Source organism: Buteo buteo, chromosome 13, assembly GCF_964188355.1.
Source record: "Buteo buteo chromosome 13, bButBut1.hap1.1, whole genome shotgun sequence".
NCBI lineage: Eukaryota > Metazoa > Chordata > Aves > Accipitriformes > Accipitridae > Buteo > Buteo buteo.
The window spans coordinates 18,937,943-19,065,235 of record NC_134183.1 but is presented as its reverse complement, the minus strand read 5'-3'; the positions used below and the strand labels follow the sequence as shown (position 1 = coordinate 19,065,235).

Sequence of the window (127,293 nt, the reverse complement as noted above, 5' to 3'; positions counted from 1 at the left end):
TGGGCAGAGTGTGCTGTGACCATTGTACAGCCTCTTCTGTAATGTCGTGCACTTTGGTAGAGTCTGTGCAAGTTACACTCTTCTAAGCAACAGCAAGGGCTGCCTTTTCCTCCACAGCCAGCAAGGAAACCCAACTGCCCACGTCAGCAAAGTCTGCTCGGAGTCACTAGGTAAGAACCGGCCAGATGGAGGGCCAGTGCGAGGTCTGGAGGGAGCAACCCTTCTGGAGTCTGAAACACATCCTGCTCTTTAATCAACAACAGCTACCAATACCTCATCCCAGTATATTTGGGGCCAATATTGTCATTATTTGCAAGGTCATACAGTGAACCAAGAACAGAATCGGGATCCTCCTCTGATGCTAGATCCTCTCTCCCAACAGAGCTGGCAATAGACTTTGGCATGGTTGCAAGTATTTGTTCATAAAAGCAAAATATTAGCGTCACTCTAGGACTCATAACTGCTTGCTTTCAGACTTTCTGGGCTGGACACACACAAGGAATGAGAGGAGATGCGTTTCAGTTAACCTGCTGGCAGTAAAGAGTCTCACCGGCACCGTCTGTGAGCTGTAATGGAGGAAACGACCCCAACAGCTGGGTACCAGCCCATGGCAAACTCCACACACAGCGAGATCCGGACAGGCAACCTCAAAGCTTCAGGCTTTGCTGGGACAGTCAAGTCAAATCCAGCTGCCTCCTGGCTCTGAAAGAGGAACCTAGAGAAGAGCTGGGATCAGATGGGAACCATGGAGGCTGTCACCCACAGTCTACAGCTTCCGAGCACCTCCTGTTCATCCACAGCTGTGCATGGAGAGAGCTCAAAGAAACACTTCATCCCACCATCAAAGCAAATCAGTTCCTAGGTCTCTACACAGTCACGGCTGAGTGCAGCCTGACCACAAGGTTTGTGCCGAATGGGATTAAAGAAGCTTGTTTAGACCAACAGATCCCTTTTTCCTGCTGACACTCGAGGGGAGTGTGGGAGCACACAGGCTGTTTGCTTGGCTCAGTGGGCCATTTTAGCCAGGGTTTAGCACAGCTATAGAGCTACTGGGTTCCTCAGTACCCTTTTTATGGAGCCCAAGTCCAAAACTTCCTCCTGGCAGGAACCAGCCACAGCAGCAGTAAGGGAGGAGGTATGCACTGTGCACCCCCCCTCCCAGACCCTGAGATGTCCTTGGGGGAGAACTGGTAGAGCTGCTAGATTTTGGTCTTAGTTGTTTGTCTCTCTGGTCTGCATTTATAAAAAGCCCAGTTTGTCCAGCATTTAACATTCCTTAATGAGGGCTTCAACCTGGGGCTGCAGTGACCACTACTCATTTGCATTAAGGAAGTTTGGGAACAGCTTTCTATAGCGAGCACTTTTCAGTGGTGCCTCCTGCCAGTGTGCTGTGGTGGTTTTGGAGTGTTTTAGGGCAATGTTCTTGGAGCACCAAACCCAAAGCTCAGTCTGTGACTCTACACGTCGTACCTGTCAGGGTGATGTAGCCCCCATTCACTGAGCAGCATGCCTTATACCTCATCTTTTCCAGCACACAGAGAACACCCAATTAATTCATCCTTCTGCCCTTGTAAAAGTTATTGGTGGGGGGATGTTGCCAGGTGCTGCAAGGTGGGCTGTTCATAGCCCTCAGCCCACGAGTGTAGGTGTTCCCCCTGTCTCTGGTCAACCCACTCAGCGGTATAGTGATGGGCCATGTTCTGCAGACAGGCTTTCCTCAGGGAGCTCCCATCCTCCCTTGGTAACAGCACCAGGCTGAACACAGCTAGGGTTAGTATGTGGGGGAAGGTGCCCTCCCAGTGCATGCTCACAGGTTTTTTTTTCTTACACCAACGCACTTCTTGGCATTCCCAAATCCTTGGGTTGCTCTGGCCATAATGCTCAGCCCCTGTTGGATTTAAGGGGCTCAGGATGCAACTGCTCCTCAGTTTCCATCTCCTTTTCTGTTTGGGAGGTGATGTCCCACTGCTCCCTCCCTTGCATGTGCACACACTGAGCCTGGCTCAAACCCTTCTACACTCAGAGCTTTGCTTTACTGTTGGCAACGGTGCAAAACACAGAGCACCTCATATGCTTGGGGTGGAGCGTCTGTGCCCTAAGGTGGAATGGCAGTGTAACCTTCATTATTCTGAGAGTTTTATCATCCTTATTTGCATTGCAGATATTAAAGGTCTAGGTGAGAACGGGACTTCAGTTACTAGCAGCTGCACACTCTGTGGCTTGACAAATACGTGGTTTAAATAGACAATACAAAAAAGTACAAGCAGTAAAGCAGACTCAGAGAAGCTTTTAACATCCTTTCTTACCCAGCCCTTACCCGGGATACAACAGGTACAGCTCTGGTACCAGGAGAGTCAGCAGGAGAGCACTGCACCTCCTGGAAGAGGGTTACTGGTGACACCCAGGTAGATGCCAGCTCTTGGGATACCGACACACCAGTCCTCTGGACTGGTACCCAAACACTCGCTCTCAGTAATATTTGTAGTGCTTTTTTACCGGCGATGTACCAGACACTTGTTTCACAGTTAGGGACCGACCAAGTGGAAATTATTAGTTGCAAGAAACAGTTTTACACTCCAATCTTCAATAGAATCTCTTTGTTTTAAAGGGCAAAACGGACAAAAATGCCATATGGGACTGGTGTCCGAGCAGGGAGCAGTGTCCTGCTATTGCCACCTCGTGGGCCCTTGCAGCAATAACCAGGTAACCAGTACACGCGTTTTTAATGCCATAGGTACTCGAGCTTTCTCATCGCTGCATGCAGCACGTACAGACCAGCACTGCTGCTCTGGGCTTTCTGAAGGGAGCTGTCAGCCAGAAGCGGGGAGATGGCCCGAGACACATTTACTTCCCGTACGTGAGACATTTTCTCCTTGCCCGATGCCGGCTGCCTTGGCCTGGAGACCAAAAGCACTATTTGCTGTGCGTTTTACGCTGGAACCTAGGGTTCTGTCATGCAGTAGGACAGAGGAGCATCCATTCCCTCAGCAGGCAGTAAAATCCTCTCTGATGTGTAAAATGGAGAAACTTAGAGGTTTCTCTGTTCTCAACAGTGTGTTACAGAGCAGGAATTTGTCTTCCTCTCACTAACATTCAGTGAAAGGAGCGTGGCCCTTCCATGGCCCAGAATGAGGATGATCAGCTGTGGGCTGGCAGCTCCACTGCCTTGTGGAGCTGCTGGGACCCTGCGTCTGTCAGGATGCTGGACTAACCTCAAGCTGTGGCTAAGCTCTGATGTTTGCTTTGGATAAGTTCCTAAACGTTAAAACAAAAAAATCATTGCCCACAAGAGATCATTGCCCGTATTTGCAATCCACAGCGTAAAGACATGGCAGGGCTAGTTTATGATTTCCCTCATGTCACCCATGTGTGCCAGGGCAGGGGAAGGGGTAAGCATCCCAGCTTCCCTCTTGCTTGGATTTAATGTCAGAGCAGAATCACAACTGGGTGCAGGAAGGGAAACTGCAGAATAAAAGTGGATATGGGGGACAATTTCCAAGTTCAATAGATGCTGTGCATGCCCTGCAGTATAGTATGAGTTATAGGACAGTCCTCACTTCTGGCAAAAGGGGCTATTGCTACAGTGTCCTGTTCTCTGCTCAAGTGCTATCCTTGCAGGATCCAGAGGATTTGAAGGGGGAAAAAAAAGCTCCAAACATAGAAGTGCTAGTGGACCTCACTGCCCCTTGCAATAGGGAAATGTATGAAACATTCTTTGGTTGCTGAATAATTCCTCCTTTAAAATAGCAAAGGAACTAGGTAGGATTTGCATAGCCTGATAAAATTTAGCACAACCTGATAAGATTTAGTGCCTGCTTCCCACAGATTCTTCTCCTGAAATACTAGGACTTCTCCTGCATTGTATGCAGCCCATGACATAACCAAGAAATTTGCCCGTATGTGGTAACACTAGAAAGGCCTTTTAGCAGCTTTCGTCTGCTCTTTGTTGTAGGAAGCAAACATGCAAATCTTCTAGGAGCTCTTCTAGGATTCTTGGGGAGTCTCAGTCAGCCAGGGAAAGCACAAAACCAACTTTGAGATTCAAGGGGGAGTCAGGCTTGCCCAGGAACTGGAGGTGAACCATGGGACCATTGCTACAGCTGCAGGTCTGCTGGCCTCCACTTGTGGCTACCCTGGCCCAGCCCCAGCTGAGTTCCTCCCTGTCCCTTCAATCGCATTCTGGGAACTTTCTAAAGGAGTGTTTCCCAGATCCTGCTGCCTTTGCTCCTGCCTTGGGAACTCATTGTCTGGGCTCAATCTGAAACCGCTGGTGCTTAGGGAAAAGGAGTTGTCCTGGCTACAGTGTTCATCTCAGAGCCCAGGCAAAGCTAGCTTCTGCTGCTTGGAAAGGGCTGATCGGCAGTATTACTGAACTACTGTCTTTTTCCTCCTCCTTCTTCTCTTGGGGCTTTTTTTCTTCCTAGCCTTGTTACTGCTTTACTTTGTGATTCTTGGTGATGTCAGTTCTGTGTTTAAACTGTTGCTGTGTTGCGCCAACCATTTTGCTCCAGTTTCTCTGCTCCCTTTTCTCCTCTGGCTCAGCAGCACTGTCACACACTCACGTGCTCAGGTGGCTGTGATAACCACAGCTCGTCGTTTGCCTCCTCCTGGTAAATTTGGCCTTGGAACGCAGGCTTTAGCATCAGCAACCCAGTCGTTGCTGGGATTTTGAACAGCACAGGAGACAGGAGGCAGACTGCTTGCTGAAAGTGAAGTTTCTGGCTTGAAAGGGGAGGGACTGCTTTCCTGGGGATGTCTTCCAAGAGATACATGCCCAGTTTGGGCAGATGCAAAGGCAAAGCTGTGTTCAGGTGAGTGTCCTGCAGACCCAAGATCTCATTTTCTGGGGAGGATTTTGCCCTGGGCTATAGGAGGAGGAAACACTGGGGCTATGTCTTGCTCCTGATAGCTGGACAATGCAGTGCTATGATGCCCTTATCATTTTATCTGGTCACTTGAGGTCTGGATCCAGTTCTCATCAGCATCATGGGAAAAACTGTGAATTTCACTGGGAATTTAATCATCTATTTCACTGCTCAACTCTAGCTTTTTTTAGATGAGCTTCTTTTGTGGTAGGAAAAATACAGATTTTTTACCACCTGAAACAACTGCCTGGGAGCTGTTTCTTCCCGCCCTGGCTCAAACCAGAGTAATATTCTATGGCTACAAGGACATGCTTCTTGCACTTCAAAGTCACTGTGGATAGGGTTTATACTTGTTATTCCACTTAATGTTTCTGACTTTGAAACGATTATGGGGTCTCCTCTGAATGCTTTATGGGGTAACAAAACTCCAGAAGAACAGGGCTCTTTCCAGCTGAATAAATAGAAGATATTTTCATAAATCTTCAGACTATTGGAACATCAACAACATTATCCTACATGGATTGTTATGACTTTGTATTTGCAGAGTCGTATGTTGAAGCTTAGACCTGTGCTTTCAGCCTTGTCTTCTACTAAGCTAGAAACTTCAAGTAATCCCACAGAGGGTACTTCAGTTAAATAAACTCTCAGAGCCCTACTTGAAGTTCTCTGTAGTCAGGTAGGGTGAAGATTACGTTGCTTTGATCACCTCCCTTTCCTTGATTGGGAATCCCATTCTTTGACAAGGGATCAATGTCAGGGCTTTACCTCCTTTCTGCTGTTTAAGATCCTAACACACATGGATGACAGGACAGAAAGTTAAATTATTTTTTGTCCTGCAGGAGTCCTAGTTTTCTGGCTAATGATTTCCTCTCTCCCCCATTATGCCCCAGTACTTTATGAAGTTTCACCTCTCATGTGTGACATACCAAGTAGCTTACACTTCAGTAGGCAAGCATGCTACCTTAGCAGAATGTGCAAACACGTTGTTGTACACGAGTGGCAAGAAAATCTAGAGCTGCAACCGTTCACAGTAACACTCTTCCTCCCCTAAAACGTGTTTCAGAGCACAAACCTACCTCTGCCTCATACCAGAGTGGGAGAGGGGTTACCCTGGGCTGCTGGGTTGGTATCCATCTCTCAAGCTTTTGGTGCTGGCTGCTCTCAGGAGTGAGCAAGAACTGCTCTGACCTTGTTTGGCAACTTATATAAACCAAGTAGCATCATGCTGAAATATGGGGACAGAGTAAGAGAAAACACTCCCCACTAAAGAGCTGAGAAAATAGCCTTTAAATGAGTCTTCCACACCCGCGTCTAAGAAAAAACCTGTGTGATTAGTTGGCCAAGTCCTCTGCTGACTTTTCTTCTGATTCATGAAGCTCTGCTCAGGAAGGGTCAGCTACCTCTCTATGACGCTGGTCACTCAGAGTGCCACCTTGCTGTCTGACACACATTGGTTACTCTCTGTCTCTAAAGCATGGGCATCAGGTAGATTTCATAAATGTCATAAGCAGAAATCCCATTCTCAGTGGGAATACAGATGTCCTGTGTGACCTTCCACAAGTCGGAGGTGTTTATCCTCTTCAAGGTCCACACCTTGGGCATATAGGCAAGAAACAAAACCCTTGCTCCATATGGCACAGGTAGAGCCCAAGAGAGCCCATAAAACTGGCTGGGAAATGGGGACAGACATTTTCAGTGATTTTGAACATGACAATGAAATCAGCTCAGACATACATTCCTGGCTCATTTGCTGCTCCGTACAGAAAGGCTCCCCAGCTCTGGGGCAGCTAAGAGCCATCAAACCAACTCTCTTAGGCGTTTTCACAACTGGACTATGTTCTTGTTCTCAGCATGGACTTTCATTTCTGCCTGCTGTTGTTCTTCAAACCCACAGCTGGGGGAAGTGCCTGTGGAGATGGTGTTTTTCTTTCTAAATCAGCAAGATTTTTTTTTTTTTATTCTTCACAGTTTGCAAGTTGTTTGTAGCCAAAACTCACATATCCCTGTTCGATTTCTTTTCCATCTACTTTATTCTTACTCATAAGCTTAAAAAAGTGAATTCAGATAATAAAACCAAAGTATTCTGCTTCAGTTCATTATTTGGGCTGAAACACCTTCCCTTATGTTTGTTTGCCCATGGGAAGAGCTGGTAAGTCAGAACCTCTGTGATCTTCCTGACTAGGGAGGCAGAAATGGAAAGAATAAGAAACATGGAACAGCCTTTCAGCTGATACAAATCAGCACAGCTCCCTTGTTTTCAGCAGAGCTTTCCTGCTTTTGCCAGCTTAAGATCCATGTCTGAGTTGTCTCAAGGGTGCTTATGCTGAGCCATTTAGGTAGTAATCCCATGGTAATCTAACTGGACAGTAGCATCTCAGTCTGTGTATAAACATAAGCACTCCTGGGAAAAAAAAAGAATTATCTCTGTATTTGCATATTATTCTAACATTCATCAAACACATGTAACTTCATAAGCAGCCCTAATACGCACAACAAAAAACAACTGAGTAAAGATACAAAAATGTGTTGGCATTCTAGAGTGAGTAGTTCCTAGTGTACATAGGACCATTTTCAAGTACTTTAGTCAAAGCATAAATCTTGAGTAACACAGACAATTGATGATGCATCCATTAATTTTGCTTCCTCTCCATTCATGAATTGTCCAGGAAAAAACAAGTTCATTTACAGCAACCACTGTTACCTCTTAAGAAGGGTGTGGGTCATCCAGCCTTTTCCAGGCAAAGCAAAAACTTGGAAGAGTAAGGAGTTAGCTCCTGAAGGGGCCCTCATTGGAAAGCTGAGAGGGAGCGGAAAGCAGAGGGGAGGACACTGCAAGGCGGGGAAAAGAAGGGAATCGTTACATAGATACCTGTTTTTAAAAAATATTTATTTGTAGTGTGTAGTATAACCGACCAGACAAATTCAGTGGCATTAAGAACAAAAAAAGATAATTATACTGAATAATACAAATTGACAAATTTAGTTCTGTGGAGTAAAGGAAATCTGTAATTCAAAATCCCCAGTCTATGTAGTAAACAAGAACTGAGGCAGCATATACACAGACAGGGATACCTGAACAAAATTCAGAGAAATTAAATGGAACAGAAGAGTTTCCCCTGAGTCTAATGGACTAAGATTTCATTTTCAGTCTATAATTCTATCATAACTATTTTGGCATGTTCAAAGTGACATAGCAAAGCCAGACACAGAGTGTCAAATCATTAAACCAGGACCCATTTTGTGAAATGATAAAAGCAATGTATTAGGGTCTATCATCTGTGCTCATATACATTACCTACAATTGTTCTGAACTTGCACTTTGAGACTCTTTTCACAATAAGGTTAAAAAACGTTAAGGGCATTGAATAGACTGAAAGTCTTGAAGCACCATGACATTAATTTCTTTAGCACGAATTGTGTTCCCCATGGCCTCAGCTTCTTGTTTCTGAGTTTCTATCAGTAAAAAGTGGAAAATCAAACACATGTAACTTCAGGAATGACAAATCCAATGTTAACACAGAACATGAGTCCAGTCCCACTGTGACAGTCTGTTCCCACTACTTTCTGTGCTGTGGATATTTATCCCCAGTACCTAGTAGTTTATGTTCAGAATTTTTAAGTGTCATCACTTTGGCTGGCCATGACAGTAACCCCCTGGAAGGGCCTTCCATGGCCTGCCTTCCTTCCATACCCGTAACTGCAATGTGATGTAGATATTTGGTTGTTTATTGTGCTTAGACTTAATCTTCACCTTCAGGATGTTATTCTCTTCCATATTCTTCTCTACTTGCCCAAAATTTGCCTCAACGTTTTATGTTTGAATGTATTTATCTACCTTTTACTCTTCCTTTAAGACTCTAGTTTCACATCGATTTGAAACAACAGGTCTTGTAATTAGACTGGATAACTGCAATCCAAAATTTTTCCCAGGCAAAACTCCAGTAAGATTTAATTGGCTTCAGTGGGAGACTTGTCTGAGTAGGAAGGGCAAGATTTGCCCCCAACAAGACTATAACTTCCAGTTTAAAACTCGGTAGCCATTCAGAGGCTCACTCCTGTGACAACATCATTCTTCATGTTTCCTTTCCTGAATTCCTTTCCTAGTCATAGCAGGAAAGATTTCTGGCACCAAAATTAAATGATAATACCCTGGCCATCTCCCAAACCCCTGTTATGTCTTGAAGAAAGCATCGTTATCTCCATTGCTCTCAAAGAGACCGTAAAGCCTCCAAGATGTTGGGTTTCTACAATTTGGTAGGAAAGGCCAGTTCTTTTCATGTAGGCAATAAACAGGCCCTGATAGGCAATGGTGACTCTGCCAAACTCACCAGTTGCTTCAGATGATGTAATAAGTACTGACACTTCCAATAAATCCACACTGCAGTATTTAAGGTATTCTCCACAGCTACGTAAGGAAGCACTCTGCTATACAACAACTACCAAGGGAATTCTGCCTGCTCAGCCTGAGCAGCACTACTGAACTACAACCACAGGTTCAGGAGTCCTGTCCTGCCACTGTACGTTTCCCATCCTTCTCAGAAGCTGTAGGCCATACTCCTTTCTTAGAGTAATTCTCTTTGTGGTAAAACGTAAACATTTGGGGTATTACATGGTCCAAAATATAAGTAAAAAATTAAATTCAGCCTAGTTCAACAGACCATATATAGAAATTTTCATACTACCAGCCTCTGTAACAAAGTACTCCTACAGCTTCTTGTAACTGCACAGAAAACACTTTCTTCATATCTGAGATCCCAAACATTTCCCATTCTTTCAAATGCTTCAGTCACTGAATTACATCCCCCTTTACCATGGAAACCTTCAGAAAACAAGCCAGTCACATAGTGCTTCCTGTAGGTCACAGAGTTCCTGCCTGAGCAGCCTTAAGGGGAAAACAGCCCTTCCGAACCAAAAGCTCTGCACTGAGGCTGTTTTAGCAGCGGTCCCCTTGGTCTCTATCAAGCTACTGGATTTAGTTCACCAGATGATCTCAGCTACTGTAGAACCACATGGAGAGCCTCTCACCTCTGCAACTTATGACACAAATCATTTACAACCTTGTGAGCTAATGCATCTGGAAATGAGACTGGTACCACCCTGTTTAAAAGGCCCAGGCTCTCCTTGGAAAGCCCTGGGACTAAAAGTGCTGCTGCACTCTGCACTAGTGTCAGAACAAAAGTGCAAACTTAGGATAGAGGCACTTTTGGTAAGAGGAGCTGATAAAACATTCACTGTTCCTCCACTTCTTACACCATGAACAATGGTATGTGGCCTAAGTCACATACATACACCCAAGTTTGGCTCTAGCCAATGTGATTCCCAATTTTCAAAAAGAGCAGAGATGGAAATACAGGTCTTGATATCCAGTGAAGACACCACGCTGACGATGTGACACTCCTTGCTAGCCTCGTGCTCCCCCAGTGCCCAGATACATCCAGTGAACACACAGGAACCACAAACCAGAAATTAGCAGACTCACTCCCGAGAAGACAGTCATCCAATGCTGCTGTGTGAGACAAGCTCACAAGAAGGGAATGGATGAGATTTATTTTTAATCTTCTGGGCTGTAGATGTGTCAGGAGCAGGGACTGTTCAGCAGTTTTGAAGACAAATAAGAACTGCAACAGAACCTGTGAGAAGACCCAATTTTCATTCACTATCTTCCCTCCCCACTGCACCTTCTGTTTTAACACTGGGCCAAAATGACTGAGATGAAAGACATCTGTGAAACCTGGAGCTCAATGGAGAATCGGGGCTGAGTTTTTACAGTGACTTCCTTGACAGGTAAACCTTAGAACACAATATTTGAGCTATCTATCATACAACATATTTTGGAGAAAGACTGTATTTCTGCAGCAAAGCCAGCTCTTCACAGGCAAGTAATTTGAATTCTTCCATATTAGCTTCCACTGGCCTCCAGGAAATGAAATCTAACTCACAAAAAATAGCCATTTCGATGAGGTTTTAAACTGAAAAGTAAAGACTAAAATGCTAGTCACTCTACACCACTGTCAAATTTTTCCCACACTGAGTAATTTTGGTTCCTGATGGACTTCACATTCTACCTACCACAAAACATCTGTGAATTAAACTGCTTGGTGAAATATATCTTATATCAGATTGAAAAACAATGTTAGAATCAATGGGACACTAAATGATCTGATGCTCTTGAGCTTTGACCTTGTTGAACACAGTCAGTCGGTGCATCCAAACATCTTTCCAAACACTTAGCAATGATTCAGAAAGTGGGTCATTAACACATTTTGTCATGTTATGCAATTTTTCCCTCTCCCCTCTAAACTGGGCTTTTTTCCAGGTCCAGTAGCCAACAATATATCAATCACAGTCTCTCATAAGCCTTTTGACTTAAATTCTATCCTGTAGGTTGGGTTAAAAACAGAGCAGAAATCCCTGCAGGAGGTGAGGCAGGAGGGGGCTAGTGGTGACTGCTGTTTAGGAGATGTTTGCTTGACCCACAGCCATTCTTGTTGCCATTCTTTGCAGGCTCCTCTTCATTATCTGTAACAGAATCTTCCTCCTCTTCGTCGCTCCTGTCATCTTTCAAGTCCTAGGGAGAAGAAAGCACTGTAAGCATACTCTATACTTGCAGTATTTACTGTCAGATAAGTTACTGGATTGCTATTAAGAGTGCAGACCTTTCAAAAAGGCCTATGGATGCCAGACAAGCAAGTCTTTTATTTTAAAGTGAACTGGGTATCTGGATCTTTGCAATGACTTTGAAAAAATAACCAATTAATTTCATTAGTCAGGTGCCTCCATTTGAAATTGCAAAATGAAAAGATGGTGTATAAAAGTTCGAGAACATGAGACATTCTCCCTTCTTGGAAGTTCCCTGTCATGCTCTGAAGACAAAAACTCCTCTCTCTTCCATTTGCCTCAGCAAAAAAAAAAAAAAAAAAAAGGTGCTAAAGGGAGCAAATGAAAGGGGAGCTTTAAATACACTAGACAGTATCAAAACTGCCCCCCAGAAACACCCCCTCCCTCCAAAAACAGAGGCTGACATCCAAGGACAGACCAGTTAACAACACTTTACTCTTGCAGAACCTAATGTTCTTTAGACAAAATTTCTTCCATGACCTTGGCCCAGTCATTTGACCTCTTCTTGCTTGTTTCCGCTTTCCCTTGTAAAAGTGTTACTAGTAATCCCTGGGTACTGTGGGATTAATTAACAATTGTGAAGTGCAGAGAAGATGAAAAGAATATTGTATAAAAGCTAAATATGATGAATACACTTGCCCAAACATAGAAGTTGAGAGGCTGCCTGCTTCTGACAGGTGTAAACTAAACAGTGACTAGTTGTGCCAGCATCTCCTGGTATTAACTTTCCTTAAAGAGACTTACCAACACTAAAATATTCTTCCCTGCTTGATAGTATATACATGACCTCAACATTTGCAAAGGGGAGGCTGTGTCTATACAGCTATCATGTACATCCTGGGTATATCATCCTGCTAAGGGAATTGCCAGGGAGGAGGGGATGGCTGCTCCATTAGCAAGGATGAAAGGGGGTCAGCGAGACAGTCTGCTCTTATGAAAATCCCTTCCCAGCTCTATAGGAACAGCTTCTAACATTTGGCAATCATGCTTCATCCCCAGACAGTCAAACATGACACTTACTAATGAATGTTTCCACCACACAGACAAAAGACCTTGTGTCTACCCAGTATTCCACAGCAAAGGTTAGGGGGAGGTAAGACAATTCTGTCCTATTTGTCATAGCACATAAAATATACCATTAGTTTCTTATTTCTCAACTCCTACCATAACTCAAGACCCTACAATGTCTTCAGAAGTTTGGTTCAAACAATCAAGGCTTTGGCATTAAAACAAAACACCTATATTTCCCTTTCAGGGCAACAAGCTTAGAAGAGCAGCACCTGCCTCCCCGGAAGGATTTTCCATACCAACTGATGACCTGCTCTGCAGACTCAGGGTAGGATGCTCCAGTTAAACATGTTGTAAATCAAGTAAACACTTCCTTCTGCCTAAGTGGTGACTGAGTACGGAAATGAGATCAAAGCAGGCACCTAAGAAACTTTCTCCACCTCCAGCAGGTTGCTGTGTGATTAGCAACCGCCACCAGTTTTCTCTTCCTGTTACTTGGAAGGTGCCTGGTAGACCTGATAATACCCGATACCCTCTAGTTCTTGTGTTGGAAGAGATGGACAATAGTCATTCCCTCTCTAGCATCTCATGATTTAATAGACCACCTCTCACTTAAAATCAGGAGTTTCCCCATAGCTGAGGATCAAAACCTGGGCCCTCACACTGTGGCTGACAATTTACCCATTAGCACAAGGGTATCGTTTGTTAATGGGAATTCCCAAAATTTAACACCCAGATCATCAGTGGTGTCAATGTTCAAGTATTGAGGACTGCAGGTGTCGTGGTGTCTTTTTGTAATGCAGGGGTGTTTGGCCTGCAGGACTGTCTGCAGAGGGAGACCTGAGGCTTCTCTTCATAACAGAGTACATTGTCTCCAGAGCTGTGTGCTGGAGCTGGCAGGCATCTTAGCCCTTGCTCAAACAATGTGCTGCCTATACAGTCACACCAGGGACTGCTCCATCATGGATAAATTTGTTCTCCTTGTCATCTGTCCAGACCTCAACTAAACGGGCAGAGACTGCACTTTCCTCCTGCTCCTGCAGTGATGTGCCAAGGTCAGAGATGAGATGCAGAAAGGAGAAACCAGTGTTGTTCCTGTCCATCCTGTATCTGCTCTCAGAATGAACTAACAATTTCACTTTCTTAGCCTGCTGGTCTGAGGTCTTGCTTATGCACCAAATTCATACAGGGAAAATAAATGAGAGCTCAGTAATAACTCATCCAATTGCAATCTCATATCCCTTTATATATTACACTTCTAGAAAAATGTATAGGACTAGAAAGAAAATTAAAGCCTAAACTTTGTCTCATCAGAAACTATAAACTTCCTGGAGATTTTCTTTTGCCTTTTCCCTAACACCATACAAAGGGTATCAAAACAAACAAATCTTACTGTAAATACTGTAAAACAAACTTGGCATGCCATCAGTTAGAGAAAAGGAAAGACAGACTTTCCCACACAAACAATTTATGAGGTTCAGCCTCTTTCAGATCACCTCTCCCACTCCTGGTAGTTTTGTGATTTGTATTTGCAGTAAAAGACAAATATTGGCGGGGGGGGGGCTTGTTACTTTTTTGCTACCAGAAATGTTTCAGAAAAAAAAAAATGCAAACTAAGCCTAAGTACTGTGTCTGATGCAGAATCTGCCAGACTCACTGGAAGTACTCTCATCTTCCTGAGCAGTCTCTGGCTGAGGTTGCAAATATGGGGAGTGAAGGGGGGGGAATGCTTTTGTGCTTATTGTGAATAGACTTCAGTCAGTAAAATTCATGGGTGCGTATTTCACTTTGAGTAGCTCATTACAGTCCACAGAAGTTGCTGGTCCTCAAGCATATGCTTAAGAATAGCTGGCAATCTGCTTTGCTTTGAATGATAGCCAATACGTGACCGATTCCTGTTTCCTATAGGAATGAGCTGGCATTCCCAGCATGGAACTGGAAACTTGGATAGGATTTGCTTCCCAGTTTTAATGCTGTCAAGCTGGATGCTCTGATTAAAGGCACTCCATGTAGTAATTAAAAAACATGGAAATGTTTTTTCCAGCACACTGGAAATCCCTGCATTTATGTCTTACATATTTCAAAGCAGCAAGAATTAAATTCCTTTGTATTCTGAAGCAACCACTGCAAATTTTCTTAATTCTGGGAAAGAATACTACTTCTGAAATCCTAACATTAATCAAGAAAAATGCTGCTAAATCAAATCTCAATTTTTATTGTATTTTTAATCATGAACCTGCTTCCTGTCCAAGTGCCTCTACAAATTCTTGTGTCAGAAGAGTTTGGCCATTTTTTGTCTAGCTTGTTTAAGTGACAGAACAGAACTTTAAATAGCAATAGCTTCATCTGTAACTAGAAAACCAAACAAACCTGTCTTTGCAAACTATTTAACAGACAATTATAAGTAAGATATCGTAAGTGAAGTTTGTATCTCTTAACTTTGACCTTCTAAGAATAACAAAAACTGTAACATTTCTAGGATTTTCCTTGCTTTAATACCAAGATGTTTTCTCTGATCGCCTCACATCATATATTATAGTTGTGTTTTCCAACTCAAAGACTCTGCTCTTACTGTCCCTGAGCAACAACAGATGAATATACTATCAGAAACACAAGAGCTGGCAAACTGTAAATACCGCAACTGAGACCATCATTAATACTCAATGCTTTGGTTTAATGACATCAACTGCATTTATTATACTTCAGATGGTTTAGGGTAACAGACAAAATGGATGTGTATATTTTATGTTCTGGATGACTAACCAATTTAATCTTTCTAAATGGATGAATGGTTTCAAGGTTTATGAGAAGCAACACTAATGCTATAAAGTCTGCAAGAGAGCCATTTGTAGTGAAGCCAAAGCCGCAAACTTTTATAATCTTTTTTCCTTTTGTTTAACCCTTCCACCTGCTGCTCAGTCTGCCTCTTTCAGTTAAATGAACTGTATTTGTTAAGGTAGTTTTGGCTTCTTGCATTTCACTGCTGTTAGAATGTTTATCATTCAAGTCATTAGCACCACATCTTATTATATGAACAGTAAAGGACCTTCCCAGAGACTTCACCAAGGAAAAAGACTCCCTGAAATTAAGAGATGAGCAAACTTCATAAGCCACTTCCTAGCATCTTGTAAGCAGAAAAACACTGGTCAAATCTCCATCTAAACTAACAGAGAATTTACTCCTAATTGTGCAAGTCTGTCTCTCAGTAAAGGACTCAGAAATCACTTCCCTCTTGACAAGCTCTTGGCTCTGCACTCTTTCTGCTACAGCTGATGAGAGCATCGGGAGAAGGACACGGCTGTGCTGGAAGACAGATGGAAGTGTGGGTTTCCTGTTCCTATGTTCTGGTGATACCATCTGAAGCTCACTAGTGGAGAAGTGGGACTGGGCAGACACCACCCTTCTCTCCTGCTCCCCTCCACTGGGGATCCACATGTGGCATCTTTGTCCATGCACATGTTGAGGTTGCAATGCAGCCATGGCTTCATATCTGCTACACAGTAGTTAAAGCTGAAAGTGTGAAAGCAGAGGGAAAGACAGTGCCAAGCACTATAAAAAAAAAAAAAAAAAAAAGAGGCAAAAATCTGTTGTAGCAATGTGGACTGATCCTATGAACAGTGAGGAAGCCTTAGGAACATGCCTTCTGCTTTCTCAGAAAGGGAAGGGCACTTGCTAGCAAATCCATCATCACATCAGTGTGACTTACTGCAGATTGCTGAGATATCAGAATGTAAGCTATCACTATAATGACATGCTCCGAAACAGAAATAGCCACCGAGGCATCATGGAGAAAAAGAAAAAGAATCTGGCTGAGAGATATCTGAGCAGAAGATGTTTCTGCAGTGAAGTTCAGTTGCTACAACATTTTTATCATGAATCAGCTTCCAATCCAGCTTCTCCCTGACAAAGGCACATACTTTTTAAGAGGCGTGCAATAACTTCACTTGGCATTATGAGGGCAATAGTGCAGTGCCTACTTCACAACTACACGGTGTGAGTTTGGGAGTACAGTGGTGGCGGGTTGTTTGTTGGTTTGCTTTTTCAGCTAACCAGCTGAATGAAAGAGAGGAGGATACAGGCTTGCTGTGCCTTACCACAGGCAAAAGTAGGAAGATCAATCCATATCAGTTCAAGCTCTTTCTCACCGGTATAACTGGGCCCGTGTCAGGGATGGGAGGGGTACCAACCCTAACTCATCTGGTGGGATCAACACTGACTCAAGGTTTCTCAGCAGCGTAAGGAGATTTCAATTTTGCCCCTGCCTGGACAAAACTAAAACCAATTAATCTTTTAGGTTAAGCATAATTTACATCTGCACAGTTAACTGGATTTCTTCTACCAGGTACAGATATATAAAAGCAATTTACAGCTGATTCTGGAATTCTAATTATGTGTTTTCTGATTTGGTGACATTTAGATTTTTGGATTTTCAAACATTTACTCTTAACCTTCAGTTGGAATTTCCTGACTCTTAAATGTATCTTACATTAAAATCAGAATGTCCTAAATCTTATACCTTAATTCTACCTTAAGAATATTTTCATTTAAATATCTACAAACATATTGACTAGATCTTGATTTTTCAATGTAAAGACAATAAATTCCACAGCACCTGCACATATGGAAACAGCTTGCAGTACAAAGATGAAAGCTATTAGTTAGGTCAGCAACCACTGACTCAAATAAAAGAGATAATAAACAAGAGAGATAATAAAAAGTCAGTCCAAATAGATAGAAGGGGGTACTTTTCTAACAAATAATACTATAAAGTTGATGAATCTCTGAGTTCAACATGTTTAATTCAACATCAATAATTCAACTCAGCTGACATATGACTTAATATGTCTTTACTTTCCTGTGGAGACTAAGCAATATACATTTGGTTTCAAGCAAACTGTTCTATATTTCCAGCCTGGAAGATTTTATTGGAGAATATATTCCCTTTTTCAGCCTATACCCACTAGGCAACATAAAAACCGCTGATCTTTCACGGAAGATGCGCTGTTGGACTCTGCTTTCTGCAGTTTTTAAATGAAGATGCAGACCTCCTAGATTAATTGTATTGGACATCTTGTGGCCAAAACTTCTCTTATTTAATCTCTCTCTTCTATGTAATACCCATTCCTCAAGCTTTCCACTGGGAGTTTTCAGAGGGAACTCAAAGGTGTGTGAAAAACAAATTAAAAGAAAAGTTACACTAATTCCACAAATATTGAAAAGAATAGTCTCATAAAACTAGATGTTACTGTTAGAACATGTCCCTTATTTTCATTGAAGGAATAAATTTAACCTCAAAAAAACCCAAAACTTGTCTTGTCACTCAGCATAACACACCTGTAACTGGAGCTATAATACCCTGACTGTTCAGAAGAAATAAATCATTGTTTACAGTTAATCAGGTACTCTGTGGTTTCAATAAAGTCTGCTAGCTGTGTTATTGAAATCCACTAACTAAACCTTGCACTCAAGTGTATGTGGCTTTACGATAATGTCAAAAGCCCAGGAGGTACAGAGTGAGTCATAATGTCCCACTGCTTTTTGAATTATTCCAATTTTAAATCCACAGTTGGCAAAGAAACAAAGAACAATATAATAGGCACTTGATGCTGTTCTCTATAGTGAACTTTTTTTACCCTAGGACAGAACTTGCATTAAGCCAAGGAGTTCAGTGGTATGAACTTTTATCAGAACATGCACTTTTATTCCTTATAAATGCTTTTTTAGCTACAAAACAGCTGATCAGACACTCGCACTTTTTTCAGTGAGGTGTGATATCGCACTTAAGATGAATGTTTTGAAACAACACAGCTGCTAAAGAACATTCTTACGGAAGCCTTATAGCACTATTAAACTAACCTGAAACCACAACGTATACAACCATGTAAGTGATAGGCACTTCTAATGTGTCCATTAAGGTGCTCATTTCTCTATTTTTATTGTTAGGAGGCATTCCATTCCTTTTGTGATGTATCTAAAGGCTATCTCCATACTTAAACATTATCAATTCAATTTTCAAGTCACATACCTAACAAGTAATGTCTTTTCATTTGACGGTCACATCACAATACCTAAAATAATTTCAATACAGTATTTCTAAATACCCTGATATCAAGACTGAGTATAGAATACTTTAAGTAGTACCTAAAGAACAAAGTTTCTTAAACAGCATTAGAAGTCCCCGAAACTCGTGTGCTTAAGTCACTTGGTGGGGGATTTACTTCACTGAAGTTCAGCATTCTACAAGTTGGGTATCTACTCAGAGATTTATCTGGGATGGCTCTATAACCAACAGAAAGAGACACGGGTCTCCCCAGAGGGTGACCTGCCCCACCACTGCTGGGGTGACAACACTGGACACAGTGAATTGCTCACTGGAGACACCACAGTTCCTCTACTGGTTACAGAGGGATCCTTGAACCTGAGCTAGGCACAGCTTAAGTTACACAAGACAAATCCTACCCTCTCATGCTTTACACCCGTCACTGCCTGATTAGACTGATAGGCTGATCAGGTTGGTTTGTTTGCTTTCTGATGATATGAACTCTGCAGTGTGCTATGCCTGGTCAAAAGTTATTAGAATTGTGTTACGGAGGAGAGACTGCTCCTTTTAAGATTTCCTCCCTTCTTCACAAGTAATAAGAATTATGGAGCAATCCTAGGTCTTCCAAGGGAAACATATTTTCTTTAAATACAAGATAGGACAATTTCCTTTCTCAATTGATATTAATCTATCATTAACTAGCTTTATTTCAAGCTTTTTTTTTTTTTCATCGATTCAGCAGATTGCAATACTGTGAACCCCTCTCAAGCATGAGAATTACTCACCTCATAACAAAGTCACAATTCAAACCTCAGCAGCATGTATTAAAAATAGTAAATGAAGGCATCAAAAGTTCTGTAGAAGGCCTAGAGTTTGCTCTGCGAATTGATTTTTGGCAATTGAAAAAATAAATACATATGCACACTATTATATATATATAGTTTTTATAAAGGTGCATTTATATAAAACTAGCAACAAATGGAACATTTCATAAATAATCTGCTAGAAGATTAAAAGATATGAGCAGTTAACAAGGGAAGCCAGAAAAACTGTCAGCAAATGCCCTTTTGCGAACAGCAAGGTAAATTAATTAATTTTAAAGCAAAAACTTTACCAACATTTGTCTTTTATCTGAATTAGGAACCTTCACATAAAAAGAGTCATTTAGATCAGGGATGTACTAAAAGCAGAGTTGCCTTGTGCCAGACATACAGGCAGAGAGAGGGGCGGGGGTGCTTGCTTGGCCAGATCCATTGCTGGTGAAAACTAACACAATCCCATTGACTTCAAGTCAAGCCATGCTCATTTATACCAGCTGAGAACCTGGCCCTGTATCAACACTGCAGACTTCTGCTGAACCGGCCAGGGCAGGAAGCTTTGCTTTCAGAATTACATATAGTTTTGATTTTCTATTCTTAGAGACAGCAGTCATCTGCAGCTCCTACTGAAGTCAAACTCAGCAACTTTGGAAACAGTAGACTTTTACTGCGGCACATAAGAGACCTGCACAGCCCTGTTTATGGCACAGCCAATGTAAGAGAGGCAAAGTGAGCATCCACACACCCAATTTGTTGGACTACGGCTGGAGGACTGAGTCTGCTCTTGCATACTCTTCTGTGTGCATAACAGGGCTGTGAAAGGGTACTTTGTCCTCATGCTCCCACCCCAGCGTACCTTCACAAGCCCATCTATTCCAATCAAATGCTCAGAAATTATTTTCTTCAGTTTCTCATTAGTTCATTCCTCCGCAATGGTCATAACAGTCCTTAACTTAAGTTTTCTAAGCTTTACCTGATTTTTATATAATAGTCAAGTGAAAGGTGTTGTGGCATTATGGGCATTCTAAACAGAGTTTATTTTAAAGAAAATTTTTTTTAAAAGTATCAAAATTCCAGCAAAGAACATTGTTGCTGCTTTGAAATCTGAGAAGTATATTTGAGCATATAGTATAGCATACCTGCCTGCAAGTCATTGCTCAGCTGTTGACCCCTTTCATAATCTGAAGTAAATAGTAAAGATTTAAATAGCAATCTGCCTTTTAACTCACAGTGCCAGGAAAATGAACTGGTTGAGACAAAGGAGACCAGACAGTGCTCTTGGATTGGCACGTAATGTTTGTGCAGTAGAGAAGAACTGGTGGCTTTTCCTCTTTCACAGACTGCTGGGCTACACACTTTGACAATATGCATTACCAAGGTCAGCCTTGACTTCAGATCCCCAGTAAGGGTAGGACTCCAGAGCTCCCCAACACGCACACAGCAGCTTTTCTCCTTTTTGCCTCTCATTGTAAATACCAGCCAGCAAACCTCTTACTCTCTTATGCTTTCTTCTGCCTGCCTCCCACCCCTCCTCCCTCACATGAATTTGGCAGCATAAAGTGAGACATGTAGCCAGGCTTTGGGCTTAACTAGATTGCCATAGCAGAATGGGAAATATGCAGATGAAAGGAAGTCATAACAGGAAGTAATTTCCCTTTACTAGGGCATGAGCCTTCATGCTGCTGACCTGGCTGGCTAGCTCCCATCTTCAGGCTATTAAAAAGCTCATGTCCCAAAGGCAATAATTTGAATCAACTGGGAAGGTTCCCAGATAGACTGGGTTTCATCTCTAAGAGGGAAAACTTTCATTTGTCCTATTTTGCTCCCCTAATAAGCTATCCTCATGAGAAAATCCACTATAAATATTTATCTGTTGAGAACCAACAAATTCAACTTCTCCATAACCCATTTTCCTTTAAAATGGGGAAAAGGCAACCCCTGCTAATGTAGTTCAATCTGTCCTGTGTTCATGCTAAACCTTCACTCAGAGAACTCAAACTCCAAAGCGGGACGTCAGCATGTGCTGGCCTGTCCCAGCCTAGAAAGTAACCACAAAATCTCCAGCGAAAGCTTTTCCACAATTTCCCTGTCCCACAGAGTCATGAAATTGTAACTAATGAGATTATCATTATCCTCTAAAATATATAACTGCTTTTAAAATGACTACTTGCAATTAAGGCAAGCACACCTCTCAGTCCAATTTATCAGCATCCTGAGAGCCTTTGGTGCAGTACGGGCTTAACAAAACACATAAGTAAAAGAAAACAAAACTTAACGTGCCACTAGTTTAAGAAACTAAACCCTGTCCTCTGTTTAACTCCTGCAGGATGACATTTTTCTGAAATGAATGATTTCTCACTGAATGTGTTAATTCTTATTAAATTTCATATTCTGATTATAAATGTCCTGAAAATAGATTTTTTTACTGCTTCAGAAGGAAGAAAAAAAAAATCAGCTAAAAGTCTGACTTTTTAGGAGTCCAATAAACTGCTGTGCATGCCAAAACTGAATATACATTTCATTTCATGCTTCATTTTTGCATCCCAGTAATTGCACAGTGTATGGAAGCGCAGCACTGTTGTGCATGATCAGGGTCATGTGACGACCCTTCACAGCTCAAGTTAAAAGTCAGAGTTTATTAGCTGGGAGCAATCAGACTCAGCTCAGCTATGGTGTGTCTAGTGCACACTGAACAGCACACAGCTCAAGCATGTGAACACTGGATGCAATTCCATTTGCCACAAAAGACATTTAAAATGTAATCTCTTTAAAGGCCATTCTACTTTCATGTTACATAGAGCTTTTTTCCTCTCTGTAGTTTTAAAAATAAGATTTCTGTTTAGGATTAAATATCTCAAGTTATTGCACAGTTCACTGAGAAAGTCAGTGCTGCCTCAGCTGTCAGAACAGCTAGGTGTTTGCAGCCACAGCACTCCTGGGTGAACAGAGGCTGAAGAGTGACTCTTGTTTAATAAAGGTAAAACAGTAGATTTTAACCACTGTGGATCCATGGTCTAATTCTGAAGGATATAGATCTGATTGTAACTAAGGAAAGCAAAGCAAGTGCTAGGAGCTTAAATTTGTCATACAGAAGTATTTACTTCCATGGAGAAGTGTTTAAGGACCTACAAACCAAAAAAACCCCATTGCTTTAAACAATGTGCTGTGGGCCTGTGTTTCGTGAACAGGAAAATTCTCACCCAAGTTCAGCACTGAAATTCCATACTCCCAGGACCCATGTGGTTATAAAATAAATATAAGATTCAAAAGAATTACTAAAAATAAAAGTTATGTTTGATGCAACCGGATCAAGCACAAAAAAGTGAGAGGAAAAATAATAAAAGGATCCCAGGGAAGGAAAGGTCTGCAGAAGCTGAGGCAAGTCTGAATAGCCTCAGACTAAACTCAGCTAAAGGCATCTGTCAGGAGCAGGTAGTGTGGCCTCTGGGAACTCTATAACTTAATTTAAAAACTTACACAAAGGGTTATAGCAAGTCTCTAAAGAGATAAATTGACAACAAGAAAGATAGAAAGTAACATAGGCCAGCACCTCTGCAGGTGTAAAGAATCATTATTCCTCAATATAAGTAGTGAAGGCATATTTTAAAAGAACATATTATGTCTGTGTTCCAAAGGACTTTCAGGCCTTGCCTACACATTAATACTAAAACGCATCAAGTATTCTAGTACATGGGCACACTTTCAGGGATACAGTTTTAGTAGTATATCTTCTTTTGATACAGAAAAGGGAGTAACTGATCTAAGGAGTCTTTATATGGCTAACCACTTTTCATGGCAAGGACTCTAATGGCATCCCACTATCAGTATATGAGAAAGAATGAAGGAAAGAAAGTTAACTCAAACTGGCAGAGATTTCTCAGTACAAGAGCAATCCTCTGACAGAACAAAACGCTGAAGTAGGAGATGATTGCTGGAAACAGCAGAAGTATCATAACAAGTATTTCACAGCTCTCATTTCAACCCCAAAATAGTATTTTCTTACTGTTTTCAGCTACCCCTACTCTGTCATTAGTCATTCTTTGAACAGTAACTCTCACTGTTCCCTTGAGAATTTGGACAAAATAAGGAATGAACAAACCATGGACAAGGATACACCCAACCAAATTCTTTAAAAAGCCTGCTTACTGAGTACAAAATACCAAAGGAACATTGAAGATACATGGGTGGCACTGGCTAATTTTTTTAAAGAGTGACAAGTCCAAAAGCCTGCTCTATAGCGTTGCAGGGTCTTTTTTGCTTCAGAAAGGCGAAAGAACCACGGTGAATCAAATAAAACTGCAGTTGATGACTCTTAAATAATAGTGACCACTAGTAAGAAGCTCTTTGCCTTAGTTGAAGGCAGTCTGATGATGACAAAACAAGTAAAAGAGAAAGAAAACATATTCCTAGTCACATGACAGTCCATTAAAAACCTGCCATTACCCTCTGCCATTGATGGACTTTGCATCAGCCCTGAAGTATCTGAGTCATGTGGACATCATGCCCATTTCCTACAACTTACACATATTTTTCAAGGTTTAAAGCAATGTAGTCTCAAAACCTTAACTCAGTGTGTAATGGTTTTAACATATATTTTACATCTTAATTTGCCATAATAATGTGGCTATAAGCTGCTGTCATTCGCTCCCTTTTTCTGACCTTGGAAATAAAATGTTTAATCTCCATGGGATTTTCCTGGCGAGATATTTTAAATCAGTGCATATGTACATACTTCTCTATATGTTTTTTCAATTTTCCTAAAATATTCTCATATGTGCAGACATGATGACTAGACATGTTTCAGTGGTGCTTGAAACTTGATACAAGTGGGTAATTTAACCATGTAATTGAACAATATTACAGAAACACACGGAGTTTCCTAGCAACAAGAGACCTTGGACATCAAGATGGCAGCCAACAGCTAACGTTGCAATTGCCTGACCTAACTTGAAAAGAAATTACATTGAAGAATGTCCTTCCTCTCGCAGCAGAACTGATCTAAGATACATGGCTACAGTTCTGACCTTGAAGGGCTTTTCTTACATGCATATGCCTTACTCATATACAGGGTTACAAAATGTGTCATGAGAAAGGACATTTGGGTTCCTTTTTGGGCATTTTTGTATTTTCCAGAAGTAAGAGCAATCTTTGATTTGAAGAATGTAATACTCCTGTCCCCTCAAGTTTACACCCATAGGAAAAAAAAAAAAAGCTTCTTAATGCAAAGTAGCTGAGTACAGCTTAGCTTGTCGATGCAGAACTCCCCTTGATAGGGCATTTCTGGAGGTCTGGGCCAGGGAAGAGGTGGCACAAGTCCTGTGAGCCTGGAGACCAGTGCTGCTCCATGCTACCAGCTCCAGTGCCAGAGACTCCCATGCCTGAGAAAATAGGACACAGAGGGACAGAGCAAAATCATCTCCTCCCTTCTTTCCTTTTTTCTCACTTTTATTCATCTCTGGCTGCAGTATTTGGAAGGTGGGAAATTGCAAGACTTTTAGTCCAAGTTCTTTTTTGCTGAAGCAAGTCAGTTCGCTGAGCAGTTATCCCAGGGGACTGAGGATAACTGTCCCCTTTATTAGTGCAGAGGTGAGGTGACATCTGAGATGAAGAGCTTCTGACCAGCCAGTCTCAGACAAAAGCCATCTCTTCCTGAGGGGCAAGAGTAAAGCACAGAAGCAGCTACCAACAAACGAGGCTGCAGTACTCGATGTAATTTCTGTATTAATTCCTGCCTTGAACAAAGCCTTCTGCCACAGTCTGAAGATAAGAGTATTGAATCGAGATCCACAGCTCTCACATCATCGCAAGATGTGACACAGCTCTGTATGACCCTTTGAATAAGAGCAAAGGGGACTCAGTGGGTACATGACATCCTGGAGACTTGGGCCCTCCTGTTTACATTCCCCACTGAGTCCCACCTTTCACATCTGACCCAGACAAGTCCTTTAACCTGTCCTTTGACAAGGGGCAACAGCACTTCCCACTGAGAATAAATACATTCAAGCCCATTGATTTTTAGACAGTGTGATGACATGGTCCAGAAGGATACAATCAGGGGAGACACCTGCACCTGGACAGATGCTAGGAGCTGTTAATTGCTGCATTATAGTGGTTTTCACTGGTGACCCAACAACCCAGGGTGGCTCAAGGCACAGAAGGCACTGAAAAAATTCCTCACACCCTTGCTATGCTCAGAGCTTCCTGCAGTTAAACAACAACATCAGTCCCTATTCCCAGTTACATCATGACTTCATTTTTCCATCTGAAGTAGCTAACTGTTGCTTCAAGAAAAATGTCAAAAATTGCCCGTTTTCTGAATGAAAACTTAAAAGTCTTGGGCAAAGAAACAAAACCCTTCTAATACAAAGATGATGGTTTACTGGTATTTCACTAAAATAGCAATGGCTCTTTGTGTGGAGTATGCCTATAACAAATATGTTGGTATAAAAATGCTGCTTTGCAAACACCATTCTTTTCAACGTTGCCTTTACAGCTTTGGAGGCACTGGCTGCTTTCACAGCCAAGTTTGCCACTGCTATGGAAAACAGGCTGCACACGCAAGCCAGCTGAAGTCATACAGACTGAAAAGGGCTAGGGCTGCTGCTGCTGCTACCACTGTAAAAATGTTATTTGGAAACCGTCTTCTCAGAGAGCTGTATAAGGAATCAAAAATCCATGGTAGGGATGCAGGCTTGGTGCTTTCCCATTTTTTAGCAATGACTAATACAAAAAAAGCTCTTATCTCAGAATAAAACATTTCAGCCACTTACAAAGGCACATAAGCAGGCAAGGCAGAATGGCCTTACATAGCTGGCCTAGCAATGTCCTCTTCACCACTGTACCTGAAGACCTGCTTGCATTGTACTCTCATAACCTCAACCAATGCCGATAGAGAACTATGCCAAAGCCTTTCTCTTCCTCAGCTGCAAGGCAGAGGGATGTCCCTCTTGATTTCACCAGAAGAGTTGTGTCAGAACAGCAGAGACCAGCCAAATTCAAAAAAGAAAACAAGAAGTAAAACACTTCAACACTCAATAAGCCAGGCCAGAAAAAAATTTGTAATTAATCTAACAGAGGTAAGTGGCATGCAAGAAATACAAGCTTTTCAGTGTTTAAGGGAACATAGAAGCATGTTTTCAAAGCAGAACAACGCAAGCCATTTCTTCCACAGATTTGTCCCTTATGTACAGCTGTTTGCCATCTATACAAAGGTTGAGTTTGTAACTGCAGTTTTCTTCTAGGGAAGACATTGGGTCTGCCTATGAAATACAGTTGTCTATTTGCATAAGATTTGAAGGAATCCAATAATCCAATAATTATAGGATGGTTTCTGATATCAGTCAAACAATAATTAAATACAGGTAGAAAGGATCACAGCATTAACTGCCTCAGATAAAAGGACAGAGTGAGCTCAATTAAGTTTTTGCACCTTGACCCTTAAAAGAAATACCCTTTTCCAACAGCACTTTAATTTCACCTTAACCAGCAAAATATACCTGTCTATGCTTATGCCAAATCTTAAGAGACATTCTCCAAAGTCCTCTTCTAAATGCTTTTTGCTGAATGTTTTGTCTGCATGGCATCGTGCAGCATACTTCGTGACAAGAGACTTTGTGAAAATGTTACTACGTCAGGCAATCAAACAAGACCTAAATGGCAGCAAAGTTTTCTTTATAGCTTTTTCCCACATGAGTTTTCTCTACAAGGTAAAAGCAGATTATGGCAGCACCAGACTTGCACTGTTTCTCTACTCCATTCGAATATGACAGTATTTCACCATGTCATAATATAATATCAGATCAGCTTCACATGGTTTTCTTAATCCAAAACAAGTGTTCGGGTTAGGCTGACCTCAGATTTACACAAACCTGAAGAACTTTGACTACAAGTTTTCTGCAGTATTGAAAGATCTCATCACTCACCTCTCCTCTCCTTTTTTGCAATGTTCCTAGAGAGTCCAGTGAGAAAAGATTGCTTTTACTTGGAACACAGGAATTTCTAAAGAGTTCTGCACCATCTTAGGGCTTCAGTTTTTGGGAGAGCTCATTTCTCATTTACTATCAGAGCAAAACATCAGACACAGACAAAAAAGGGTTCTAGCTGAAGTTCTGATATTCTGATCTATGACCTTAGGTGTGACAACGAGAGGTAGAAAGCACATTTGAACATTTCTATACTTTGTAGATCCCTATCAGAAATGCTGACATGAAAGTTCAGGAAAACAGTAAGAAATTCTGAGTAAATATATTGGAGGTATTAGCATCTGTTTGATACTTCACATATCTTTCTGCAGAAGCGAAATTGCTTACCTTTAAGAAAATGAACCTTCTCAAAATCTTGAAAATTAAGTAACCCCAATATAAATGCAAGCCTTGAAGGATCAATAGCTGTCCATTGAATAAAAAATATGCTATGACAGGAGTCGTGGAGTAGTACGTAGGCTGATACAATGTGGCACGAAGTATCCTAAAAAATAAAGAACACTGTTATGGTACAAGATTTCTTCTTTATGCTATTTACAACTATTTCTGATTTCACATTCCGAACTAATTAATTATTTCCACAAAATATTAAAAAGCTCTGCAAAGATGACATTAATTAGCAAGCCCTGTCTTGACTAGATTATGCATCTCTATTGAAATATAGACTTCAGAAGATGAGAAATTTGAGTCTTGCATGAAAGTATTCTAAATAAGGTTAGAAAAAAAATCCCATTTTTTAAAATCTTGAGCTCTGTGTGATCTAGATACTATGCAACTCAGAGTTTGTCTATGCCATTTTTTTAAATGCAAATTATTTCTAATCTGAAATCCACACTCCACGGAAAATCCTACAGGCTTTGCAAAAGGGCTTTTTGTTAACTAACATGTTTCATCCATCTTTAGAATTCACAACTTCTATATTATTTGAGGCTTTTTGAGTCTCTAATCTCATCATGTTTTGCTTCCAAACTCAAGAACTTGAAACTCACTGAAGTAAAATGATTGGAGATCACTTGTATAGTTAATAAAAAAACAACAATAAAGTAAAAGACATCAGCATTTCTGAAAGAAAATACTACAGGAAATTAAAACCTTGTGTTGATCAATGTTCAGAACTATTAATTTAACCAGCTTGAGTCTCTCAGGGTTTGTCCACATGCAGGGAGGGGTACAAAGGCAAACTAGAGCAAGTCAACGAAATGTGAATGTGAAACACATTAAACACTTTTTAAAAGCTAAACGTGTTAAGCATTAAGCACACTAAACACCCGTGTGGATACTCCAAAGTAGATTAAATCATAGCACTCCAAAGTCATGCAAGTATTTAGCAAGTTATGATTTATTTGCATTGACTTCCTAAATTAATTGGTTCACCTTAACTTTTCTGAATGGTCCTCACGTGAGTGAGGTGAGGCATTACTAAAGAACTAGGTAGCAGAAAGGTGTCTCTACAAAAAATTAACTATGATCATATAGGAAATACACTGTACTCTGACTTTGCAGCTACAGCAGCAGGGATGGAATGAAAGGGGAAATGATTTCTCCTAGTTAAGTAGTTCAATCCCCTTGAAAATGCAGGAGCTCATAGCATTTAACTACAATTTATGAAAATAAGTGAAATAATACATAAAAGCCTTTATTTAGGTTAGCATATTTTCAAGAGACTCATTTTAAAACTACTTTTACTTAAATTAAATCTTTAAAGAAAATGACAGTTTTTGTCAACTCTTCTCACTGGCCTTCAGTAGCCAACTATAATGAAAGTTCTGCTTCTGCTCTTTAAAGTACAATCCATTTCTTTCCTTTTCCCATCACAACCAATACTAACCTCTCAGTGGAAATGGGAATGAAATAAAAGCCTGTGACTACATTAAATATTGCTTACCAGAAGGGGAACAGGATGATTCTTGTGATGAAGAATGCGATAGAAAAGATGATAAAGAGCATATTGCAGGTTTTCTCCCAGCGAGCGTAATTAAACATTTTGGCTGCCTGCATTGAATAAAACCCATCAAACATATTACCAATATTCTCTGAAATAAGTTCCTTTCTGCTTTTCCATAAACAAGGACTCATCTTCCACCTAAGCAGGAAGAAAATTTCCTCCCTGTTTGACATGTAAAGCAATCGTTTTGCTGATACCTAATAAAGCAGCATCAAAACAGATTCTTTGTTTATATTTCTCCTTTCATCTTAAAGGAAAGTACTCTGTATCAAAGGCCTAAAGAACAGCTCTCCAATCAGAATATAAAAGTGTCATGAAAACACAAAGTGCTTTTGAAAACAGAGGTAATCCCTCATTCCTGTACCAGATTCAAAACGGGTTGAAATCAAAGAGAAGCTGCTGGCCACATCTGCCTGCTCAGGAACAGCAGTGACCCCTTATACACAGGCATTCTGGTGCGTGCATGTTACTGACCCTTCTCTGTGCCTAATTCAGCTTCTGTTTTCTCCTTTTTGAGAGCTGGAGTTGGTCTTGATCCCACTAATAAAGATTATAATTACTTCTCCTCCCCTAGCTGAACTGTACAACTCTCCACGCTTCGTTTAGGAATCACCCTGGGCACTGTTGAATGAAACAGCTGTTCTCAAGTGTGAACAAAGCTTCAGGTGCCAAGCCTAAGTTTTAAACAGCAGTTTGATGAACTTCTGAGTGGCAGGGCTGAATTAAGTTATTCTGGTACCCAACTTCAGTTTCCATCCAAGTGCTGTCCTACCAGTTGTCAGTTCAACTGTTTATAAGGCCACACAGTTAATTGGACCACAAAGCAGTTCAGGATCAGAAGTAACCCAGCAAAAACCTGTATGTATGCATTTAATCTGGACCAATCCCAACTGCATGACCCCACAATTAGTTGTTCCAATACAACGGTTAAAGTGTCAGGAGCAGAAATGAACAGTGACAGACAACAGCCTACAAGGGCTACTTACACTGGCACTGCCACCAAAAGAGGTGATGAAACTATTCTCTCAGTCTTGGTGTTATAAAACCAGCATAACTCCACTGAGGGACACACAGTGTACATTTGTCTTCCAAGAAACCCAGCAGCAAGTCTCTATGACCACAGTGCTGTGTGCAGAATAGGACACTTAATCTTAAACATTTCTAAACATTGACATTTAGTTCAGGGAAGGGACTTCCTCTTCAGTCCAGGGGAAGAAACTTTTCTTCTGCCAGTAGATACCTGTGATACCTTGTTAGGGACAGCTTGAATGTCTCCAGCCAGAAGTGTATAATGTGGGTGTACTCCTTAGGTCAACACAGGGGTGTGAATGCTGACAAAATTAAGCCAGTCTGGAGAAGTAGCCAAAATTTTGGCTGCTAAATTTGCTTGAGAATTGGTATCATGACAAGCTGTTCAGAGGCTAGCCAACTTGGTCTAATTTTAACAGTGAAACAAGAATAATCCAGGGAGGCAGCTGTATTTCCAGTCCCTGTTCTGTACTGAAGAACTTCTCTTCTGCTCTTTTCTCATGACTGATTCTGTAACAGAGTATCAGCTTAAGTTATCTAGAAGCTCTTTTTAATCTTACAATTTATGACTCTGCGAAGCCATGTCTCTGTGGGGATAGGAAGGGATTGTATGAAACTTGTGGCAAAAAGATTAAAATGTCACTGAACATAACCTGGGCAACAACCAAAAAAACCCCTGCCAACCAACACCCTGTTCCCCCCACCCCACCCTCTCGCCCCCAAAAAGATGGAGGGCAAGGTTACCTCGAGCCAGAAATCTGCAGTATCGTGCACAAACATCACCAGTGTTCCAAGACGCACGTAATTGCCACACCAAGAGCCACTCATCAACCCAATGGCTGCCAAGTGATGAACGACATGAGCCAGAAAATCCTGTGAAGGAGAGAAGAAAAAAGGTAGAACCAAGCAAATGCAGGAGAGCACGGATGCGTGCAGGTGTGCCAGGGATAGACTGATGCTGCCCTCATGTGGCTGCACCAAATCCAGTATCAGGACAGTGCTTTTCCTTAGAAACACTTTTCCTCCCTCCCTCGCAGAAACGGAGGTTCTAACTACAAACATGACGACCACTTGCCTTCCTTTTGTTGTCAATCCCAAGTGTAAATAAGAGAGACCAGTAAAAACTAATCTCAGCCATGTAGTACCAATATTGGGATGGCAGCAGAGTCTGTAACAAAGAAAACCACAGTTAACTTGGAGAACAGCAAAAAGTGAATGCCAAGTGAAATTACTTCTTTTTTCCTTTCCTCACTTTTGCTCCTCTGCTGAGTCTTGCTTAAAAAATTAAACTAAACTAAATCCCTGTTCTGGGCTTCATTAAGAAGGATGTTCTGGAAGCCAAATATTTTAACCTTTACTCAGACCAAACTCTCAGTTTCTGCAGTTCCTCCCCCACCTCTGAATTTTAGCATGCTTTTTCCTATGTTTTTGTCAGAGAACTACACGCAGAGTGCTTCTGCATTTAATTACAAACAACTGCAAATAAACGAAGCCCTCCATTTTGGTGAACAATTAACATTTTAAACATTCACACATCCCATGACTAAAGCATCAGCTATTTATGCTAAAATCCTATGCATCTGCTTAGGGCTAGATGCTGAGCTTGGCTGCTCCCTCGGTTCAGTACGCTTCCCAGGTGGCAGGAAGTAGGCTTGGTTATCAGATCCCATGAGTAAGAGAAGCTGGGAAAACTCAGCTGGGAGGCAGGATTCTTTTTACTCTTGGCCCCTGACTAGGACAGGAATAAAAGCAGTGTGATGGGCCACAGATTTATAAAAACAGGAGGGAGGGGCACATAAGAACCTCTGACAGGTGGGCAAGAAGGCAGTTTGCTTGGTGTCTTCTGTTATAGGACTGTTAGTAAAATATTTTAAGAAGAAACAAGAGCCTTGGGACCCTTGGGAACAACCAGAGTATTGAGCAGAGATCCAGAGAGCAGGGACTCACATTATGCCAAACCAAATCACTGCAGCACTCCCTCCACCTGCCCTACTGAGCAATAGGGCCTAGCAGGCACACAGCACCGGGGCTGCTCAGCAAAACCCTCTGCATAATGCTATTCTGCAGTGCCTTGAAGCATCGTGAGGCCTGGTGCAAGCTTAGGGGTTCTGCACTGAACCCTGTAGCACGGACAGCATCTGCTGTGCACAACTGGGAACCTGGGGTGAGTGGAAATAACAGTGGTCTGGCTGGAGGGCTGAGTTGCAGCACAAGCAGATCACAGATAAGTCCTGCAACAGTCAGCAGGAGGTACCGAAGAAGGGCAAACAGCTTTGGTGCCGCACCTCTCTAGGTGGTGCCCACTGGGAAGCGCTTCTGTGGATTACCCCTTTCAATAGGGAAGTACCTGGAATGCCTTGAGGCCAATGGCCCAATGCCAAAAAGCTCACCTGAAATGGATAGCCAACCCACGTCTGCCATATGTCATAAAACCAAGGTTTCTGGGGAAGACAGATGATTCAGAGACTGATCAGCTGAGCAACAACAAGTCATCTTAACTCAAAATCTTCAATACTTAAAGTTTCTCTAGTGCAGCTGGCCAAGAACCTATAGTCTTGATAACTGTTCTCCACCAATTTCTAAAGGGATCTTACATCTCGGATTTATTTTATTGGTCCCAGCTTTTCGGCTTCTTTCTCAGGACACCTGAAACATTCCAGGTCATCATTTCATCATCCAAAGCAGCGGGTGTGTGTTTTATTACTGCAATTACTCAAGATATGTTGCCACAGTGATTAGATTTTGCTGTGTTTACCAGCCACACACACCAATGGTTCATAATGATAAACAGTGTTTGGGGAGAAGAGCCAGAAGAACATATACACACTGAGAACTGTTCTGCTGCTCAGGAGAAGCATTAACGATACCCCAGGCAGTGCTCACATAGTAACAAGCAGCACTCTCTCTGTTATTCCCAACTTCTGACTCAGGAGCAACACCTCAATAAATAGCCCTGAAATACACCATTGTTGTGACCCCCAAAAGTGCTGCCAGAAAAGGTTTATGGCCTCCTTTGAGAAAAGCATAGCCATGTGATGCATTTGTAGGTGTTAACAAGGCATGTTGTAAAACCATTTGTGTGACTTCTTAAAACTTGCTTTAAAAATGCTGATTAGTCATAAATTACTTTATCACAGAAGTTCAAAAGATAATTTAAAAATTATGTAAAACCTCAGTGCATATTGCAGCCTATCATCCAGATTACACACAAAGATCTGAACCCAAAGAGCCACTGAAACTAGTGAGGCTTTCAGTGGGCTTCAAGAAGATCTAGAAACCAGTCCTTATTTTGTTAAAAATATAAGAATATCAATCCTTCAAAAAATTAACTTACATCATACAGAAATATAAATCCAGCAATGGAGGATGTAAGATAGAATGAAAATCGCCAGCTGTAAAATTAAAATGAAAAAATAAGAACAAAGCATTATATTTTTTATAGATATTGTCCAGAGCCAGAATTACTGCAAATCATTGTATATTACAATCTTCATGTAAACATGTGCTCATACTCTACATTAAGGGTTGTCATATATTAACTATATCTGAGTTATTAATATTTAAATACTTAAGCTTGGACTAATTGCTAAAGTAGTAAATTATTGTACATTATCACAAACACAGATATCTTGATCGTGATTATAGCAGTAATTTTCCAGCCAGGTATGAGCTGATGAAGAGAATGGTCACAGCAAATGTAATAAATTCCCTAAAAATTAATGTTTGATAACACCAACCTTTCCCACTACATCAATCCCTCTAGAATATTCACACTGGACTAAGAACATCTCACAGTTCCCTGACTCCAGAAGGTCTTTCAGCCATGTGGCACATACCTTCCAATCCGATCAAACACTGTCAATGCTGTGAGTACCAACAGTGACTTGTTTCAATTGCTGGATTAATTTCTTTTCATCTCTCAACACTGATTATTGAAAACAGGGGAGCCCTATGGAACTTTAGAACAACTACTGGATTAGTTTAGGTCTTACTACAGAGGTCTGAATTAACTATAAACCTCAATCTTTGACTAGGTTTGCCAGCATTTAGCCTGATGTAAGCTTTTTGTGGCTTAAATGGATATCCATCAAGGCAGGTAAAATTTGTAGGTTTTCACTACTGATCTGCTAAGTCAGCAAAAGGAAAAAAGTTCTTGTGTATCTTAGAAAACTACGTTGTTGGTCATATATGTAAGAGCAGGATGCTGTGATGTGGAGCCTGCAGTAGTGTTGTAATGACTGGAATCTGCGTGGGAGGTATCGTTCCTGGGACTGGGTGTGGCTGGAGAGTCAGAGCCAGAGCATTCCCACTCCCACCTCTACAGGTGATGGAAAACTTCCTTTCTGCTCTTCTCCTTGGCAGCAACAAGCCTGACCTTTCCCAGAGCAGCTCTTCAAGATCAGTAGGAAAACACTGCTGGACTTAACATGCTAAAAAACGTCACAATCACAAGGACAGGCACATGGCCCCAAACCTGGTAAGAACATTTTTTAGAACAAGAGGTATCCCGGAGGAGAGTAGCAAACAGCCTCCCAGAAAACCTGAATTTGCTAAAAAGGAGGAGAGAGCGCCTCAAGAAGAACACTGTACTAATGGATTGAGAGATGTATAAAAATGAAATTGTGGTCTTTGGCAAACATTAATGAAGTGCCATATGAGAGAAGATGATGAGAACCTGTCTGGTAAAAGCAGCCCCTCCTTTCTGAGCCCTACATTACCTGGAGGCTGATATCCCAGGTGAAAGAATGAGATGTTCAAAGACTGAGCCAGCATTTTACAAGAAAAACAAACAAACAAAAGATGAAGACATGGAATGGCAGAGGCTAGACAAGATAATGTGTCTCACGCCTGTGGAAGAAGTCAAGAAAACAATTATAAAATTGCCACTCGATACACTGGTAATAAACAATCATTTTGCTTTTCAACTTTAAAGCATCTTTCCTCAGGTGATATAAAAATAACACTTCAGAACACCCACTGCGCAGACAGAAAAATTCAAAGGTACATGGTGGAAATTAGGAGAGCAAATGGAAGGGGAGAATGGAACCCACAAGTAATACCTGGCTCAGAGTTAACAAAAAGATGGTAGGAAAACACTGTGACATGGGACAGACTTTACACAGGGGTTGATTCTGCCCTCATGCCTATTTCAAGCAAGGGAGGTGTGAGTAGTCCAGTGGATATAGTGGGACTGATTCTGTGTTGATTATAAAGTGTAAGCGGTTTTCTGAATCAGATCCAAAGCACAGAGCCCCTAACAAGACTGTGCCATTAGCCCAGCCCTAAAAATATATATTGAATGCACTTGGCAATAAACAGTCAGTGCTTCAGATGAACTCATTATACGTGCAAGACTGCCAGCGAACTACCTCATTTTGCATTTAGCCAAGCTTCTTTATGAATTTGGTGAACAAAACCTGAAGTAAAACCCATCCAAATTCACCGAATTTTACCCAAGTGCCTTTTAAGCTCTGAACCTGGCCACCAGGGAAAGCACTGAACAACAGCTATGCAAAAGGATTTTCTGATTTAACTTCAGGAATCTTTTCTCTTGAACTGAGTCTAACAAAAAAGAATTTAGTAGATGAAGTTAAAGGCTGGTAAGTCTTGTAAGGCAGGGAAGGTTTCATGCAAAGGGCTTTCCAAACCCCAGTGTTGCTTAACTGGGAGCACTAATAGCTTAAGTATGGTTTAGATCCGGCTCATCAGATTTTCCTTGTGATTCAGAAAAATGATCCTGGAGATTGCAGGCTTTCAAAAATTTCATTATACTCATAACACTGACTACTAGCGTGGAATAAGTCTGTTCCTCATTTGTTGCCTTGAGAATTATATCCAATTAAATTCACTGACAAAGAGCAGAGCAAGGTTCACAAAATTACACAAGAGAAACCTGTTTGCTTCATTTTCACTCAAGCTGCCAAGCAAGTTTTAATTTCAGTCTTTGGCTGTGTATTACTAGAGACATGCATCCATGGCATGCGGGTCTTTTATCAATAGCAGGAAATCCTACTGTCACTTGTAAAACAAAGTTAACTGATCCACAACACAGTGGCAGAAATAAACCATGGATGTCAGTTTGCCAGGAGAATTTACTCAACTCAGGCTTCAAAGAGACACATCTATGTCTATCAAGTGGATTTATGCCCAACAGAGAACATCATCAAATCATTATCATACTGATTCACACTGAAAATAACCTTGCTAAAGTACTCAACTTTGAGCTTCGTAGCTGTACTTTTAACCCTCATTCCTTAAGCTAATCTACACTAAGAGGTTAAATACTATAAACGTGAATTTTTGCCAATGGAATTATGCTAGTCAAAATCCAAATATGCAGGACATTAGGAAAGTGTTTTACACTGGTACGGTTAATTTCAGTATCCAAAAGGGATGAGCTAGGTAAGTGAAGCCATGCCCATTTGGGAATTTGCAATTTGTGTAAGATTTTGGGTAACACTGGAATAGTTAAATAGTAAAACATTGAGGTACGGAGAAGTTCTCACACATTTGTGACAAATCAGACTCTTGAACACTTTCCCAGTTTTCAATCATATGCAGGAGGTTTTGAAACTTTTTACATATTCATTATTAACACTCAAAATTGCTCAATGGCCCACTTTCATCAGCCTATTTGAGCTCATGTTTTGCACAGTACTCCATGTTCAAAGCTGTGACAACTATCATTTAGTTAGGGTGCCATGACTCCTGCTCTTGAATTGATTTCTGTACACATAATAGCATCCCAAAATGACAGCATGGGTACATACATAAACAAGAGTGAGTAAGCATTTTTGTTCACCTATGATTACTGGCAGACTGAAAAATATTTTCCTATTCTCTGCATGTTTTCATTAAGCACTATGTAGCAGGAGCCTACAAATAAGTCCATTATTACACAATGAAGAAAACTGTAGAATATTTTTACGGGTTTTTTTTCCAGAGAAACTGTTAACCTAATCTTTTAAAGTCACACCATTTGGAGAAATGCTACTAGATCCTTTCAATTTGTTTGTGTATGCACAAACCAAAACCCTCACCAGACAGACTCAGCTTTCTGGAAATGAGTCCCCCTTAAAAGGCACTTGAGGGCCCCCATCATTTTTTTCAAAAGAGTAAACCCCAATAATAATCATCAAAAGCATTGTCTTTTCTTACAAAGCTTCCTGGAATTTCCGAAGCACTGTTGGGATCTCAAGGTTTCGCCGTCTCCTAAACCACTTTTCCACCAAACGGACAGTACAGTTGCACTTTTTGGCAAGGCCTTGAATCTCTGACTGCAAAAAATGGAATAGTGTTAGCAACAAGGTGCACTCCAATGTCATTTTCATTTACTTTGTAGTTCACAGATCAGCTTTCCACTGTTGCAAGGTCTTCATTTAAAAACATTACTAATATTAACTATCTATAGGGGTTTACCTTGCAGGCTTCCTGGTTTGATTTTTGAGTGATGCTCACAGAAACCCTAGATTTTCCATACACTAATTTATATAAATAAAGCAGGTATGAAATGTACAGATCCCCAAACTGCGCTATTGTCTTTCTGGTGGCTTCTGATAGTTTCAAAGATGCAACTTCTACGGCTAAGCAAGAGGTTGGGCTGGAGGGGGAAGTGCCATGTATCAACACACATGGACATTGTATCTAATATTTTACCTAATTATAATTAATTATTAGATTATATTTAAATGAGTCTCACAGGTGAGATGCAGGCCTAGAATTAAGGTGACATGAACTCTCTTCTCAAATCCAATGTACTTCTGTGGTACAAGGCAAGTCAGTTAATCTTACTGAGCAAAATCCAGACTGCCTTTTGACACCTAGAAATAAATTACGACTAGAGCATTGCCTGGAAATGCATCTAGCCATTCAAGTACAACAACCAGGTGTCTCTGCTTTGTGTGTGCTCTGAAGGTGAAGCAGCTCTGCCATGCAGCCATGCTAGCATGTGCTAACCACAGGGCAGCACGACACTTGCATTTCTGGGTGCCCGGTGCCCCTTGTGCAGCAGCCTGTAGACTTCCTCCCTCTCCTCCATCCCAAGGTGCAAAGGTGTGGGCTGACCTCCCCTGGGGCTGCTGCAGGAGCAGAGGTAGTGTTTGACTCATCCCTGGGGAAGCTCTTTCCCTGCAAGGCTAGTATGCAAATAGTGGGTGGCAGCAGCGCTGTCTCTACCACGCTAAGTCCAGGTCACTTGTCTCCCACCCTCAGAGAAAGCTCCGGTATGTGAGCAAAGGCACCTCAGCTGCCAGGGAGGGCATTAGTGCAAACGGCCTGCATTCAGCCCATCCTCCTGGCTGGAGAGCTCTTTAATTGCCATGCAGGAATAATGACTTTGTTTTGACAGACAATGGAGCCTAGATGCCCTCAATCGCCAGCCAGACCTCTGCATGTTTTCTCAGGCACACCAGTCCCCAAACTGGACATCTAAAGGAGGCAGCCTGAGTCTTTCCCATGTACTAACGACTATAAAAATGCTGTGCTTCCTTTCAGAGATTAATTGTCAAACTGTACTTGTGCAGAAGGAAGGTATGAAACTGAGAGATCGGGATACTTGCCCAGGTAGAGAAGAGCTCACATGTGAACATGAATACATCTATTCCTGATGATATCAGGCAAAAGACACAGTAAGAGAATAGCAGAGTTAGGGGTAGAAAGTAAAATTCCACATATTAATAATTATCAATACCCCTCATTACTAGAAAGAACATATTTCTTTTCAAAAACAGCGTAGGAACACTGCAATTGTTCGGTAACTACTTAGGCAAGTGAACTTTCTGAGGCTGCATTCACAGCACGGTACCTGTTCCCCATCAACAATCAAGTTGCCTCATTTTTTGAGATGATAAACATTGGCTATTGTTTTTTTCTTGTTCAATTTTAAAAACAAACAGCAAGGTAATAGAAAGATTGCTTTTCTTTCTCACATAAGCCAGGATTAAGTATGCAGCAATATAACAGATCAAAAGGCTTCCATGCCAGCGTTCCAATATTATTGCTTGCAATAAATATGATACCACTTTCCAACAACAGATGTCAGCTGATGTTTTCTCCAGGCAGAATGAGTTAAAGATGGAACACTGTTCTTCACTGGAAATATTATTAACAGTCTAACCTAGAACAGCATGCCAGAAAATTAAACATCTTAAACATATTTTCTGTTTTGGATGCCATATACCCTTGTCAGCAGAACAGCAACAAAAACCCAAATAAAGTCATCTGTCAATCAGCTGGAACTCATCCCATGATGTCATTGCTGATAGCTGATTGAAGCAGTAAGACTAGGGATTTTCCAAAACCAAAACTAGCTTAAAAGAATGAGAATCCTTACTTGGGATGGATGTTTTGAGCACTCCCGGAAATAACTCTCTAAAACAGGATTAGGCTGTGGCTTCACACGTCTTACATTCTTTATACCTAAGGCTTTTGCTAGAGGTATAGCAACATATCTGAAAAGACATACCATGAAAAACTTTAGAAATACAACACAGTTACAAGACCTTAGCTATTCTCATGCCAGGATATGAAGAAAATTAATCTGAAGCAACTTAATCAGCCATAGGATATGACAGTGCACTGAGAAAGAAAGGAATCTCCCTCTACCTAATCCCAAGGAGAGAACCATAGCATATTAGCAGTTATGCAAAAAAAAGCAGACCTAAGGACTCAAGTTTGTGGTTGTGAAATGCTATAAAACTAAAGGGAAGATCCTGATTTTTGTGTCCTTGTGTTTTTCAGAGGCATATTGGAATTAAGCAACAGTTAAGGGGGAGTGAAACAAGAACAGATGCTCACTCCATGTGAGCTGGAAGATTGCTGCTGGGATACTTTCTCCTAGCGACAGATAGTCACTTAGCACATTGCTTCACTGGGTCATCACTGCCTAAGACACTAGATTCAGCTTGCAGCCTCTAGCTTGTAGCACACAGCAACTCCCCCAGAGACTGAAGGCTTCTCTTTCTCCTCCATTTTCCGATACAAATTGCTGCAGAGCACGCTAAATGCTTTGCTCTTTACTTGGGCAGGCTTTTCTGAAAAAGCCTTCCTCACTTCTGCTGATATCAGCAACTGATTCCTGGTTACTCATAGCAGTGGTCAGTTTTCCTCATTCATGGGCAGATTCACTGCAGGCCAGATGTGTGGGCTAATTATTCACACGAGTGATTTCCAATAGCAGTGCAGTGAGACGCAGTTGGGCAAGCATTTACTCAGGAGACACTGTGAATGGTTATAAACATATGATCCAAATTACTTTTGATCTCTAACATGAATGATCTTATCTCGTTCTGTTTTAAGTCTGTCCAATTTACGACATTCCAAATTTCCTCATTCTATCCCGAAATAATTATAAAAACCTACTAATCACATTCTTTAGAGCAAAAAAAGGAAAGTCAAGCAAAAAAGGCACAAATAAATAAGTCAAAGCACTGCAAATCTTAATATATTTGTAGCTTTCTTCTGTGGAGCCAATCTCTTGCCTGTCCCATAAGATTCCAGCTGCAGAAGCAATCCATCTTTCAGTGCCAAAGTGAGAAAAAAAAAGGAATCAGCATTACTAGATCTGCATAAAATGTTCACATGAAACTTTGAGAAGCCTCCAGTCTGCCTATTTTTGCTATAGCTAGACACCTGGTATCTATCAGCCTCACACAAATGTTCTGGTGCAGGACCAAGAAAGGAGAGGTTTGGTTTGGAGGAGAAATACCTCTACCCTTCCACCAAAGGAGAAAAAGCAAAAAGGAAACACAAGTGGTTTTGCATTAATTGTATCTCTAGTGAAAGGAGATAATTAGAATTATCCAAATGTCATTCTAAAAAAGCTAGATAGAAATATTTTCCTTCTAGATTGGACCACAGCCACATGTTCCTAATAATGAAAATATTTCCCAAATTTTCACCTGCCTTATTATCGGTACTAGGATCTTACTAGCAAACCACCAACTAATCCTCCTTTATAAAAACATAAGAATATTGATCTAAAGATACCTTATTTTTCAAAAAAATTTAGCATTAATGAGGATTAACATTAGCATAAAATTACGTTTATGTTTCTTACCTTTCACTGAAGAATCGGATAATCAGCAATACAAAAGCATATGGTATTGTGGCATATAATTGATGTGGTTTTGGAAAGACAAGTCCATCACGGTCTACAAAATGTGCCCATGTGACATTGACAGGCATCCAGATATTCTCCCACCAGAACCAGCTGTTGAGCGTCTTTAATATGTGCGCCATGCTAAGCAAGTAGAGATAATTAAAAATTATTCCTGACCTATTAAAAAGAAACAGCATGAAATAAAACATATTGAACCTTCTTGTGTAGAACAGTGGTTCCCAGCTGGCAGGACGTTTCCTACAGATAAGGTACAAGCAGCAGATGAGCCTCGGGTCCCACAAGAACGAGCTGTCCTGGCCTGCATGGGTTGCACTGGTATTGCAGGTCCAACAGAGGCACTCTACAGAGAGCCTGCAGGCACTGTAGAGATGCTCAGGTGTCTCCAGATTAAATCAACAGCAGACCTAGCCAGGAAAATCAGTTTTCTTAGGAAAAAAAAAAGGGGGGGGGGAATCAGTTAAAGGGATTTGAAACCCCCTTGATTTAAAGCATGCAGGTGGGATTATAATCCAGCAGAAGATAAAGTAACAGAGCTAAATTTTGAGCTGTTTTAAAGCAATGCAGGGTCTTTGAACTCTGCAGGGTGGAAATAATTTGCTGTCTCATTTCAGTCATTCACACTAGACTGCTTAGTACCTAGCCAAATCTTTTACAATAATCATTTATAATATATCATACCCATACACATACCTTCCCTAGGCTGCCTTCATAAATTAAATATAAGCGGGTGGAAAAGCGGAAAAGAAATGAGAAAGTCCAGGGGGTGACTCCGTTCCGTAATAATGAAGACATTTTGCTATTGAATTAGTGCTGCTTAATATGCTAATAGCAATATACACCCTGATCCTGATTTTGCAAACACCTGTGCACAGAACCAAGCATAAAAATTACAGTGCACAGCAAGCTTTTTTGGGGGGTTGCAGGAAATTGTATGATTTAACTGTGACTAAATCCTAGATCAGAACAAAATGTCTAAAATCAGTTCTTAAAGGAAAAAAATTTGCACTTCTAAAAAAAAAGCATTTAATTCTTGTAAGTCTCATTTTTAACCTTTACATTCTACATCATATATTTAGAAATTTCTGTTATCCCTCATTTAATTGTAAGGACTTTACAGTACAAACATGTTATATATCCTATAAAAATATTCTAAAATTGAATAAAAATAGAAGTTACTATAATGTTTTCCATAAGGCTGAAACAAGTAATTTCTTCATAATTTCTAGGAGTAATAAATTTAAATAACTTTTTCCATACTAAAGTTTCCTGCAAACCAAAAAAACCCACCCCCCCAAAACCCAATCCCCCCTGATTTCACTGAACCATAGTTTTGCTGAAGAAACGGTTGAGCTGGGAGAATTTCAACCAAGTCTCCTTATAGCGCTAGACATCCCATCAGAAGATCTCGCTATATATTTCTATAGGATCAAGTGATAAGATCAAATCACGCTGAGGACAGACAGTAGTTCAGGCCCTTTCACGTTCTTCCATATCTGAGCAGGGGCCACACTACTTTAGTTTTGTCTGCAGCCACACATAGCTTCCACCCATGCTGGATCAGGACACCACGCTTAATGCACTCACACGGGCTTTCCAGATTCGGACACGGCTGGCTCTGAAGCCCACTTTGATCAACGGCTGAATGAACCGTTGCTGGGATCTAGGCTGGGCTGTTTCCATAAACTGAAGCCTTGCAGCAGGTTTGTGAAACAGTGACTTGTATCCATCAAACAGAACTGGGTTAACAGACACTGTGAATCGATTTACTGGCCAAGCACAGTAGTCAGTATTGAAATATTAATAACCCAGCCATTAAATCTTTTTAAATGCCAAAAGGGGACAGTAAAAACCTACTGAATGAATTGCGTGTGTATAACCAAATGCAAAAATAAAGGAGGGAGAAGTAACAATTGTTCCTGCACTGAGACTTTATATACCAAGTTTCAGCCTAGAGCAATTTTTTACTGCTGAATTATAAAATCCTGGAAGTAGGGATTTATAATGGGGCTGCTAACAGACCCTTAACTACAGCTAGCAGGCGCCATGATAATGAAGCGGGGCTTTGAAACATGACATTTTAGGTCAGACAGAAAGGCTTGCAGACAAACTGCCCTAGAAGACCAGGGGGAGAGACTCATTACACAGTTCTGCTTCCTAATATATCTATATTTTTAAACTAGACTGTGCATTGCAAACTATCACAAATTGTAACTGTAATAAAAATAGGCCAGTCTATTATAACACAGTGGAAAGAGCACTAATAGTTGGATCATGGTGAGGTAGGTTGTGACTGAATATGCACCCAAAGCACTTAAACCCTAGAAAAACCCAGTAGTGCATATTTTCGTATTGGATTCTTGGGATCTCACTAATTCATGTTTTCCTTCCACTCATGGGTGCTTTACCATATGACTACTTTTTCAGGTCTTAAACTAGTTGATACACCTCTACTAAACTAATCTCATAAACACATGGTTAATCTTAAAATTTAAGGGAAATCTGGGATTTGGGGTCTGATCCAGAGTCCACAGATTTCAGTAGAAATCCTTCTTCACAAACACCAAACAGATGCGTAGAAAGATGGGTTCTCTGAAACTTTCTTCTGTAATCCCCTATGTTTGTACCAGGTCTTGCCTGGCACATGGGATTAGACCATCCCTGATGAATGTTGTTCAAGTAATTCTTAGAAAACTGTTGATGAGATTCCACATCTGTCTGCAGCCTATTTTTATGTTTCAGTACCCTTAAGTTGGATGTTCACCCTACATCCAACTTATGTTTTCACTGCAGTAAATCAGGCCATTCCCTGGGCAATCTTGGAGATTTCCATCTTCAGAATAGCAGCTGCTTAAGTAGTTGGGCTGTTTCCCCATCTCCCTTCAGCATCAGTTCTCATCATGAGGTTCCTGGAGCACCTAGAAGGTGAGGAAGTCTTTCCAAACACACCTGGGCTGCAATGACCCAGTTGTCATTTACAGTTTCTCTTTCTGCCCTCTTGCTCTTAAATAGGTGACAGCTGTGGCTGTGTGATTAAGTAGTTTTATCCCTCTTTAAATCCTGGGGATCCCGAAACATACAGGAACTCCATAAATACTATTTTGTCACATACATCATATACAAGCAGGGCTCTCTTCTCCTGTACTACAAGCAAGCTGTGGTCCTTTCAGCTTGCTGAGAAACTTTCCATGAAAGCCACACATGATTTGTATGTTTTTCTGTATGAAAAGGAAGCTGATACCCGACAGAAGTCTCAATCTTGGGAAGCACCACTCAAGGCAAATTAACTGGGAATACCTCAGTGCTAGCTTTATTTATCATCTCCTTCTCCACAAATACATACTTGTTACTTCCTAGAAACCTTGACTAAAATTAGTATTGGAACTCAATTACACTTTTAAAGATGAACCCATCTATTATCCCATCCCCTCTGCCAAAAAGGTTCTTTCAATGCTCCCACAGCACCACTGATACAACTGATCCAGCTCCATGGTTTACTCACCACATCTACAGCAACCACTGTCCCAAATGCTAATCCTCATTATCAGCTTTCTCCACATTATGACTCGACCTCTTCATTCTACATTATTTACTTTTAAATCCTTTTGACCTTAAACAATGGCTGTGTAAATTGTGAAAGAAGAGGCAGAGGATGGAGAAAAGGAGACAGATAGCAAACACACAGGCCATTTGTCTCTAGCAAGCTTTGCCTGTTAGAAAAACCATAGCTGCCATTTGCTTACCTCTCCTCCTTCCGATTACCAGCTGCCTGGGACAACTGTGGCAGCGCGACTTCTCAGAACCCTTAATCCTACATCTATGTCAATTCACCAGGCAGAGATTGAATGGCCAGAGAGCACAAACTGTGCTTTCAGACCACATCAGGTTAAAGGCACATTGCCAGTGACATAGGAATGAAAATTTCCCAATTATTGTTTGCATGCTACTTTTTCTGGAAAAACGATTTTGCCCCCCCAAGGGCTATTGTTCTGGCATATTACATGTAGACCAACCTCAAGCACTTGCATGTACTTTAAATGAACTTGTCTATACTGTTTAGTTTTGGTTTTAACCCAAAGATTTTTGGCAGCTTGTTAGATCCTAACAGGTTAGGAAGGCCAGTAACCCTTCGCCCATACAATCTTACACTAAGAACGCCTCTTCCAAGTACCCATAGCGTGAGTGGGAAAAGGAACGCATCCACCACAAGTCCTTGTGGGGAAGGGACTAAAACAGGTAGAAGTCATCTTTCAGCTGTCCCTTCTGCCACCCAGGGGCTATGAACAGCGGTGGTGAGGTAGACAGGCATTTCTCATATAGTGCTGGAAATCTGGGTGGGAGATGGGAGAACCCATTTCTCATCACTTGGGTGAGCGGAGTGTGTTTTGCAACAGGCTCATTTTATGCCGTTGACAAATTTTTGCCTCTGAGAAGCACTATGACTGCAGTCCTTGGGACTCAGGTTTGTTTCCCTAGTACATCAGCGTAAGACTAGAGGAAACTTACTTCTGCAAGGAGCTCGTTACCACACAAAAGCATGTGTTCCAGTGTAACCACAAGTGGTGGCAACCAGTTCCAGTGCCGGGATCAGGCTGTAGATACTGGATTTCAAAGGCAGCTGATGTTTATAGTTTGCATAAACTGTCACAAGTTGTTATTCTCCCCTCATACACACTGCTTCCAAACAATGGGCAGCAGATGCAAAGGCCCAGCTTGTCCCGCTTTGGGACCAGCTCTAACAAGAAACTTGAAAGCCTACCCAGCCTGAACTTCCTCCTGTTAAGAGTGCTGAGCTCAGAGACTTTTTTTTTTTTCCCTTACAGCTCATAACAGCACCAAGCAAGCAGCAAGATGTGTTGAGTGAGAAATGACAACAGCTGATTGACCCATATTCTGCCCAACCAAGGGTGAAAGAAAAAAAAAGGAAAACCAAACCAAAACCCCTGCTTCTTCCTAGATTCCTATCCATACACCAGCACGGCCAATATTATATTCATTGACAAAACTGGAATCGTTGCCCTTGCTCTAGAAGGACCTAAAAGTCAGTCTAACAATAAAATAAAGATATTTTAGAAAACTTGAAATTTCCCCTGCATCTTGGAAATTAAATACTCCAAATAAAGAAATCTAATCACTTCCTTGCTAAGGAAGGATCTCCTCTGTAGCCTAATCTAGTTTTAAATGGGCTAGTGCAAAACAGGAAAATCAGGAATGATTACTTCAGGAACTGCATCCTTTATAATTAAAGGAAAGCCTACACAGTTGGGAAGTACCAATGTGAAGTTTCTTTCAAAGCTCTGTTCCTTGGATCCTTGATATTAAAAATATTATTATCCATGAAATTAAAAGAAAAATCTCATATTTTTTAATGCCATTAAGCAAAAAAGGACAAATTTTGGTTTGACAAAAGCTACGTGGCTACATTTTGAAAAAACAAATTCAGGAGCTGCTTTGAAGTGGAATTTCTGGCTGCTGCAGTCTGGGGAATGAATAAAAAGAAACAGAGCCAAAGCTTTGATTGTGCTCTCTGCACAAAGGCTCTTGCTTTCAAAAACTGCATTTCCAAACCAGAACTAAGAGAAGACAATATCCAGGTCTGAAGGATGTGTTAGGAGGATTTCCTATCCTTATTTACTGAAAAAATTATAAAACCCAATGGATCACTAACACAAACATGCAAGTGAAAGAAGCCTTACTTTTTCTAAGCATCTTATTGGACTGTCTACTCAGTGTGACTCCAGAAGCGTAGCAGGGAAAGAATGAAATCGGCAAAAAGCAAGAATAACATAATGCTCCTATTTCTCTCATCGTTTGGTAGAACCAGTAAAGCTGCTGCAGTGACTCTTGGGAAAAATCAAGTCTCCCAGATATCAAAAGAGATTGCAAAGCTATTCCAGGCTGTTAATCATCAACATTAAACCAAAGTGGTTTAAAAGAGTAAATAAAGATCAGATCCACCATATCAGAGGTTGTGGTTTTGCTTAAGACTAAGCAATATATGCAACAGTTAACACACAAGTTTCAGCAGCAGTTTCATGTTCTGCTAAAAATAGATAGCACATTGTTTAAAGAAACCCAACTGTGATCACCACCATGAAACAGGTGAAAAAATATGGGACCTACACTTTGTTGCTAACAGTTATGCAACCTTTTTCCTACTGAGGATAGCAGAACTACTTACGAGATACCTTTCAAAAAAAAAAAGGCAATACGACAGAAAAATGAGTTTTAATAAAATAAAAAAAGTCCTACATGTACAAACCCTACCTTATTAATGGTTTAGTATTCATGCAAGTGTTGACAGTTGATATTGTGCCATACAGCCTTTCAAATGTGTAACAGCTGCTTTATACATCTTCTGGACATACTTGCAGCTTGCAAGTTTAAGAAATCACAGGATGTGACACCAGATTAGCTTCTCCGACAATAATTTTTTATGCTAAAAAAATTATTAGTCCCTAAAGCAGTAAGAGCAACCCTGACCTCCACTGTTTTCTTCCACACAAACCCATTCATTCAGGCATCAGTTGTTTGTTGTAGCTATCTGCCAGTTGCAGACATTGCTTGTTCCTGTGCTTCTTGGCACTGCTTTTTGCATTTGATTGAGCAGTGTTTTGTGCCTAATTGATGTGAAGCATTTGAACTATGGTTTGTGGAGGAAAGAACTGAATGAAGAATATTGGATTGATGCTACCACCTCTTTACATCTTATCTTTTTTCACCTTGTTTGTCCAAACGTGAAAACACAATTCCAGTTAAATTCTGCACAACCTGAACGACAGCTTGAATGACATCTTACCAAGCCTGCACATACAACCAGTGGCAGCACAGACTAAAAGAGCTGTTGGACTTAGAGGTTCTTATGATGAAACACTGAAATACTCCATACACATAAAACAGCTGAATTAAGATTGCTATGAGACCTTTAACTTCAGATTTACTCCCTAGCTTGTACAAATCTCAACTGTAAACAGTTTAAGTGCCTAGTTATAGGGCAATTAGAGTATTCTACTTCTTTTACTATACTATCACATTACCTTGTAACTTGGTTACTATATTGTAGCAGGCTAAAATAGCACTTTGAATAAATCTCAATTAAGGTGGCAAGTGGGTTTTATATTTTTCCCTGTTGGGGGGTGGGGGTGGGGGGGAGGGGGGGAGCAGAGAACCAGACTTGTTTGAAGTAATTCATTTTCTGGGTGGAAGTTACCATGCTCTCTCTACTTAAAGAAAAGTAATTTTTGAGCAGCTAAAATGGCTTTAGCTGATCACAGGCAGCTGAGGAAAGTGGAATACAGTTCTTGCACTGTACAGTTACAGTGCAAACTATGTCTGCTTTTAAGCTTTAAAAATCCGTAACATTGACAGAGTTGGATAAAGAGCTATGAAACAACTCAAATATCTGCAATATTTTTGAGGTACAAAAACAGTTCTTAAAAAAAAAAAGAAAGCAGCCCTATCCAAACTACAGGTTCTTAATAGATGCTTAATTATAAAAAGTTTGAACAGACCTAGAGGAACACCACCAGTTGCTTCAAGAACTCATTAGTAACACTTGTCAGAAGGTAAGGAAAAATCTTTTTAAAGTATGACACTTTTCTTCAAATTATTACTATTTGGGTAAGATGCAAAGATGATTATTTTTTGTAGCTTACCAAACTTTTATTTGAAATAAAAACCTTAAGTCTAACTTAAAATTCTAAGTTATATAATGAAGATTTTACCAGAGTTATGAGCCTTCTTGGTCACTTATTTAAGATGAGGGTTAAGGGCAGAGAAGAATAGAGCAGCACACAGGTACACAGTGGCCAGGATAAGCACATTATTAGAACTACAGCAGTACCACAAAACATGTGAAGACAGCTGAATAGTAAGGAACTAGAGAGAGGACCTAAGGGTGCACAGGCAATGGTTGTTGGCTTCTCCACCTGCACAATGGATGACTCAAGGTTGTAAATTAGCCCTTGGGAGGTAGGGAAAGGGACAGGGCTGGTACATTTGCACTCTGGAAAACTGTCCTATTTGCAGCTTCCTGAAACAAGGTCTTCAGCTATCATGTACATATAGTGGCTCAAGCTTGTACACTGCCTTTAATGATCTCTACACCACTCTGAACCAGCAATTAAACCAAGTCTGTTGTGCTCCACTGTTCTCAGTTCTCCTGTTGGTTACCCCCTCCTCTGCAGCTTAACCTGCCCAGACATTCTCCACCCACAAAGCCAACTAGAGGAGGAGCCAGAACGTAACTGGTATTTCATTATTTCAGCTACTGTTTGGCATCCTTTTCATGTCCTAGCAAATGCAAGAGAGATCTTCAGCTATATGTACACCAGCGTAGCCTCTTCATCAACAGTGGCACCCCAGCTGAAGATTTGATCCAAGCTAGGAAGCTAGCTAAAACCAGATATACATTACAACAAGTAGGAACAAAAAGTGAATGGAGATCCTCCATCTGAATGTTATAGCATTACTATGAAAGAACCCTTTCTGGCAGCTTCTTTAAATGTGCTACGTATTGCACTAGCTTCTTCAGGTCTTCAACAGGTAAGTCTTATAAAAAAAAACTCTGTTAAACTGAATTTCTTAAAGAATATTTTTTTCTTAGCATTTTACAGAACAAAATTAGAACTAGCTTTTTCAAGCAACTTAAGTTCAAGGGGTTTTTATGCAATCACATTTATATCATTAGCTAACATTTTTTTTCCTGTTAATAAATTTTCCTCCCTTCCAGTTCAGAAAGTAATGCTCTTACAAGCACTTAATAGAATAATGATACAAGAAGTAGAAAAGAAAAAAAAAGTAGAAAACCTACACTACTTTCCTATAAAATAAAAAGCAGTTCTCATAGGCTGGAATACTTAGTGGCAACAAGTAAAATCTCATTAGCACCTATTCTACTCTTTATCCGAAGACTATCATAAGAGTCACTCTAATTTTCCCTTACAACACAGACAATGTTAGAGACCAGCTCCTGCTAACAATTCAGACCATAATCAGATGGAGGGAAAAAAAAAACAAACCCAAAAAACCCCGAAAACACCCACACACCACACCAGAACAGGAAAAAAAGAAAGAAAAAAAAAAGAAATTCCTACCTTTATAATGTTGCAGTCAAAGAGAACATAAGCACATTAGCTGGGAAGAGGCATTACGCTCACTACTTTGACAAAGGTAAACACGCCCTATCTACAGAACTCTTTCAAATTCTTCAGAGACCCCACCCAGCAAAGCTGCACTTCAAGATTTCTGACTGAAGGCAATCCTGATGTCATGTGTATCTACCTGGTGAAACTCAGGAGTCATAACGCCAAGTGCCTTCCCTTGTGCTTGTTTCGACATAGTAGATGAAGAAATGTATGAAGTCACATGGTATTTTGTTGCACAGTGAGAATTCGTCTCAACTTATATTGCTCTATACACGCACGGGAGGATGCTGTGCCTGCTGATTGTGCTGAAAAGGAAGCCCCAAATGCATCACTTCACACTGACATTTTTAGATGCACTATTAGATGAAGTATGGGTTTTCAAATAAAGTTGGAGAAAGGTTGCTGCTCCTATTGGCCAGCCTCAGGAATACTTCCAGCCTCAATCAACTAGATGTTTTACAGAAAGTGTTCCAGTTACTCAGAAGATAAAAAGTGGGATTTTTGAAATTCCTAAAACAGAGGGAAACATACACTGACTGTATGTTTGGTTAGAGATACTATACAAACATGTAAATTTTACTTAACCCTATTTTTTTTTTATTTTTTTTTTAAATTCCATGACTAAGGAATAAGGCTGAAAGTCATTCCTCACCAGCTCTCCCCAATTTCAAATAAGTGACAGCATTCAGAAGCGTTGGCATTACTTAGCATTCTGGTGGGCAGGACACTTTAGTGTTGTTAGAGAGGAAAGAAAAAACCTCACTGACAAGCCAGGAGTGGAGAACCTCTTATTAGCCCATTCTTCCAGCTTGCAGTCAGCAAAGAGCAGCCCACAAAATAGGTACAGACATGTCAAAGTTGAACCAAAGTTTCACCTCGCCCAGCATACTGTCTCTGAAGGAAGCTAAGAGCAGATGGCTACAGAAGAGTGCACGAACAGAATAAACACAAAATAGTAACTGATGACACCCCCAACCTTCACTAATTTGAGGCTCTGACTTCCTAAACCACAGATGGTGTCTACATAAATAACACTGGAGAGGTTTCCCCCCGCAGCCTTAATTTCCACAACTCCTTTTGAGTATATGAAACTTTCATCATAATCCATAAGACTGCAATAAAAGAAGATGCGACCCAGGCAATATTTGGATCCTGCTCATTTATTTCCCTCCAGAGAAAACTTTGGTTTTGTTCATATAGCTTTTTTTTTTTTTTCTTTTAGAGGTATTATATTTTGCAGCTATTACAAGTCTTCAGTCTTTCCATAAAAGTGGGAGCAGTACTCAATAAACTGATGCACCAGAGAAATATTAAACATGAAGGATTATTTCAGAAAGGTAGTATTATGGCTTTGCTGTTGCTTAAATTATCTCCATGCTTTCCCACATCTGAACCACTAGCATGAACCAAGCAGAACATTTAGGAACACTCTGCCAATTAGCAAAGCCTAGAGCAAGCTGATTCACTTGGCTAATACTGTGCCAGTAATGTAATAGGTAATTGGCAGAAACACCTTTCTTATGCCTCAATCCACGATTTCTTCACTATTACACTAAATTGCAAAAAAAACATTTGTTTGACTGGAGCAAATGTGGAGCTGCTACAAATAATAAAATGGAAAAAAAATGTTTTTACATACTTCTTGAGGAGCATTTGTTAGGTAGCACTCACCACCTACGTAGGACTATCACATGATTAAATATATTGCATGGTAAATAACAAGCTAACCATACTCTCTTGATCAAAGCTGCCCACTGACCTTTCAATTATTGCTGCACTTTCACAGTACTTATCCTTCAGGTATCTTAAATTTGAATGCTGCAAAAAAACCCAAACAAAAATAAAAAGCCACCACCACCTTAGTCTGTAGGGCTCACTGAGGAGAAAAAAAAAAAACAAAACAAACCACCACCCTAGGTGTTACTACTCCTTACTTGCAGCATAACACGTACTCCATCATATAACAATTGAATATAACCAGATAAGAGGCACATATTTGACCCAAATAATTATTTGACATATCACTGGAAATTATGTATAAGTTTTTAGTGAAAACAATATTAGAACAAAACAAGAAAAAAAAAAATCACAAAATTAACTTCTTTCTGTTTTCCAGCCAGTTAAACACATATATTAAATTACAGTGAATCCACACAGTGGATGTGAGCTTTCACCTGAGCTTCTAAGCAGTTACATAAGAAAGATTATAGTACTAGTTAACTTTCTCAGTAGAGAAAACCCTCTTGGCAAATCTTTTGAGACTGTATTAAATCTTAAAACCTCTAGAATGAGAGCTGTTGTGTATGATGGCACCTGCAGGGGGAAGAAGAGAAAAAAACACCAACAAATCCCCAAACAAAAGGGTTTCTTTTATTTTCCTCTATTAAAAAAAAAATTAAAATTTGTCTGGGGAACCAACAGATAAATGTTCTAAACATACTGCCTATTAGTACCTAGTAATTTTTGCTGACTGATTATCTTCTCAATGGCGGACAGGTAATCAGATCTCAGTCACATCCATACACAGAGAAAAAGTAGGAATAAATTTGATCAATTTGATCAAATAATAATAATTTGGACTCAATTCTCTTTTCACCACCAGTGAAACCCATCTGCTTGCTATCTGGCATTCCTTCAAGATCAAGATAAAAAACCCTTGATATTCCTATACTTTCTGCTCCTCAAGAATCAATAAATATCTGAAAATGAATCATTCCAAGTCCCATGTTCAAGGACATCGATATCATAACTCATAATCTTGCAATCTGTCGTTTAAAAGCTAAGCTCCTCTTCTTCACATGAATTCATATCTTCTCCTAATATACCAACCTTCCCCTACATAAAAGGGATGAAGAAGTCCACTTAAAATCTCTCAAAAAGCTTTCTTCTCAGGACCTTTCTTGGTCTTCGAACTATGACCTGATCGATAATCCATACAGGGTTTTTAAGTAAGGAGAGATTCATTACTAATTAATAATGCCATCTGTCATAACTGAAGACTAGGTACCTGATTTTGAACAGAGCAAGCATTAAGGTAATAAATAGTTATCATATATGAATACCTCTGCAGGACTAAATCAGGAATACACACAATTTGAACACATAGGTTGAAATCTTCAAAATGCTTAAATCTTTTAAAATTATTGTTTCAGAACTTGGTTCCTGTGAATTTTAGTAAGAATTGGAAAACTCAATACTTTGAGAATCTGGCCCTTAATAACAAGAAGGAAGATGACAATTGGATAAAAAGAGGATGTCAGTGGTAATACTGGAAAGATAAAGACAGTGGAGGGAAGTGAAGGAACACTAACACACTCTACTGCTGACCCAAGCCACCATCACTTCACTAAAATGCAGAGAACAGGATTATTGATAGGCTTCAAATATGCCTTAGGAAAAAGGCTCCAGGAAAAGACAATGACATTCCCTGTGGACTGCTTTCTAACCGATTTCTCTCACACACTTAACAATTGAGGGATATAAATACCACAGTTATGATCTCTCTTTCAAGCTGTTACAAACTCTTGGCTGTATATCATTTAAATACTGAATATACAGTGTACCAATAAGCTTCCAGGACAGCAATTAAGAACACTCTCATATCCAGAGGCACAGCACAGAGGTGTATGTGTGATTTAACAAAGAATTCCTCTAGATACAGTTTGGTCAGCATTCTTTATGCAAAATCCTAGCCTGTTTTGTCTTTGAATTATTCTTGGTGAGATTTTTTTTCCCCCTTGATTTAGCATCAACCTGTCCATACTTGTCAAATTCACCTTTCTAATAACCAGAAACACTAGAGCAATTCAAGTATAACTGCATATCTATATAAGGTACTTTCACTACATATGTTCTAATATGTTTGAAAAGGTAAATTTAGCAAGAAGAGTAACTAGCTGCTCATGTTTATAGCGAGCAGTGTGTTAAAACATGTGTGCTACTCACAAAATCTTAGCAAGAAGAACTGCATCTAAAGATTGACTTCTATAGTTCACCCTTTCCACTCCAAACACAGCACTGCTAATTCACTCAAATAATACTCCCGGTGTGCTATTACCATCTTAAGATGCAGGAGACTAATACACAAAATCTTCTGGCTGCAACACTAGAGATTTAACAATTAGTCCAACCAATTCTTTCAGAGAGTTTTTTAATTCATTTCCAACAGTCCAAATAACATAGGATTAAAAAGATGCCTTGTTGATCCTTGGAGCTGGAAGCACTGGTTTAACAACTGTATGAAAATAAACCTCAACAATTTGTAGCACTTGCACATAAGACAACGCTGCAAATGTTGTTTGATTACATTACTAGAAGACTATTAGAGCATCAATCTTTATCCATCCACAGAGAACACAAGTGTAAAATAGGAGCATGTGCTTGGTGAAACTGAAAGGCAATCCCTTTGATGCTTCACACCCAGCAACTTCCCCCTCTGCATCAGCTCATAATTGAAAATTACAGAAAACACTGGCATCATACTGGTCAGTATTTTTAGCTTAGGTAAAGCAGCACTCCTTTAGAGGGACCAATATTCTGTTGAAGATGATCAGGTACTAGATACTCCCTTGAGGAGATAAATAATTAAAAAAAAAAACCAAAACTCATGGTTGAGTTTTACATTTGCTGCATAATGGATCTTTGCCTAATTCTCACAGCATTGTGGTGGCGTAGTGGTGTCAGCAGAAAGAGAACACCATTTCATACCTGATTTTCTTGAAGAATGTAAATACTATCAAGGAAGCCAAGTACTGCAGGTAAGTTTTCAGAAAGCATTAACTTTTTTGTTTCAGTTAAATCCCTACATGAAATAGCTATAAAAGGTCTGTAGTAACAAAATTATTTTAAGAGCTGACAAACTCCAAAAGATTACATTTGAAGATAAAGCTAGCAAGCAAAGGATGAACATTGTGAATGTAGAAATAAGTACACCAGATTTTGTAATTTGACAAATCGTTTTTACTTAATCAGTGCATGCTGTTTTGCAAAATAGGCTTCAAAATTTTATCCATTGTTTCCTATGCAGCTATTACTTCCTTCAAAGTAGCTATGGACATTTGGAAGCTCTTTGACGCTCCACAGAAAATCTTTCAGGTTTCAACTCTCTAGCACCAGGATGAAATGAGGCAGATTCTCGGACAACTATGATTAGCAGCTAGAACTCCTAACATAGTTTCAGGATATGTACATACAGAACTCCCCTACAACCTTTTAAGGAAGCCAATATTCAGCAGTGCATTTACTTTTGAGGTTGAGCGTGCTACTTTTTCCGAGCATTTCACATTTTTTTCGAATCTTCCCCCTGAAAAGACACCACTGACTGACAAAACTCATGTTTTGCAGCAGAGGTAAGTAGGAACCAGAAATAACTTAAGGATATTGCAATTCTCCATGCAAGCTTTTTACCACAAAATATATTGTTGTATTCCTTCCTTCCTTGCTGTATGAAAACCAAGCCAGCTTGTCTATTAAAGAGTGTCTCTGACAGTTATCAGCAGTAAATTCATTTAAAAAGACAATGACTTGGAAAAGCTTAAATACCCGAGATGTTTCTCAGCCAAGTCCATGTCCATGCCTGCTGTTGACCTAACAACCAAAAGACTGCCTATCATCCATTCTGACACATACAATTGGCTTCTAACAGGATTTCAGAGTGAACCAAGTAGCCTATAAGAGTTGTACAAAATACAACAAGATTTTACAAATTCATTTGGACAACTCTTCAAGGGAAAATACACAGAAGTAAAACTGTAATGACCACAGTATTTTCACTCCTACTGACACTGAAACACTGTGATAAATACTTGATACTGACATCAGACACCATCTCAGACTGACTTTGGAAAAAATTACAAACAATGCTTATCCTGCAGTGATAAACCAGGGAACAACCAAGGTTCCTTATTCCCAGCTTTACAAGATTATCATAAGTATAGAAATTCTCAGGGTTGACTTTTATTCTTGTATTACAGGATTAAAACTCGTATTACACGTCTTAAAACTACAGTGGAAAGCAGTCATAAAAATATTGGAGGAAATCCAGTTTGAAGAACCACAAGCATGGAACCACCTGGATTCAGCTGTAATTGCAATCAAGCTCTACAAATATTAAAGTTCAAAACTATTCTTTTTAAAAAGCACATACTGTAAGCAACTTCCAGTGCTAACTGCTTACCTCATTAAAGCATAATTTATTCTATTGATATTGAAGGTAAAACTCCTCAAAACAACTGCACAGACATAAATGGAGACTGTGGACATTTCAGGATAAGTCCTCTGACAGAAAACTATTCTCCAGACAGGTCACCTGGTTTGTTCTGTGTCTTGCTTTGAAATAATACAAGAAAAGTTGTTAGATATCAATATCCAAAGGTGAGGCACATCAACCTCTTAGTAATAACTGATCTACTTCCTAAGTTCAAATTTAACATTGGTAATAGGGTCTGCAGCTGAGCTAATTTGCTCTAGCAAATGAAATAACAGCTCTGCCTAAAAATTTTAGATAGTAAAAACTGAAGCAAAAAAACCCACAAAACAAAAACCAATCCCAAAACAAACCAACCCCCACAACCCCAACTTATATACTCAGCAATGGATTAAAATACAAGTTCTTTTGCAAGGTGTTTTCTTTGTGCTAGACTTTTTGAATATAGCCATAGAACCATAGCCATAGAACCACTAGCTACCTTCACTCCTCACACTCATTTTGCATGCAATAAAAAAAAGGTTGACTCACATCAGTTTTACTGTCTCGGGTCCTACAGTTCATAAATGGTAAAATATCAACACATTAAGCTATCTAGTTGCCAGATACAAACCACATTTACCCATTTTTACCACTAAAACGTTCTGAGAATTAAAACAATGGCTTTCTGAGAAGTGAAACATGTGGGAATGATCACTGCTAATAACCAACTGGGCACACAATCAACTTCATGCCTATAAGAATTAAATACAGTTGGATTGCAATTGGATTTGCTGTATTCAAAAATCAAAAGTTATGGCTCCTACACTTCTTGCTAAATGCTACACACTGTTCTGAGATGTCTAAACTTTTACTTCAAAAAAGTTTTTACAGTTGTTGTAATCACTGTCAAACAAGAAGACTAGCACTCAACAAAACTGAAATTATCTCTCCATTCTACCTTTCCCACACTGCTTATCTTATCAGTGTCTGAGAAGTACTGTTGTAATTTAGATACTTCCAACTAGCAAAGTATAGACTAAGAAATGCTGAACAATACTATGTTCAGTGAAAACAATGAAGTTACTCAGTTAAAATAAACTAGTCAGCAAAGGGTAGATTAAGAGTGAGGATAGTGGAAAGGATTTCACTGAAATGTAAGTACCTACCTAACTTTAAAATTGCGATATTGAGAAACTCTTGCTCAACTGCCTTGCTGAAGGCACTTCCTTTGTTTGAACCGAAAAGTTCCCAAGTTGTCTAGAGTTGCATCTTTGAACATGCCCAGAGACATTTCAGTCCTGACAGAAATGAGCAAGTCAGCATCTAGAGCATAACCAAATTCAAACAGTAAAGAGAAACCAGCATTATTCTGCCCTGGACAACTCAGAGGTTAGTTTTTAACTAAAATAACTATAAGCATGAATGGAAAAGTTTCCATTCATTGACATTCTCACCCACTCCTACACACAAAAGTTCTCAGGAAGAAACCAAAGCACAACAAACACACAGACTATTCAGATCTCCTACATGCCAGTGAAGGGGATCACTCTTTCCTATATAACTGCCAAGTGATTACAGCTGTCATCCTGAAAGAATAAGACTGAGATTCAAACCTTCCTGTCTGAGAATTCATACCATGTAAGTGTCTCTGGAGAGCACTGTAATTTCCAGCTAAATTATCCCATAAGCTTCACCTAGGTTTCTTCCCCTCCCAATAGTGTCGATTGACCAGTTCAGAGCTCAAGACTGATCTAGAAGACAGTCACAGAGATTGGGGGTCAGCCACCTGCTCCAGAGACTGTTTGTCTTAACTCAGTATGTATTTTAACACTAAGTAGCTATTTAAAAGGAAGACAGAACTTACTTGGCTCTCAATCGGAATAGGGCACTTACCTTCAAGAGATGATCCTAACAGGAAAACTGCTTCTTACAGTTCTGATGAGGTCTGAGATTTCTACAGTAGTCCCTGTCGTCAGTACTTTCCCATTGCCTAACACTTGTGAGATCATTACAAGCTGCATGTTAAGTATACCAACATTAGGTGGCTTCCTGCTAAATGCACACACTGGTTTGGATCCTGTTCTGAAATAACTTTCTCTAATAAGAATTCACTATCCATGTCACTGCACTGCAGACACTTATTTCTACTTATCTGTTTCTGATTTAATAAATCTATTAAGTATTTATTCTATACTTACATAAAATACATAATGGATGCAAGGAATTCTGTTGGAATTGCACTTCTGCATTACCTAAGCTTGATTTTAGATATAACGCTCCACTAAAATGTTCTATAAATAAGCAATATAGGCATCAGTATCATATATACCTTTCCTTTTAATTAAAAGAATATACCATAAAATACTGAAAAAAACTAAATTCAATTTTCAGTGAAATGTTAACACTGCTGATTAAATCAGGCAAACAGTAAAAGCTAAAAAAAGTACATCCTAGACATCAGTTAAGCACTTCAGCAAAGAAAAGCGTGGCATGGATTATTGTGATTGTCGCAGCACATCTGAATATCCACTTAGAGCAAAGCACCGGTGGCAGAACACAGAGTATAAACACCAAAACTGTCCCGAACTAAAATATTTTATTTAGCTCAACCTCTGAGCAGTCAAGCATTGCATTAACGCTGCACTGCTGTCCATAAATCACTACCAATCTGGCAATGACTTCTTATATAGAATGACATTAAGTATAATTGACAATACTTTAAGTATTTTATATTGTTGATATGCTTTCACATTAGTCTTTTATTATCAAATGTTGAATACCTAAGAATTAATCCTTATATACCATACACTGACATACATACCATGAATAAGCTTAGGACCCTAAGGTAATGGTTCATATCACTGAATTCAATTGCAGATATTTAAGGTGTCAACCAAAAACACGTTTATCCTGTTGCAAGGTAAATACGCTGACAGGTGCAAGAGGCATGAGCTTTAGAAGTCATTAATCTTATGGAAACATTCCCTAGTGGAGTAGTTAACAAAAAAATCACCAGAACACTTCTTTGGATTATTGTGGATTCACGTTCTTACTGATCTTCTCAACATGGCTCAGTAGCTTCAACAATGCAGACGGATTATATGGGAAAAGATTTCTTCTCTGCAACCTAGAAATAGCTTTTTGCAGTTCTTCCAAACATTTTGTTGATTTGTAAAGCATTGTCCTTAGGGGAATGACGTTATCCAAAGACGCTGTACAAGTCAAACAGGATAAGGTATTAGATCCCTTTTGTTTCAGAGGCAACACTTCACACTTAAGTGTATTCTGTTTATCATCTGTGTAGCTGCAAACAGTTTCCCTTATCCTCACCTCACCCTCATTATTTAAAGGCACCTGCTTTGTGTTTACCAAGCACTCTTTTCCACCTGATTCTAATTCGGAGTCTTCTGAGCTGTCATAATTAACAAGGCTTTGAAGAGAACCCAGCAGAGATGTACTATCGGTGCATATCAATGAGTTAGACTGGTTAGACTCAACAACTTCATTATCACCTTGCTCTGTTGTAAACACTAAGTAGCTGTGAGAAGCAGCCAAAGCTACCAGAGTCTGTGGTTCTGGTTCACAACAAGCATTTTGCAAACTCTCATCAGTCATACAGCTTTGTTTTTCTTGATGGGGTGGCTTGACAGAAGAAATTGATTGAAAACTGCCATCCTTGGTATCAAAACCATTACAGACATCTACAAACTGATGCCAGTCTTTGCTCAGAAGCTTTAAGTACCTTACCAAGTACTCCAGAAAGCAAGTTTCTGATGAAATCAGAAAATCTAGAAGTACTGTGGAATCAAATGCTATTTTTTCTAGAAAGAATAAAAAGATACAGTGAGGATTATATGCACTTGCATGTGTAAGGAAGTTCCAGGCTTCCTCCTCTTTTTGATTTAAGTTATCAGCAGCATTATGCCGTAACCTGAAAAGTAAATCATAAAATGGATTAAATTCAAAGGAAGTTTACAGGGTTTTTTTAAAAAACAGGTATGTCCAGAAAATGGTATTCCTGCTCAGTTTCAATTTTGTCAAAAAATAAAAACCAAAAAAGAAGCTTTTCCATTAGAATGAGAAAGAACAAAGGCAGGTGGGGCTAGGAGACTGGACAGTGTAGGAAGCCAAAGCACTTAAAGCAGGCCTTCTTAAACAGCACTCCTCCTTAGGAAACATTCTGGAATAAACAAAGTTACTTACAATACAGGAATTGTTATTTTAATATTTTTTGTAAACCTGAACATAGATTAACTTTCAGGATGCTAAGCACATTGGAAAAGAGCGGCCTACTTGTATTTTGGTGTCTAAGAAGAATTGTGTATATCTAAGATACTACTTGCAATATCTTCACATTGAAAGCTTGAGGGAGCTTTTATAAATTAGAATATCTTGTATGGTAATTTAAACAACAATGAAGCAGTGGATGTCCAGGACAAATTAATGAAGAACACATTTCAGTTGTTAGCAATCACAGTTTTTATCAACTAGCTAGACTTAACATGGTCCAATCCTTAGGAGGGCTACTTTGCTGCAAGTCCCTGAATTCATGAAGTTTAATTATAATACCTCATTCTTGCCAAAGTCTCAGTGTTGAAAGAAAACAGTTGCTTTTTATCTGTGTCTAACCACTAATTTAAATAGTGAAGTCAATTATTCTGAATTACAGTATATGATAAAATACTTACTAGGAGCTGTTGCACAACTCCCTCATTTCAGTCCAAAAACCACTTAAATTATCAGCAAAGTTCACTGCTCTTACACCACGTATTACTACATTGTCCTGAGGTTTGTTTCTTGTTTTTGTTATAAAAATATTTTTTCTTTATGGAAAAGTAATCAATGGAAATCTTATGTATATCACAATAACCTCACTAAATTACAATTCTTCATAGCTCTGTAAAATAAAATGTAAACTAACCTATCAAATTTTAAATAGATGAGTAATAAAGCTTTAGCAGCTTCCCACATATCATCATCTTGCTCTATGAAAATCAAGGAGACCCATTCACAGTGATGTACAACTGGGTGAAACTGTAGGGAAGCCTTCAGATGACTCCTCCAGAATATCAACAGCTGGGACATGGAACTCAGAAAGTCTCCTGAAAAAAAGAAGTAACCATGAATTTTGTTATACATTTTTTGTTACTAAACAACATACACTTTTATTTTTTAAATTAACAGTGTGTAACAGTTCATGAAAGCATTTATCATTCCTTAGCTCAACTGATGTAACACAGCATCAAATTTTATAGATTAGTTCTTGCTTCTTGGTACCAAAGAAATCAAGAAATATTTTGCAAAAAACCATAAGCAGTTATCCTATCTTAAATTCAACGTAAATGGCTACTCTATTATAAACTCTAAACATACTAATGTTTAGATGCCAATGTTAACAATTATAAGTAACCTGCAGAAAATTAATTTACTCATTAGGTACCGCACCCCCACCCCCCTGACAGATAAAGCTTAAGGACACAATTTATTCATCTAAACAGCATTCTTCATTTCCTTGGAGTTCAAGGAAGAATAATCAGAGGTGACCTGGAAAGGTTTGGGTACAACAGCATGAATCCTTTCACACCTAAGCTTGCAGACTAATGAACAAGATTATACCTCCAAATATTTGCATGTATCAGGAAACCTACAAAAATGTGACTATATTGACACAGCTGGGATTTATACTTTCCTTTAGTTCCCCAATTAGGTAGCTTCATCAGTACATCACAAACTAAAGAAAGGTGAATTATAATGAAGTCAATGCCACAGATGTAGCGATCCAATATGAGCAGTTTGCTGAAATTTCATCCCATATGAAATAATAATACAACTGTAATGTTTTGATAAGACTGAAGCAAACCCTCCCCAGTGTGATTCACTGTAGAAATTAACTGCAGTGATTTAAAGATGATGGGAATAAATTGTCATTTCTACAGTATGAAGTATACTAGTAGTATACTTGTAGTATAGCCATATTCTTTATAAAATAAATTCTGCATGGATGATGTAGGTTTTCGAGTACATACGGGATAAAGGTACATTTATGACATGGTCTAAAAATCCTTGCTGGAAGGATTAATGTAAGCAGTATTTTTCCTGCAAATCTTCATTTTTCCCCTCCCTCTAAACACTGCACTGCCATTTTAGTGCAATAGCTTATTCGTAAAAATAACTTCGTATTCATATGACAAACTCTTTCCCTTAAGTCAAGAAACTTACCTCTTCAATACTATCACATACTATAGTATGTACCATGTACATGTACTATGTAGTATGTATTACATAGCATGGTACTAGGTACCAGTTTTTTATGTAACAAGGCATACATTCAATGTTCGGAAAACAGTGAAAAACAGTTACATATATCTGTACCCCAAAGGTACTCCTTAAGTAATAACTCTAATGCTGCTTCAAGTACACTATAGCTTGAAAAGCACAGTTGCATCGTTTATATAAACAATGACTACTGCTTCTGAAAAATCTCCTGCAACATGGGAATCAATTTTACTTACCACATCATTATGTGGTTTTCCTTAATATTTGACTTTAAGATTTGCTTTTCCTCTTAGCAAATAATAGGAACAGCAAATTGTCTTTGTTATTAATAGTTACTATTCGGACTGAAATTCTTCCCTATAAATCAAAGCTATCTGGAAATTACTCTCAAAATTGAAATGAATTAAAGTTAAGCCACTGTAATTCATGTTCATAAAAACAGATAAGATCAACCAGTTTCCCGGAAGGGAAGTTAGCATATTAAAGCTTTTGGTGCTTGTTTTAACCACTTAATTTAATGTCACTAAAATAGAAGCACCATTCCTTTCAACTTGCAATTCCTCTTGACAGTTGGATCTGTATTTGAATCTAATTAAAGAACTTGGTTTTGTGTCATGAATCTGGGAAAGAAAGGAGAATTTTTTCTTTGAGAAAGAATTTTCATAGAGACAACCAACACAGATTTAACCTACATTTCTTCTGTTCACTTGTTCTTAGACAATCTCAGTCTCTGTACATTTTTCAGACAGTGGATCATAAGTAAAATATTCTCTATAATACTTAAAAAACTCTAAGAATGCAACTGGCATCACAAATATAACATCTTCCAAAACCTAGAAAAAGTGTCAGAAGCTGTTTTACATAAGTCTGTAGCTCTTTTGCACAGTCAGATGAATTAAAAGTTGATTTTATGATTGCTATGTAAGGTAGAAATATAAAAAGTAAAATAGTATTTACATCTAGAGCTTGTATTAAAATCCCTCAATAGATTTAAAATGCTATAAAATTTCATCCTTGTTTAAAGTAAAAATTATTTTTTACTTTTTTGCCACATCACCAATTGGCTGGCAATAAGGAACACCCATTCTCACTTGTATTTGAATAGAAACACTGCTCAGAACTGCCTTTCCATTTTTGCCGTGAAGCCTGTAATCCAGGGACAGCAAGAGTCTTTGATCTTAGGATTTGCACATCCACATTCACACAGCTTAGCATCAGAAGATGTGCATTATGTGCCTCTCAGAGGTAAAAAGGCAAGTGGGAAGATAGGATTCCAGGAGTGTGTCTCAGTCAAAAAGCCTCACCCCACCACTTCATTATAGCATAGGAGAAGACTACTAACTGGCTACCAGCTTGACACAGCAATGCATCCTCTCCCATCAGGAACACAAGTTTTACAGCATTCCCTTTGCCATCCCACTGCCTGCCTTGTGGCATAGCCCTAGCACAACAACCAGATCTGCTCTTCTGCTAATCTAATTAATCTGTTCAGTGGAACAAACATAGTCAAGTAAGCAGGTATGACATGTATGCCTCACACCTACTAATTCAAAGGACTAGACCTATAAGTCAGGGTGAAAAACACAACCACTATACTCTGTCCCATAATTTTCCTGTCTCTTACTTTATAGCTTCATTATTTTCACCTTTTCTACCACTGCTGGTTTTGCCCTATTACATTATTTGTCTGACAGTGATGCCTAGTACCTTCAACCAAAAGATCTACCTCCACATTAGAAAACAGGAAAGCGTTACCTGCAGTTCCTTTCAGTTCCCCACCCTCAACAGAGTAGATGCTTGTGCTATAGGCCCTCTTCTTTTCCAACTGGAGAAGAGCCTGGTGTTCCCAAGTCAGTTCAACTATTTCAAATATTAACACGTGTTCTTAACAGGAAGAGTTCTCAATCCCAAATGCAGCTGTTTCAAGCCCCCCATATTGCAGGGCTAAGGATAGGATAAAATACAACGAGACAACTAATTAGGCAGGAAACAGTGATAGCAGGTTTCCTGGGAGGGTCTTCTCTTTCTTCCCTCCCACCACCACTAATTCAGCTGAATTCTAATTACAGTCTTAATGAGCTGTGACTACAAAACCTGAAAGCTCTAAAACTCTTGCTTAGCAAACAAAACTAAAAAATACTGTTACCTTTGATTTCAGCTTCTGTAGCAGAGTTCTGAAACTTGAATTCCAGTGCTTTAAGCACAACCAGACTTAAGGCTCTGAGAACAGTTTGGTCAGTACCACCTTGAGTACCATCTCCAGGAACAGTCTCACTGCCTCCAAAGTAGCTGGCCTTTTCACTGAACGGGATCCGATTAAGCCAAGCCAAATTCACAACCTGCAGAACAGCATTACTCAGGGCAAGCATATCCTCATATAAAGATGGGTTTTGTAAGAACAGTGATCCACTTTTAGCATCTTCTCTAGACTTGTAAAGGACACATTTTTTAAGGAGCATAATTAACTTCTTCTTGATTAAATAGTGAATTGATGAGCTAATGAGTTTCAGGATGTAAGAAACTTTCAAAAACAATACTCTCTGGCATCTGAGTGGTAGTTCTAATTCAATTCTGGAAGCCAAAAGTGCTTCAAGCAGATCTATAAAACTGATCAAATTGTTTGCAGCTTCAGAATAAGGTGAAGTGTAGTGGTGACTGTCAAAATGATGGAACAGAATGGAATTATAAAATCCTTCAAGCACAGCATCAAGAGGAGCCAACAACTTCTTCAAAATACCTAGAGCAACAAGAAGAACATTACAGAGTTGGAGTGTAACACAGCTAAATCGTCAAAGAAGCAGAAAACAGATGATTGTGACTATTCTCAGTTTTTAAGCATGTTTAAACCGCTACATTTTTAAGAGTACTTTGTCACCCTCTTTATAATGAAGAAAATAGGTGTTCTTTAGACAAGCTGCTCCAGATGAGATTAAAAGGAACATTCCGACCCCTAGTGGGCACTCGTGTATCGAGAACTTCATAAAATTGCTACAGTACCTGTTTTGGTTAAAACTTCATCTTTCAGCATGTCCTTGATAATAGTTGTAAGAGTCCACAGACATTCTGCTACCTGGGTATTCACAGGGAATCCTGAAAGAGTCTTCAAACTAAAGGTGAGCCAGGTGACATTTAATGCGTTCTAAGAAAATTTGTTCAAAAACCAATCATGTATGCTTTACAATTGCTATGCACATTAAATTAAATCATAATACAATGATTGAAAATTGTACATTAAAAAGATTCAAATGTAGACATAGACAAAACACAGGCAGAAACTATATATCTGTCCAGTGCCTTTTAAGTATATAGTATTTAGAAACATGAAGTCACATATGCATGCAATAGAAATGACCTGTATTTTCCAGAAAGGGAAAACCAAACCTCCTAACGTTATGTGACCTACCCAAAACCAGATAATACTGTAGACAGACTATATCTGAATTCATAATTCCCAGACAACTTTGCAAGAAATATTACAAATATATTTCTGAGAAAAATCTAGTTCAGAGATGCTACTATGGAGGCTACAATATATATTCACCAAATATATAGCAAGTAAAAAAAAAACCTCAAGTAACTAGAATATTCAAACAAGAAAATACAGAACAGCATTTGATTAACTTTCAATAGGTTATTACCTATTTTTATCTACTGCATCACCTAACAGATATTAAATAACTGTAAAAATATTGATAGTCTACTTTATTGGTTTTTTTAAATACATGTATTGCAACCTTAAAGACAATATTTCTTGCCATCTAGACACATTTTTGCCTTAAAATAGTTTCATAGAATTCCAGATTTTTACATATAAAGGCATTCCACCTTGCATTACAAACTTCTGCTACACATCTGATCTCCTTTCTTTCTATACTCCATGCCCCTCCTAACACACTTGAAATACTCCTGTGGAATACTTATTACATATCCACCACTTACAACCCAAAGCCCCTTAAGACACACTTTATGGGAGAACTATCACACAGTATTATCTTGTATAACCTTCATGTTGTTCCTGATACTGGAGCCAAGCATACTTCAGCAAAAAAACACAACCTGTGTGGCGTTTTGTGGGGACTAACAAGAGTCTGTATGCCGAACATCAGCAGACTGCAGATGTGCCTTGCAGAAAGCTAGAGTAGAACAGACACACAGGCAACAGACAGAGGAAAGGAGCAGTTCTGATGTTGCTCTGTGGGTCTACTTATGAAAGGAGCCTCTTTATGAGCACTGTAAAATCTAAAAGTACTTCTACAGTGACTGCTTTTGTGCCACAGAAACACTACAAAAATCTTTGCTCTAGAGTGAAGTGGAACAACTTGAAGGCACATATTCACTAAGTCATTTTTTTAAGCTGTGAAAAGTTATGCCATACTCACCTCTTCCTTCAGCTGGAAATACACAAGAGATGCTAAACTTTTTGAAGCCATGTGAGATAACAGCTGATCACAACTACCAAGCAGACAAATCTGCAGACAGATAGAAAGAAAATGTATCTAAGGTATGTTCCTCCTCCCCCGCTTCACAAAAATCTTTCAGAAGTTTATGAAAGCTTACCAATTTTGAGTCAATTTTTGCCTCCTTCAGAAGAAGGACAAAGATCTCACAATACTTCTGTCTCGTATTGAATTCAATTTCCTGGGACTCTGCTTTAGCAACCATCATCTTGATCAAGGTTAACTGAAGAAGCATCACTTCTCGTGGACAGAATGAGGAGTTCACGTTTGCAAAGCTATTTGATGTATCATCTGTTGTAGGGACAACCGCATTCGACATATCAGCGTCCTGATGGCTCCTAATACCACCATTAGTAGATGGCAGATGCAGCCGATTACATGATTCATCTCTTCCTGGTGACTGCTCAACACACAGATTAAGTAAAGAGGTATAATGATGGCTTTCCTTTGCTAGCGGAATGCCTACCAGTATGTCCTTATACATCTGCTGCAGAAGAGAGATCTTCATTATGAGAACACTCAATATTCCCGAAAATGCTGTATGTCTTCACTGATGATTCACGGTCACCACAAATCAGCTTTGAAGTTATTTTTATCCAGTAAGAGAAAGAGAAGCACTATTAGGCGTTTCTCTTCTATGTTACCTAGAAATAAATATTTTGCTATTACTGAACTTAACAAATAACTAGAAAGATACAAAAGAACACGGTTTTAGAGTTAATATTACCATTATTAAACTTGTTTTGTAAATACAAATTCACTGTTTAAAAACAGTAAGAGTGATAGTTGCACAAAACCATCCCAGTGAGACATTAAAACGATACAAGATTTACCATGCCATGAAGAACTTTACAGTTCCAGTATTATACTACTGACAACAACATTAATTTGCTGAAACTATCAAAACCGAAGATGACTATTACTAGGGACTATTTCTGAAAGCTATGGGAACTTGGATCAAATCTTTCTCTACATTGCTAAAACTACTAAAATCTCATTTCTTTTGTGACAGATTCCTCCAAAAACAGGGACAAAGTTTCACCTGCAAATTTTCATCTGAACTGGCAATGTTCATTGCTCCACTAAGGCTGGATATGGCAACACTTCTCAAAAAAAAGAGAAAGCAAAGGACAAGTCTTGTCTTCCGCTGGACATAGGCTCAAGGTGAGTAGCGTGAATATACAGGAGGAGAGAACTGGGCTCTTAATTTTGTAAGGACGACCAAAGAATTCCCTTACATCTACATGTGCAGAACTCATTCTGATGACCTACATCTTGAAACCCAAAACAGGTTTTCAGATAATGCAAAGGACCAACAATGCCACAGAGCTGGTCAAAGGCCCAGTGACCGAGAAGTTTAAAATTACAAAATACTTAAAAAACAAAGTCTAAAACTTATTAAAAGTCAATAAGAATACCTAACCATATTTAGGAAAGGAATAAAAAAAAATATCTTTATCACCATGTCAATGGAACATATCTTTCCATTACAACACTGGAACATTCATTATAGCTTAAAAAGAAGTACTAAGAATTCAAATATCTCTTTAAAGTGTGAGCACCTAAGCACCCACAATTTTCTAACTGTTATGTAAAAGGCTAGACAGATATAGTATCTCCCCAGAAAACAAAAAGGATATACTTAAGAACATTATGGTTTCTTTTTCACCTATATTAAGAGTGATGCTAGTCTGTAATATTTATCTTTTTAGGACAGTTTTAACATGTTCTCTAACCAGAACTCTTTTTAATAAAAAACCCCAAACTCATTACCTTTATGTACTGTGAACTTAGGAGTGGGACTTACGTTGTTTACAGGAATTTTCTTTTTACATGCTTTTTGGATCTCCATCTTTAAGTCTGGCATAATCAACCAGGTAGACTTCCAGGTAGATTCCTGAAGCCATCTGTCTGTAGTTGGCTTTTATTTAAATGTTACATTTCCCCTTTCTTACCAACGGAAGAAAAGAGCTCAGTCTTCCAACTGTTAAGAAATTCTAAGGATCTCCCCATCTATGTATCAGTTATACCCGCACTTATCATGACACCAAATATTTGAAATTATTATTGCTTTTTAGCAGAATATTAGAAAACAATGGAACTATAAAATTCAGTATGTGAGGCATTTTTGGTTCAGTTTATAATCTTCACAAGTTTTTAAAACACTGTCAAACATTGAGAATTACACCTTCATTTTTAACTGCAACTGAAGTATACATTGACAAAATGGCTTCCCAAAGGTACAAAGGATTAGAGGTAGACCAAGATATGCTACCCAGACTCCTCACTTCTTCCACCATCCGGCAGTATTTCCTTCAGAAGCGAATCTAAAATTAGAGAATAAGAAGTTGCCTGCAGGGAGGGATCTACAATTCACTCTGGTGTGGCATTTTTAAAGACAACGTTGACCTGCAATGGCTGACCTGACAACTCCAAAATGTTATAGTATGTTCCTCACCTGACAAAGCTAAGAACCCTTCCCCCTTCCTTTCCCATATTCCACATTTTAGATGTTAAGAATAAATCTGATACTTCAGACAATAAATTCTTTTTTCGTTTACAGACTTTATTTGGAATTCTACTTGAGGTGGAAATTTATGACCTGAAACCTTGTAAAATTTCTTCTGAAATCACTCTGAATATTTTATATAGCTATTGTTCCTACCTTTGAGTTTTATTTCTTCCTAAATGAATACCTAATAAAAGTAAAACTATCTCAACACATTTACTTCTGTGTTCAAGATCAACCTGAATTATTGTCCTACATGGTAAATGAACAGACCCCTCCTGCACAAATTCCTAAGATACAGCAGGGTTGTTAAGGCAGAAGAGATTTAGAACTCCTCTAGGACATGCACTGTGAGATTTTACCTTTACCACATGATACTGGTTGTGCTTTCCCTGATTCTACCATAATACATTTATATTACACCATTAATTTGCAGAACACTTTCCAAAAACATCTATAAGATAGGTCTCACTCACACATGACAACAGTTCATGAACAGAAGTCATTAAAGGAAATGAAACGCAAGGGGGCTTATTTTGAAGAAATTTACTTCAAAGAGAGGGAGAATGTCAGACAACGACTAAATTTACTTCAGTCATGGTAAGAGAGCAGTGAAAAGCTTAAAGCTGAAAAGTAAAGAAAAGCAATCATATTCATACACAAGAAATGACAAACTCCAAACCTTACTTGTATTATTTATTTGAGTTATTCATGACAGCATCTAAAAACCAATTAAGGTAACGCCTCACAGTGCCAGACTCCTGCATAAACAATAGGAAACAGTTCTAAAAGCCTTATATATAGACTGATCAGGCAAAAGACAGAAAGGAAAACTATACAGAAAAAAACAAATAAATATTTTGTTACGTGTTATTTTCATGACTACTTTAGTTAGACTTTAAAATCAGAACCAAAGTCATGCAGCGCTGCAAACGAAATGAGAGAAGAAACTTGATGGAAAAGGAAACAAAGAACTGGAGATGAAAACTCAGAAGGCAGCTGAAGCCTGTAAGGTTTAAGGACCATCATAAACCAAGCAAGTGAAGCTCAAGTGGTTGCAAATGCCTTCAGAATATCCTAAATCAGAGTTATAAAATATCTATATTTCTACAAGGTGTGATTAGTAATTCAGCACAAAGTCATAGAAAGCATTGATTCGACTGGACTAACATTGTTGGTATCACATTTTACTTTTTTTTTTACTAACACAAATGGCTTATGATGACATACAATTACTCAGAGATATTAGTGAAGAGGCATGATTACAGAAAGCTATTGTCAAGTCCCTATAATAGTCTTTCCCTGTTACATATACACTATTAAATATTAATTGTATGAGTAGCAACTGGGAGGAAAAAAACCTATACAAAACACCCTATTTTCATTAAAAAATTAAATCAGATGAAGCAAAATAAAACCACAGTCCCTGACATTTGGGTATGACTCTGTAGGCTCCAGATCTCCTTACAATGCAATGGTTGAACCATTTAAGAAATAAAATGCACTTTGGACTACTTGTACCTGCAATGACTTTGTAGGCTCATCTCTCAATAAAGAATATGCTTCCGTCCAGTGCTGAAATACTGTAAGCATCTCCAAAATAATGTAATTTCCTCCCAGAGGTTGCAAATAACCTCTGCTGCGAGCTGTCCAATCCCTGACTGTTAATTTTGATACCTAAGCATGCCAGATGCTTTATCTGCTCTTCGGCAAGCATCTTTAGCCACCAGAGACAAGAAGAGACGGACCCGATCCGACCTCACTGGCCACTTATGGTACCTCTCACACTGGCCCTTCAGAAGGGCAAGCACTGGGTTGCTGGTGGGAAGACCCGCGACACTCCGCCCTGACAGGGAACGGAGGTGACAGGAGGACGTGTGTAATCACTGCCCCAAAACCAGCCGGCGCGCAGAGCCCCGCGCCGCCCCCCGGGCCTGCAGGCCCCCTTCCCCCTCACTCTCCTCCAGAAGGCCCCGTCAGCTTCCACGACCCCCCTCCAGCCGGCCTAAAGGCCGGCCGAGGCCTTCTGCGTCCCCGTTCCCCTCAGCGCTGCCTCCAGCCCCCTCCCGCCCCTCAACCGGCGGGGCTCCGCGCTCCTTCACCCACCCAGGCCAGGCCGGAGCGCCCTCAGCCTGCCCGCCGCCCCCTCGGCCCAACGGCCCCTAGCCCGCCCGCCGCCTCCTCCTCCTCCTCCTCCTCCTCCTCGCGCCCCGCGCCGCCGCGCCCCCGCCCCTTCCCCCCCGCCGCGACGAGACGGCTCCCTCCAGGCCCCGCCCCTCGCCCCCCCCGCCCCCAAACCTGGAAGCCCGCGGCCCCGCTTAGTCACCCCGAGCCGCCGCGCAAACAGGCCCTCCCCGTCCCCGTCCCCCGCCGCTAGGCAACCGCTGCTAGGCAACCGCTGCCACTCACCCGCCCTCAAGAGACAGGGCGCCGTAAGGCCCAACTCTCCTCCGTCCGAACGCCGGAACCGCCACCGCCGCAGCCGCCCCCTTTCCCCTCCCCTCCCCTGTCGCAAAGCCCTCCCCCTCCCCCGCGCCTTACGGCAAGGGGGACGAGCCACGGGCGGAGCCGCCGTCAGCCCGGCGCCCAATCAGACGTAGCGGCGGCTCGCAATTGGGGGCGGTCCCAGCGCGGCGCCAGCGGATTGGCGGCGGCGGAGGTCAATCCCTGCCCGCTGACCCCGGAGCGAGCCGAGGGGGGCGGTTCGGTGCAAAGTGTCCCCACACGGCTCGGCCCCCTCCCGCGGCCGGCCCCGCCGCTCCCCCCGCCCCGCCGCCGCCGCCAGTGCGGGGGGCGGCTGCGCACGGGCGCGCGCCGGCCCCCCCCCCCCCCAGCACCCCCCCCCCGCTGCCGGCAGACAGGTAACGGCCGCGAGTGGCGGAGCCCCGTCTGCCCCCAGACTCCCTCATGCGGGGGGCGGGGGGGTAGAGGGGGAGGGAGGAGGAGGAGGAGGAGGAGGGAAGGGGGGGGCGGGGGGCCGCGACCCCATGGCCCGCCGCGGGGCCTTCCCCTCGCCGCTGACCGGGCAGCCCCTCCGGCGGGGCTCGCCGCCGGCCTGCTCTGCCCCGCTCCCCCCTCAGCGGGCTGTGAGGGGGGTCCCCGCCCCTTCCCCCCCCGCCGCCGTTCGATCCCCCTCGGGAGCGGGTGCTGAGCCCCCCGCCGCCCCTGCCCTCCCCGGCCGCGGGGGGTAGGCAGGCTCTGGGCTACCCCGCCCGGCGCCGGGCCCGCCGCCGCCGTGCTCCCGGGTATGCCTGCGGAAGGAGGGGGGGGTGTCCCCGGGCGGTGAGGGCGGAGGGGAGCCGCGGGCCCCTCCGGAGCGCGTCCTCTGCTTCCCCAGCCCTCGGCGGTGCCCTGGCTTGCCTTCCCCGCCGCCGGGCCTTGAAACTCTGCGCCGGGGCTCGGTCGGCTTGCTTTTTTTTTTTTTTTTTTTTTTGTGTGTGTGTGTGTCTGTGTGTGTCTGTGTGCGCGCTTGACGGTTCCTGAAGCATGAACTCCTGCAAGGGAGTGATTTTAATTTCCCAGCAGCTCTGCTTTCTAGGTTACTTCCTGTCCCATTCTTTAGTACTTATCTTTTACTTCAATTCCCTGGAGGAGCTGGCTTGACAGGGTAGCGGTCCTGCCATTATTGTCCCTCCAACTCTTTAGTATCCCGAGAGAGTGCCCTTCCTTTCGAGTTGAGATGCCGATATAGGTAAATAACCCTTTCCTTCCTAATATTTGAAGGCTCTTCCTATTTCGACCTGCTGTTGCTTTGGTATTAACCGGTTTTGTTCTCCATTTCTCTCTTTTATGTCATTGTGTGGCTCAGTTCTACTTTTATTTTTCAGGTTTAAGCTGCCTTAAAGGAGAATTAAAAATTGTGACTCCAAAGAACAAAATAACACAGAAAAAAGAAAACAGCGCTCAGAAAAAACCCAGAAAGGTGATAATTCATGTAGACTCTCAGAACCATCCTAGACACAGGGTTTGGCTGGGACTGGGGCCTCTTGTTGTGTTTTTGATGGATTTGAATAGGTAGCATTAGATTTCTTTGTTCTCTTAAAACCTACTTGCTATTGAGCTTTAAAAGTTTGAAAGCTCTGAAGCCCATTTGAAGTATGGTTCCTCTTTCTTCTTGTAACGCTTTGTCATTTTCTAAATTTAAGCTGCAAACATTATTTTGATTATGAATTGCTACTTAATGGTTTTTTGTGTCTCCTCATTTCAGGAATGTCGCTTAAAATTACTTCACTCTGGGTAGTTAAAAGGGTCTTTTCTTAAAGCCTTTTCACAAATTTATGGGTGCAACACTGGATTTGTTTCTGCTCTGATTCTAAAATCTTTATTGGAGGAGGTCATGGTAATTGCATTATGTTGGTTTAGTCGTACCTAACTTTTGCCTGAGTAATTTTTTTTTTATTGTATTGTAATGCAGCTGCAAAAATTTAAATTCATTTAATTGCACGGTGTTTGTTTACAAGTACTTATTTTGGGGGTTGAGATCACAGAAGAAGATAATGCTGTTAGCTGCTTAAGGGAAAAAAATGAAAGGAGTCATCAAAAACTGAATCCTGCTGGTAGGAGGAAGGCTCGATTTCGGGGGAGAGCAGTTCGTAGGGAGAATTGCTTGTTTCATGTGGTAAGATGAAGAGATGGGTTCTAGAAGGAGGGGGGGTGAGAATGATGTCAGTCGGCCTTTTTCTGTATCCTACTGTTAGTGTGCTCCAAATAATGGGAGTTTCTGCGTGTTCTTTTAATGCAGCATCTGTCTTGAGTCCATTCTAATCCATTTCAAATGTAGATGAGTTTGTGTTATTTTGGCATATATATCCTCTGTATAGGTCCCTCTGGTCTTTGTCGTGTTTTCAGAGGTGTCATTGACTGTACCAGGATGTTCTTCATTGTCAGCAATAAATTATTTTTTAACAGTAGTTGCAGGGGAAAGAGCAGTACCTGTTGCCAACAGTCTTGGTCAAGGGTGGATAATTTTTCTGATACAGGTGTCTTTAGCATATGATAAAAAGTAGCTGCTGCATGTCAAAGACTAAATAGAAAATCCCCCAGTAACACAAGTGCAACAAATTCTGAGATGCATTTTGAAAGTACAGGGAAGAAATATTCCATGTTATTTTGACAGCATACTGCAACACCACAAGTAGTAGTGGAACATGTGGACATGCCCAGTGTGATTGCAGGAGGGATTTTTATGCTAATAGGAGAGACAGATGTGCATTAGTATAAACTTACCAGTGCAGTTATGGCACACATGTTTCATCCAAAGTTGGTTTATTATAACACCTTCTTTACAACCCATCCAGTGCATCTAACATCGGGGCTTGCATTAATGTAGCTACTCCAACAGGACACCTCTTGGTGCCAATAAGTTGTAAGATCTTTAGGATTTATTCATGGAAGGAAATGTAAGTTTTTATTTAATTTGTCAAGCTCCTTCATAATGTGAAATGCCAGTGCAGCAAAGTTTGATTCAGATGCAGAGACTGGAATTGAGTTCACAGGAATCGGAGAATTAGCTTCTGGCAGAAATTTGCACATGGTCAAAACAAGGAATAGAGATAAATGATATGCTCTTAATCTCTGGAAGAAATGCAGCATATTGCAAGTATAGCTAGCCCCTTAGATAAAGTTGCACTTTTTTTTTTTAATCTTGAGGCTATATACTTATTTTTGTTTTGCCTTATTGTGAATTCTAAACCCTTAAAGGAAATGCGCTGAGAGGCTGTTTTCCGTTGCTCCAGCATTTGCTTACACAATGATACTATCGCAGTGAAAAACGTGCTTTATCCACTGAAGTCATCCAACAAATTTTGTCCACTTGGACTCTTTTAGGCTATATTAAAAAGAAATACAGAGCAAATACAAGTCTTCCAGAGATTGTAGAATGAAATAAACTCTGTAAGAGGCACTTATTTTGTTCATCAGCTGTGCTACAAGTATTCGGGCTGAAGTGACTGCTTTAATGTGGTTTGAACTAGCCATTGTTTTCTGCTTCTGTAACTCTATGAAATATTGGTGTTTGGATTCTTTAAGGACAGCAAGTCATGTTAAAATACATAAATCTTATACATTAACACTTGCTATGAATTATTACTTACTTTTAAGGCTAAGCTTTCATCTGACTTTTACTGTTTCAAACTTAGTAACACCACCACTGTTAAGTTAGAAGAGAGATTGTATTTTATGCATGGTACAAGAGGATCTCCAAGCATGCTGCAGAGCCCAAGCTCCCTGCAGTTTGTCAGCACACATCTTGAGGGAGGAGAGTTGTGGCTGTGTGAACCTGATGTAGCATTCTCTACTGAAAAAGATCTGTAAGGCCTTGCTTTAGCACTAGCATTGAGGTCCTTGATTTGGAAGGATTTGCAGTATTTTCTTCACTGGGCTCTGTTTGTGGTTAAGGCTGCCAATGTATAGGTGGGAATTCTGATGATGGTTAATAGCTGATGACTCGACGGTGCTTTCTGAAGTTGAGGTTTCTTCTTTTGCTCTCCAGTTTGCAGACCTGAAGTTACTTGAGCTGGGTGATTTCACTAATTCTCCGTCAGGCCCAAAAGTCAGACCTCACAACCTCTCTGTGAAATGGATAATAGTTGGTAAAATGATATCTCTGTACTTCAGTTTCAGCCACCTGCAGAATGTAACAACACAACAGCTGCTTATTAGTATATAACAATGCCAGTCAGCATCGTGCAGTGCTATAAACACCTGAAGTTGACGGAGGACTTTTAGATTAACTCTTTTCGTTATTTTAAACGTAGTATGTCCAAGCTACAAGATGGCATTACAGAAGCTGTGACAAGAAATGTGTAATTTCTAATGACTCCTTATGAAGAGTGAAGGCTTCTTTCCTTTGAAGTAGCAGTTTCTGTGATGTTTTGGATTCATGCACTGTTAACTCATTGCTTTCGGACTCAGCAATTCCCATGTGTTGCATGCTGATTTTCATCTTGGCCACATGGATACCTCAGTTTATGTCTGTCTGGGATCTAGCGTAGAATATTTAGCAGAAAATATATTCAGGTTTATAAGGCTGTGTGAAATTTTAACGTTTCACATGTTATTTGCAAGCTTTACGATTGTGGTATGAGAACACAAATAATAACATGATTGTTTGTCTTACTCTCTTGTCTGAAGAGCTCCTGAAATAGGAAGCTGAGTGACATATGAAGATGATAGTCACATTTAGTTTCTTTGTCAAACACATATTGACCATTTTTAAAATGCCATTTGAGTGAGAACACATTTAGCTTGTTCGAGTTTCAAAATGGGTGGGAGAAGTGGGTTGTGAGAATAATGAATGCTAATGTGATTATCCTTATTCCATAGGGCTTTCTTTTTTTGTTGTTGTTGTTTATTTGATTAAATGTCTTGGAATACTTCAACCACAGACAACTAGGATCTACACTGATTAGGTCTATGCTAGATATTAAAAGTCGTGTCAAGGTACACTTTCCTTTTTGTATAGAGTTAGGCTAACACCAGTAAATTACGGTCCTTATTCTGCTCTTGGATATGTAATCTTAGGGTTTAGGAATCAGGTCTATCTGTTAGCTCATCTGAATGAGCAAAATACTGTATTTATTGTAAGGTCTTGCTTTTAGTACCAACCTTGAACTTTCTTTAAAGTAGGTATAACATATGTCAGAATTAATTTCCCACATGATGTTTGCAATAACTTTAATAAGGTGACACATTGATGTAGAAAAGTCTAAGATCTCTTTGACAGGATGAGACATTATCAATAGATAATGAAGATTTGGGGTTTTTTATTTAGTGTGCTGCTTCTACTACAATTATTAGTATTTTAAGCAAACTTTGTGAAGTCATTGAGTAAGTGAGCTTTACTTTCACTAGATATGACTTCTTTTTATTAAAGTTGCAGATCTTACTCTTGCCATATGCAGCTAATTTTCCTTTGGGGGGAAAAAGCTTGTTACTTTTTTAGTGGAGCAATCTGTTACCTTGTCTGTAGTCTGTGAAGTCAGTGCAATTCTAATTTGCATCAGCTAATAAAAAATGTGTGGGCTTTAAAGTGAAAATCATGCAAAAATTTAAAAAAAAAAGGTGAACTAACGACTGATCATCTATGCAAAAAAACAAGGCTAGAAATGTGATCAAATTAGGTCACGGCAGTGCAATTTTGTGCAGGGCTGTGAGCGTATCTGCAGACCTTGTATGTTTTATCTTGGGAAGCAAAGCTTTTGGAAAATGCGTAAGAGGGCTGAAGAGAGCTTTTTTCACCCTCCTTTTCTGAGCTATCATCGGGAAAGCAAGATTTTATGTTGCATTAAGTGACAGAAATTTTAACTTAAGCTAAAAGCTGCACAGTTCATATAATTGTTCTGATGCAACTCATTTGCAGAAGAAACAAGTCACAGTTGGTTTTGTGTGATCTGCTGTACAATGAAGTAATTAATGCTTTTATTATTTATTATATTATTGCAGTGCTCACACATGATAAGGGGTCCTGTTGTGAGAAGCTTGCAGCCAAAGTGAACAAAAGGTCAGACAGAGGTGCACAAAGGATTAATGAAATAACATTGATGAGTATGGGCTCTCAACAGTGCTGTGAGAAATGGCGAAATGTTGGGACTGATCCTGTTAACTGCAGATGACAAGGAAGGAGGATAAGGAGGGCTAGTCAGAAGGAGGAAACTGGATAGGGTTTGTAACTGGCGTTCAGTAAAATTTGATACTAAAAGGATAGTTTTTATGTATGAAGAAAAGGGTGAAGATTAAGGTGGTGGTATTGCTTGTATTGTGAAGGTATCTTTTCCTGTTTGTGAAACACAGTGTGTTAGTCTGATCCATCATGTGAGGAAGAGACAACTATCTGGTGGTGCTAGAAGTCCAGTTGAAGGACAGACAAGTCAATGCTCTTATGTTGTCAGGCTTTATCCTTTAGATAGGGAAGCATAGATGGGATCGAGATTTAAAAAAAAACCCACACCACCACCACCAACAACAAAAACAAAAACCCACAAAAATGGATTGGGAGGAACTAAAAGGATCCTGAAGGTTTTTCCTGGTATCTGACTCCCACAGGGAGATGTTGAGCAGTCAGGCAGAAATGCCTACTGTAACCTTTGCATCCATTCTTGTTCCATGGCAGGAGCAGATACACATAATCCTTAGAGAAAAGTTTAGACCATTTCCTCAAGGCTTACTCCAGAGAGAAAGCACATTTCTAGTTTCTCTTATCTTCCTTAAAATATTCTCTGTAGCCTTTTTCTCACCTGGCAGAAGCAAACTCTCCCCACCCCAACCTCTGGAGGACTGTCTGATAATGAAAGAAAACACACTTCAGGGCCTTTTCTGGCATAACTGCATTAAAATATAGCATTCTAGCACAGGTACAAAGTAAAAGTAAGTAAACCTCTCGCTTTTACTCCTTGCAACTAATAAGAAATATCTTTTTTTTTTTTTTTTAAGGGGTAGAAGGTTGTTTGGCACACATGGGCACACAAGATTATGACTAGGGAAGAAAATGAAGAGTGGGACATCCATCAAAGAGTAACAACCTCTTATAAGGTAATTCAGAAGCACATTGAATTTATCCCGTTGTACTTGCAAAATCAATTAAGTAGTTGTTGTCCTCCATTTTCATGGCACTATACAATCATTATAACCAAGAACGTATAGGTATGTTTTTTTCCCCCCTCTGCTTCATTTCATTTTTTTACTTGCACGGAGAAAGCCAGTATGTAGCAATCCAAGTGCCATACTGTGTTCTGAATGAGATTGATTACAGTTGCAAAACATTAAATATTAAATGCCAAATGGCTAATGACTTCCAGTAGTCCTCCCTTCCTTCTCCAAAGATTGATGCTGTAAATGGAGATTTGCAAACAGAGGAATTTTAAATGATCTGTGGAGCAGAACTGAAAATGTTTTCAAGGCTGGTGTGTACCTAGAACTATCCTGAAACCTTTAATGTTACGGTTAAGTATTCTTGTCATTTGAATTTCATTGCTCGCCGTAGGGGTGAGATAGAAGAGTAGATATTTACAGAAACTGCACAAGTGATAAAAGGAGCTGCTTATGCCTGACTTTGTCTTCTGCTTTGTATGTTTTAGTACTTATGTACTTTAGTACTAGCTAATTTGAATAAGCTCTGCTAGTCACATGCAACATATGGGGCCAGTGCCAACTTTTTATAATGCTGCATTAGAAATATACCCACCAGCTGAGAAGTGTGATATCAAGAGCTTTGCTTTTTCTTAACCAACTGTCTTCATAGATAGTTGCAGGGGGGATACTGCTGGCCCCTTAAATGAGAAATCCCATTTTGCTTCATCTGTTTAGTCATCCTATCTCTTTCTGTAGCATTTTGAGCAACTAGTTTGACCTTAATTTTCAGGATCAGATGAGATCTTGCAAGTATTAGTCCTTTACAAGAAGGGACTGTAAAATGGCAGTAGAAAGTTTGTTTATATTAACTTTTGATCAGATATTATCAGTTTGAGAGAAGAGTTTTCATATCTTGTTTTTGTACACATTCAGAAAGTAGGGCTAAAGGGGCACGCTGTTTGGGTTTTTTTGTTTGGTGGTTGGTTTTGGTTTTTTGAAGGATCTCCCCCTGACTCATTATCAGTTAGATTCTACTATCAGTTTTCACCTGTAAATCCAAAGAAAGATTTTGTTCTTGTAGTTGGAATTCCATTAACAGTACTATTAGTGGTGTGATCCAGAATGAAGTCAAGCTCACTGTCTTATAGGTGAGCATGTTCTGAAGGGCTAATTGGAGTTTAGAAAAGAGCTTAGCAAAAGCTTATTAGAGTCAACAGAAATACTTCCATTGTCATCAGATTAACCAAGTTTGATTTTTGGAATATGCTGCAAAAGCTGAACTATTAAGTTAGCAGTTGCTGGTTTGTAAATCCCCTCTTACTCCAGTGTCAGATAATGGAGTTCATACTATAAAACAAAACAAAGTCAGTATCTAAGTCATGTATAACCTACAGAGCTAAAAAGTCTTCTTTCATAACCCTATGCTGAAATAGTGATTGTTGCCATACATGGTAAGTTGAAGCATTTATAAATGTCACAGACAGGCATTTGCTGTATGTAATTTCCATATTTGCAATGTAAGTAGGGTTGTTGTAGCTACCTGTTAATTATGAGTTTATATCTGTCCAAGAAGCAGATAAATAACTTCTTTGCAATGGGCACAAATAGGTTATAAAAGACTGAAGAGATAGCTATGCCTTTATCTGGAAAGATGGCAGTGATTGATGTTTTCACTTTTCTCTTGTCTGTGTGTATATCTGGATCACAAGAACCCAAGTGCCCTGTGGGATATGGGGAGTTGATTGCAATGTCTTTTGGACAAACCATAAATCATGAGGATCTGGAAATCCTTATGATATTTACATAAAAGAAGGCTCAGGTGATGATGTGGGTTGATGTCCTAATAAAACAAGGATGCTGTAAATTTTAAGTTTTGCTTAAAATTCATTTTCATCTTTAGAATTTTTCCTTGTACTTTAATCTTGATTAAGTTTACAGGAGTTTATACTTTTCTTTATCTTTTTTTATCTTCTAGTTCTGTGTTAATATCCATTGCAACAGTTTTTTAATGTTTTCTGAGACTCCTATTGCTCAGCATTACCTTTCTTATACCCTGCTTTTATTCTCTTTCTTCTGATACTCCTTTCCATTCTAGGAATACCTGTTAATGGGATGTGATACACAATGTATGTGAAAATGTAAACATTTAACAGACTTTGTGTACCGTGGAAGAATCCCTAAGTACCTGTATTTTTTTTTTCTTGTCCCCAGCTGGGTAGCAAGTAGAACTACAGATGAGTACTTTTCAAACAGAGCATGGAATATAGTCATTTGTTCTTTCCCAATGTGTGATTGTATCTAGGCTCTTTTACAATGGCTATTTTAGATAGCCTTTTGGCCCAGCTCTCTCATACACTGTATCAAGGTAATTATAAATTGAATTGTTCTGGTATATGTTCTCATGGTGTTTGACAGGACTACATTAACTGCACTTAAATGTTTTCAGGTCTTGTATATTATCATCTTTGTGTTTGATTTTTGGAATATAGAAGTTCTTTGCAGTCTTTGTGTACTAATAAAGAGGTCCACAAGCCAAAATACAGACAGTAGACTAATTTAAAAAAAAAAAAATAGGAAGGGAGAAAAAGAAAATTAAAGTTTTCAGTTTGAACATTAGTGTTACTAATATTCACATGCAGTAGGTCACACGAAAAGATTACATTAGTAAGATGAAAATATCTTCACTGAAGCTTAGAGGTGATACATTTCTAGGGAAAAAAAAAAGAATATCATAGTTCAGTTGCTGTAGCAATGCACTGCTGTTTCATGCAACAGTTTAGATCATCTATTTAAGCAGTATCTCTGAGGATAGTGATATTAACCATGTTGTGATTTTTAAATGTTTACTGTTTATAACTTGTAAGTGTCCTTTTTTCTGCAGTTCAGTGATGTGAACCATGTATTATGACTTTGCTAGCAACAGTGAGATTGGTTTTTATCCTATATATAAGATCACTTTGCTCTGCATACAGAGAGTAAATCTTACCGTTACTTTTCATTAGTACTGACTTTTTTCTAGATGTCTCTTTCCTGGTCCCAATCCTAATTTATTCATGCTTTATATTGATTCAAGGTGACTAGTATGACCTCATGACGCTTCTGTAAAAGCCAGATTCAGCTAGGATGTTACACCATCACTGTCGGAGAAACCCTGAACTACAGGAAGAGTTGCAGATTCAGGCTGCAGTTGCTGCTGGCGATGTTCACACCGTGCGCAAGATGCTGGAGCAAGGATATTCTCCAAATGGTCGAGATGCCAATGGCTGGACCTTGCTTCATTTCTCTGCAGCAAGAGGGAAAGAGAGATGTGTCCGCGTTTTTCTTGAACATGGAGGTGAGTTGCCTGGAGAGAAAAATCTTGATACCCATCTCACAGCTTTCTATCCCAATTTGGATTGTAGGGCTTTCCAGCACTGGGTAGGTATCAAGACTACTACTGGGTTTTATTTTGGTTTGGTTTTTTTTCTTTACTCGGAGTAGTACTTCATCTCTGTTTACTTCTGGTGCATACTCTGTGAATGAGGTAATAGCTTTGTATCTTAATACCTTAGTACTTCCCCCCCACCCCCAGAATTGCCTAAGAATTGTTAAAAGAATATTCATAGGGCAGAAGAACTGATTATAAAATTAAATGCACTCACAGCACTCCCTACAGGCTTTTCTTCTCTGTTAGGGGGTATTATTAGAGGAAGGCGGGTCCTTGAATTGAAATCCTAGTGAAGTTTGTTTCCTAATTCTCAAGCAAGTTAACAAGTTGCATTAAAGATTAAGTTTCTGTGTAGGCTTTAACAGAGTCTGCTAAACTTTATGAAAACAGTACTCTTTGTGCAAGGACTTTGGTGTCAGCTAGTCCAGTTGAGTGTACACCTCTCCTGCATCCATCTGTAGTAAAGCTTTATTTAAGGAACTGATTGAGTTTTCTCGGTTTAAGTGATATACTCACTTGGGTGATAATTATTACCAGTCAAATGGTATGGTCAGAATTTCTTTTTGCTATATCTTCTTTCAATGCCACCTAAAGTTTTAGAAATGGATAGTCTTAATCTTTTAATGTGATACTGGAGAGGAAAAATAAAAATCAGTAGATGTTCTCCACATTCTGATTAGTGCTCTTAAAGAACAGCATTCTCTATTCTAGTGCTGTTCTTATCAAATGAATTAGAACTAAGATGTTTTCAGTCCCAAGGAAACTGAAATTATCTTTTTGATGCTTTACATATCTGAGGCCATATGGGCCCCTTATGTATGCCACGTTATTTGTCAGATGTATGGATCACCCTTAAAATTGAATGGCATTAATAGGCTGTGGTATTTGCACGATCAGTGGTATGTTCCTTAAGAGCAGTAGTGAAATACAGCCTAAACAACTGTACCCTATTGATATACCTACTACAGATTCTAACCACATAATACTGGCAAACCCTCATGTCCTTATTGGAAGGGGGGGAAAAGCTACTAAATTGCTCTAATAAATAAATTCTACTTTTTAAATGTGATATATGTGGATAATTTCAAGCCTTCAGTTTGATAATTCAAAATTTTTAGGCTGTAAGTCTCGAAAGACGTTGGTTTTAGCTCCGTAAACTTGAAGATGATCTGAAGAAAAAAAACCCTTATGTATTCCTATGTATTTTCATTGTATAGGTTTTGATATTGAATAGATGCTGATGCAGTGTTTCATTTTTATTTTTGTTGTTACTCTTTCCTATACAAAGTACCAGCTGAATCTGATGCCTCGTGAAAACTGCCTGTAATAAAACACCCTTGTTCTGGAAGCAGTATAGTGTTTAATCACCAAGACTAGAAAGTTGAGTAACAAATAGTGTGAGGGTTAGTCATCTACAGCAGCTTTCCTGTAGCTGAGCCTCCCTTCAGAAAATTGGCACTGTTTTGTGCCTTCCCTTGTTTTCCCTCAAAACAGAGGTATAAAAGACAATGAGTATTTAAAACATAATAATGTCACAAATGAGCTATTAACCAGTGCATGAGCTGACTCTTAAAAGCCAGGTTAATTGTGCCTGCCTCATTAGTGAGAGGTTTGTGTCTACCTTTCTTCACATAGTCTCCACCTTTCTCCCTCTCAAGAAGTGAATTATTTTGAGGTTGGCTCTTAATCCCTGTGGACTAAAAAGATACTGGGGTGAAGGAAAAAGTCATTTTCTGGTGTGAATCTTATGGTAAACAGAGTATTGAACTGACTGTATATATTAGTAATAAAGAAGGTAGTGAGGGAGTGGATGGAGTTCTGGAGGAAAGAGGGAACTGAGATGTTAGTGGGAAGGGAGGGGCAACTGGTGATAGTTGTGGCTGTCTATAAGGGTGATGAAGCTCAGCAGAGCTGGAAATATTTTCATAGTACAGGAATGAGCAAACCACACTGGGATGTTGCTGAGAATAGGTGCTGTGCCTCAGATCTGAGATGCTGGAAGACTACTGTTGTAGTCTTGCATGGTAGTGGGATGGAGATGGATTTTGGCTAATGGAGGCTCAGAAGGAATCTGGTTGCTGACCTGGAAATAAAAGGTAGCTTCTTATGGGAGTCATGACCTGGCTGCCTCCTGCTTTTTGCTTTTTTCTTCTCTTCCATCTTTGCTTACCAGCAAAGAAAAGAGCCAGAGGACAGTGTTGTGCATACAGATTGGCTGATTTGAGTGGAGGTGATGGAACAGGAGGAAGCTTTTTATTATCTGCTGAGCAAGGAGACACAGATAGGGGAAATGCATAAAAAACCCAACAGTCCAGACTAAGGGATGAAGCCAGCAGAAATACCAACTAGATGCAGAGCTAATAGTGTTGCCAAACTGTTGCCGAAATCCGGAATAAAACTCCTTAACAGCAATGAGAAGTTAAGAAGCAGGCACTTCTTTATTGCAATAGGTCAGATAATAAATATTCTTTAGCAAGTGATGAAATGCAGAAAGTTGATCAGAACCATGGAGAAACTTAGTTTTCATGAAAAATAATGAATTTGAATTTGTTAGTGTATTTGTCTCATGTTAATAAAGTGAAGTTGCTATGAACCCAGCTCTTTCCATCCATAGAAACAATGTAGAGTCACAAAGCTCAACAGGAAGGCAACACAAAAATAGGGAGTGTAGTTTTCAGTAATCTTGGATTTTTGCATAACAAGCTTTTTTTTTCCCTTTATTGTACTTTTTTTTTAATTTTCAAAATGACATATAGAGACAGACAGTTCAACACTGAACAAGAACTATGTTTTATTAATCTCCGACTACCAGTCTTAACTTTGCAACAAGCTAAAGTCTTGAAAGTGTGTAGTTATTAACTGTCCCTTGGCAGTATCTTCTCAATACTAATTGAGCAGGACAGTTTCTGGTTACTTACATTAAAGTGAAGAAATGATTCACTAAAGCTCCTAGAAATTGAAGAGTAACAGAAAAAAGTAACCAAACAGAAGTATTTATTTGTTTTTAATCTTGGTTACAAGGTATCTAAATTTTAGTAAGGTCACGCAGAATCTGGGAGAAACTAAAGAATGCCAAATGCTCATCTCCCTAAACCAGCTCATAAAGTGTTTCTGTGTCTGCACAGGAAAGCTTTGCTGGAGGTCTTTTGTATCAATGTCGTCCTAGAAAATTCAAAACAGAAGCTATATGTAGCCATGTTTCTAAACATCCTGGTCAGAATTAAGCCCTAGTTGGGGGAAGTAAGCTTGAAATAAAAGTACTTTATGAAGCCAGAAGCATTGCTTTCTTGGCTTCCCAAATTAGACTGTGGTAGAGTGACCTAATGAAGGTGTCAAGAAAGTAGGGAAACTGTCCCACTGAGTTGTGAATTGAAACTGTAAAATATTAGACTCTTGGGAATCTATATATCCTCTAGATTACAGTATTAGTAAAGAGTTTCATTAGTGGAGTTTAAATGACTAGCTTAGGTGCCCAACTTTAACATGAAATAAAATAACTGAATATCATTGTGTTGCAAATTTTCAATCTCAAGTGAGCTCGTTTGCAGTAATTTGTTACCCTTGATCAGCACTTCAGGGTTTATGCCATTGTATTCTGCCTTATATAAGAACATTAGAAGTGACCAAATGCAGCTGTTCATGTTTCTAGATTCTGCTCTCCCCAAATTAATGGGAAGCTTGAAAAGAAATAATTTTTTGACAGTCAGGATGGGGACAAGATACATTCTGGCTTCATCCGTTCCTAGTTAAATACGCTTGTACTAGGTGCTTTTTTTTTTTCTTTTTTTTATACCTCTGCAGATTCTGAAAGGTAAGCTGAGAATAATTCCCAGTTAATTTCTACCTTGCTTGTGTTCCAGAGGGAGAGAGTTACTTTACAGCATGATACCAATACTGAAACCTTTTAAAAAGCAAACAAAAAAACCCACAACAACCCAAGTTCTTAAGGCAACGTCAGCTTTGTAGCATTACTTTTACTAACACGGGCTGAATGGATGGAAATTGTGTGCAACATAATGCAGGTCCCACTTCTGCTAGAAGCCCTTGTGAAGTTCAAATGTTTTCCAGGAGATGGCAGCAAAACATTGGCTGAATAGCAACAGACGTTTTGGTCTTGTTAAAATTGTTTCCCTAATCAAGGGGGAGACTGGTACTATTCGTTCACTAAAAGCCCGTAATCTTGATGGGAATGACAATATTTTTATCGTGAGGTTTTGCTACCGGGTTTACTTTTGGCAAGTTAGTTGTTTGTGTTGCTTGGTTCCCCAACTGAGAAGCTTTTTTTCCTGTTCTTGTTGAGACACTTCTCTTACATGACTTAGTATTTTTTTGGTTCACTTTAGTGGTCAAAAGCAATGAAATTTTGGGAGTAGGGAAAGCACGGAAAGGTACTGAAAACCATAGGTAAAGGGCATCCTTATGTTGCAAGTAAATTGTTGGGTTTGGGTTACAACTTGTATAAAAATGCATATACATGCACACACAAAAGTTGGGGCATATCTGATTGAATTTGGAAATAGCATAGAATAAACAGGCTAGTGGCAGTATCCTGCACCTCAGTCGGGGTGTAGAAATGACTGACTTGCGTGCCCTATGTAGCATGGAAGAGAGAAGGCACAACATGAAATTTTTTTTATTTTTTTTAAACATTTTTGTGGAACATGGCCCTTGCTGCTGCTGTCTTCTTTCCATTATGTCCATCTTTCTCCCAGATTCTGCCTCTCAGAATGTGTCATCCCCGGCATCTTAATTCTCATGTTTATGCTACTCACTTTATTTATTGCCAGTCAGGAGATAATCTAGAATAGTCTGAGCAGTGTGAAGAAAGAGATTCTGGGAGCAGCAAACATCATTTTGAAATAGTATCTTTGTCTTTAATGACTTTGTGGGTTGTACTGATTCTTTGCTATATTTTGGATATCATCATAGTGCAGGTTAGGAACCCCCTATTCAGTCACTAACTTTATTTTCCTGCCAACCTATGGATGCTTTGTCAATTACTTTAACTCAGGTTAGTGTAACTTTACAAAGCACTGAAACTTACGTTTTTCACAGAAGACTAGGAAGGCTGTCACTACCAAGGGACTAAACTTTCCTTAATCTTTCTCTTGTTATTTCTACGTTCCTCTTCTATACACTAGAGACAGTTCTCGCATTTTATTTCTCTGTGTCGTCAGGCTGCATTAGTTTGTATGTTGGAGTTTGTTTGTTTGTTTTCCTCCCCTCAGTCTTCACATTTTTAAAAATCCTTAAAGTTGTTGGATCACCTTTGTAGCTGTATTCTGTGCTCTTTCTTGGCAGTCCTTTTATTTTGGTATGATATCTATCTTGGTGTGTTATCTGGATATGGTCACAGTAGGTCTGTATTGGGAAGCTTATTTCTGTTGCTTTGTGTTAGCACCTTTGTGTGTTCAGATGTGTTCAGACTAAACTAGTTTGTAATTTATATTATATTGTGAACTTAACTTAGAGCAGGTCTGAATTTTGAGATGCAAATTGGCATCTCCCACCCTCTTCCCCTCTCCTGTTTGAGTGTGATGGCAACCGAGCAGAAAACTCTGCCCTCTCTATGCGGTGCCGGAGAGCAAGTGCTCCTCTTGAGCAATGTCTATGAGCAGTGGGTGTTAATAGCCTTCAGCCAAGTTTGTTATAAACCTGCGTGGTCACAATGTCCTGTTCTTACCACCCCTCTCCCCCCTCCCTACTACTTTTCTTCTAAATACAGTATGTATAGATGAGGAAATTACAAAGAATTCAATGTGCCAGGATGCAAGGACAGGGCTGTCAAGGTTGTAGAAGGTGGACAGACACCCCTAGGCTTGTCTGCTCTTATAGATGATGTGCTTTGTGCACAAATGTACGATTACAGAGCAGACAACACCACAAGCAACTGTGAAGGACAGACCCCAGCAGTGGTTTGGATAGATACACAGGAGTATTGAAAACATGTCAACTTAAGGCCAGTATCTTGTGCAGATAGTATCTCTGGTTACCAGCTAGGACGCTTAGGTTAGGAAGGAGCCTCAAATTTCCAGGCTGTAGTTTGTACCTTTTAGCATCCATGGATGGTGGAAGGAGAAACCTCACAGCCTGGCTTGTTCTGTAGCTGAGAAATGGTAACGAGGCAGACACCTTTCCTTTGGTAATTAATTTGGTATACAGGAATAGTCACTTGCTTTACAAGTTTGGGTGTCCTGGGCAAATTAAGTAAATTGATTTGATTATTTTAATTTTTAAATTCATAAATCAGACTGAGTTTTTGTGCTGTGTTTGGGGCTGGGGCGGCGGGGGGGGAATCTGTGTAAGCACTTGTATTCTGCACTAACATTTTTCCTGACTCCTTCCACAAGTGGATGCTTACAAAAATTTAAGATTTTACAAGAATGTAAAACTATAAATTCAGAACAGATTCATCATCTATAAAAAAAAGATTATATCAAGATAATCTAAAATAACATATATCCTACATGCTTTGGAAATCCTGCAGACCACAGAGAAACATTTTACCTAATACAGTATTACACCCTAAAAACAATACAATGTTGCCAGACCACAAAACATCCACAATTTGGGACAGCAGATGTTTCTACACATGCTTCTTTTTAAGACCAGGAAGCAACACAAGGGAAAATAAAAAAGTTGAACATTGAGAAAGAAATGTAATATTGTAGAGCTGGAGGGAAACTGGATGGACAGAGAGATTTGAGTAATTAGGCTAAGAGTGCTAGGAAGATGTGGAAAACTATTTGTCAGATGGAAACATATGTATATGAAAGAGAAAGTGGATTTTTGTGTAACTCTTTCTTAAATACAATTTAACTTTTTCTTAAAAATAGCATGTTCATGAAAGCAAGAATTAGGTTGAAGTACAAAAAAATCCTGTCTTGCTATGCCTGAGAAGACTAACTTTCAACCATTTGATTATTTTTTTTGCAGCACCGGATTACTGTAATGCCTTCTAATTATTTTTTAATTTTATTTTAACTTCAGCTGATCCCACAGTTAAGGACTTAATTGGAGGCTTCACTGCTCTGCATTATGCAGCCATGCATGGCCGAGCGAGGATTGCACGCTTGATGTTGGAGTCTGAATATAGAAGTGACATTATTAATGCAAAAAGCAACGATGGTTGGACTCCCCTCCATGTAGCAGCCCACTATGGCAGAGACTCATTTGTCAGACTCCTGTTGGAGTTCAAGGCTGAGGTTGATCCGCTCAGTGATAAAGGTACTACACCGCTTCAGCTGGCCATTATCCGAGAGAGGTCAAGCTGTGTGAAAATCCTTCTGGATCACAATGCCAACATCGACATTCAAAATGGTTTCCTGTTACGATACGCTGTGATCAAAAGCAATCACTCTTACTGCCGAATGTTCCTTCAGAGAGGGGCGGATACAAACTTGGGTCGATTGGAAGATGGACAGACACCCTTACACTTGTCTGCTCTTAGAGATGATGTGCTTTGTGCACAAATGTTATATAATTACGGAGCAGACACTAACACAAGGAACTATGAAGGACAGACCCCACTGGCTGTTTCAATAAGTATTTCTGGAAGTAGCCGACCCTGTCTGGATTTCTTACAAGAAGTGACAAGTATGTATGTAAGAGAAGTTAATCACAGGACACAATGTCCTCTAAAAGCCTTCTTTGAATTTAGCCCCAGAAAAAAATGCTTCCTCTCTGCCCCTTGATGCTATTTAAATGCACTAGAAAATTTCTGGGAAGGTGAAGGGATTGTGATACTGGGAATCTCTTACTCAGCAAAGGTGCTAATGTTAAGTATATTTCATTTAAATTAGTTTTGTTTAAGTATCTACAGGAAGCATTCATTTTAAAAAAGTGAACTGTAAAATCTCATTTTTATTAATGGCCTTAGCACATAAGATGTTTGGGGTTTTGGGTTTTGTTTTGTTGTTTTAGTTTTTTTAGTGTCTTTTGCTTTTTTGTTAATTGCCATGCAAATACACTGCAGTTGACGGCTTTTTCATCTGGCACTATGACTAGGGCAGAAAAGAGCTTTTGCTACTTTCTGCTCTCCCACATTCTTTCTCCTTCTCTCCACTACACCAGACAACAAAATGACATAGTTCATTCGTGCAACTTAAAGGGGTTTCATGTGCTGTGTAGCTTTGATTTGATTTTGTTTATGTCTTTGAAATATGAAAGAGATTTTAACTCATCATGACTTTTGATATTTAAAAAGAGTATTAGGCTCCTAATATTCTGGTCACTTTTGATTATCAGTTTTTGGTGTACTAGATCTACTGAAAGTTTTCTCTTCCTCTCTCATTGAACATGGAATGCTATAATAGTGTTCTGTAATTATAGTATTGCCTAAAGCATTTAGGAATTGCTGATTAGCAATTAGCAGGAGTTTGCCAATTCAAACATGTTAAGATGGCCTGAGAAATCATCATCCAACTAGGATGATCTTTGCACTACAGATGATGGGGTAGTTCATATATGCTTTCTTCACCCTACAGTTCCTTTTATTTTTTTGGATGTGGTATTTTTTAATGAGAATTAAGCAACCTATATACTCTGCAAAGAAACTGAAATTTAGTGTGGGCTGGGCGTGAAGCAGCTGAGATCTGTTGTCAGTCGCTGACACAAATAAGCATTTGGAATTTCATTTTTGTCTTCATGATTTGTGTTGTTATTTTTGCTCATGTCTGAAATCCAAAGAGAATTTTTGGAAAGGTGGAAGTTGATAATAAGAAATATAAGCAACTAATAGTTTTTGTTTTAATTTGTCTGCCCCTTCTCATTCAAACGCATTTCTTTCTGGTTTCATTTTTAGGAGTCTTTCACTATATAGGAGCACCGTCAGGGTTATTAGTAGATGATATAATATCCAGACTTACAATCTTTCACAGTCCTAGGATGTATCAGTAAACATGAAGGCTTAGACTGCTTCAGTGTTTCCTCAATGTCTAAAGACTAATTCAGAAAGTTGGAAATCAGTACTGTAACTTACTTTTAGTTTGCAGATTCCTTACCTTGAGGGTTTAATGTTAAGTGAGAAGTAAATTCTGCTACAAAAAAAAGTAGCTTAAATTTGTGGCCAATGTAACAGTGTTGGAACTGTCCCAGATTTGTGATGATGGAGAACTGGGAAAGCAGGGAGGACTAGTGCTGACAAAAACACTTCAGCTTTGTGCTTCTGAGCAAAATTATTATGAATATATGTTTACAAAACAGCTATAAACAGACTCTGCTGCCATTATTATAAATACCCAAACACTGTCTTCCACAGTTTTCACTTTAGTAAGGTGGTGTAGGAGAGATGAAATGGATAAAGAGTGAGCTGGGATTTTGGTAGCGGAGTTCCCAATTAGATCAGATGGTGTACGGGGAATTGCTGAGATGTCATGCTGTAGCGCTTTGCAGAAGAATTGTTTCTGAGTCTATTGCAACATGTATTTACTAGAAGAAAAATTTACAAAATTTTTAGAGAATTCTTCTAGTGGAAGTAAGTCTTCCTGAAATTATCTCTTGTGTTTGGTAACAGTGCATTGGCTCTAGGGCTTAATGGGAATTTCTAGTTTGTTTATGTGAACATTATACTAAGTGCTTAATACAGAAATCCATAGCTGTAAGTTTTATATGTGCATCTGAAGTTTTGAAGAGTATATTGGATAGTAAAACAGGAATTAGTTTTTACTTTTGCAGTAGATTAAAAATTTTAAGTTTAAAGATTAATATATGTGAATTATGAAAATTATCAAACTGATCTGTGTCTTCAAGTGAAAGTGGTTGCATGCTTCATATAAATAGGATACTATTTAGCAGTCTACATGTAAGATATAAGTAGCTATTTTTTTTTATACTCTGAAAACATATTTGTACAGTTTCAGTTCCTCAGAAAACATAATATGTGAATTTCTTTTTGTTTTGGTAGATGTTGTAATCAGCCTTTAGCGCAGGTCCCCAGTTGTGAATAACAGGCAAGAAACCAGGCTCTCAGAAATACTTGGTATTGGCCCTGAGAGTCTGCAAGAAGATACTGGATTTTTGGTTTTGACCCTGAAGGTCTGATATTCTTCCTGGTTACAGGTAGATTCCTTTGCTCCTAGAATAATTCCAAGAAGAAGGAAGTTGAATGGGATTTGAGAATATTAAAACTTATAAAGAGAATGCTGGAGGTAGGGAAAAGTTCAAGTACTAGAAAAATACTTAAAGGTTTAAATAAACTTTAAGATACTAGAAATTCAATTATGATCTCAAAAAGGGGAATAAAAAAAGCTTGAACCCTTCCCCCTCCCCATAGCTCTCATTTAATTTAATCACTGTTCAGTTAACACAGCAGACAAGAGAGTCTATGACTAGCTGTGCAAGTTGCTTGTCTGTGTCGAGGCAAATAGCTAAGTAAATGGATATGGCCACATAGTGTAATATGGCATGTATGTTAACAGGTATCAAAGAACTAATTTCAGATCTGGAACAAGATCTAAAGGTCACCAAATGAATTAAACTACAAATATTTCATCTGCATTCCTTTTTTTTTTTTTTTTAAATTTTTCAAAGGGCAAATCTTTGGCTTTGACTAGAGAGTGTAATTTTGTCTTTAGATTTATATAGCACTGTAAATGTGCAGAACAACTTAGGCAAAAGTCCTGTTAAGGAAATCCTTATACATTCTTTGTCTCTATCCCTTTGCTAAATAAAGATAACTTTTCACTAGGATTTTTTTTTTTTCCTGGAAGAACATTTTAAAAAGGATCTCTGCATAGTTTAAAGTTTTATGAATACAGAAGTGTCATAGTGAATTAAGTAGATTTCTACATATTTTATTACGTGGATAATTGCAAAGGAAAGAGTATCTTCATGTTTGTTATAACATAAAAGAACTTTACTGGAATTGCAGGCTTTGACTGCTTGCTTCCTTGGGTGCTGCTGGAAATCTTGCGCTAATGAATGGTCTGCTTTGTCATCCAGAGTTACGCAGGGAACTAGGGTAAGAGGGTTATTTTATAGTTTTCATTTTAGCTGGATCAGTGATAAACAAATACTGTCTGAGTCATGATTGTTTTCTGCATATTACAGGTACCTATTTGTTAAAACCAGTATAGTTTTTGATACCTTTATAAAGACAGCCCAATTTTTTTTCTTTCTAGAAAGGGGGAATGTACCTTTCAAATACTTGTTTAACTCTCAACTCACAATTGCCTAGTGTGATACTGAAAAACATAGCTACTAACTCGGAGTGCAGTTGACTCTCTACATTAAGGAGTTGAATTGCTTTTGTATAGCTATATACAGATGTATACTTTGGAAGAGTTTTTTGAAGAGGCCTATGTAAAAAAAAAAAAAAATTAAAAAAAATTTAAAACTACATATTTTTACATGTGGCATGTAAGGTACAGCCACCTCCCCGCTGCCATTTGCACACCTATGCTGTACTCTGTTACAGTGTAAAAATAGTGTGACAATGCATCTTAAGCCTGTCTTTGTGTTCAGAGCACTTTACTTACTCTCTCCTAAAAATAGATAAACATTATGGTATTGAAATTCTTACCTGAATTTCCATAGCAGTTTCAGTAAGACTGAATTTATAGAAATGAACAAAATATTAAAAAAAAAAATCTTATACAAGCATATTCAAATCTGGATTTCATTGCAAAGTACACCAAAAAGCAATGAAAACATACTTCAGGCTCAAGTATTCTAACAGCCATTCTGAACACAAAATTAAACTAGAACTTTTAAAGCAACTTGTATGATATCCAGTTAAAAGGAATTAAAAGCTCTCTCTTTGAGCTGTTGAGCTAGATACTGGTTCAAGGAGTTTGTTCACTTTCTCAGTGAACACTCTGTAGTTCTCTTTCTCTCTAAATTCAGCCCTGCGTGTCTTATATTAATATATTTCAGACCTATAGGTTCTTGATACTAGCTTTTTCTGGCATTTTGAATATTGGAAAACCAAGCATCCTCTCTAGTTATTCTGCTGCTGTTTTTTGCAGAGTACAAGACAATGCATTTCCTAAACTGTCAGACCTACTCCTATTGCAATGAGCAGCTGAATTCCTGTTCAGCTCAGCAGCAGCCATTTACTAGGTGATCGCATCCTTTCAGTATGATCCTGTTTGTGCATCTTCATCAGTGTGTTTCTTGGCTGGTGGGTGAGACTTTCCAGTTGATAAGTTCATTTACCTTTTTTAATGCCCCCCCCCCCCCCCCCAAGCCAACAGAATCATAACTAAATTTGATTGCTGGCTGTAGCTGAGTTCCTTCATAGTTGTGAATTAAGGGATGGATTTGATAACTAACTACGGATATAAATACTTATTCTGATAATCTAGAGGAACTGAGCTGCTGCCAGCCATATGTCAGCCTGGTTTCAACTTTTTTTTTTTAATGTTTCACAAAACTTATTTTTAAGTTTCCTTTGTAGCTAAAAAGAAACTACCAAATGGTTCCTTGCTACTGTTTTCAGCCTTTCACAATTCCCAGGGGAGTCAGAGGCTCAGTTTGAGAAATACCACTGTAAGCTTTTTCCTACAGGAATGTAGTAATATTGCAGAGAAAACTGTGGGCGGCTTCTGAAATATGTCACAGATGTTATTTTTCATTTTTTGACTTCTTCAGAAACTGCCTATCCACTTCAAACCAATGACACTGATTGTTTCCTTTTAAAAGTACTTTTTTTTTTTTTTTTTTTTTGTAGATAGAACAATATATCAGAGAGGATCTTCTTGCAGCCTACAACCATATTAATTTTAGTTAGTCCTAAGTTTTCTCTTGGGTAACAGAACAGGTTAAGGTCAACTCATAATTCTTTTGCTTTGCGCAGGTGCTCTTCTATCTTCAGTGGAGGAGACTGGTAGGAATTCGTCCTTTCCACCTTTACAACACTTTTGTTTAAAACTGGGTGAGAGTCCCTAAAAATCAGTGTTGTCAGAGGTAGTAGGTCTAATATTACACCTAACAGGTCTATATTTAAGGATCATTAGGTGAGTTAGTGTTTTATTTCTTGGGGAGCATGGTCTGCATAGGAAAAACAGGCAGACACAGGTCTAAATGCATAAGCTGTGGAGCAGTTGTAATGATGACATACAGTTCTTTGTATAGCTAGTAAATCCTAAATGTAAGTTTTGCCTGTCTCTGGGCTAGAACAGCAAAATCCCAGATAGAATAGCAGAACAATCTTGAAACTGCAGAACGGAAAGGAATGGAGTATTGAGTGGAAATTCAGGATTAATTGTAATAATTTCTTGCATGTTAAAACATGCATTTTTTTTTTCCCTTGCTTTACCAGAGATGGCCAATCTATTAATAGAAAAGGCTTATTTCATTATTTAAGTAAAACAATTATTAATTATTTAAGGAGGGGAAAAAAAACCCCCTCAGGAACTTTTAACTTTGTTAGCAGTTGAAGAATCGAGTTAGGAAAATGTTTAAATTTTATACATACCAAAGTCTGCTGCCACCAGAGAGAAAAAAATCAAAAAGCAATTCCTCTTTATTTTATAACCCTATGTTATACATTTCTTCTGTTTGGAAGAAACTTTTCTGTCATGTTTGGGAAACTATACACAAGAATTGCATTGGTGGGGATTTCTGCTTTCCATTACAGCACATAGCACAAGCTGTGGAAGACAAAAGGTGAACTAACATATTTTTCCTGTAATTAATACTTCTAATTTATTTGATTATCGCTATAAAGCTTGCAAAATAAATCAACTGAAGTATCTAACTTTTTCCTGTGAACACGTTAGCAAACCTTCAGCTCTACAACAGTGGCAGGTGTTTGCTGCCCTGATGGTAGCTTGGGTTGTGTAACAGCCTAACAGTAACCCGGCTGCTCCAGAATAACAGCACAGCCATCATCAAGGTGTCCCTTTGAGACCAGATCAGGGATGTGTTGGGTTTTTTCTTTTAAGGTGATCAGTAGTTTTTTGTCACTATTTTGCATGATAGTGGTAATTAGGTCAATCTTATGTTTTATGTTTGTGGAGGTTTTTTGTTTCTTTCTTTTTTAATTCTCTTCCTTTCTAGCGTATTTGCCTAAATAACTTTCTAAACTTGTGATGCAGGATATAACAAAAGTTGCTACTTGCTAATCATTTTGAAACAGAACTTTATTCATCATTTAACTTGTCTTACTTTGCCAAATTACTAATAACATTTTTCATTTGCCAAACCAAGGTTCACTGACATCGGTCTGTAATCCTTTATTTTTTTTTTCTTTTTCATTCAGATGCAACCAAGAATGAGTAAGTGTTCTAGACACCGTTTCTAATAAATCACAAATGCATTAATAACCCTGGAATTTGCAAGGCGTGACCTAAGACACTAACAGCCACTAGATGTAGCAACTGGTGCTTAACACTGGAAATGTCCATTGTTAACACATTCCCAGGAAATATTTTTAGGCTTATCAGGGGAAAATGTCATACATTTGATAATCAGGTCTTTTTTAATTAACTGATGACCAATTTCTTCTGGGTATTTTGTCTGTTCCATTTTGTTCTCAAAAAACCCGTAGGATGTTAATTAAAAGGCATTCATTTCTGAAACCAGAAATCAGTGTCTCATAGCTGTATTATTGTGTACTCTACTACAGAAAATACACATGTAGATCTGTAGTCCTCTATATCCTCTAACGCTGCTGTTTGCAGTTAACTTTTGAAAAGGTGCATCCTTTCTGAACTGTGTTTTCATTCACATTTAAAGCATTAGAACTATTTCTTTATCACCATGAAGATTCCTCTGCTTGGTTTCTTACCAAGAGTAACTTTCTTTCCCTGAAGCTTGAGCATTCAGCTGTTGTCCAAGTTGTATAAATTCATTCCTTCAGGTGGAAAACAAAAAAAAAATTGCTAAGAAGAAACCACCAGTGGACAAAGTAACTAATGATCTGTGTTCTGAGTCATGGTGAAGGATTTAATTAAAAATAAATTGACATTTAGATACTGTGGTGATAAGTATAATAAAAGTATTTTAAACTTATATGAAGGAAACTCAAAATTTCCTGTTCTTTAATTTCAGATCTAATTTCTTTAAAACTGTTTTCATGCATTACTTCTGCTAGCTTACCTTGGATAATTTTAGTGCTTAAGATAAATCCCAGTGTATACCTGTCTGTCAGCCCATTTCTATAGAAAAACCCACGCAGAGGGGAGAAAAGGAGCAACTTGCTATAAAGGGTAACTGATACCACGTACAAAATGCCCAAAGTAGAAAACACAAAATAGTTTCATAATCTCTTTACTCTGTGCTTACCAAGAAAGTCTAATAAACTCATAATGTCAATGTCTGTTTAGCTGATAGAAGGTTTGTTGCTGAGGATGGAAGAAGGGATGGGCTCCGGAGCCAGCTCTGGGGCTAGCTTGGGTGAGAAAAACCCTCCTGTCTTCTCTGAACAGGTTTGTGCCCGGTGAGCTGAGAGCATCCTACTGTCCACCGTAAAGCCTACCTGCGTCGAGCCCCATACAGAAGGCATTTCCTCTTTCAAAAATGTCCTGCTTAATTGGTGGCAGCTCAGGAAAGCTAATTGGAAATGTCCATCTAAGTTATTTAAAGTTGCTTTTGTTGTTTTGTACTGCTTTTTAAAGAAATGATTGATTCAAGCAGTCAGCTCAATAAAATCGCCATGCCTTTCTTTGCAAAAGCAAGCACTGTCTTTTAGCATTAACGATTATACAGATAATAAAAGACTGTGGTAAGTTGCTCTGTTGGTGACAGATTATCTTGATACTAGCACAAGCACCTACATTGTTCATGGTGCCGAGTATTTTGACTCAGACAGCCATCGGGTGCCATAACTGTGTAAGCCTTTTTTTTTTTTCTTTTTTCAGGCCATGACACAGTTAAGGCGATGATCAGAATATTGATTAGCACAGCTTCAATGTATTATTGGGATAATTTCAAAAAAGATAGACCAGAATGAGGAAAAAGCACCAAGGCAGGCAGCTAGTTTGGTCAGAGTTTTGGAGTAGTTCCTGTGGTGGGAGGTTATTAAATAGAGCCTTCAGCTTTGGAAAAAGGTACCGAGCATGAGTGGAGGACGGAGATTAATATAAAGGTATGTAAAATCGTCACTGGCATGAGAACAATTATTCATTATTTTTTTGGTAACTCAAAGAATGGTAGGCATGCAATGAAGTGACCAGGAAGCAGATCTAAAATAAATAAAAGCACTTTGTAGTTTTCCAGCCAATGCCTAATTATATTGTGAAATTTGTTGCCACAGGATGTTTTGGATACTGAAAGTATGAATGGGTTCAAAAACATTAGACAGATTTACAAAGGGCAGGCCATTCACAGCTATTAAAGACATAGATCTGTGCAATCTCTGGTTTAGGAAGGCCCAAAGGCACCAGTGTCGAAAGCTAGAAGGGTATATTGGGACAGGATTTCTCAATGTCTGTTGTTCTGCTCTTTTTCTCTCTCTTTCTTCCTTGGGATCCATTGCTGGGTCCATTCAGATACAGGGCTAGATTAACCTTTCCTATGTTATATTTTATGGGGGACTGTTTTTCAAGGTGTTTAACTTCAAATAGTTTCCTGTTAAGAATGAGTCTGAAAGGGAACTGATTTATTTTGGAAAATCCTTGCCAGAAATTGTGAAGTTCATGTGATGTCAGCAAATCTTTTCCTCAGTGGACAGTAGTTAACTCATATTTTCATCTCTTTCTTTGACAAGGTTGTGACTGCATGCAAAGCCTAAAGGCTTAGTCTTTTCATTAGAAGGGAAAAAACAATCTTTAGCTCTGCCACACGATCCTAGAATAACTTTTATAAAAGCCTTACTCTCTAAGGAAACTGCCTAGTCCTTTACAGTTGAATGTAGAAGTTTTTGTCTTAATATTTGAAAAGAAGTGAGACTGAGGGGTTTTTTTTCCCCAGGTGTTACAAGGATAGAAAAAAGTCCACAAAAAGTGAAATGGAGGAGTTAATGCTGTTCTACAATGCTTAAACATGTGTTGCCACCTTGTGGGAATCCTCACATGGATAATGTCACTTTACACTGGCATCAGTAAAATTATGTGTATATAAAAATGTTTTTAGGATTCATCCTTTGATTTCATGGAATTCTTGTTCATTAGAAAGGTATTAACTTCCACCCTTTTTCTCTTGTAATTTTTCCCTTCCCTCTGCCTCTTAGAAAACAGCAGACATCTGTGATTTTACTGAGTAAATGATCTCTTAAAGTATGTTTAAAATGTGATCATTTTACTTTTATGTGTTCCTTTTGTCTTTTCAGGACAGCCCAGAAACTTGCAAGATCTATGCCGAATTAAAATCCGTCAGTGTATAGGCCTTCAAAACCTAAAACTACTTGATGAACTACCCATTGCCAAGGTCATGAAAGACTACTTAAAACACAAATTTGATGATATCTGATATCCATGAAGAGAAGAACTCTGAGCAAGATTAGTTATATTCCAGATACTGAAGAGGCTTGTTGCCTTGCACAAAGTATATCCTATGCAAATTCTGATTTTTTCTGTGAAGTCAGAAGGCAGATATACACTTCCTTGGGTTTTTTATACCACACGCTAGAAGGTCTTAATTTTTGGTTTCTTGGTCCAAGTTTACAAGGTCCAAGCTTTCTATACAATATTACATTTTAAAAATTGCTGTTGGTTTTTTGTTTGTTTGTTTGTTTTCACATTAAGTGTGCAGACTTGCAGTGGAGATGGAAGGTAGCCTCTCAAGGGAAGCAGTTGGTTTGAATTGGCATGCTGAGCAATTATTCAAGAAAATAAAGTTTGGAAATCAAGGCACCAGTCCTGCAAAAGGATACCTAGAAAGACCTTCAGAGCCCTGTTGTCTGTGGGGACTCTTGTCTCTGCCAGGGCATATGTTTTTTGCAGGATAGAGGGAAGAGTTGATAATCAACATGTCTTAGGGTACTGTATGAATATAATTTGGAAATTAAAGAAAAAATGCAGTTATCCTGTTCAATTTGAGGGTCTATACATTGGCTCTTTTTATATTATTCTTTTCCTAATTACTGTAGTTGCGATGCCCATAAAATTCAGGCCCTCTTCTTTCCTGACATTCCCTGTTAAATGGGTGGCTGTTTGTAAGTCTATTTTTAACAGTGACAGTACACTACAAAGAGGCATAGCCTCTGTATTTTTTACATTAACTTAAGAGTAAACAAATTTAGATTATTTTTTTTTTAAGCCAATGTATTCTGTTTCTCATACAGTGCCTCCTGTGCAATAATCTTTCTGATGTATTTTCCCTTTATGTGTGATTCCCCCCCCACTATTCCTCATTTAGTCTCAGTGCATTATTTGTGAGAATAGGAACTGCTGCCTTGCTGTGGTGTTGACGTGACATTACGAAAGTAATGCAGCGGTTGCTGTTCGTTATTACTCCCTGAATTTCATGAATGTATAACCTGCTTTATTTCACTTTCAGTTGAAATTTTATCTACAGGTTCTCAGCCAAATTGTGTCCATTTAAAAAAAAAAAAAAAGAGAAGAAATTGGCCAAACCCCTTTGTTTTAAAAGCAGTGATAGATTTTTTTTTTTTTGATTGCTTTGAAATTCAGTTTGTTTCAGGTTAGAGAGTGGGAAGTGCACATAAGTTATTAAGACACATTTTATATGTGCTCAAACAAGAATAGCCCCATTCATATTGAAAGTTTAAATTTTGCAATTAATCTGAAAGGAGCAGCTGAAAGGAGTACTGAAATTCGGCTACTGAATGTGTTTTTCATACTAGGTGTTAAAAAGATCTGTTAAAGAGTTTTGTTTCTGATCATAAAAAAAAAAGAGTTCTTGCTATCAAAAAAAGATTGGGCCAAAATGTGCAGTTGTTTCACTCTCTTTATTTTCAAGGGATTATGGAGTCATAAGGTTCTTGCCAGTGTCCTCTACTTTTTCTTTTGCCATCCTACTGGCTCTGGAAGAGCCTCTCTAATATCAGGAGTACTTTTGTACCAATTATACCAATGGAAGCGGGGAGATGAAAGGAACAGTGGTGGCTTTTAACGCTGTCACTTTCAAAATATTTAATATTAAAAATACGAAAAGCAAGGTGAAGCAGGTATACTCATATTATTTAACTGTGCTAGTTCCTTTTAATGTCTTATAACCCTGCACTACAATTCCTTGAGCATGAACCTTATCACCGCTAATGGATGCACCAGAACTACAGCAAGCAAGGAGGATTATCTCTCCCTATTGTCCCTGGCATTGCATCAGGTTTCCAAACAATAAGTGATTTTGGAGATTCATGGCTCAGAGGATTGGTAATGGGATGTTGAACCTTTTTATCTCCAACATGTATTGGTTCAAGTCCAGCCTGCTTGAGCAGTGACCAAAAGTTCATGTCTCAGCAGTGTGAGCAAGCAAGTGTGTCCGACCTTTACACTGTGCAGTGGTCACCTCGGGGCAGTAGAGCTTTATAGTGCTTCCTCCAGGTTGTATGTAGCGGTGGTGGCATTGTAGCAGGGACAACCTGAGAGTGTGGGTGGGGGGGTGTGTGTGTGAGCTTGTGTGTGTGATGGTGTCTGTTGGCTCCTATTGAAGCGAGAAAGATCAGCCACTACAATCTTTAAGCTCTCCAGTACTCAGACAGGACAGATGTTAAGAATTGACTGGCAGGTTTTAAGCATGAATCTTCAGTTTTGTGACATGAGATCAGAACCTTAACATTGCTTTCTTTTTTAAAAAAAATATTTAGTATTGTTCACTACATTTGTAAGTTGGTCTAAACCAATGTCCTTCCCCAATGAATTTTTACAGTAATATTTTCTAAGGTAATCTAGAATATATTTTAGTTGCAATCTATATTAAGGCAAATTACTTGTTCCGTCTGTTGCTGTGACTGAAGAAAATTATGGAAGATTTTGTTGGTAACAAGAATGCTATTTAATGAAGAAATGTGTAATTCCATTATTTATTCTTTGAGGTTTGTTTTTTGGTTATTTCTTTTAAGTACCTGACATCTAAAGGGAACACACATACAGTTCAGGCCAGTAAAAAAGCCTTTCTTTTAAATTAATTTTCATCCTATCCTCTCTCCCTTCCCCAAGGTGGAGGGAAGCCCTTGCCCTTTCTTACGATTCTAAGCCATCGCTTGTAGCTGGTTTCTCTGACCTTGATTCTGCAAAGCGCCACAGCGCATATGTCTCAACCTACTAATAGTCCCATTCTCTATCTTAAGTTATACATGTGCTCGACTGCGAGTGAAGTATGATCATTCGTTGATAATCCTATCCAAATTTCAATAATGGGGAATTTGGTCTTTTTTATGATTTTAAATATTGTGCACAAATACTTTGAAGAACAAACTGAACTTTGTTTTTCATTCAGACTAGAATGTGGAAGGAGAAGTGCATAATATAGACTTGTTATGTAGCCTAGTTCCATTACCTTAAAATTCACAGCTGAACACTTTTAATAAACCTTAAAAAATTGGCAAATACACCAAAGAATCAACATGAGTAAAAGACTCTGATCATTAACAAACTGCAAACCTCATCCTTGAAAACAAAGCAGAAAGTTTTTTGTAAATATTTATGTTTATAAATGTACAGCAGAGTAAGAGTGTTTTTTAGATTATTTAATTACCATATTTCTAAACTATTTACATTATAGACAATACTTGTTAGTTTGAAAAGCTCTTGAGTGGGGTTTTTTTTGCTCTTTTGGGGTTTGTTTTTATTTTTTTTTAAATTCATTGTCACTCATACTTGGAATAACTCTGGCTTCCTCGGGATAGCGTGGAAAATTCAGTTTTCTGGCTGTAGTTGGCAACCGTAAGAGAACACATCTGGACAAACTCATCAGATAAATACCCAGAGACAAGAGAGGGTATGTAGCATGTTTACCAGGGTGGACCGGGGCTAGATGAAAGAAGTTGCATCCTAACTTTCTCAGTAAAATCTGTTGAGAGTCACCAATGACATGGCAACCTGCCCACAAGTCTAGCTTCCATGCAACACTGTTACCAATATCATAATGTATTTTGTTCTTCCTTTGCGATGTAAGTTTTTGCTTTGGGTCAACTCAAATTTAAAAGAAAAAAAGTTAAACCTGGTTCAACCCTTTTTTTTGTTTGTTTGTTTGTTTATGTTCTATTTATTTCTAATGTAATGTTTTAATAACATAATACCACTTTACACATTTTCTCTCAATGTTTGTTTGTCTCTTCTACTCCTTTTCCTTTCTCCAGTGCACATTCTGGTAATGTGTTTGATACTCAAATTTGCCCCCACAAATAGGAGTACAGTTGTCTCATGAATTGTAACATGATTTTTACCAGTAAATACGAGCATAAAACTCACTCTGGAGCTGGACTTCAGAAGAGGGAACAAACTGATCTTTAGCTATGAGTAGTTGGGTTTTCCGTGCTTACATTCCAGTACAGCCACTTCAGGGTTTTCTGAAATTTTCACCTTTCCTTGTCAAGTTAATGTACTGATTAAGATACAAAAGTGAACCAAATAGAAGTCATATTTTGCAGTTGAATCTGTTTGGTGTCCATTTACTACTAATAAAAGTCGAATAAGAGGGATGTATATGAATATTCCTGGCACACAAGTGATAACTGGAAGCATTTGGTTTCAGTCATGAGAGTAACGTGCAACCAAAAGTTGTAGTAAGGTTTTGGACCCTGAAAATCTGGAGGGGAAGGAGAATAGATTTAAAGACACTACTGCTAAAGGGTAGTAGGGGAAAAAAATTGTTTTCTACTGCTCAGTAGCAAACTATACAAACATCACTGGGAGTACATATGCTGTACAACCAACAGTTGTGTTTAAAACTGTTGATGATAGTTACTAACGGACTGGTCAGACTTTGACTGGTATATTTACTGAATGCTGTGTTAAAGACTGTTCCTGTTTATGTATCATATTTCCTGTTTGAGTGTTCACTTGTTAAGTTTAAAACAATTAATGACTAATGCTACTACTTAAAAAAACCTGATTTACAAGCTGTTGACAAATTACATGTTTAGAATATACCATCTTTCCATATATTGGTATAAGTGTGCGATAAGGAAGTGTACTTATTTTATACGGCAAAACACTTTTTTTTACCATAGTGTATAACAAAACTTTTGTACCTTTGAAAGCAAACGTAATGGATCTGATGAAAACAAGCGAACAGGCTCTGCAATGTCTTTCCCCAAACAGCCTGGACTGAAGCATTTAAATTCTCTTTGCTCTAGTCTCTCCCCTCTGCTTTGGTTGGGGCTACCACCACCTCAAAGGTTTTATACTGTTCTTTGAAACTGGAATAGTATTGAAAGGCTAAAGTTTGTTCTTTTCCAATATCCCTGGCATACTGAATCTCTTCTATATGATTCTACTTCTTGACTTACGTTATTAGCCAAAGTAAAGCTCAACATGTGATTTAATCCCATGATAATAAGAAACAAATCAGATATATGCATTGCTTTATGGAACCATGCTACCAGGAATTCCTCAGCCAGTGCACTCCCCAGGGATCCACAACGTGCAGCTGGAACAGCAAAAAGTTGGGATCGAAAGCTGCGTTGACTTTTATTGGGAAATCTCCAGCTGTCTAGTGAAGAAATCGGAACTCCAGCTGTTTCCTCCACATCTGGGATCTCTAGTGCTGCTGACTGCTGTTTGTGAGGTCCCAGGTAAGTTTTGAATGCTGTTGAGGCTTGTCTTCATGTTTGCAAGAAGGATGTTTGACACATCTACAGAGGGTGCTTGTAAAGGGTCTGAAAGCATTTCTATGCCTTCTCTAAACTTGCCAGGTTTTTCTGTACAGTGCAGTTTGTGTAGTCTTATAGCAAGAGTGTTTGAGAGCAATGGGTACTACAGAGAGAGAGAATTTCCCAGACTTTGACTTGATCTGTTGCAGTGTTTTGCAGACGCCTCAGCATCCATGAAATACTCCTAAAATGTTCTGGGAACAGTGAATGAAAAGCAAGCTTATAGGCAGTAGGTTATACAAGGATAATTGCTTTTAAGAGAAAATTTAAGTCTGTAAACAACTGACGTGCAGCAAGGAACGTCTAGTCTTTTTTAAAGACCACAAAATTGGCTGTAACTCTTCTGTTCTGACTTGCCAAAATAGTTTATTTGCAGTCTTAGTGCTCTCCAAATATATCAGAAGATCATCTCCTGTTCTGTCACAAGTAACTAAGAGTTAATGGAAGTATTATACTAAATTCTGTCCTCATTTCTGACTTACACCATTAACTCCACTGAAGGTGGTGGTTACTCAACATTTAATCTAGTGTGAACGAGCAAATAATTGATTTGGATGGCCAGCTTGCAGTCCTGCTCCTTGCTTTATGGCCTAATGAAGAGAGTATTTTTGGAAAGTATTTGCAAAACACTTTGTGAAGGAGTGCTAAGAGAGATTCTGTTCTTGGGGCCAAATTTATAAGCAACCAATAGACAATTTTTTTTTCTTCTAAAAACATCAGCTGTTTTGATATAGTTGCTTAAATAGTTTGATATCTACTCATGAGTTGGTGAGAGACATTTCAGTTTGATTGTCCATTTTATATCTTGAGAAGCTTAATGTATCTGCTTATTCGCTAATACAGCAGATTAGTTCAAGTAGATCTGCAATGAAATGTAAACTCATTTTATTTTAAAGGCTTAATTAATTTTAAAGCCATTACAGATTAAATTTTATATATGTCAGTGTAACAGCAGGTTCTTCTGTTCTTTGCTGAATGCATGCTTGCTTGCAGCCAGCAGTTTGCATTCACAATGTGTTTAAAATACTAGGTTTTGAATTTGAGTAGCATCTTGTTGGCTGAAACTGTTAGAGCTGCCCTTGTCACTGCTATGTCTACGCCTAAACTGAGGCTGGGAAAAGTTACACGTCTACGTCCTGTTCAGCTACAAGCCAATTCTGGGTGATTTTTAGGTTCTCATCTGTTACTACCTGACTATAGCATTTGCAAGGGATAATAGAAATTAAGATTCAGTCTCATCTAGTGCTTGATTTTTAAATCTCAGAGAGTGCCTAGCGGGTTATTGAAATGTGGCTTCTAAGCAATGCCTGTCTCAAGCAGCTCAACTTGAGATCCATGCCCTAGCTATCTGAATATTGCTCATCTTGTAATGGGTTTTAATATAGCTGTTAGGAAACCCGAGTAATTTTTAGAGAGCAGTCAGTCTGAAAATAAAGTGACCAGGATGTTTGTTAGGAGGATGAAGTTGAGATGTGGGATTGTGTGTGAGGGAGAGCAGAAAATGTGGCTTTTGATCTTACAGAAATGTTTGGTATGTGGGTTGTTTGGCTCAGAAGTTTGAATGTCCTTAATATAAAATAATCTGCATGAGTATTTGAGTCTGTTCCTTTTCTACTTTGTGTGAGCTGTTTAATGGTTAGTGAGCCAGAAAAAATTACTGTGTTTTTTGATGGTTCAGGCACCCTCCTGGTGAGTGGAAGACTTTAATTGAAGTTCCCACTCTGAACCAGGCAAAGCAATTAAAGAATGGGATTTGCACTCATGTTCCCACCTTTTTAGTGCTGTGATTACAGGTTTGTAAAATTGTGCCACTGAGAGATAGCATAACAAAACTGTTACACAACCTCTGAGATTGACCCTGAAAAGTCATTCAAAGCAGATATACAACTGAATGGAGCTTACCCTTATGTCTTTTGCATGTGTGAACAAACGACTGATGCTCGTGAGGGTTTTTTTGTCCCTACGTATCTGAATTCTACCTGGAAGAAATAATTCAGACCTCTTCTGATTCCATGAGCACCTTACCTTGAGGTCGTATGGTGTTAGTATTTATGGGCACCCGCCTGCTTCCAGCTCTAGTCTTTGCTATCAGTGCTGACCTTGTTTTCCTCTTTACAACCTGTCCTCCACACCAGGTCACTGAGGACGGTAGGGAATGAGACCTTCCTCGCTCTGAAGGAGACAGCCTTAGCAGGTGGATTGAATGGTAGGATTTCAGGCATCATGTAGCGGTGATGTTCACCAGTCTCAAATCTAGTGCTTGGCAGTGTTCAGAACCACCAAGGAGTGGATGGAGTCACCTCTGCAGGCATTTGAAAGAGGGAAGGAGTCTGGGTCAAATGTATGGAAGGATATTTAGGCTGAATCCAAAAAGAATGAGTACATATTGAATTGTGTAAGTTGAGTAAGTAGGGTGAGCAGCTGAGCTGGCAGCCAGGAGCAAGGACCTAAGATTGTGTGGTTAGGAAAATGGGAGGCTGTGAAGGCAGATACAAAGCAAACATTCATTGAGATGTATAGAGCAGGACTGAGAAGGGGAGGTAGGATATTGTCTGAAATGTATTTGCTATCGTCATTTTGAAATGTCTAGCAGCTTACACCTCCTGTTCTTCCATCAGAGGAACATGCCATCGCCACAGCTTTGGGATATTGAGGATGTAGTGTGTCAGTCTTGATGCTGTCCCCTCTGTTCTTTGCCTCTCTCAGGGGCATTAGTTTCCTACCATGCCAGCCTCTTCTGCGCCATTTACTCACCGTACGAAGGCAGAGTAGCTTGAAAAGGAAGGGTGGTGAGGAAGAGGAGACTGGGGATGATAATTCAGGTGGCAGTGATAATTGTAATGTGTACCTCGAGTGGTTGTTGGGTGGAAAGATCACACCTTTGTTGCAGGGTAGCTGAGCTTGCTATTGACCTGTTGTTAATCTGAGTGAAAAATCTAACGTGGTGCTACTTTTTGTGATACTGCTCAGGACTTCTATATGCTTTGGTTTTATTCTATTTTAATCTGCTTGCTTGGCTAAAGAATCAATACTTTTTTTTTTAAACCCAAAATATCTTACCCTGCATTTTCATTTACTTCAGTTCTAATGTTTCATCCCAGATCACTGATTTATCTTGTGGTGTTGTTTTAAGACTCAAAAAAGCTTAGCAAACTTCTTTCTCATCACAACCAGTTAGTATTTTAATGGATCAAACTAACTAAGGACACAACACAATCTTGTAGTGACATATCTGCAGTATTAGTACTATATCCTGTAACTCTGCTTTTAATTTGTTCATGTCCAAGTAAACTAAATTAAGTGGCTTTCTGTAAGCGTCTGATCAGTTGTTATCAACCAATATTAGAAAACACTTTAAACGATTCCAAGTAAGACTTCTTTGAAAGATGATCCAGATACGGGTGATTTCAATCTTATCTGGTAAATAGCTTCAGATAATCTCTGCTGCTAATTGAGTCTTGTGGTTTGTGTTTTCTTCTTCCCAACCTTGGGTACAACACTGATTATTTTTCTACTCAAGATGTTTTGCCAAAATTTTTGAAATCTACCATTTTAAGCATAGAAAAACTTTGCTGAATTTGAATTGCTTTCGCAATTCATTGGCCTTCCTTCTGCCTTCGTAAGAGAACAGCTTTTAATGAGACCAGACCCCTTGTTTTAAAGGGCATTTTTAATGGCTTCTACGTTTTGCCAGATGTTCAGTGTCATATCTAGTACTTTGTTAATTTGTAGTTATCTTGTCAATAAAGTGGCTTTTTATCAGATACATGTAGTATGACAGTTATTAGTTATAGTCATATATACAGCTGAACTTGCTGGCTTTGAGTATTTCCTGTGCTTCATAAATACTTACATAATCTGTTGTGCAGGCTCAGCTGTTCTTAATTCTAATGTGATTCATATTGTGCTTAGAAATCTGACATTCTTGGCTTGTCAGAAATATTAATATGTTAGTGCCATATCTGTTGAAAATTGACATGTTTTTTGCAGTGCTTTAATTTTCACTTCTTTATATTGCAGCATTCCATATTGAGCAAGACGGCATTGTTTGCTTTTAAATTTCCCTCTCACCTTCAGTCCTGAGAAACCAGAAATAATTAGATTATCTTTCTCTTGGCTTGCATAGTTTTCACTTGTAGTGAATTATGCCATGCAAAACTGTATACCTCCAGTGAGAATTTGGTTGTCATTGTTATGAGCTACATCTGGACTGTATAATACTTTGTACTTTGCACTACAAAGACTCTTTGCCCATGGCTCGGAGTCAGAAACTGTACCTCGCCAGCAAGTAGGAGTAGCTCTTTCCTCTAGCAAAAGTGCCATGCTTAGTCTCCCCAGGCCTTTCTGCTGTGGTCGGAGCTGTTGTACAGACAAGAACGCTGCTCTAAAGCTCCATAGGTGGTATGACCTCAAATCTTAATAGATAGCAAAAAGTATTACGGGAATGTTGACCTCCATGTGGACAGGTCCCATTTCTTCAATGGGTCGTGGGAGACCAGAAGGGAAATTCGATTTCCATCTACTTGAGCCAAGTAATCTATCCCGATAACTGGATGAAAGTTTATCTTCAGGGAAGAAGTTTGAATGCACCTTTAAGGTCCATGTGAAGGCAAATGAAAAGCCTTTACTGTTCAGCCACTTCTGTATTTAATTACCCTACTGCTGAGGAGCTGAAGCTTTTGTTTCCAGGTTGTGTCTTTCTGATTTCAGCTGGGAAGTAAGGAATGTTGCTGTCTCTCTGTACAGTCTTTTGTCTTGCTGATGGTAACATTTTCTTGTATAATCATGGGGATAGTAAATGATTACTGTTCAGACTTCCTCTTTAAAATGAGACTTAAAAGTCTTTGTGTCTCTCACTCCCCACATTGTTTTTGTTGCTGTCAGCTCTTACACCATGCTCTTTATTGAATGTTTGCATGGTATAGACCCACCAGTTCTTTACGGAGGCTGTTTGATTCTGATAAGGCACTATAAAACCAAACCTTTTTTGGAGGATTCTCTTGTTTGTGAAATAATGAAGAAGCAATGCCACTTGGTTGCCCAGAGAAGTATATTGAAAGTGTATGGACTTTGGGTTTGCGTGTTTAGGGGTTTTTTTGGTTGGTTTTTTTTTTTTTCCCCTCCAGCCTATCTGTTAGGTCAAGAGAACATCAAGTGCTCCAAGCAAAAGTGCCCCTGTAGGCAGAAACCTTGGAGGTTGCTCTAATTGCTCACCCATAAAGTTTTTCCTTGTGTAAGAGCCATACTCAGAGCTGGTGCTGGAAGAAACACTCTCATTGAAGCATAAAGCTGTTTGGATCTTGAAATGAGATTGCATTTAAGTGCTATGTTTTTCTGTTCATGCAGAAGAAAATGCACAGCTCATTTTTGAAGCCTCATCTCTCGTTTCCTGTCCTCATCCATGTCCTCTCCTCTTTTTCCCCAGTATGTTGTAGCATCAGCAAAGTAAACTATTCTGCAACAAAGAATCTACTTTGAATTGAAACCCTACATAACTGTTTTGTATACTATTACGAAACTTAGGTTTTTATTATAGAGTGTAAATGAAGTCCAGATACAGCTCCACAACTTGCTATTGATCTCTGTGTAGTGTGATCCCTTGCAAAGACAGGAGATGAGCTGATGCTCAGTGAAGTTCGCTTGACTCAGCTGTCTTACCAGAACATACTGCAGCATAGATGCGTCATGTTTTTTAAGCAGCATTTATTTGCAAAGTAGCTAGTTACAGCTGCCTTTTATTCCTGTGGTGCACAGACAAGAGGTTACAGTACAGTTCTTCCCCCAGAATGATGTATTGCTATCGTGACCTTGACTTCTGCTCTTATGGAGGTTCATGGCCATAAAAATCACTTTGTTCAGGAGCAGTGGCTGTAACAAATAAGCTTAGCTAAACCATCGCTTTTTTACTTTTACTGATTTCACTCTTCTGCTTTATGACAGAGGTTAATACAGAGAATTAGATTTCAGTGACACTGTTTAAACTTCTTTATCCTTGTCTAATTAAACTGAATGCTTTAAAGATGATTCATATTGCTTGACACCCTTGCATCTAAATACTCTTTCTTTTAGATGGAAAGTAAAGGAAATGTGCAGAATAGAAATTCAACACGGCCTTCCTTTCAATTACTGAGAAAAGGCATTTTGAGGGTTTTAGGTATTTTTTTTTTAAACTTTCACTAGGAAGCACTATACTTTTCCAATATCTGGTGTGATGATAGCCAGCTCCCAGATGGGCAAATTCCCAGAAAATATTTCTTAAAGGGAAGAGTTCAAAAGCCGTGAAGATAACCCCTGTTTCAGTGCAGAGCAGCAGCATCACCTGTTTCAGAGGGGCACCAACAAGTTCTGGAGGTTGCAACTTCACTCGAGCTGCATGCCAATGGTATGTTGGTAGGACCCAGGAGTAGGTACAACCTTCCCTCAACCCCACCACCCATCTCCCCATGCATCCAACTTTCTTGTCTGGGGAGCTACGGTGTACCCCAGTGAAGAAGTTTATGGGAGGGGGAGCAGGACTGTTTGATGTCCCATGTAGTGTTCCTCCCACCATAGGACAGCTGTGGTCTTGTGGCAGATTCTTTCAGGTTTTGTCAGCTCAGTCAACAAGGACACACTGAAATGAAAGTTTTCTGCCTTATAATGAATACTTCTTCCTAAGCTACCAGGAATCACTTGGTTTTGCATAATGTTTTGTGTACTGTCCCTTCCAGAAGGCATGGTGTAAGTAACAAAGGCTGGGTCAAAAGATACTGTGGTTTCCCTTCCGCCTTATTGCAGGACTTAATGATATAAAGAGCACAGTATTTCACTGATGTTTATTGCTGTTTCTGCTTGTGGGCTTTTCACAATACTGTGGTCAGGAAGATGACAAGATAAAGGATGACTAGTGTAGATCTGCTCCCTCTTTCAGAATAGGAATAACCCCCTTTTCTGATTATATTTTCTCTCCCCTTCCTTGGAAAAGATGACTTAGAAATCCATCACAAAGGAAGGAAGTTCATTTGAATTTCTATTGAACCTTGAAAAGCCTCTTTATAAAGTCTTATTTGGAGGCTTTCAACAGTGGGCCTTTGACAAGAGCAGAAGGCAAACCTGAAACTCCTGGTCCAAGTACTCTGGTGTCAGTGGCTTGCCCTTGGCTCTTGTGCTGTATCGCAGATGGAAAATGACACCATTACTCATTCGTGGGTGTATGCTGTGTGATCTGAGTCCTCGATAGCTGTAATAGTAAGAATCTCTACCATACAAGGAAAAATTACTGTTAGCTAATTGGAAAAAAGAAAAGAAAAAAAATAAAAAAAAGCCAGCAGAAATCTGCATTACTCTATTTGGAGGTAAGAGAAGGAGGAGCCGGCTGAATGCGATGACTTATTTCCCTGTGCCTTTACAAAATTTCTGATGTTCTTCTAAGTAAGAATTTGTACATTCAGCCTTCATTTTTGATAGCGTGTTGAATGGTGATCATATATAGTCAGAAGAAAGACGCTTCTTTTTTTTCCCCTTTTTTTCTTTGAGACAGCATAACTCAGAAGAACAAAAGTCTCCAACAGATACAGAGATGAAAATGTGTCTGTTCCCAGTCCCATGCTGCGTGTGTTTCAGGAGCAAAATGGTTGTTCTCTGTTCTCAGCATCACATGAGAAAGGTGCATGGTGCTGAAAACAAGAGCAGCAGTTTTATAGCTACATTGGGAATATAGAAGAGGTGCATCTGCATGGATAAAACTGTCATTGATTGCATCTCGGGGCTTTTTATGCCAAAAGAAGCTATGGTTGCCCTTGTCAAAAGTTAGTATTTAAGTTACTGTCAGATTTGCAAACATTGTTCTGAATTCAGTGTAAATCATAGATATGTGGTCTTGCTCCAAAGAAGCTACATCGTCTACATTCAGTTATCAGAACTTTTTCTTACTGTGCAAGTGAAGAGAAGTTGTAGAGCAAAGATACTGGTTCCTTCAGCTGAAAAAACTTTGTTTTCCTTAATGTAAGACTTTAAATCCAACCAGATTTTTTTTTTCCCCAAAAGTTGCTCAGTAAGCTACGCAAAAAGCACCCGTCAGCATGTGCAGAGGGAAGTAATAATTAAGATGGAGATGAGATTAGGAGTAGGCTTGGGCTGTGCTTACTCTTGGAGGAGTGATTTGGTGCAGAAGAAAACAATTGGCACACTCATCTTAGTTGAGCAAGATACAATTTTTAAATAAATAACCTTTCCTTGGTTAACTGTGGTACTGAGCTGCTTATTTCGGTGCTACTGTTTGTGTGCTGCTGTCACACAGGACAGGCTGCCCAACTCTTTATGGATTGCACAGGTTATTCAAACTTTGTTCTCCATAACTCATTCTGCTGAACTATAGCTGATACCCACAGTTTTTCTTTAAGTAACTTAGGATGATGTGGCAAGCCTTTATTTTTTCCCTTTTGATTGATTGTCTTGTCTTGAAAGAGAAGTTTTAAAGAGCAACCTAATGTGTCTATAGAAGATGTCTACCTGGTTTTGGACGTGAGTTATAGAGGGCTGAGACCCAGTGGTCAACAGTAAGGTAGTTCTCTGAAGTTCAGAAAAATCTCTCTGATTTCAGGCTGTCAAGTTATTTTAGTAAATCAAGTTTCTTTACACTGGACTAACTGTATGTTTTCAAAAGACATTTTTAGTAGTAGAGAAGTAATGTCATGTATGATAGGTCTGCTTTTATATAACACTTGGTTATGTGTATAAACAGTTATCTGTATTTAAACAGTTCTCAAAATAACAGGTGGCAATAGGAGGGCAAATAATGGGAGTAATATGAGGCCATGACTTGAGAAATACTTTTTTCTTACATCAACATTTGAGTTTATTTCTCAAGGGTTAAAATCTGACAAGTCACTTCTGTACTTGTCCCTAATTATATACCAGTCTGCATCCATGAAACTCGGCACTCAGTCTCTATAGCTTGTTTATCTGGCCCAAACCCTGACATTTCTACTATTGAAAATACTTTTTTCATTAAAAATACAAGGAGTGGGGGAGATTTTGCAGATAATGCTTAGACAAGGTCAATTCTGGAATTTTTTGACCGAGTTGTTTTTGCAGCTCTCATACCGCTCAGTAGAACGAGGAGCCCCGTCGGAGGCCTGGGAATCAGTGCTAGACTGCTGCTGGCAGCCGCTCGCGCGGTCCTCACCCGTGCCGGGGACGGGGCACGGTGTCATTTGGCCCTGCCACGGCTGCTCCTTTCTCATGGCTCTCCCACAAAGGCTGACCCTGAATTTTCTAGACTAAACAGAAGAGATGTGAAATGGCCGTTAGAGTCAGGAAAGACGAGAAACGAATGGGTTCAGACTGTGAGTTTTTTACTGTAGCTTGCTAGTTTGTCCATGGAGATGAAAAAGTGCATGCCTAGTAAGAATCTTTAAAGATGTATAATCTCTATAATGAAGCCTGCTCTTAATTAGCAGTCTGTTTTAATTTGCGTTCTGAATTCTGCCTTCCAGCTCCGGTAACTCAGGGCCGTGTATTTACAACAGCTGCTTGAATCCTAAGGGTTTTCCCCTAAACCCACCATTTCTTATTGAAGGTTTCTAACATTTTTTTCTTTTTTTTTTTTTTTTTAATATAGGCACAGTGGTTAATGGATTCTTCCCTGCTTGAGTTCACTTCAGGCAGTTATTTGCATCCACTCTTTTTGTAGAATTAAAGGGTGTGTTAAAAAGACTTAGGAGCAGCAAATATCTTTAATATCATTATCAATGATCTGGACGAGGGGATTGAGTGCGCTCTCAGTAACTTTGCAGACGACACTAAGTTGGGAGGGAGTGCTGATCTGCTCGAGGGTAGGGAGGCTCTACAGAGAGATCTGGACAGGCTGGGTTGATGGGCTGAGACCAACTGTATGAGGTTCAACAAGGCTCAGTGCTGGATACTGCACTTCGGTCACGGTGACCCCATGCAGCGCTACGGGCTTGGGGAAGAGTGGCTGGAGAGCTGCCCGGCAGAGAAAGACCTGGGGGTGTTAGTTGACAGCTGGCTGGATATGAGCCAGCAGTGTGCCCAGGTGGCCAAGAAGGCCAACAGCATCCTGGCCTGCATCAGAAATAGTGTGGCCAGCAGGAGCAGGGAGGTGATTGTTCCCCTGTACTTGGCACTGGTGAGGCCGCACCTTGAGTCCTGTGTTCAGTTTTGGGCCCCTCACTACAGGGAAGACATTGAGGTGCTGGAGCGTGTCCAGAGAAGGGCAACCGAGTTGGTGAGGGGCCTGGAGCACAAGTCTTATGAGGAGCGGCTGAGGGAACTGGGGTTGTTTAGCCTGGAGAAAAGGAGGCTGAGGGGAGACCTTGTTGCTCTCTACAGCTACCTGAAAGGAGGTTGTAGTGAGGTGGGTGCTGGTCTCTTCTATCAAGTAACTAGCGATAGGACGAGAGGAAATGGCCTCAAATTGCAGCAAGGGAGGTTTAGACTGGATATTAGGAAAAATCTCTTTACCGAAAGGTAAAAAAGTTGTCAGGTATTGGAACAGGCTGCCCAGGGAAGTGGTTGAGTCACCATCCCTGGAGGTATTCAAGAAGCACGTAGACAAGGTACTCCAGAACATGGTTTAGTGGGCATGGATGATGGATGGACTCGATCTTGAAGGTCTTTTCCAACCTAAATGATTCTATGATTCTATGAAATGAAGCAATAAGCAAGCAAATAGCATGTGTATGCAAATGCTGTAAGTGCTTTATGATGTTCCACTGCCTTCATGCTTCCAAAACGTCATCCCCATTGGTTCTCTGTTCTGAGGCTTTATGCCAAAGCCTGGTGAAGGCAGTGGGTCTTCCCATGGCTTCTGACTTGGGTCTGAGACAGGAGAGAAGCAAGATGTTACCAAGTCACTCAGATTTCACCAGGAGCTTCCCCGTATCAGGAAGGCTTTTTCTGTGTTGTGAATAAAACCATCTCACAAGAGCCGAAGAATAGCCCAGCTTTGGAAACTCTTCTATTGTCATCTGCATCACCCACTGTCTTGACCTAGTGACCTCAAGAGCTGAAGACATTGAGCCTGTACTGCCTGCATGAAAAAGCCAGCCACTCAAACTGGAACTGGAAGAGATTAACAGTTTCTGTAGCTTCTGAAAAAAACAGAGGACAGGAAGCTTGTTGACCAGCGTGTCAAAGCTCAGTTTCCTTGTATAGGGTATATAAATCTGTTGGGTTCACAGTGAAGTTATCCCTTGAGTTTGCAGAGTAGGTGATTTCCATCCCTCTCCCCCATCCCTCGTGCCTGCAGTGTCTGGTGTAAGCTATGAGAGCCCTGGGTAATCCCTCAGTTCTTTAGCTGAGACAGGCTGGAAAGCTTCCAAACGATGTCCCATCAGTGCTGTTACCTTTATATTACTAGGAATTGCAAGGTGCTATGGTGCTGGGGGGAATGAGTGAAATCTGTGTTGGTTTTATATGGCTTTTGAGTTGTTCAAATGACTCTAATAAGCTGCTTTGCATTATAGGACAGGCAGATCGGTATCTCAAGAGATCTCCTAAGTTTGGCTCTTTTTCCTTGAGCTTGATAAGCAGGAAGGATAGTCCCTAATGGGAGGAGAGGGAGAGAAGGAGCAAGGAGACATGTGGCATGTGCAACCTGGAAAACTTGTCTATGAGCTTGACTCCATCTAGGGAAGGAAGCTGATGCTAATGGCTCTGCATGAGATAACAAATTATACTCGAGCATGTGTTTTCTGTATTCATGTCAATATGTCACGGGGGGTGGAGAAACAGGATGTATAGTGTGCGCTTATTTCTGGAGCCTCAGGAGAGCTTCCCAGATGTTAAAAAGAAGTAAGGAAGGGTTGGAGATAAAGGAGGAAGACCTCTAGGGTGGGACTGGAAAAGCTGATCCAGAATAGGAGTCATTATGTTTTGCTCACAGTCACACCAGCTGGCTTCAAGTGGCAGGGGAGCTTTCCAGATAAGCTGTGGACAGTAGGAGCATAAATAAGAAATTTCTTCCAAAAGGGTGAAACAAAAAAAATGAAGGATTCAATACACCCATAAATAATTATTTAAACAAGCTCTCCTTAAAACAGCTGCTGGGTAGATTGTCCTTATGTGAGCCTTAGGTGTGGTGTGAAATATGGTGATAGTCTGCTATTTGTTGATAGTTGTTGTGCAGTCATCTTAAACGGGACGTTAAGGAAACACTCTTGTAATCACATTGCCATGTGTAGCTGTGTGCTGGAGATGTTTCTGATCCATGTGGTTAGCTGTCAGGGGCTGCATTAGTGACTGATGTAACTTAGTACGCTTGATCACTGTGTGCTCGAAGCATATGGTTTTGAATGAATTATCCCATTCCGGTCCTTCCCCGAGGCTTTCCCAAGATTTTCCTCCTGTCCTGCATAGCCTCTCTGGAAGGATGGCAGTGCAGCAGCCCCGCTGACCCAATTTGGTTGCCTGGTGACGCTTCCATTTTTTTCTCCTCATCACTCCAGTGATATTTTGCTGGATCTTAATGTAATCTGTGATCCTGCTAAAAGCAGAGTTCAGGATCTCTTCTATTGCCTGAGCATGCAGTGCTTCCTTGTCCTAATCGAAGGGCATGCTTTTCTCTACACAAACACTTCTGCAGGAGGAAAAAAAAACCCCACAAATAATAATAAAAAATGTACAGGCTTCCCCACTATTTCCTGTCACTTTGTATATTTGCAAGAATCCAGATGCTGCTGCTATTACTAGGTAAGGAAAGCCCAGAACATTTGGCTTTCTTGTGAGTAATACCGCGTTGTAGTTGTCCTGAATTTAGTATGCATATACTCTATTTAGTTATTTATTCCCCCAAAAACATAACCCTGTGAGATAAGAAGTTAGAAACCCATTTCCTGCTCTCGCTGATCTGTTCCCATGTCCTTGCCGTTCTCATAACTGGATTTTCAGAAGCCCTGAAAAGAAGGGCTTTTGCGAAGAAGCAAAGCCATTGTTGGCAGAAACTTCTCAGACACATCAGCCCTGCAAAGTTTGCATACTGGAAAATGCCTGTGACTTGTATCAGCTACTCACTGGCCAGGCCATGGCGGGGTGAAAAAGTGAGCTTTGCAAAATGCACGGTCACTAAGAGATGTCTAAGTGTGTTACAGGCTTTTTATTGCATCTCCCAGGTCTCTTGCTGTAGAAGAACCATGTTTGGTGCAGTAAGGTCAAAGTCACGATCTTCTGTGCATTTAGGCAAGGCAAGATTTGTAGGGAAAGAGATTCCTTCTATTAGTTTGACTTAAATATTTTTGAGTGGAAGAAACAGTCCCCAAATTATTACTTTTCTCCCCAAACCTTGCCTGAAGTTAGCTGAGCAGAACTATGACTAGCAACTGTTCATGCAATAAGCTTATGTTGCAGTTAATCTCTTGAAATTCTAAGGTGGATAGATTTGCTTAATCAGTCAAACACATTGGGGGACCACAACCTTTCCAGAGTCCCAAAGGAGGTCAATGCTTACCCTTCTTGTGTAGGGGTACATTTTGATGGCTTCAGCTAAGTACTTGAAAATGGCAGAATTTTATCAGAACTCTTGTAACTTCTTGCGTCTGCTAATGTTAGAGTCAAGTGGGTGGATGAGAGAGTAAATCAGCAGAGAGCTGTGAAGCTTGGGATGATGGGCAGTGCAGCACAGCTGACACATAATGGGATGATATCATCCATTTCCTGGAAAATGAGATGTTTCTGGCCAAAGCATTCCAGACCCTGAGTGCTTAAGTGAGCTGGAGAGTTCCTGGAATATTTTAAACAGATATTTCAGTAGTCCAGGTGTAAGGTGATTAAGGATGAGTAACAGCAATATATGACTCAAGATGAAGATTTCTGGTAACTTTTCTGTAGGCAACAATAGGAATTACAGGCAAGGAAAGAGAAGGAGACTGAGAGCTATGGTCAAGAGGTGGGAAAAATATAACATGGGGTCACTGAGTGGTTTAACGCTTTGGGAGTGGAGAGCATTGTCTGAGCTGTGTTACCGTCAAATACGAGAATGTTTAGGTTTAGATTTATATTTTTTTTCCTCTATAGGAGGACTCATGAATTGGAAGTGTTGAAACATGCAAAAATGCCATAAGGGAGGGAAAGATTAGGAAACAGGAGACAACTTGCACATCCAACAGGTGGTTTGGAAGGAGACTGCATTGCTGAGCTTTTGGGAAGGGTGACTCCTGCATTTTGCATAGCAGGGAAGATGATTTCTGGTTACTCATTTCAGTTACCTTCTGCTGAGTTTGTCTAGGTTCAGTTGTAACACATGGACAGAGTCCTTATGAGAGAGGCCCAGCATCAATGCTGGAAGGCAGCAAGAGACTTTCTAGATATTATAGACAACTTGAAAGACCAAGAGGGACTTTACTTGCCAGTTGCTTGATTTCAAACTTAAAATGAAGCAAAAACTGGACAGGGAATTTGCACATCTGCTTCACTGGTGATAAATGTAAGGAAAATAGCCAGCGAGGTTTGGTACCCTGGGGTGGGAGGACAGTGGAACTGCTCTAGCACTAAGGATTCTCATGAGCAGACACACCTGGATCACTTGTGCTGAAGTAGATACTCCCATAAGAGTAAGCTGTTTTGAGCTCCTCTACTGAAAGAAACTAGGAAAAAGAATTAGGATTATAGAGGCAAAAAGAATACACAATGTGAACATAAATGAAATGAGCTACAGGTGAACCTTAGTAATGCATCCAACGTCTTGCCATCATGATCTTCAGAACCATAAAAATAAACCAGGGCTGTACGTGCTTCATCTGGCTGCTGAAATCAAGCTGCAGGTACATTAAGATAGAACCCACCTGTCTGGACTGCTAATAGGTAATTGCACTTAGGAGGATCTTTAAAAGACAAACACATGCCCCCACCCCCTCCCCAGTGAAATGTCTCATGCTAATAATATTTTGTGCTTAGCATATCTGGCAAATGCAAGCTAATCTCGTCTCAATATTGTAAGATCAGTTGGCTAACAGTATCTAATTGTCTTGATATTGACTGGTTTGACTTAGAGTTTACAGATTTTCTCCTATGAGGAGACATTGAGTGTGGGTGGATGGGGGTCAGGGAGGATAGAGAGATGGCTAGGACTAAGTCATGTTCTCTTTACTGGGAAATTAATACCTTTGTGAAAGTGAAGGCCCATAATCCATGTTGTGCATTGGGGTCTTCTCAATGTCAAAGGAAATCAGTCCCAAAGGATGGGGAGCTGCATACAGGAGAATCCCGGTGGTGTATTTGAAAGTGGGATCCCAGCCTGTCTGGGGATGGCAGGTACATGCAGCGAGCTCTGCTTCTGGGTTTGTATGGGATTATCTAGGTGTTGCAGGTGTAGAGAAAACTCATCTTTCTAGAACTTTAAAAGTTTCATTTTGAACCAGCAGATGTTCATCAGTCAGGGTAGTTCTGTCCTTCATCACGTGTATTGTCTTCGTTATCACTACGTTAGCTGTGTTGTCATGTAGGATTTTAGGGTACATGGTTTTTCTTTACCAGAACTCTGAAATATTGGATGCTGGGTTGTTCTCAGTACACGAGGTGGAGGCAGGAATGGAGATGGGAGCAAAGGAATGCTCTGGGAAAGAGTAAGGTAATGTGGCAAAAGCCTTGAAGAAAGCCAAGGTAAGTAAGGCTCATGTTGCCCTAAAACAGGTAGCGGGTAGGAAACAAGATCTGGAAACATGTGCTGAATGTGTAAATATGTTCCAGGAAACTGTAGACGAATGGGCTGTGCTGAGAGGTGGCTCCATGAGAGAGCACAGCTACTGAACGTGAGGTGCCAGCGGCAGTGCTGGTGGTTTCTGGCAGTGTCCAAAGTGTAGCAAGGATGGACCTTGATTTTTATTAGTTTAAAATCAGTCTTTTGCAAAACTCTGAAACTGTAACCCTGCGTGTCAGGCAATGGCTTAATACAGTTTAATGACCTTGTAATGGGGAAAAAATGTCGAACTTATTTTTTTAAACTCTCTTTTGAAAAGCAGTGGTCTGTACGTGGCACTTAAATTCCAGGAGAGCCCCTTTGGAACAATCCATGTTGCTTTCTAAAATACTGTTAAGTAGAAAGCCAAGAACCAGACCACCTGATTGTGTGGCTAATAGTTTTTAAAATAGAGTTGTTTTGAATTCGTATACATTATTGAAAAAAATAAACTAAAATGTGCCGGAGGGTTGAGTGAGTTAGTGCAGATTTCAGACTGTGCAAGTATGTGTAATAGCAAAATAATGGCGGAAAAGCCCCGTCTTGCGAAGATGCTCCTTGATCTTGTAAGCTGGTTAGTAAACAAAAGTGGGTCTAGAAGAGGCAGCAACACCTTTTGGGCTGGTCAGGACAACACAGAGACTGAATATGCCGAGAGCTTTGAAAAATTGATGCAGTTTTTATTTTTTCCCGTTGGGGGGAAGTTGTAGGAGTAAGAGGCCCCTGAGCACCATTGAGCTTTCTGGTCCCAAGCACCATCTGCAGTTGGCTGGGATCAAGCACAAGCGACATGGACATCCTGCTCCCTTCCCAGAAGCTCCTTCCTTAATTTATCTTTTTCACTCATAATACACCCATCTCACTTTGACAGTAGCTAGTGGTTGTTACTTAGAGAAAAATAAGAAGAGGGCATGCCTCAGCATCTCTGATGCCTTCTTGCTCATTTGTTTTATCTCCATCCCGGTGTTTTAACAGCTGTCACTACAGCATCTGCCATTACTTCCTCTGCTCTTTTCAAGCCCCCCTTCAGATGCCCCTTGACATCCGAAACATCCCATGACAGTGAGTTCCACAACCAAATGACTGTTGTGCAGGAAAACATACTTTCATTTTCTGACTATTTCATTGGTTTTCCCCTAATTTTTTCATGTTATGAGAAAAAAGTGAATTGTTTCTTCTTCATCTTTTCCATTCAATTCATGTGTCAAGCTGCCTTCATGCTTCACCTCCAGTTTCAGTTGTCATTCACATACTCTTCTCTTTGCATACTGCCTCTTTTTTATCACTTTTCTAGTTTTACTACAAACTCCTGAGATGTAAGGAAGGGCAATTCTAGAGCCAAATGCCATGCTCAGGGCATGGGTGAGCTGTGGATTTACAAAGCAGAATAGCATCACTTATTTTGCTGGATTCTCTGTTCTCTCTGCATTTGTGACAGCTGTTGAACATTGTGCTGATGTTTTCAAAGGATTACTCATGATAATAGCAAGAGTTCTTTTCTTAGGGGCAATAGCTAATCTGATCTCCACCACTGTCTGTATGGCATCAGTAGTCGTTTTCTCCATGTATGTTACTGTGCATTACCATTGTGGCACAAAGGCAGATGAAGTTCACAGTATCATTTTGCAACACTTCATGGTTAGGTTCTAGTTTTGAACAGTCGTGGTTTAACCCAAGCCAGCAACTAAGCACCATGCAGCCGCTCGCTCACTTCCCCCCCCACCCAGTGGGATGGGGAGAGAATCAGGGGGGAAAAACGTAAAAGTTGTGGGTTAAGATAAGAACAGTTTAATAGGACAGAAAGGAAGAAAATAATAATGATAATACGATAATAAAATGCCAATAAGAAGAATAAAAGAATTGGAATATGCAGGACAAGTGATGCACAATGCAATTGCTCACCACTCACTGACTGATGCCCAGTTAGTTCCCGAGCGGCAATCTCTGCTGCCCAGCCAACTCCCCCCAGTTTATATACTGGGCATGATGTCACATGGTATGGAATACACCTCTGGCTGTTTGGGTCAGGTGTCCTGGCTGTCTTCCCTCCCAACTTCTTGTGCCCCTCCAGTCTTCTTGCTGGCTGGGCATGAGAAGCTGAAAAATCCTTGATTTAGTCTAAACATTACTTGGCAGCAACTAAAAACATCAGTGTGTTATCAACATTATTCTCATACTAAATCCAAAACATAGCAGTATACCAGCTACTAGAAAGAAAATTAACTCTATCCCAGCTGAAACCAGGACAAATACCCTGAAGGATTTCGCACTATCTGTAAGGTTAGTTGCCTCTGTGTTTACTTTTACGAGCCGGTTCTGAATGCGGACCATTCACAATGTCTCATCCTCAATGACTGAGGATGGGAAAGGCCAAGACTTGAGCTTTTCTCACAGTTCGGTAAGAGCACATCAATACTAAAGGAATGGGCTGCCAAATGAATAGCAACCAGAGTGGAGCAGGCAATTCCAGCCTCTGAGCAAGCAGTGGGATAGAGGAGGTGGTTTCAGCTGGAAACAAGTGGCACAGCTCTCGGGAAAGGGGCAGAAGCAGGCTCACTGCACGTGGCTTTAATAGGTATTTTGGGAGCTGGCTGCCATTCATGTGAGCAATGAACAACATGCTTGGGTGGGAAGTACAGAAGAAATACAGGCGTTTTCCCTGCATCCCTGAGCAGCTACTGGGGACAGGCTTTTGTGATGAATATGCCTGACTCTTTGTGTTTGTTTTTTCCTCCATCAGATATAGTCAGCCACTCAAGTTGCTAGGTTAAGATATTTTCTGGAATCCAGAGGCTCCATCTGCTCCTTCAAGCACTATTGCCTCTGTTCAGTGGGGTGTTTTGTTTTGATTCAGTTAAAGTTTAATGGGAGGAGTTTGGGTAATTTCATCTCTAACCCCTAGCTGTTCAGCAGGCTGTATAGGAGGGCAGGACCTCTTCTAAACTTCTACAAGGAAATTCATGCAGACTGAAACAGTTTCTCATAAACAAACTAAATGTACATTGGGGAGGAAATTAATCTTTTAAGATACAAACAAGAAAAGTATGTGTACATGTAACAAGGAGTGAAGCTTGGAATGTCCAGTCCACTCTCTGGATGGCCACTTGAGCCGATAGCGTAGTGGTAGACAAGAGTGTATGTAGCTTAAAGAAACCTTAAAAACAAAGCAAAGAAAAAAACTGATCAGTCTTTATCTTGGATAAACATTTTAATGGGAATATCTCTGTGATTTAAGAAGTTTGAAAGTCCCAGCTTAAGGGATGAAGAAGTCTTAAAAAAAAAAAAGTAATCGTCATATCCCTATTCCAGCACCTAGTAGTAAGAATAATACTAGTAGCTGGTAGCTTAAGTGTAGAAGAATTTTAGACTTTATATTGGAAACAGACTGAGTATTGGACATCTTAAATTTTCCAGTATGTAATAGAGGGTGTTCTTTTTGCACATGAGCTTGCAAGGTCTTACCTTGTGCCTGCAGGAGGGATGCTCTTACACAGGCAGAACTGAATGAGCTGCTTAAGCTTTCTGAATTGGTTACCTGAGTTGCTAAGCTTTGGTCTTGTTATCTTTTGCTCTTTGACTAACTACAAGATCTATTTATTCTCTTTATATAATCCTGTAGGATGGGCAGTATAGCCCACCCCTACATTAAACCAAGGACACTGCTTTTACAAAACACAGATACCGGACTGATTTCTTGTTAGTATCAGTTGGGAATGCCAGTATTGCTACTGTGGTGCAAAGGAAATGAAATACATCCACAAAACTGCAACCTCTTTAAATATTTAGCTTGAAAATACAACACAGGATGCAATTTTTACCCAGGGCAGCTGTGTTTGGCTTTGTTTTCAAGTGCGTGCAACTATACAGGCAGCTGCTACATAACTGCCATAGTGAGCGCTTCATAGGAAGAATGAGTTTGGTTTTCATATTCCTTTTACGGTCAGAGGCATTATTTTCACATTTTACAAGGCATAATCTATGCCTTGTTAAGAAAGATTTTAAAAGCATTATTCCAGGAAGTTAAATTACCAAATTTCTTCTTTTTTCTACCCTCCCTTTCCTCAAGGGACATTCCGCACTGCTCCGGTTCCAAGATACCTCTTCACATACTGTTTGTAAACACTGCAGACTTCCCCGCTTCCCTTCGCCAAGGCATGTTTCCTCCCCAGAATGGACTGTCTGGAATAAGCTTTTGCAGAGAGCGGTGCTCTGTGTTTCTTTTATTTTCCCTTATGATGGATTTTTGTACCATCAGAAGCTTCATTCTGTTGTTGTATTTCTCCATCTAAAAGCACTGTCAGATTTCTGTGCTAGCCTGAAGTTTCTCAGTTTTCATTTGTGGGATTTCATCCTTGCTGTTGACCCTGAGCAGCTTCTCCTTACTAGCTATAAAGTGATTTGTCCTGTATTGCACTGCTCAGGACTAGTATCAACGTTAGCATAGCAAGACATCAGGGAGTTAGGGTTTTGCTTCTGGCAATGCATTGGTTGTGTCCTTCTATTGTTGTAATGGAAGTATTTTTTGTGGTATAGCTTACTTTATCATACCCTTCTAATAAATGCAAGTATGTAGTGTTATCACTTATTGTGAAAAAGATGCAGCAGTAAAGGTGTATTTGTTATTTTCTTTCTGTTGAACTTCAGCATCTTGAGGCAGCTTCATGAACTATGCCACCTTTGACTTCACTGAGAACAGTTACCTCTAAAGTATAAAGTGATAATAAGGTCTACGCTGATTTTAAGAGTGGGAAAATACCCAAATTACTGCTTTCATTCTCTTTCTTAATCAAACTCAGATTTCTACCCCAAAACAGCTTTGTTTGCCAGCTTAGTAGATGCCATATTTCTAGTTTTTGTGCATATTTTCCCTAACTCAAACTGTCACCTAGCAATTACTTTTTGTCATGGGATAAGGTTTAAACAAGTATTTATTATGGTGGGTTTTGCCTATTTATGAAAAGAGCTGAGCATGCCTTTGTTTATCTTGTTTCTGTATGTACTAGAAACTAGGTTTTACCTGGCTCCTCCACCCAGGAGTTTGGGCAGTTATCATGACAGCGACACCGTGAGAGCCAAGAACACAAAAAATCAGGAAGCGTCACGTAACACACTCTGTTACCAGAATAAATCTGGGTACACGTTTATGGACAAGTGTCCTGTAAGCAGATTATTTAGGGTGAGCGAGCAATAGTACACCCCAGGTCCCTGGTAGGTTTGTATCAAAGAAAGAGCCGTGCTGGCATCTCCGCCCAGTTACTGTTGTATGTGATAACATCCCCTTGCTTCTGGAGATGAAATCTATATGCTGTAATTTATGTGCATACTGGTACGGACGGAGGGAGCTCTGCCCCAGCTGCCCTGCTCTCCTCCCTTCCCTTGGCTGTTTGTGCAGCTACGTAGTGGGGCAGTGGCTGGAAACCAAACTTTCTGTTTTAAGGCATTTTTAGTTTTGTTAGATTGACTTTCAGCAGTAAATCCCAGCAATCATCTTCCTGTTTTACTGCAGGATTTTTGGTCCTCTGCAGAGCAAGCATGTTCCCGACTGGATTTTTAAACTCTAAAGCCATGATTTAACCTGATTTTTGAATCTCAAGCATCTGATTTCCAGGGTCAGCTCAGCAATGCCACTTGCCAGACTCACCAAGAGCTAAGTGCTCTTTGCTCTTAATGCAGGTGCATGAATGGCAAAGTCTCACTTAATGATAAAGTCTCTTTTGCTGTTTTATTCAGTAATGTCATGATTTCCCCTACCCCTTACCTTTCTAATTTGCTTCACTTAGAAACATTAAAGCTCATTAATGAGCTCCGACTTGGGATGAGGGTTTTTTTTTTTGTTATTGCTAGTGCACTTATAAAGTTAGTTGGAGGCTTTCTATACAGTAAGGTTTTCTGGCACGTTTGAGCTAGACTTTCCTTTGCCTTCTCCATAGGAAGAGCATCAAAGCTGTTATGGAAGCAGAGTTAAATCAC

General features: G+C 39.7%; 3 protein-coding genes across 19 annotated transcripts; 1 reads left to right on the top strand and 2 right to left on the bottom strand.

The window, feature by feature from the left end:
* Positions 1-7,715: 7,715 nt before the first annotated feature.
* Positions 7,716-58,806, bottom strand: CERS3 (ceramide synthase 3). Of its 7 annotated transcripts, none has more exons than XM_075044986.1 (13): positions 58,648-58,806; positions 57,921-58,052; positions 56,743-56,894; positions 41,362-41,544; positions 39,637-39,754; positions 37,464-37,582; positions 33,640-33,697; positions 32,696-32,746; positions 31,381-31,473; positions 31,050-31,178; positions 29,217-29,323; positions 27,659-27,815; positions 7,716-11,433 (listed from the first exon to the last, which is right to left on the bottom strand). In XM_075044986.1, exons 3-13 carry the CDS (start codon positions 56,826-56,828, stop codon positions 11,302-11,304), a joined length of 1,233 nt encoding a protein of 410 aa, XP_074901087.1. In that variant the 5' UTR covers positions 56,829-56,894; positions 57,921-58,052; positions 58,648-58,806; the 3' UTR covers positions 7,716-11,301. The 7 variants fall into 7 exon arrangements, with proteins under 7 accessions (XP_074901087.1, XP_074901088.1, XP_074901093.1 ...); XM_075044987.1 differs by having other exon boundaries at positions 56,743-56,890; positions 58,648-58,680; XM_075044992.1 differs by lacking the exon at positions 56,743-56,894 and having other exon boundaries at positions 57,921-58,077.
* Positions 58,807-59,086: 280 nt separating this feature from the next.
* LINS1 (lines homolog 1) lies at positions 59,087-72,476 on the bottom strand. Of its 6 annotated transcripts, none has more exons than XM_075044983.1 (8): positions 72,406-72,476; positions 69,295-69,814; positions 67,588-68,131; positions 67,410-67,499; positions 66,028-66,169; positions 65,177-65,767; positions 61,676-61,856; positions 59,087-60,685 (listed from the first exon to the last, which is right to left on the bottom strand). In XM_075044983.1, the coding sequence occupies exons 3-8, from the start codon at positions 67,993-67,995 to the stop codon at positions 59,785-59,787; spliced, it is 2,313 nt and encodes a 770-aa protein (XP_074901084.1). In that variant the 5' UTR covers positions 67,996-68,131; positions 69,295-69,814; positions 72,406-72,476; the 3' UTR covers positions 59,087-59,784. The 6 variants fall into 6 exon arrangements, with proteins under 6 accessions (XP_074901084.1, XP_074901080.1, XP_074901083.1 ...); XM_075044979.1 differs by lacking the exon at positions 72,406-72,476 and adding an exon at positions 71,518-71,958 and having other exon boundaries at positions 69,295-70,757; XM_075044982.1 differs by lacking the exon at positions 69,295-69,814.
* Positions 72,477-73,290: 814 nt separating this feature from the next.
* On the top strand, positions 73,291-106,032 carry ASB7 (ankyrin repeat and SOCS box containing 7). 6 transcript variants are annotated; one of them, XM_075044976.1, is made up of 8 exons: positions 73,628-73,918; positions 79,426-79,524; positions 82,637-82,897; positions 89,981-90,586; positions 95,787-95,816; positions 97,194-97,209; positions 98,362-99,020; positions 100,203-100,318. In XM_075044976.1, the coding sequence occupies exons 3-7, from the start codon at positions 82,687-82,689 to the stop codon at positions 98,402-98,404; spliced, it is 906 nt and encodes a 301-aa protein (XP_074901077.1). In that variant the 5' UTR covers positions 73,628-73,918; positions 79,426-79,524; positions 82,637-82,686; the 3' UTR covers positions 98,405-99,020; positions 100,203-100,318. The 6 variants fall into 6 exon arrangements, with proteins under 6 accessions (XP_074901076.1, XP_074901077.1, XP_074901078.1 ...); XM_075044975.1 differs by having other exon boundaries at positions 73,291-73,918; positions 95,787-98,361; positions 98,794-99,020; XM_075044978.1 differs by lacking the exons at positions 95,787-95,816; positions 97,194-97,209 and having other exon boundaries at positions 73,632-73,918.
* Positions 106,033-127,293: the final 21,261 nt, after the last annotated feature.

What these genes read in the sequence shown, in the direction of transcription:
- CERS3 (XM_075044986.1), bottom strand. Translation starts at nt 56,828, where the DNA reads ATGTCCACAGTCTCCATTTATGTCTGTGCAGTTGTTTTGAGGAGTTTT. An exon ending in GCTCAAAACATCCATCCCAA is followed by an intron (nt 37,583 to 39,636) that starts GTAAGGATTCTC and finishes CATTTTTTGCAG; the next exon opens with TCAGAGATTCAAGGCCTTGC. An exon ending in CGGAAATTCCAGGAAGCTTT is followed by an intron (nt 33,698 to 37,463) that starts GTAAGAAAAGAC and finishes TTAATTTTACAG; the next exon opens with CTGGCGATTTTCATTCTATC.
- LINS1 (XM_075044983.1), bottom strand. Translation starts at nt 67,995, where the DNA reads ATGAAGATCTCTCTTCTGCAGCAGATGTATAAGGACATACTGGTAGGC. An exon ending in CAAAAATTGACTCAAAATTG is followed by an intron (nt 67,500 to 67,587) that starts GTAAGCTTTCAT and finishes ATCTGTCTGCAG; the next exon opens with ATTTGTCTGCTTGGTAGTTG. An exon ending in ATCTATTTAAAATTTGATAG is followed by an intron (nt 60,686 to 61,675) that starts GTTAGTTTACAT and finishes TTTACTTTTCAG; the next exon opens with GTTACGGCATAATGCTGCTG.
- ASB7 (XM_075044973.1), top strand. Translation starts at nt 82,687, where the DNA reads ATGTTACACCATCACTGTCGGAGAAACCCTGAACTACAGGAAGAGTTG. An exon ending in CGTTTTTCTTGAACATGGAG is followed by an intron (nt 82,898 to 89,980) that starts GTGAGTTGCCTG and finishes TTTTAACTTCAG; the next exon opens with CTGATCCCACAGTTAAGGAC. An exon ending in TTTCTTACAAGAAGTGACAA is followed by an intron (nt 90,587 to 100,202) that starts GTATGTATGTAA and finishes TTGTCTTTTCAG; the next exon opens with GACAGCCCAGAAACTTGCAA.